The sequence below is a fragment of the Mustelus asterias genome, chromosome 7 (genome assembly GCF_964213995.1).
Source record: "Mustelus asterias chromosome 7, sMusAst1.hap1.1, whole genome shotgun sequence".
NCBI classification, from domain to species: Eukaryota; Metazoa; Chordata; class Chondrichthyes; order Carcharhiniformes; family Triakidae; genus Mustelus; species Mustelus asterias.
This window is the reverse complement of record NC_135807.1, coordinates 44,766,421-44,910,599: the sequence shown is the minus strand read 5'-3', so window position 1 is coordinate 44,910,599 and position 144,179 is coordinate 44,766,421. Positions and strand designations below refer to the sequence as shown.

The following is a 144,179-nucleotide window of genomic DNA, read 5'->3' as shown; positions in this document are numbered from 1 at the left end:
ACTGTTACAAGGTGATGTGGGAGCTACAGGATTCCACAGAAAGGGTTTGGAAAAGAAAGAAGAGTTCTTTCTACTGGTTAGCATGTTGTTTGCAAGTTCAGTATACATATTTAAATGAAATAATATATTTATTTAATACACTGGAAGAACACACCTATTGTCAGCGCATCCACCTTCGAAAATATGTTGAGCAGTATTCGTCCAACTGGAAATGTGCTTTGTTTCCTTTTTGGTTTATTAGCTTCTGGTTATTATGAAAGAAACAAGTGCTGCATGGCCAAATTTCTCAACATGTTTATTTATTTATTTATGTCACAAATAGGCTGACATTATCACTGCAGTGAAGTTACTGTGAAAATCCCCTGGTCGCCACACTCGGCGCCTGTTTGGATACACTGAGGGAGAATTTATCATGGCCAATGCACCTAACCAGCACATCTTTCGGACTGTGGGAGGAAACTGGAGCACCCGAAGGAGACCCATGCAGACATGGGGAGAGCGTGCAGACTCCACACAGTGACCCAAGCTGAGAATCGAACCCGAGTGCCTGGCGCTGTGAGGCAGCAATGCTAAACACTGTGGCACCGTGCCGCCCGTGTTGATTATACCCATATCAACCATTCTCTGTCTGTGCACACCTCAAGACCAGAAATTCCCGCTTGAGCTCAACGGACCTTTGAATGGTGTGCCGGATTTTCCATCTCACCCACTACGATTCCCACGGCGAGCGAGACAGGTGAATTTTGGTCATTGAGAACAAAACGTGACCTAGTACTGGCCACAAGGTGCACCATTCTAAACATTGCACAACTCAAGCAAAAACTCTTGGCACAATGTTATTGGCCGTTCACGCCACACTCCTACTGCGGCGAAGTCAGAGAATTTGGCGCCCAGCTAAATCTCCATTCACTGCAGCGAGATGGGAAAATCCCACCAGTGTGAATGGCCATAACATTCCAGCCCCTAAGTTTTTGCTTCTTCTCTGTTAACGTTTTATCCATGTTGCTGCATCTCCTCTTACACCATTACCCTGAATTGTTCCATCAAACATCCATGAGACATCTACCAAAAGTCTTCTAAAATTGATATCTGCTACATGTACAGCATTTCATTTATCAAAAAAAATCTTAATTTTATCAAAAATGACTTGCCTTAAAAAAATCCATGTTTTTGTTTAATTCATTATTTCTAATACTCATGAGTTTAATCTTGTTTCTAAGAATTTGTCCATGACTAACATGTGTGGATTGGCTGGATTGGCCATGGTAAATTTGTCCCTTAGTGTCAGAGGGACCAGCAGGGTAATTACATGGAGTTACAGGATAGAGCTTGGGTGGGATTGTGGACAGTGCAGACTAGATGGGCCAAATGGCCTCCTTCTGCACTGGAGGGATTCTATGATTCTGACACAAGACGCACTTGACTATAATTACTGGTTTTTCTTTTCTGTCTTGAACAACACTGGCTACTCTCCAAGCCAAAAGTATAATTTGCATATTTAACAAAGAATTGGAAAACTGTGACCAGAACCTCTACTATAATCAATCTGGTTTACTTCAACAGCTTAGTGTACACTTCATCTCTGCCCAACAGCTAATTTAACTTGAGTTCTGCTAATTTTTTTCAGAACAAATTCTTCTTCTGAAATTATAACTGACAGTTGTTCTGTATCCTACTCCAGTACATCTATGTTCTCACTTCCACCCTTATATTCCCTCTGCAAGATCTCAAATATACCTCGATATCTTAAAATCACATTCAATAATATTATGATTCCTTTTTTCAAGATGTTTCTTGCAGTCACATTTTGTTAACTTATTTGGTTCATTACTCATCATTACATTTAATATGGGCTTATCCCTTGTTAGTTCTAAGATCAGAAATTTGTCTTGAATATCTTTTAGAAATTCATTGCCTTTACAAATTGAGCTATTCCGCTTTTTGAGAAAATTATAATCTCCCATGCTATTGTTTCGCTGCAAGCTTGCTTTATATTTATAAACTCCCATTACATCAGTATGGTCAGCAAGTGCGTAGACAGCTCCAACTGAAGTCTTAAATCCTCTACTGCTCCTTATTTTTACCTCTAGCTTTTCCAATGTCTGTTCATCCTTACTGAAATCCTTTCTTTCCACCGTTGTGCTAAGGGTAGAATTTGTATTGACTTGACCAACAGTGAGCAGGTTGCTCACAATTCAGGATTCTGCCACACACTTTGGCATTTTAACATCAAAGCATGTCTCTGAAGTCTCTTAATGTGAAATTATTCAGTTTGGTCGGAAGAACACGGAGAGTGAAAATAAAAGGTACAGTTCTAAAAGGGGTGCAAAAGCAGAGGGACGTTGGTATACCCGTGCACCCCGCCTGATTAACAACTGGGTCTTCAGTGGGGTGGGAAGCAGTCACTTCTGGTCACAACAGCAGGTAAGTCTGCACTGAAATTGTGGGCTGGGGGTGAGAGAGGGGGAGATGGTCAATTGCAGAAGAGGTTGTGGGGGAGGGGGTTGGGGGGGCGGGGGGGAATGGTGATAGCTGCGAATCCTGAGGTGGGGTTATGGAGAAGAAAGTTGGAAGCCTCAGGGAATGCCATTGGGATCTTTGAGGCTCCTCAGGCGAACACCTGGATCCAGGAAGTGAGTGCCTCCAAACGTATGTCCTGAATCCATCAAATACCAGCCTTGTGCAAACTGCCAAATTACCCGATTCTCAGGAAACAGGGCCGACAACAGTGAGTGCTCAAAAATAGAGTAGCAATGAGGCTTACAGCTTCATTGCCATATTGAAATTGCAACATTAGATTCACCACCCACCCACCTTCCGGCCTCTAATATAAAAGTTTAACATAACTTACTTGCTTTTGTACTCTATGCATCAATTGATAAAGCCCAGCATGCTGTACACATTATTAGCTCAATCAGTCCTGCCACCTTCAAAGGTTTCTGCACACGTACACCAAAGTCCCTCTGCTCTTGCATCCCTTTTAGAATTATACCTTTTATTTCATCTCTCCATGTTCTTCCTGCCAAACTGAATAATTTCAGTCTTTTGCATTAAATTTAATCTGCCACTTGAACACCCATTCACCAACCTGTCCATGTTCTTTTGAAGTTCTACATGTTCTGCATAGTTCTCAATATTTCCAATATTTTTATCATCTACAACTTTTGAAATTGTACACCATGATCTGGGACATTAACAACTCCGGTACAGCAGGGGTCCAAACACGAATCCCTGGGAAAATTCATGATAAATCTTCCTGCAGTTCAAAAGTGACAGCTCAGTTTGCAGTTACTTGGCCAATTTCATCTCCATTTTGTTACTGTCCCTTTGTTACGGTCCATAAGCTCTAACTTTGCTTCTAAATCTATTGTACAGCACTTATTCAAATGCCTTTTGAAAGGGCATGTACAACTGATCAACAGCGTTATCAATCCTCTCTATGGGGCGGCAAGGTGGCACAGTGGTTAGCGCGACTACTTCACAGCACCAGGGTTCGATTCCCGGTTTGGGTCACTGACTGTGTGGAGTTTGCACGTTCTCCCCATGTCTGTGTGGGTTTCCTCCGGGTGCTCCGGTTTCCTCCCACAGTCTGAAAGACATGTTAGTTAGGTGCGTTGACCCGAGTAGGCGCCGGACTGTGGCGACTAGGGGAATTTCACAGTAACTTCATTGCAGTGTTAATGTAAGCCTTACTTGTGACTAATAAATAAATAAATTTTACTTTACTCCATTAGCGCATCAAAAAAACTCGAGCTAGTTTGCTAAACATGAAAGTAAAAACAAAATACTGTGGATGCTGAAAATTCGAAATTAAAACAGAAGCTGCTGGAAATACACAACAGGTTTGGCAGCATCTGTGGAGAAAGAAACAGAGTTAATGTTTTGAGATGAATACGACCCTTCTTCCTCCAATGAGCCAGGAGGCACCTAACTCCTTGCCCACCATCACCCTGCACAGTGAAATCCCTGGGGTTGGGCACTTGCTGTGAATCTTTGCTGTCCCTGAATAAATCCCAACTGTTGTGAGATATGGCCCTAAAATGGCCATTAATTAGCCACAAGGCACTCAATTGGCTCAACAGCAGTGGAATGAAGCAAATCTGAGATGTGGCAAGTAACCCACCACCTGATTGCACAAAAGCTGTCACCATCTACAAGGTAGGTCCCCTGACAGCCCCCCTGTCACTTGTAAGATTGTGCCAGAAGGTGCAAAAGGCCGGTAGACACGTCAGCTATAGCATTTGACGGTTCTGCTTCCCCCTTCCATAGAATCTCGTAGAATCTCATAGAATCCCTACAGTGCAGAAGGAGGCCATTTGGCCCATTGAGTTTGCACCGACCACAATCCCACCCAGGCCCTATCCCCATAACCCCATGCATTTACCCTAGCTAGTTCTCCTGACACTAAGGGGCAATTTAGCATGGCCAATCCACCTAGCCCGCACATCTTTGGACTGTGGGAAAAAACCGGAGCACCTGGAGGAAACCCACACAGACACAGGGAGAATGCGCAAGCCCCACACAGACAGTCACCCAAGCCGGGAATTGAATCTGGGTCACTGGTGCTGAGAGGCAGCAGTGCTAACCACTGTGCCACCATGCCACCCCACCTGTGTCCCCTTCCGGTTCCCCTGTTGTTCAGCCTGCTCAGTAAGAAGTCTCACAACACCAGGTTAAAGTCCAACAGGTTTATTTGGTAGCAAATACCATATGCTTTCAGAGCACTGCTCCTTCATCAGATGGAGTGGAAATCTGCTCTCAAACAATGCAAACAGACAGAATCAAGTTGCAGAATACTGATTAGAATGCGAATCCTACAACCAGCCAGGTCTTAAATGTACAGACAATGTGGGTGGAGGGAACATTAAACACAGGTTAAAGAGATGTGTATTGTCTCCAGTCAGAGATGTGTATTGTCTCCAGTTCAGCCTGCTGCCAGGAATGGAGTGTGGAGTGCTTTAACATCCAACCCATGGGTACTATTCATGAATTTTATGCCTGTTAGGCATGTAAGGTTGGTGGGGCAACCCCGATTTCCGTTTCCAGCCACGAACATCAAAATGATGTGATTTCACACTGGCTGGCCAATTAAGGGCTGTTCAGCGTGAAACATGTCCCTACAATTGGAGAGGGACAGCTGGCAGGGGAAGGAATGAATGGAGACCCAGTGAGTGGAGTGGAGTGGGGGTTCAAATCAGCTGAAGCAGCAGTATCCTGAAGACTGCCAGGAGTTATGGAGGAGGCACGGGGTGCTGTCCAAATATAAGCTACAGTTATATCATCAGCACCCGCTTAACATGCCTGGTGGGAGGACAATGCAGGTGGGCACTCTTCCCTGGGCACTTCCACGGCTTGTGGCTTTTGCTACCAAATAAACCTGTTGGACTTTAACCTGGTGTTGTTAAACTTCTTACTGCACTTCCATGAAGGCAGTGAGTGCTAGATGGGACTTCCTAATGCCACAGGATGGCAAGAGGAGACCGGAAGCTACAACGGCAGCAATGGCTCGCTGCATCCACCATGGAAAAACCTGTTGTGGGGAGAGGGGAAACCCTGGCCAATATTCAAAGCAGGTTTCTTTCTCTCTTTCTCAGGGGTGTCAAACTTTTGTGAGAGATTTTTTAAATTGATCCAGATTCAAGTATAAAGTTATTTAGATATTCTCTGCAGTTTTGACAATTGACAAATTATAAATGGACAGTTCGTCACTGGTCACAAATCACAAACTAAATCAGTCACATATCATTCCTTAAAACCAAATTATTTCTCTCAATCCTGTAACAAATAAAATTTGACACAGTTGCTAGGTAGGAGGAGAATTTAAACCGCAGTCCTTTTTAAATGAAGTCAACAAGTCAAATGTTGGTGAAAATAATTTACTTTGCAACACGGCTTACATTGCCATTTTTTGAATTTGACATGAAAGAAGGGGGCTGTTAGCGAAAGGTAGTGTGGCTAACCATCGCGATGATTTCGGCGGATCGAGAAGGATAATGTACCATAGTCGCAGCGGCATAAGTTCTTATTTGGACTTTGATAAGGACCATTGTGATACTCAGAGCTAATGTGACAATATGTTGGCATTCCAATGATTAATGATGCGTGACAATGCTTTATCTTGGTGAAGCAATACTTTAACAAAACAGATGTACATTTTGTCATGCGTTGACTGTAACTTCACTAACAGATTGTGGTCAGAATGTTAAGAAAACAAAGGTATTTTGAAAGGATTTGTATTTGGATTGGTAAATATTAGAAATAAGGTAGAGTTTAGAGTGGGCTTAATTTAATGCTTCTGTGCCTGGAAGGGTAAAACATATTGTTAGATTCATGCTGGACAAAGGTGTTTATATGTGTGGGGGTTGGTTTCAATTCCAACTGTGATTCTATTGTGTTTAGAATGGGTTATAGCATGAAGAGTACATAGGAGTAGCCGTGGTTGCTTAGTTTTAATTTCTGGCTGAATTTGCTTGCAGTTGGAGACAGACACTTAACACTTTGGGGTGGCATGGTGACACAGTGGTTAGCACTGCTGCCTCACAGCATCAAGAGACCCAGGTTCAATTCCTGGCTTGGGTCACTGTCTGTGTGGAATTTGCACATTCTCCCCGTGTCTGTGTGGGTTTCCTCTGGGTGCTCCGGTTTCCTCCCACCGTCCAAAGATGTGCGGGTTAGGTGGATTGGCCATGGTCAACTGCCCCTTAGTGTCAGGGGGATTAGCTAGGGTAGATGCATGGGGTTATGGGGATGGAGGTTGAGTGGGATTGTGTTTGGTGCAGACTCAATGGGCCGAATGGCCTCCTTCTGCACTGTAGGATTCTATGATTCTATCTCTCAACTCTGCCAGAAGAAAGATTAGACAGGACAGGGAGTTACAAAGAGGCAGGCTTCACAAATAACCTAATACAGTCTATATAAACAGGGAATTGAGACATATAGGATGTCTGAAGAAAACTGAAGTTAAGGGAACAGAGACCAAGGTATTGTTCAGGAGAATTCGAAGGAGAAAATAAACAGTGTTCGGAGTTAAAGGGACAGTTGCAGTATCCAGATATAAAGTGGGGAAGCAAACTTAAGAGATAAATCAAAAGTTTGATGCCATCTTAAGAGAGTCTGGGAGTCAATAGTTAAAGCAGTTGTGAATAGTTTGAAGAAAGCCACGACAAAGAAATCCTAAGGGGGAAGTGGTAAAGCACAAATGCTGGGTTCATTGTTAAAAGTGGAGTGGAAGCTTTGTTTAAAAGAAACATTTGGAAAACCTGGACTTGATTTTGTAATGCAAAGTGCTAATGGAAAGCAGTATTGCGAAAGAAGACTTTAAAGCATGAATTTTTTGCAAGTGGATGTGGTGAACCATAGATGGTTACCACTATGGGTACTGAACCATAGATGGTTATCACTATGGGTACTTGTACATATGTTACTCTTGTTACTGTTGGGGTTAGGGTTGGGGTGTTCCACCTGTTGGTATTGTTCTGTGGTACACTCCGGTTGGCTCCGCCTTCCTATAGGAGTATAAAGGTCACTGCACTTCCTAGTGAGCCTTTAGTCTGGGATTGTATTGTTAAGCAGTATGCTCTATTCTTGTTGCTAATAAAAGCCTTTATTTTCTGGGTACGATCCAGCCTCCCGAGTGAATTAATCACGCATCAATTTTATGAGCAACAATTTTTGTTTTGAAAAAAAACACCATGGAGCAAATGTTAAAACCCGATCGGCTTCCCTTAGATCCGCGTGCCGCTGGAGCGTCGAATACTTTCGACCATTGGTTGAAGTGTTTCCAGGATTATATCGACGTCTTAACAGCAGTCCAAAATGACGCCGACAGATTGCCGGTCCTCCACGCAAGGGTAAGCGACACTGTGTATGCAACAATCCGCGATTCACAAGACTACAAAGAGGCCATCGAATTACTCAAGAAGCTGTACCATAAACCGCCAAACGAATTTCATGCTCGTCACCTACTAGCCACTCGACGGTGGCAGCCCGGCAAAATGACGGGACAGTACCTGCGCGAACTTCAGCAGCTAGCCAGAGCCTGCAATTGCAAGCCAGTGTCGGCTACTCAATACACTAACGATCTGATCCGAGATGCGTTCGTGGCGGGAATCGGCTCATCCTATATTCGCCTGCGGCTGCTAGAGCAAGGTAACTTGGACCTAGCTAAGACGGTGGAATTGGCTGATGCGATGGAAACGGCCTCCAGAAGTCTTGAAACTTACCCCACCGACCACGTGGGAACATCATGGGAAGTACAGCCACCGACTCAACTCTACCCAGCGGCTCCTAGGAAATGCGCGATCGTGCTTTCAACCTCGGACCTGACGGCGGCGGCAGCTCCAGGAGGCCCACGGTGCTACTTCTGTGGATTGGCGAAGCACCCTCATCAGCGATGTCCGGCCAGGACGGTATTTTGCTCCGCTTGTGGGAAGAAAGGGCACTATGCTAAAGTGAGCCGAGCGAAGCCACCTTCGAAGCCAAGCAGTGCTGCATGTGACTCCCCAGGATCCGTCTCCTCGTCTCCAGCTTCGTCGATGTCTTCAACCACGTGCGATTCACGGGCGCTGCCATTCCTGAGGACAACGACGCAAGACACGTGCGACCTGCGAGTGCCGCCACTTTCAACGCCATCGACCACGTGCGATCCATGGGCGCAGCCATTTTGGTCAACACCGGCCGCAGACAACCAGCAGGGGTCCTCATCATCGACCATCTCAGCTGCCTGCAGTTGCACTCGGGATTCAACAGTGGCGTCAATCATCCTGGACCAGGCCAAGCCTCACAGACTCGACAAGTCCATGATGGACATAGAGGTAAATGGACGTCTGATACATTGTCTGTTTGACAGCGGGAGCATGGAGAGTTTCATTCATCCGGACACCGTGAAACGGTGTGCTCTCCGAGTACAAACTGTCAGGCAGACAATTTCTATGGCGTCGAGGTCCCGATCTGTTACCGTTCTTGGGAGCTGCGTGGTAACTCTAATGGTGCGGGGCACAGTTTATGAGAACTTCAGGCTCCTCGTGCTACCGCACCTTTGCACTCTGGTACTCCTGGGACTAGACTTTATGGTCCACCTGAGGAGTGTGACCCTGCAGTACGATGGGCCACTCCCTCCACTTTCAGTGGGAGAACAGCAGCCTCCAAATTGCCCAGCGCGCTCCACGTGCAGTCTCTCGACACTCAAAATCACCCCGCCTTCTTTATTTGAAAATCTCGTGCCAGGCTGCAAGCCCATCGCAACTAAGAGCAGGCGTTACAGCGCTGAGGATCGGATCTTTATTCGATCTGAGGTTCAGCGGCTCCTCAGGGAAGGGATCATTCAACCTAGCACTAGCCCATGGAGAGCACAAGTCGTGGTGGTCAAGACTGGAGAAAAGCCCCGGATGGTCATAGACTATAGTCAGACCATTAATAGGTACACGCAGCTGGATGCGTATCCTCTCCCATGCATATCTGACATGGTCAACCAGATTGCGCAGTACCAGTTGTTCTCCACCATCGACTTGAAGTCAGCCTACCACCAGCTCCCCATTCGCCCAGAGGACCAAAAATACACGGCCTTTGAGGCGGATGGCCGTCTCTACCACTTCTTAAGGGTCCCTTTTGGCGTCACTAATGGGGTCTCGGTCTTCCAGCGGGAGATGGACCGAATGGTGGACCAAAACGGGCTACGGGCTACCTTCCCGTACCTGGACAATGTCACTATCTGCGGCCATGACCAGCAGGACCACGACGCCAACCTCCTGAAGTTTTTACGCACTGCGTCTCACCTGAATCTGACCTATAACAGGGAGAAGTGTGTATTCAGCAAGCACCGCCTAGCAATCCTCGGATACGTGGTGGAAAACGGGGTCATCGGCCCCGATCCAGACAGTATGCGTCCCCTCCTTGAACTTCCCCTACCCACTAGCATCAAAGCACTCAGAAGATGCTTAGGCTTCTTCTCGTATTACGCACAGTGGGTTCCCAATTATGCGGACAAAGCCCGTCCGCTCATAAAATCGACCTCTTTTCCCCTGGCAGCAGAGGCTCGCTTAGCCTTTGAAGGGATAAAAGCTGACATCGCGAAAGCCACGATGCACGCTGTCGATGAGTCCATCCCCTTCCAGGTGGAGAGTGATGCATCTGATTTCGCCCTGGCCGCCACACTTAACCAGGCGGGCAGGCCCGTCGCCTTTTTCTCTCGCACCCTCCAAGGCCCTGAAATTTGGCACTCCTCTGTGGAAAAAGAGGCTCAGGCCATTGTGGAGGCCGTCCGGCATTGGCGCCATTGTTTGGCTGGAAAACGATTTACCCTGCTCACGGACCAGCAGTCCATGGCATTCATGTTCAACAACACGTTAAGGGGTAAGATCAAAAATGATAAAATCTTGAGGTGGAGAATCGAACTCTCCACCTACAACTATGATATCATGTACCGTCCGGGGAAGCTCAATGAGCCCTCAGATGCCCTGTCGCATGGAACATGTGCCAGTGTGCAGGAGGATCGGCTACAGGCCCTCCACAATGATCTCTGCCATCCGGGGATCACTCGGCTCTTCCATTTTGTAAAGGCCCGGAATCTGCCCTACTCCATAGAGGATGTCAGGTCGATAGCTCGAAGCTGCCAGGTATGTGCTGAATGCAAGCCGCACTTCTACCGACCTGACAGGGCACACCTCATTAAGGCCACTCACCCTTTTGAACGACTGAGTGTTGATTTCAAGGGCCCCCTTCCTTCGACAGATCGGAATGTGTACTTCCTCAACGTGGTTGACGAGTACTCCCGATTCCCTTTTGCCATTCCCTGTTCAGACATGTCCGCTGCCACGGTCATCAAAGCCCTGCAGAGTCTTTTTACCCTGTTTGGCTACCCCAGTTATATCCACAGTGATAGGGGTTCGTCGTTTATGAGCGACGACTTGAGGCAATACCTGCTCTCTAAAGGAATTGCCTCAAGTAGGACTACGAGTTACAACCCCAGGGGTAACGGGCAGGTCGAAAGAGAAAACGCTATAGTCTGGAAGGCTGTCTTACTGTCGTTGAGGTCTAGGGGTCTTCCAGTCTCCCATTGGCAAGAGGTACTTTCTGATGCGCCCCATTCAATCCGGTCCCTCCTGTGTACGGCAACCAACGCTACCCCACATGAGCGGATGTTTACCTTCCCTAGGGAGTCTTCCTCTGGGACCTCACTGCCGTCTTGGTTGACGTACTCAGGACCTGTCCTCCTGCGGCGGCATGTTAGGACCCGCAAGTCCGACCCTTTGGTTGAACAGGTCCATTTCCTCCACGCCAACCCTCAATATGCCTATGTAGCATATCCTGACGGGCGAGAGGACACGGTCTCTATCCGAGATCTGGCGCCTGCAGGGGACCTGGAAACCCCCGTCGCTCCCGCACCCCTGGTTAGGGTTCCTTTGCCCATTCTCTCCCCTCCTGACACGGCGCGGGCAGTATCGGGACCTCCACTTAATCCTCTTACTCCCGTGTACAGCTTGCCTGAGTCCAGAAGATTGTCGCCACCTCGAAGTCCACCCGTCCGTGAGGAACTGGAGGGGTCACTGGACACCACCTTGGAGAGAGAGTCACCACGGTCACCAGAACCGGCGCTACCGCCAGTGCTGCGGAGGTCGCAGAGACGGTACGGACCTCCGATATGACTGAACTTGTGAATATATGGACAGTTCGTACTGTTTTTTTGCCCCAACAGCCTTTGCTTTTAAAGGAGGGGTGAATGTGGTGAACCATAGATGGTTACCACTATGGGTACTGAACCATAGATGGTTATCACTATGGGTACTTGTACATATGTTACTCTTGTTACTGTTGGGGTTAGGGTTGGGGTGTTCCACCTGTTGGTATTGTTCTGTGGTACACTCCGGTTGGCTCCGCCTTCCTATAGGAGTATAAAGGTCACTGCACTTCCTAGTGACCCTTTAGTCTGGGATTGTATTGTTAAGCAGTATGCTCTATTCTTGTTGCTATTAAAAGCCTTTATTTCCCGGGTACGATCCAGCCTCCCGAGTGAATTAATCACGCATCAGTGGAGTTTAGAAAAGTGGAATTTGGAAACTATCATGCGACAATTGTCGGACAATACAGCAGGATATAGATAGGCTGGAAAATTGGGCGGAGAAATGGCAGATGGAATTTAATCCAGATAAATGCGAAGTGATGAATTTTGGAAGAACTAATGTAGGAGGGAGTTATACAATAAATGGCAGAGTCATCAAGAGTATAGAAACACAGAGGGATCTAGGTGTGCAAGTCCACAAATCCTTGAAGGTGGCAGCACAGGTGGAGAAGGTGGTGAAGAAGGCATATGGTATGCTTGCCTTTATAGGACGGGGTATGGAGTATAAAAGCTGGAGTCTGATGTTGCAGCTGTATAGAATGCTGGTTAGGCCACATTTGGAGTACTGCGTCCAGTTCTGGTTGCCGCACTACCAGAAGGACGTGGAGGCTTTAGAGAGAGTGCAGAGAAGGTTTACCAGGATGTTGCCTGGTATGGAGGGTCTTAGCTATGAGGAGAGATTGGGTAAACTGAGATTGTTCTCCCTGGAAAGACGGAGAATGAGGGGAGACCTAATAGAGGTGTACAAAATTATGAAGGGTATAGATAGGGTGAACAGTGGGAAGCTTTTTCCCAGGTCGGAGGTGACGATCACGAGGGGTCACGGGCTCAAGGTGAGAGGGGCGAGGTATAACTCAGATATCAGAGGAATGTTTTTTACACAGAGAGTGGTGGGATGCGCTGCCAAATAGGGTGGTGGAGGCAGACACGCTGGCATCGTTTAAGACTTACCTGGATAGTCACATGAGCAGTCTGGGAATGGAGGGGTACAAACGAATGGTCTAGTTGGACCAATGAGCGGCACAGGCTTGGAGGGCCGAAGGGCCTGTTTCCTGTGCTATACTGTTCTTTCTTTAATCATCAGAGCGATTGTAAAGAAAACTCCACAGTCACTTGAGGTTCAGAGTGGAGAGTGTATTTGTGTGCTTAAAGGGACCTTGTATTACTGAGACCATTGTAGTTTAAGATATACTTTGCAATCTGTGTTAATCTTAAAATCTGTTTGGAAGCTAAGGGGAAGAGTAAAGGAGTATTGTATCATAATATAATCTTTTCGCGTTTAATAGTTTTTTTTCTTGTTGTTAGAACTAATTAGCAGGCCTGTGACTGTTCCACTACCTTTTATATTAAATCAAGTAAAAGTTACAGTCTTTTGAGTCAGGGTTCCATTCTGGAATCTTCCTGTCCAGTTATAGCATCAATTGGGATTGGAACAGAACATATTATAAGTGCAGTTCCTTTTCCTTAAATCATGATGTGGGCAATGTTACAATGCTTGCATTTATTACCTTCTCCAGTTGCCCTAAAAAGATGGTGGTGAATCTTCCCCTTGAACTACAACAGTATGTGCACTGGAAGTACTTACCCTGATGGTGTATTTCCAAGATACGCACCCAACAATGATGGAGGAATGATGCAGTATATGTCAGGACATTGTCTAACCTAGAGTGGTACTTGGAGGTTTGCAATGTTTTGACTTTGCTATATTTAACTAATGTGGTGGTAGAGGGAGACATAAAGCTGTGACTTCTATTGTGCTCAGATAAAGCTTTAACATTCATGTTCAATCATGAAATAAGCTATTTCTGATGCAATAGCTTATGACTGGAATAAATAATTGTTGTTTATCCCTGAGGTCATTTATTTTGCTCAGAACAGCACTGTGTCATTGTGTGAAGCATTACTGTGAATGCAAAGCTCTAGTATAGTCAGCATAAACTGTTACAGCGTCCGTACAAACAGTTTTCAGACATTTCAAAACATTGTACATCTTGACAGACCAAATCATTAGCTTTTGCATGATTATTTCAGCTAATTCAGTCAATGGCATGGCTGGGTTACTACAATTAGAATCGCCTGTGTCACACTCATCAAGAGGAATGTTCATGGTTGTTTCTTGGCCCTACACTCTGGCCTTCCAAATGTTTTCCTGCACAACACTGCACAGAAGAGACACCTTGGAGTCCCACACATCCTTTTCTCTGCAGATACCTCATATACACATCTAAGTAGCCAACACTCAGATTCACCCTCAGCTTACTGCCCTCTCGCACCCCTACTTCACAGTCACCCTCCACAAACATGGTCCTTCCCTCTTTGCACAGACCATTATAGGTGCTCACACCTCTGTTTTCTCTTGCAGAAGAAATACACTACTTGATGAGAAGCAGAGACTTGGGCAGATGGTGGGGGATGGCCCTCCAGTGAATACATGCCTACTTACTCCCCTAGGAAGAGGTCTCGTTCCAACAGATATCAGATGTCATCAATAACCTGCTATAAGAACCTGTGTCTCCTGAGGAACTGATACTCAGATACAAAGAGGGCTGATCCTCAGGCTGTAGACCATGTGTTGGGGATCTCACCTCATTCCAGCTGGATCTCAGTATTAGTTCCCGCTATCCTGTGGAGGGACATGTGGCTAAAGCAATAAAGCAGCTAGTGCTGTTATCGGTGGTGTAGCTTTCCCCTCTTGTCCCTCATCAGATGTGCAAGCTGTGGTTACACAAGCTCTCCCATACTGTGGTAAAGGTTGGCAGTAGGGAAGCACAGCTGTAGGTAAGTGAAGAAGTTAGAAATCACCACTCAAGGAATTAAAGCACTACCTAAAATAGGAAGCAGCAGATTTAGTGTATTTGGATTTCCGAAAGGAATTTGATAAAGTGCCACATAAAAAGGTGACCGCACAAGGTAAGAGCTCTCGATGGTTCGGATGATGAGCAGGATTTTACAGCCTCGCTTGTCCTGAAACCGTAAAGTCCTACCCGCGGTCAACAGACCTTTCCATGGTCCGCTCCTCGCTCGCTCCGATTCCCATGGCAGGTGGGCTGGTAAAATTCCAGCCGATATGTCAGCATGCATAGAGGATTACGAACTAACAGGAAACAGTAAGTCAGGATAAGCGGATAATTTACAGGTTGGCAAAATGTAACTAATGGAGTTCCACAGAATCAGTGTTGGGGCTTCAATTATTTACGATCTATGTTGACTTGGATGAAGGAACCAACTGTACTGTAGTCAAATCTGCTGATAATACAAAGATTGGTGTGAAAACCTGTTTTGAGGAGGATACAATAAGTGTTTGCAAAGGGATATATATAGGTTAAATGAGTTGGTGAAAGTTTGACAGATAGAGTACAATGTGGGAAAAAGTGAGATTGTTCACTTCAGCAGGAAGAATAGAAAAGCAGAATATTATTTAAATGCAGCAATACTGCAGAATGGTGCAGCATGATGTCCATGTACATTAACGCAAAACATTAACATGTAAAGCAAATAATAGTTTTGAAGTTTATTTATTTGTTTCACACGTGGGCTTACATTAACACGGCAATGAAGTTACTGTGGAAATCCCCTCATTACCATACTCCAGCGCCAGTTCAGGAACACTGAGGGAGAATTTAGCATGGCCAATGCACCTAACCAGCATGACTTTCAGGCTGTGGGAGGAAACCGGAGCACCCGAGGAAACCCATGTAGACATGTGGAGAACGTGTAGACAGTTCCGCACAGACAGTGACCCAAGCCAGGAATCAAACCTGGGTCCCTACTGCTGTGAGGAAGCAATGTTAACCACTGTGCCATCATGCCGCCCCATTGTAAAGGCAAATGGAATGTTAGCTTTTATTGCAAAGGGGGGGGGCGTAATGGAATACAAAAGAATGGAAGTCTTGCTACCACTGTTCAGGACATTGGTGAGACCACACCTGGAGTAGTTTGTGTGGCTTTGGTCACCTTACTTAAGAAGGGTTATATTTGCATTAGAAGCAGTTTAGCAAAGGTTCATTAGGCTAATATCTGGGATAAGGGCTTATTTTACGAGGAAATTTTAAGCAGGTTAGGCTCTACTCATTGGATTTTAGAAGAATGCGAGGTGATCTTGAAACATATAGGATTCTGATGGGGGTTGACAGGGTAGATGCTGAGAGGATGTTTCATCATGTGGAGCTATCTAGAACTGGGAGCATGATTTAAAAATAAGGGTTCTTCCATTTAAAATGGAGGTGAGGAAGAATTTCTCCTCCCAGAGGGTTGTTCGTCTTTGAAATTCTGTTCCATAGTGAGCAGTGGAAGCTGGGTCATTGAATATGAATTAGAATTTTGATTAACAAATGAATCAAGGGTTAAAAGGGACAGGCAGGTGAGTGGAGTTAAGGGCACAATCATATTAGCCATGGCCATATTGAATGGTGGAGCATTCTTGGTAGGTCAAATGGCCTACTCCTGCTCCTATTTCTTATGATCTTATAATCTTCCTCAGTGTTGATATTTTTAACATATAACAAATAAATATTTATACACAAAGTACATGATCTACAGCTTACATATGCGCATATTAACAATTCAGTTGAGATTCAGTTTCATGTCAAAAAGAATAGCCACCTTTCTGTGTATTCTATCTATCTCATAAATGGAATTACTAAAATTAAAGATTTAAAAATTTCAGTATACTACACAACCTGGTAAGCCCCCAGGTTGACCAGCTTTCACTCAAAAAAATGAAGGATATCATCTGAGGATTAGATGTGTGGTAAAATGCAATGTTTATAAAGGAGTGAATAATCTGCAGCTTAATACATGGGACACTAGGAAGCTCTGTGGAACAAAGGGACCTTGGTGTGTTTGTCCATCGATCTCTGAAAGCAGAAGGACATGTTATTACGATAGTGAAAAAGGCATATAGGATACTTACCTTTATCAATCGAGGCATAGATTACAAAAGCAGGGAAATCATGTTGGAATTGTATAGAACTTTGGTGAGGCCACAGTTAGAGTACTGTGTGCAGTTCTGGTCGTCACATTATCAGAAGGATGTGATGCCCTGGAGGGGATGCAGAGGAGATTTACCAGGATACTGCATGGGATGGAACATTTAAGTTATGAAGAGAGGTTGGATAGGCTTGGGTTGTTTTCGTTAGAGCAGAGAAGGCTGAGGGATGACCTGATTGAGGTGCAAAAGATTATGAGAGACATGAACAAAGTGGATAAGGCGCAGCTGTTCCCTTTAGTTGAAATGTCAGTCACAAGAGGACATAGGTTCAAAGTGAGGGGCAGGAGGTTTAGGGGGGATGTGAGGAAAAGCTTTTTACCCAGAGGGTGGTGACAGTCTAGAATGCGCTGCCTGGGAGAGTGGTGGAGGCGGGTTGCCTCACACCATTTAAATAGTATCTGAATGAATACTTGACAAATCGTAACATTCAGAGTTATGGGCCAAGTGCATGCAGATGGGATTAGGTGGGAGTTCAGGTGTTTCTAATGTGTCGGTGCGGACTTGATGGGCTGAAAGGTCTTTTCTGCGCTGTATGATTCTATGATTCTATAATGATGCCATCTTCCCGCTGACTGAGTCTACACCTATTATCTTATTAGTTCATGTTACTTACTGGTCAATGTACAGTTCTCAAAGCACAAGTCGTATTTAATGACCTAATAATTGTTAATGCAAGGCCTCCAAACCCCTCTGCACTGGAGCAGGAACCATTTAGAAATATTCAACTCCCATTCCTATACATAATCAATTGTTAGAGATTTTTAAAATGTCAAATTTTATTTTTTCTTCCTTTTGTATTCTGTATTTGTGCCTTTCTTACCACAGTGTTTCTTGTCCCACTCTTTATTTTGCCTTTTGTACTTGAGTTGACTAAGTGGGTAAACTAATTCATCCCCTTTCTCTATTGTTCCTCTGTCTTTCAATCCTTAAATCTTCTGGCTAATGAGATACATTGTTGGTCTCGACATGAACTAAAGTCCCGGTGCCCTGTTACCCTCCTATCCCTTTATCAGTTCATACTTCCAGCAAGTTTGGGATTTTAAAAAATGAGCTGAAAGGTGCAGAAAAGCATCTAACAAATGGAGCAAGATCTGTACAATTTTATTTTTAATACTTACTACCTGAATTAAAATATATTCACTATTTTCTGAATGAATTAAATTGCATGACTGAAACCTCATGTTGGAAGTGTTACTTTGTTCGGATATCGCTGGAATACTACAACCGAGGAAAAAAAACTTGTAATTTGAAGTATTCCGATATTCACAGAGATGCATTGTTCTCAAAATCGCTATTAAATCCCTGAGAGCACAGCAAAGATCGTACTAGATCTGACCTATTTAGACCTTTCTGACCAACATAATAAAACACAAAAGGCCAAGAGACATGCAATGAGTCATAGAGAATAAAAAAGAAACCATCCTTCAGGCTATCAGCCACATGATCAATGTGAGAACTGTCCCAACTGGGAACGGGGTACTCAATATCTTAACACCATTAATTAGACCCTTGCTAATGCACTCCTGTTAAAAATGCAATGCTTTTCTCAATAGGCTAATTTTCTTACGCCTGGAGCCAGATAAAATGTTGTGGAAGTGGCTACGAAAACCTTTTATCATAAGATACAGTTACAGGTAAAGTTCAGAGTGGGAAAAGATTTGCTCTCTAATCTCATCCACTCTCCTACAACATCACAAAAAAACTTAAAATGTAAGTGGCTGCTTATTTGCAGGATTTCAAAAAGAAAAACTACATTCACAATTCAAAATTTCAACTCTTGTCTTCAAATCTAACATTTCTGCAAGAGCAACGTGTGGTAACTTTGGTTAAAAGTTTGGAAGTTGCCAGACGATTTCTACAAAAACAAATGATCTTAAGATGCTATGCAAAATAGGACAATAGTGAGTCTAGTTTTGAAAAATGCTGTGTATCTACCTGGATGATTAGTGTCACTGTTAATTGCTACTTTGTTATCTTTCTATGAGTGGCAGCTCTTTAGTCATCAGATATCGGCTCTGATTTTGAGGTCAGCAGCACAGGAACAGTACTTGCCATTCACCTTGCTGACAGCTTTCTGTAGCTTTTAAGAGTCGACTTGATTTCATCAGGCATCCATCTAATCCAGCACAGCAGTAGATCAGTGGCAATGTGAGAAAGGCAAGAAACAGCAAGGCTCTTTGACCAGACATGTAGAAGCAGCTTTTCAGGAAGTTGCAGAGACTCCATGGACCTTTGAAAATGGCAGAAGGGACCTGATTCTGGGATTTCCATTCCCATTCGTGGCACCCCCAATTTTCACTGGCATGCAAGTGCCCACACCCGGCATTCCTGGATCCAGTGTGAGAAAAGCATCTCCTAGCCCCCTGCTTTTTGTGTAGAGTCCATGAGACCTTAAGACATAGGAGTAGAACTAGGCCATTCAGCTCATTGCATCTGCTATGCCATTCAACTTTACCATGTTGGACCAGCTTCTCTAGGACGCATGGTTCACTGCCCTTCAGAGGAGTCATGAGCCAAAGTCTGGATGTGGGAAACGTTTGAAAGGTAAGTTCAAAAAGTATTATCCATGCCCCCAGTTCCAATGCATGACCATGCCCACCCCCAATGGCCCCTATGCCAACTCATGCCCCCATCCACTCCCAAGGTCCCTCATAGCCTCATTGGGAAAGAAAGATGAGGCCAAGAGGGAGAGATAATGGAGACGGATAGAAAAAGTTAAACTAGATGTTTAAAATCTCTATAGGTAAAATGAACAGATTGTTCTGACAGGGTCCAAATGTTAATTAACTAATGACATCTGAGGAAATTTAAAAAAAACAGGCTGTCATTTCAGAATCACTCACTTTACATTATAGTATAAAGCCTAAATATAGCCCAGAGACTTTCCACAGAGGAAGAAAGGCACCAAATGTTGAAACATTACGGAGAGAAGCAGTCCAGATTCATACTGGAAAGTCTAAATGCCTCATTCCCTCTCTGAATCTACAGTGACACAATTACATGCAGAATAATGAATTTGTTTATTATCTTCAAAATAAAAATGGGTGTCGTGCACCTGTACTCAGTGTAACCTAAAACTTGTCAGGGAAGATAGTCCAATAAATCTATTTCCAGTAGCTCAAAGTTCAGGTATGATATTAAATGCTGTAATAAGCCTTTCACATTTACCACAAAAATAATGGTAGCAATCTCCAGAGCAGCATAGTCCCTCCTTCCTGACATAGATATGAGTATTCTTTCACTCAAAAACATTTTTCTATTGTTCGTGTGAAAGTGTTGCCTTGAACAACAAAATATCTTTTGCAACTTCCTTTACGTTTACCGCGAACATGATTGAAAAATAGCCATCATCATGGTGTAAATACCATAAATATTTTATCTAAAAAGAACAATTACTAGACTGATTCCAATTTTTTACACATTTTGCACCTTGTGGTTTATTACAATTTGTCCATAAAAAGTTTCCTTTCCATAATTAGGAAAATGTTTATGGGTGGCACAGTGGCACAATGGTTAGCACTGCTGCCTCAAAACACCGGAGACCTGGGTTCAATTCCGGCTTGGGTCACTGTCTGTGCAGAGTCTGCATGTACTCTCCTCGTCTGTGTGGGTTTCCTCTGGGTGCTCCAGTTTCCTCCCTCAGTCCGAAAAAAGTGCTGGTTAGGTGCATTGGCCATGTTAAATTCTCCCTCAGTGTACCCGAACAGGTACCGGAGTGTGGCGACTAGGGGATTTTCACAGCAATTTCATTGAGGTATTAATGTAAGCCTACTTGTAACACTAATAAATAAAGTTACAGTGCTAAAGAAACTTTTTAAAGAACCATACCATATAATTTACCTGTCACAGATAAGATTGAAGGAATAATATGCTATTTTGAATGCAATTAATTTTAATCTTCCAGTTGCCAGGAACTCTGTGAACCAGTGTGCTCTATTTTTAATGTGATGTAACAATGTGAGGCAATGGGATCATTTGTTTTTCAGAAGCAGACTTCACAGGTGTGCAATGCATGGCTGCTCCTGAATAAAGCAAATATGAGAAGCACAAAAACACTAAAGGAGCTGGAAGCAAACTGGGAAATGTATTGTCAGGATGGCACCTGTCGAACACCTGCACTTTATGCAACCTGATGTCGTCTAACTGGTGCCCCACCCCCGTCTTTCAAATATACAAACACTTTTTCTCACAGGACGAAATATTTTACCTGTGAACAGAAAGCGAATCCTTACATTCAGAACACAAGAGTCAGAATGCTTGTTCACCTTCTGTGAAAATTGTTCTGGATTTAAATTAAAAAGTGGGGCATTTCCACGATGCTGTACAATCCACGCCAGATTGCAAAAGTTTACCCAAGGTCATCATTTCTACAACAATTTTTCTGCCCAAACGACAGCAGAATCAACTCTTTTAAAGAAATTGTTTACCTACTCCTTAACATAACAATGACATCAAAATATCAATATAATTATACCCACAGTGAGAAAGCAGTAAAATGGATTAAGTGGTAAGCATCCTACCAAACAGGTGACAACATCACTAGCTTCTCATTCTGACATTCTGTTTGCTTCATCTGTTAACCAATAAACAAAAACATGGAGGCCCGAGGGCACAGCTACTAACTCCCCCGAGTTCTCCTCATTCCTGAGCTCTGTGCATTCAGTCACCGCACGCCGCAGGTGATGCCAACAGGGAGCTGATTGCTGCTGCTGATTGCACACCTGGAGCCAGCGCAACTCCTGAGCCTCAAACCAACAAACCAACTGCGGCTACTCGACTATGGTTCATTTGACCAGAGAGTACTGCTCATACGTACAGATGACCAGAGCAAGAGAATGAGAGAGGGAGACAGCACCATTCACATTGACAGTTCAGATAACCGAAACAATACTCTGTTCACGCTGCCCACACAAACTGACAAAAATATCACACTTCTTGTTGGCACCCTTCCATCTACAAGAAATGATGGACACACAACAAACAATCCATTTGGGTGAGGTGTCTACATTTCGTGCAGCGTTGTTCGTGGCTATGGATGCCATCCTTACCTGGTCTGGCCTATATGTGACTTCAGATCTGCAGCAATATGGCTGACCCTTAAATGCCCTTTGAAATGGCCTAGCGAGCCACTCAGTTGAAGGACAATTAGGGGTGGGTGATAAATGCTGGCCTAGCCAGCGACACCCACATCCCATGAATAAATCAAAGAAAGACTGTGAATCATGCAACAAAATATCCAGAACTTTGAAAAGCTGTGTTAAGCTTACAAAGTCCACTCACCTACTTAGTGATCCTAATTGTACACAACGCATCCACAGAAATTGCAGAAAGTTTCTATAAAGGTGCCTTAGCCTTTCCTATAAAAATATAATTCCTTCATATCCACAAGCAACATTTCATCCATTTTGGTAGCCCAGCATTTTACGAGCTTCAATGCTCCAAAATGACTGGACACATTGAACTACTCTCATTCAACAATCTTTCGGCCTCTTCCCCAGATAATTCAAGAAATAAGGCTTCCCTTCTTTCTTCCAGTATGTAATAATTACACTTGAGTTTTATGAGCCTTAGTTCTGTACACACATCCACAGAAAACACTCAGTACAAACACTCAACCAGAGTACTTTCCATTTCACATCATAATATTCATAGCTGCAACAACAATATTATAGCGACTTTAACACTATCCGACAGTGCTTTTCAAGAGTGCTATGAACCAACATTTGATACCAAGATATATCAGGAGGTATTAGGACAGATGCCCAAAATTTGGGTCAAAAAGGCACATTTGACTGAGCCTCTTAAAAGCTGAAAGGGAGAGAACTTTAGGGAGGGAATTCCAGGGCTTAATTTTTTATGCAGCTGAAGGTCTGACCACCAATCATGTAACAGCTAAAATCAGGGATGCTGAAGAGGACAAAGTTAGATGAACGCAGACCTCTTGAGGGACTGGAGGAGATTGCAGAGATAGGGAGAAGGGAGGGCCAGGGGAACAATTACCCTGTCAAATCCATTCCTGGTATCATTCCAGTAACTCATTCTGCACCTTCTCCAAGGCCTTGACATCTGTCCTCAAATGTATTGCCCAAAGTTGGGTACAATAGTCCAGTTGCGGCATAACCAGTGATTTATAAATGCTTCACATAACATCTTTACTTTTGTTCTCTATTCTACTGCTTATAAAGCTTAAGATCCTGTATAACTTTTAAAAGCCTCCTAAATTTATTCTGCCACTTTCAAAGATTTGACTAAGTAAACTTCACATTTTACTGTTTTCAATTTCATCTGCTACGTGACTGTCGTTTCATCAATCTGTCTATGTCATCCTGAACTCTGTTGCTATCCACTCTCATTTACTACATTTCTGCATTTTGTGTTAACTGCAAATGCTGGAATAATGCTCTGTATGTCCAGTCTTAATATATACTGAAAGGAGCAGTAGTCCTAAAACCAACTCCTGGGGGACACCATGGTATATTTCCCTAAAGTGTGAAAAACGACGAGTTATCACTACTCTCTCCATTCTGTCCTTTAGATAATTTCATATCCATGTTGTTACTGACCCAATAATCACATGGGCTGCAACTTTGCTAACAAGCCTGTTTTCTGATTCTTTATCAAACCTCTTTCGAAAAACAAAATGCCTCACAACCTCATCAACCATCTCCGTTAGTTCGTCAAAGAACTCAATCAAGTTAATTAAAAATGATTTGCCTTCAACAAACACATGCTGACTGTCATTTATGAACTAACAATTTTCTTAAGTGCCAATTAATTATATCTTGGATTATTATCTCTAAATTTTTCCCCATTATCAATGTTAGGCCAATTGCCTGTAGTTGTTGGCTTTATCCTTCTATTTTTGAATAGGGATGTAACAGTGGCAGTGCTCAGTCTCCAGCACCATTCTGACATCTAAGGAGGGTTGGATGATGATGGTCATGATGTGGAGATGCCGGCGTTGGACTGGGGTAAACACAGTAAGAAGTTTAACAACACCAGGTTAAAGTCCAACAGGTTTATTTGGTAGCAAAAGCCACACAAGCTTTCGAGGCTCTGAGCCCCTTCTTCAGGTGAGTGGGAATTCTGTTCACAAACAGAACTTATAAGACACAGACTCAATTTACATGAATAATGGTTGGAATGCGAATACTTACAACTAATCCAGTCTTTAAGAAACAAAACAATGGGAGTGGAGAGAGCATCAAGACAGGCTAAAAAGATGTGTATTGTCTCCAGACAAGACAGCCAGTGAAACTCTGCAGGTCCACGCAACTGTGGGAGTTACAAATAGTGTGACATAAATTCTGATTCTAGGATCGCATGATAAAGACTCAGGAGGAAAAAAGCAGAAATATTTATGTGAAATAGTGTGACATAAACCCAATATCCCGGTTGAGGCCGTCCTTGTGTGTGCGGAACCTGGCTATCAGTTTCTGCTCCGCGACTCTGCGCTGTCGTGTGTCGCGAAGGCCGCCTTGGAGAACGCTTACCCGAATATCAGAGGCCGAATGCCCGTGACCGCTGAAGTGCTCCCCAACAGGAAGAGAACAGTCTTGCCTGGTGATTGTCGAGCGGTCACGGGCATTCGGCCTCGGATATTCGGGTAAGCGTTCTCCAAGGCGGCCTTCGCGACAGACGACAGCGCAGAGTCGCGGAGCAGAAACTGATAGCCAGGTTCCGCACACACAAGGACGGCCTCAACCGGGATATTGGGTTTATGTCACACTATTTCACATAAATATTTCTGCTTTTTTCCTCCTGAGTCTTTATCATGCGATCCTAGAATCAGAATTTATGTCACACTATTTGTAACTCCCACAGTTGCGTGGACCTGCAGAGTTTCACTGGCTGTCTTGTCTGGAGACAATACACATCTTTTTAGCCTGTCTTGATGCTCTCTCCACTCCCATTGTTTTGTTTCTTAAAGACTGGATTAGTTGTAAGTATTCGCATTCCAACCATTATTCATGTAAATTGAGTCTGTGTCTTATAAGTTCTGTTTGTGAACAGAATTCCCACTCACCTGAAGAAGGGGCTCAGAGCCTCGAAAGCTTGTGTGGCTTTTGCTACCAAATAAACCTGTTGGACTTTAACCTGGTGTTGTTAAACTTCTTACTGGATGATGATGGCCAGAGCTTTAGAATCTCCTCATTTAATTTCCTCAGTAACCGAGGATGTATCCTCTCTGGATTGGGTGACATTTCCATTGTGACCGCCGCAGCCCTTTTAAGTACCTCCTCTTTGCCTATTTTTATCATTGCAATTTCTGTGCTACCTCTTCCTTTACTGTGACAAGAAGACCTTCTGTTTAATCCCTATGGCCTCACCCTACCTTTGACTGCTCTTTTACTCTTTATAAGTTTATGGAAGAGTTTTGGGCTCCCTTTTACAATACTGTCAATCTATTCTCACACTCTCTTTGTTCCTCATTTTCTCCTTCAGTTCTTCTTCAGATGAATTATTTCACGAAAAGAACACTGCATGACTTGCTCACCAAGTGCTCATGTCCTCGTTGGGTAAATAGTCAAACATCATTCTTTCAGATAAAAAATTTCAGGCAAAACTCACAGTTGAAGCAATGACAAAAAAAATAATCCAAAAGCAGTATGTTTACTGCATACCAAAATATTGGGTGAGATTTTCCAACTGCGCAGACCCCAAGACTGGAAATTCCTGCCCGAGCTCAACACGTCTTTAAGTGGTCTGTTAATTTACTGTCCCACTGGCTGCAATTCCTGTGGCGGGCAGGATGGGAAATTTCCGGCCATTATATGCACATAATTGGAGTTCTTTCACAATCTTTTAATGCGATAAACTTTTGAATTCCGACAGAGATTTTCCTTACTGCTGTCAAATTAAGAAAATTAAATGGAGTAAATGAAACAAGTTAGGGTTGCTGCCTACACACATTCCTCAATTCCTGCGGCACTGGAAGGCAGCTTCTTTGAACAAGGCCTGCTTCATTCTCACTAGCCTTGTAATTATTGCAGACCCAGGACCACCAGTGTACTTTTTCCAATACTGAATATTTCTCTTTTAACTCATTTAATAGCTGTGGCCATTATGAATACTTGGCCAAGTTCCACTAGCTGAATGCCTGTTTACACAGTTGCTCAGGGGATTGACTGACTGTCTTATGAAGTTGTAATACTCTACTTTGATGCCATTTCAGAGTATGTGACCGTTTGTCTAACAACTTAATGGCCACTTTAAGGGATTAATTTATTTTTGATGAAGAACACTTGTTTTTAATGCAGAATCAGTGACAGTGGGGTAAATTTCTGGTTCCAACTGCCGTAGGAATTATTGTGGGTGGGACAAAAAATTTGATGGACCAGTTAAAGATCCATTAACTGGTCCATTGGTAGGAATTTCCAGTCTTGGGCAGGCGCGACTGCAAATCCCAACCAATGTATTTGAATAGTTTTATTAGATTGTCACTGTTTTTTTGCAACTGCATTTAAAAGAATTCCCATTGCTCTGCATGGCTCTTGAGGACTGTTCATATTGGATACTGAGTGAGTGACTGTGGAGGATACTCGGGGCATGGAGGGGCATAGAGATGGCATGAAGCATCTGAGAGGGCATGGGGGGTGGTATTGGGTAGCATGGGGGTGTGCGGCAATGTGACAAGGGTGAAGGGTGAGGTCTAGGGAGCATTTTAAAAGTGCTGAGAGTTGGGCTGCTGTCTGCGAGACCCATGGTGGGTCTTCTAACCAGTTCTCCTCTGCATCCACACTCCTCATGCATATCTGCGTGGATCACAGACTGCACCATGAACTTGAACCTAAAATGAAAAATCCTGGGCAAAGTCTGGTGTGCAAAGCCGGAAGCTGCAAAACTGCGCAAGTTGCGTATTCCTGATCCTTCATGAAAACCCAGTAGAAAAATAATTCCTCATAGGGTCAATTTCTGCATTCACAATTCTGATGGCAAACTCACCTGCGAGGTGTATATATTTGAATTTGGCTATATAATGTGCATGATTTCCAAATTCTTTTGATCTGGAAATTGTGTGGTGTAGCTGTCTAAATTTCCAATGTGCATATCAGCAGGCAAAGCCCCCCTGTAGGGGCGCAAAGTCAGAAAATAACGTCTTCGAGGTTAATTTGTTCTTAAAAGCTTTGAAGCATTACAGATTTTTGATTTGGGAAAATGTGCCACAAAAGTCATTTGAAAGCATCAGCGCTGAACCCATTTTTTCAACGCTCCTGACAAATGTTTCTGCAGGTGCAGTAATTGATCATTTCAATAACAGTCACTGCATAATGCATTCACAGTGCTACAGATCACAAACCAAGTCATGCTCTCCTGCCATATATTTCAGCCATTAAACCCACTGCGTAGACCCCCCCCTGCATAGCCACCCCTGCATGCCCCCCACTCAGGCCCCACCCCCATGGCACTCTCAGGTGGCCACTGGCCAATGGGCACGGCCCATCCGAGGGCTTCAATGACCTCCGAGGCCCCCAGCGTGACTATCACACCTGGTCTCCGCTAGTAGACCAGCAGTGATTCTTGCAACTTTAAATATGCTAATCAGCCTCTGAGCAGGTTCATGCCATTAGAAAGAGACCAGGATGATTGCAAACTGTTTGGTGCCGGGCGTGAACCCAATTACTCGACCCGCACGCTATTTCAGTTTAAGTTTATTTATTAGTCATAAGTAGGCTTACATTCACACTGCAATGAAGTTACTGTGAAAATCCCCTAATCGCCACACTCCACCGTCTGTTCAGATACACTGAGGGAGAATTTAGCATGGCCAATGTACCTAACCAGCATGTCTTTCAGATTGTGGGAGGAAACTGGAGCACCCGGAGCGAAGCCATGTAGACATGGGGAGAACGTTCAAACTCCACACAGACAGTGACCCAAGCCGGGAATCGAACCTGGGTCCCTGGCGCTGTGAGGCAGCTAACCATTGTGCCACCATGCCATTTTCAAGGATCAGGGTGATCTGCACCAGATGTAGCAAGGTTGGAAAATCACCCCCATTGTTCATTAAAGACAGTTCACTTTAAGCATGTCACTGTGTGCAGTTCCCCAGGATACACCAATAATATTTCAGATTGTCTAAAAATCCAATGTTTCTATCACAGTGTCTAATAAATTGTATTTGGTAACTTCGCAAAATTTTGGAAATAAAACCAGCTTTGTCAGTGAAAAGTTGTTTTTAAGCAGAAATGCTCTGCAAACATGTGTAAGATAAAAGGAGACTGGTGGGATTGTCACAGGTAAAGTGAAGTGGATTTGTGTGCATGCAGGGAGTTCAATTCCCTGAATTTAACGTCGGAATGTCAGCATGTTTCCGCCCGTTTCTGGGTTTCTGTGGGGCGGATTGAAGGTGAGCAGGGAAAATCCTCGACTCTGTCGGGTAAGTAATTCAAGTAGTTAAAGCCAATTAAACCTGTTTTAACCTTCACTTCTGGACTTCTGAGCCAGGGGTCTGTTTCCTGACCTGTCAGCTGCTCATCAAAGCCTCTGAGGTGAGCACACAGTAGGAAGAACTCCTTCAGTGAGCCTGACAAGCATTCACCAGTTACACAGATTAGTTCCTGTCACTTTTCTAAAATTCCCTCACTGGATGTGCACAGTGCTGGTTAGACCAATATTTATTGCCCATCCCTAATTGCCCTTGAGAAGCTGGTAGTGAGCAGCTTCTGCAGTCCGTGTAGTGTAGGTACATCCATTGTGCTAGTAGGAAGGAGGTTCCAGGATTTTTAACCAAACAACAGTGAATGAACAACAATTTTGTTCCAAGTGAGATGGTATGTGACTCAGAGGAGAACTTGCAGGTGGTAATGTAACCATGTATCTGCTGTCCTGGTTTTTCTATCTGGTAAAGGACGTGGATTTGGAAGGTGCTGTCGAAGGAGCTATGGCAAGTCGCTGCAGTGCAACTTGTAAATGGTACACACTGCTGCCATTGGGTTGGCGGTTTTAAGCTTAAGACAATTTATTAGCATCACAAGTAGGCTTACATTAACACTGCAATAAAGTTACTGTGAAAATCCCCTAGTCGCCACACTCCGGCACCTGTTCGGGTACACTGAGGGAGAATATAGCATGACCAATGCACCTAACCAGACCGTGGGAAGCAACCGAGCACCTGGAGGAAACCCACGCAGACACGAGGAGAACGTGTAGACTCCGCACAGACAGTGACCCAAGCGGGAATCGAGCCTGGGTCCCTGGTGCTGTGAGGCAGCAGTGCTAACCATTGTGTCCCGTGCTGCCCAGGGAGCAGATGATAAGGTGCCAGTTACCACAGATAGCAATGTATAAATTTACCTTTGAAGCCTCGGAAAATTTATCCAAAGACGGTTGTTGACATACATACCAATTATAAAAGTGAACAGCCGGCGTGGGTGATTGCCATATTTAAATGTCATTGGCATTTAAAGAGTGAGCATGTCTTAAACTCCCACACAGATTTACAACAGAGCCCAAGTCACACGTTTGATCCCTTAATTTTGCCGATTATAAGATACTGGTAATTAAAACATGCATTTGAAGGGTGAAAAATTGAGGCTGACTGTTAATGTGAACATAATATATTGTGGCTTACAAAGAGGATCAACTTATATGCATAAACATGACTTTCATGTCTGGAAAAAAATGGGTTATCTTGTAGGACAGGTGGACTTATACACCATGATTTATGGTAAGTGGACTGCTTGACCCGGCATGGTGTTGAGCCACACATGTCCAGGCAAGTGGACGGTATCCCATTAAATTCTTGACTTGTGACTTTTAGATGGTGGACAGAATTTGGGAGTTAGGATACGAGTTACTCACGACCGAACTACCAACCGCTGATCTGCTTTTCTAGCCACTATCATGCAGCTGGCTCGGTTAAGTGGTAAATCAATGCCCCACTTCATATCCACTTCATCTGACGAAGGAGCAGCGCTCCAAAAGCTAATGGCATTTGCTACCAAATAAACCTATTGGACTTTAACCTGGTGTTGTTAAAACTCTTACCATTGCTGAGGATAGGGGCAGAAGCCACACCATCACCAACAGCATCAGCAGCAGGCACCATGTCCCTTCTCATCAGCCACATGTCCCTGCAGAGGAACACTGGGGAAGTCAGTGCATGGGGATTGGCATGTGAAAGGATTATGCCATTCACCTTTCCCATTCTGTTGAGACCCAGGATCTTCTTGGTGCACTGTCTCCAGTTTGGAGGGGCAACACATCTGCTGCTGAATTCCTTGGCCATGCCTGTTTGGTTGATTGCTCTTCCTCCCATCTTTGGGTGAGCTCGCTTCATTGCAGCTCCAACCCTGTAGCAAGGCCTCCGGGTAAGAGTGAGAGACCCAGCTGGCAGCCTTGCCAGGTTTGTCTTCCATTCCTGTGGATGCTACTGCTTCAAAAATCCTTTTGCTGGTGAGCCCTTGTAACCCAAATCCCTTTAATTAGAAATCTTACCTTCCGCAGAATGGGCGTGTAATCCCGCCCACCCTCCCTAATTGTTTGAGCAACTCGGAGGTGGATTGCTAGTGCTGTGGCACAGTTAAATAGTCAGGGCAAAGCCCAGCCATTCGTAAATGGGATTCATGACCCACAGGCGGTCCCACTGTTTCAGTGGGGACTACATCCAGAAGGTCTGCCCACAGAAAGAGAAGGTTATTGAGAGTACTGATCATATACGTGTTGCAGCATCATTTCAATTACATGCATAACTTTCATTTAGATGGAAGAAGAGACAGCAAACACCCCGCTTGAAATACAGAACAGCAATGAAGTTTAAGATTTTTCATTACTTTTAGGTGAACAGCTACAGGGAAGTTGGATGTATTTTTTTTATTCATTCAGGAGATGTGGGTGTCACTGGCTGGGCCAGTACTTATCGCCCGTCCCTAATTGCCTTTGAATTGAGTGGTTTGCTAGGTCATTTCAGAGACCATTTAAGAGTCTGGAGTCACAGGTAGGCCAGATCAGGTAAGGGTGGCGGATTTCCCTCCATTAGTGAACCAGATCTTTTTTGCAACATTAGACCTGTAATTCCAGATTTTTAGTGAATTCAAATGTCACAATCTGCCGCGGCGGGATTCAAACCCAGGCCCTCAGAGTGTTACCCTGGGTCTCTGGATTACCAAGCCGATGACAATACCGTTATGCCACTGCCTCCCCGGTAAGATTTCAGTTTCCCTCCTGTTGCAAACATGTCAGACGTTTCTACAACATTATAAAGTACAGCTATTTTTTAAAAATTTAATTCATGTGATGTGGGCATCGCTGGCTGGGCCAGCATTTACTGCCCATCTCCAAGGGCATTTTATACTCTATGATGAGAAATGAAAGGAACAATATACAGAGAAACTTGTATCATTTAGTAACACACCTCCTGTTAACCAGTGTGAAGTTACAATGATGGCTGCAATGAAAAAAGCCATTGTATGGACCTGTTATGCCTCACAGCTGAAGTAGTGGGCAGTAGGAGAAAAAAAAATTAAGTGGGGGCTTTGTTTCTTCAACATAAAATCAGGTTAAAAAACAGCACCTTCTCAAATTCTGCACTTTCTCATGATTCCCACAGAGAAATAGTTCTGATTCCAATGCAGAAATAAACATTGCCCTGGGCCAAAGTAAACACAGTTCCTCAAATAAGAGTAGCAGAGTTTAATTCTAGACATAGCAGTCTACAGCGTTTTGCTCCCTTAATTGCTCCACTGGCCTCTGCTGTGTGGCTTAGCTCAACATGGTGTCTTCTTGACCTTAAAGTTACTGGTGAAGGTGCCACACTGTCCCATAACAACAGCTTCCCAAGAACATTTTTTTTAGCAATAACCTATGCAGTCTGCGGTCAATGCAAAACATACTCTCCCATACACATACTTCCTTTCAATGGCTTTTCTTTAATCCAGTAATATATCCACCTTTCATTTCTTGATAGCTTCTGCCTTCATCATATTATTATGTTACTTCAAATCTATCCCTGTACCATGGGTGAAGCTGATGCCTCAAGGTTAGCATGATTTCATCTTTAGAACATGAATAATAATTATAATCTGGGACACATTTAAAGTTTTGGCAATGATTTTATGCGTGACAAGCATTATTTGAAGTGGGAGAGCTGAAAAGTAGTCAGTATAGAGTACAGACTAAGGTCCTGATTCACCGACCTCGCCCGCAGCTGGGATTCTCCGGTCCTGCCGCAGTGAATGGAGATTTGGCTGAACGCCAAATGTGCCGTTCTCGCTGGCAGCGGCAGCGAGGCGTGAACAGCTGGAGAATTCTAGCCATCTGGTGCCATCTGTCTAGTTCAGACTTTGTGGTCATGCAAATGAAGTATCATTTGTGCATCGATTTCTAAAACATTTGTGAACAGATTTAACCGAACTGTAATGTTTGTTTCCACGATCTGCAATAGGTATCTTATTTTATCTGGCTAGATTTTCCAAAACATTAAGTTCAGGCACCATCACAGTCAGATATTGAGCTGTTTAGGTGCTGTGGGGCGGGACAGAAATCTGATTGCAGATTTTCAAATACAGAGTTTTGGGAAGGATGTGAATGGATTTGAGATGAGACAACAAATTCAAGGAATTTGGAGAGGAAAGAAAAGTTGGAGATGGGAGGGTAGTTCGCAAGGGCTGTGGGGTCAAGTGTTGGTTTATGAAGAGAGGGTAATGCTGGAAGATTTGAAGGGGAGCGGGACAACACCTCAAGAGAGGGAACAGTGTTCATTAAAATGGGAACCAGAAGGGGAAGTTAGGTGATCAACAGTTTGGTGAGAATAGGATCAAGGGGGCATGAGGGGAGTTAGGAGAGAGACAGCAGAAAGAGGCAATCAGGGGTCGGGCAAGAGGGAGGATAGGAATGTTTGGTGGGTGGGCTAGTGGAAGTTGTGGGGAGGAGGTGGTGTGGCAGAGGTAGCTGATTGGATTGTCTTAGTAACAAAGAAATCGATGAGCTCCTCACATTTGCTGTTGGTGGTGAGGATGGAGAGGACAGGGGCAGGGCTTTAAATAGATAGTTTGCATCAGGGAAAAGAACCCAGTTTCAACCTCAGTATCCCAGGATGACTGGAATAATGAGCTGGTTTAGCTGATGACAGTAGAACACAATACAGTAATTCCTTGCTTAACATCATAGCTGTGTGCCTGAAAGTGCATCTTCAAATAAAACAATGTTAAACAACTCAGACTTTCACATTACAACCAATGTAAAGCTTTAGTCGGATTCTATAGGACCTTTCCTGTCAGAGAAAAAAATTAAAACATTATACCCTGGACTATAGATTGCTAAATTTCCATATTTGAAAATAAAATAACCTGTAAATTAAAATAAATTTCAAAATTTAAAAGAAATATAAAATCCCTACAGTACAGAAGGAGGCCATTCAGCCCATCAAGTCTGCACCGACTACAGGCCCTATTTCCGTAACCCCAAATATTTACCCTGCTAATCCCCCTTACACTAGAGTCAATTTAGCATGGCCAATCAACCTAATTTGCACATCTTTGGAATGTGGGAGGAAACTGGAGCACCTGGAGGAAACCCACACAGACACGGGGAGAATATGCAAACTCCACACAGACAGTGACCCGAGGCTGGAATTGAACCTGGGTCCCTGGCATTGTGAGGCAGCAGTGCTAACCACTGTGCCATGTGCCATATGCTCAATCTTTCCACTTACCTCCCATCTCGAGCCCTTTCCTGCTCCGGACCAACTCTCCCGCTTGCTGACCCTCCCACAGCCGACTGTGGCTTATCTTTGTGACCCTGCAATGCAAAGTTGCTCTCATTGTGTAGATCACTGAAGGATCGATCAGTGTGAAGGTCGACAGCAGGTAGTTGGCCAGTGGAAAGTTTGGCCAGTGGGGAGGTCAGCCACTGGGAAGGTCGGAAGATTGGCCAGTGCGAAGGTTAGCTAGCAGCAAGGTCACCAGTGGGAAGGTCAACCAGTGGCATGGTCACTAGTGGGAAGGTCAACCAATGGGAATGTCACCAGTGGAAATGTTGGCCAGTGGGGAGGTCAGACAATGGGAAGGTCAGCCAGTGGGAAAATCAACAGTGGGAAGGCTAACCAGTGGAAAGTCATCAGTGGTATGGTCAGCCAATGAGAAGGTAATAATTGAGAAGGTCACTGGAGAGCAGGAAGTTCAGCCATTGTGAGTGTCTGGAGCCAGAATGTCACCAGCAGGAAAGACCACTCAATCATGGTGTCAATTGGGTCACAGTAAATAGTCACATTACAAATGCTGGTTAATTAAGGAAAGCCAGCATGGATTTCTTAAGGAAAAATCATGTTTAACTGAATTGCTGGAATTTTTTGAAGAGGTAACAGTGAGGGTTGGTGAGGGCAATTCTGTTGATGTAATATAAATGGAATTCCAAAAGGCATTCAATACAAAACCTCACAACAGACTTGTGAGCAAGTTATAGCTCATGGAATAAAAGGGGCAGTAACGCTGTGGATAAGAAATTGTCTGAGTGGCTGAGTGACTGGAAACAGAGAGTAACAGTTAATGGATATTTTTCAGGTTAGTGTAAGGTGTGTAGTAGAGCTCCCCAAGGTTCAATTTTGGGACCCTTGCTTTTCCTGATGTATGTTAATGATCTAGACCTTGGTGTATAGGGCACAGTTTAAAAGATTACAGATGCTACAAAACCTGAAAGCATACTGAACTGTGAGGTGGGTAATGAGGAACTTCAAAAGAACATAGACAAGTTGGTGGAATGGACAGATACATGGTGGGTGACGTTCAGTGTGGAGTAATGCAAAGTGATTCATTCATAGGAAGAACATGGAAAGACAATATAAAATAAAGGGTATAAATCTAAAGGGGGTGCAGGAGCAGAGGGACTTGGGTTTGTGCACAAGTCATTGAAGGAGGCAGGACAGATAGATAGAACAATGAGCAGCGTGGTGACTGCTTGTAAGCTGTGCCCAGCATACCCTCTAAATCTATCTTTTACTCTCGTTCTATGCTTTGAAAACTCTATTCTAAATCTTTTAAACTCTGTAACAATGCTTTAGTTCAATCTCTTACAGAAGACTTTTGAATGGACCTACCTCATATTAAGTTGATCGTTCTCTGCACCCTAGCTATGACTGTAACACTACATTCTGCACCCTCTCCTTTTCTTCTCTATGTACAGTATCCTTTGTCTGTATAGCACACAAGAAACAATACTTTTCACTACATAGCAATACATGTGACAATAATAAATCAAATTAAATCAAATAATAAATCAAATCAAATTAATAAAGCATACAGTATTCTAGGTTATATTTATAGGGACACAGAATGAAAGAGCAAGGAGCTATGTTCTGGAAGAGGGAACTGAATGTATTATCTCCAAATTTGCAGATGATACAAAGTTGGGTGGGAGGGTGAGCTGTGAGGAGGATGCAGAGATGCTTCAGTGTGATTTGGACAGTTTGAGTGTGTGGGTATCTGCATGGCAGGTGCAGTATAATGTGGATAAATGTGAGGTTATCCACTTTGATAGCAATAATAGGAAGACAGATTATTACGTGAATGGGTATAAATTAAGAGAGGTGGATACTCAGTGAGACCTTGAAATCTTTGTGCATCAGTTGCTGAAAGTAAGCGGATAGGTACAGCAGGCAGTAAAGAAGGCAAATGATATGTTGGCCTTCATAGCGAGAGGATTTGAGTACAGGGATATTTTACTGCAATTGGATAAGGCGTTGGTGAGGCTACACCTGGAGTATTGTGTGAAGTTTTGGTGTCCTTATCTGAGGAAGGATGTCCTTGCTATAGAGGGAGTACAGTGAAGGTTTAGATGACATGGCTGATTCCTGGGATGGCTGGTCTGTCATATGAGGAGAGATTAAATCAGTTAGGATTATATTCATTGGAGTTTACAAGAGTGAGGGGGGATCTCATAGAAACTTATAAAATTCTAACAGAGTTAGATAGGGTAGATTCAGAAAGAATTTTCCCAATGGTGGGGGAGTTCAGAACTAGGAGTCATAGTTTGAGGATAAGGGGTAAACCTTTTAGAACTGAGGTGAGGAGAAATTTCTTCACCCAGAGGGTGGTGAATGTATGGAATTCACTACCACTGAGTGTAGTTGAGGCCAAAAAGTTATCTGATTTCAAGAAGAAATTAGATATAGCTCTTGGGGTTAAAGGGGTCAATGGATATAGGAGGAAGCGGCATCAGGATATTGAATTCAATGATCAGCCAGCGGAGCAGGTTCGAAGGGCTCAATGGCCTATCCTGCTTCTTGTTTCTATCTTGAACTTGTCCAAGTCACTAGTTTGGCCTGAGCTGGTGTATTGTCTACAGTTCTGGGTATCACACTGTAGGAAGGCTGAGAAGGTTTTGAAGAGAGTGCAGAAAAGATTTACGAGAATGGTTCCAGTGATAAGGAACTTCAGTCAAATAGAGTGGAAAAGTTGGGACTGTTTCATTTGGAGAGAAAATGCTGAGAGGAGATTGGTAAAGGTATTCAAAATCATAAGGGGTCTCGACAGGGTAGATAGGGAGAAAGTGCTTCCAGCCGTGAAAGGATCGAGAAAGAGAGGCCACAGATTTAACATAATTGGCAAAAGAAACAAAAGTGATATGAGAAAAACAAACTTCATTCAGCGAGTGGTTAAGTCCAGAATGCAGTGCCTGAGAGTGTGGTGTAGGGAGGTTCAATCGAAACATTCCAGAGGGAATTAGACTGTTATCTGAAGAGGAAGAATGTGTAGGGTTACAGAGAAAATACAGGAGAATTGCAACAAATGAACTGCTCATTCAAAGAGCCAGTGCAGACATGATGGACCGAATGGCCTCCATCCACGGTGTAACAATTCTATGATTCTGTGATATGATGGCACAAATTATAGACAGAGTGTATCCCCAATTGTTACTTTCTGAAAGGAATCTGTCTAATTTGCCTTTGCATGAATCAATATTATCTGCTACCACTGTCCCCTGAGGGAGCTTGTTCCACAGATTTACCATTCACTCATTCAGGGAAGACTCTACACGAAGAATAAATGGCAGCTAGCTACAATGCATCCTCATTACTAAGCTTTCAAAGACAAGCAAGACAATGTATGTCAAGTGCCATGCCACCAGTGCCGGTGCTGCATAATTGAGCTGACCTTCCCAGATAACAAAAGTCAACTCTTGTGAATAATTTACTGACTCTCCAGGTGCAGCTTTGATGATGTGCTCGGAATGTGAAAGTGTATTATCATGTATCAGTGACCAGTGAAGGGCTGCTAGCTGCCCACTGTGCATCCAGACACTTCCTTAATATGAAGGGGTAGGGGCTGGCCTAGCACAGGCCAGAGTAAAAGGGCAGAGAAAAGGTGCACAATGGAGCCTGACACAGGGTAAAAGAGAGCAAAGGGATTGAATTTTTAACAACAGTTTATTGCTCATCTCTCTTTCACCTGTGGTGAGTTAGTTCTGTGTGGCTACAACACTGCCTACACACTCTTGCTGTATTATGGGACGGCTGCCTAAGTGACTGGAAACTAATGAGTCACACAAGCACTGGCTCCTCCTCCCTCCCTGTGCTCATTCCCCAAATGAGTGTACACTTGGTGCCAAAGCTACATTGCACGTTTCGAGCCTTGTAGTGCCCACCATCAATCCAGCCCAAAGGGGGCCAATTGGCCCATGTGTCCATACCGGTTCCCTGCAAGAGCAACTGATCAATCTCCCCACCCTTCCTCTGAGGCCCTGTAATTTATTTCTCTTTGGGTATTTATCCAATTCCCTTTTGAAAGCCACAGTCGCATCTGTCTCCACCGCCCAGTGCATTCTGGATCTGAACCACCTGCACGGCCAAAAGATCTGCCTTATATTGCAGTTGGTTCTTTTGCCAATCAGCTCGAATTGGTAAAAAAGCAAAAGACTATGGATGTTGGAAATCTGAAATAAAGAACAGAAAATGCTGGAAATATTCGGCAGTTCCCGCAGCGTCTGTGGAGAGAAATAAAGTTCAAGTTTCAAGTCAGTTGAGGCCAAAACATTGAGGGTGGAATTTTACGAGATTTTTTTCAAAGTGTCCAGCTAGTCTGAAAATGGGAGAGTTCCAGATCCGTTTTATGGGTGAGTTTTCATGCACAATCTTATGCACTCTGTCTCTAAAAAGTTTCTAGCCAGAGAGGCTGTGGGCGGGGCTTAACTCGCCAGACAGCCTGTAGAGGGAGGTACTGCGCGCGTGCAGACCTCTGATGCTGCACATCAGCATTAACAGTAGCAGGGGTCTGACAGACAGAGAGAGAGCTGTCAGGCCCCTGCTGGTGCAGGCAGCCTCAACCAGCTCTCCGCCCCCACAATCATGGGGGCCTGCAGCCCAAGATGCAGCCCCCGCCACCCCACCCCGCCCAGACCCACCGATCGATCGCATGCAGAGTGGCAGTGGGCTCCCCTTCCCCCATTGGCCCACTCCATTGGCCCCGTCCCCTGGCCAACCCCAGTGGGCATTGTCCAGGTACCAGGGTGGCACTGCCGGTCTGGCACTGCCCAAGGGGCACCCCCGCCTTGCACTCGGCCTCCCCGGGGGGGCCTCAAATGCCTCTGGTTCCACTGGTGAGGCCAACAAGACTGTTCCTTGTTCATGGGTGTCTTCCTTGCCGGAGAGAACCTCTCCCAGCGAGGCCATAAAGGCCAGCGAGCCCGTACGATTGAGCGCCGGGCTTGCTAATCACATTGAAATGAACACATACATACATTTAAATAAATTAATCAGCCTCTTGCCCATTTCTAGCAAGAGACTGTCCACGACAGAAATCTGGGTGTCGTAAAATCGCAACAGGCGCGAAAACCGGCGCCATTCACACTAGCCGCTTTATGTCCGATTTTACGACATTTTCCTGCCGCAAAATGGGCATAAAGAGGTTGTAAAATTCCACCCTGAATGTTTTCAAGAAGCAGTTAGATATATTTTATATCTAATTTTATATTTACCCTGTGAATCAGCATATCTCAGGCGAGGGAGAAGGTTGAGAAGGTGAGCTTTCATGAAGAACTTCAGCTGATACGAGAACTGGACCTGCACTGATGGCATCACTCTGAACCAACTGCCCAGCCAACTGAGCTGAACCGACCCCCAAAGCCTCTCATCTGTCTTAAAGTATTGTGCACATAATTGGACACTATGTTGAGACCAAACGAGTATTTTATAAATGTTTCCTTGCTTTTGCCCTCTCTGCCTCTGTTTATAAAGCCCTGGATCCTATAAGACTTTTAAACTAGTTTTTCAATCTGCCTGAATTTATACATGCATCCCCTAAGGACTCTTTGGTCTTGCACCAGCATTAGAGTTGTATCCTATTTTGTCTATTGCCTCTCCTCATTCTTCCGAACAAAATATATCACTTTAAACATTTTTGTTCTAAATTTCATCATTCATGCAACCACCCATTGCACTAGCCTGTTAATGTCTTATAATCCTCCTCAGCATTTACAATATTTCTAAATTTTGTGTCAAAATACAATAGAAATATAATCCATGATCCTAGTACCCACCCCTGGGAACCCCACTGCATAACTTCCTTCAGTCTGAAAAACTGGTTCACCAACACCCTGTTACCTGTCACTGAGCCAACTTAGGCAGCATCTTTAGCAGCAGCTTTCAAACCTGCTGCATCTACCACCTAGAAGGACAAAGGCAGGAGATACATGGGAACACCATCACCTGGAGGTTCCCCCTCCAAGCCACTCACCACCCTGACTTAGAACTATATTACCATTCTTTCACTGTCGCTGGGTCAAAATTCAGGAACTCCCTTCCCAACAGCACCGTGGCTGTACCTGCACCACAAGGACTACAGCAGTTCAAGAATTAGAGCAGCATGGTGGCACAGTGGTTAGCACTGCTGCCTCACTGTGCCAGGGGCCTGGGTCACTGTCTGTTTGAGTTTACACATTCTCCCCATGTTTACGTGGGTTTCCTCTGAGTGCTCCGGTTTCCTCCCACAGTCCAAATGTGTGCAGGTTAGGTGGATTGGCCATACTAAGTTGCCCCTTAGAGTCCAAAGATGTGTAGGTTAGTGGATTAGCCATGAGAAATGTGCGGGGATAGGGCTGAGGGGAGGACCTGGGTGGGATGCTCTTTTGGAGGGATGGTGCAGATGCGAGGGGCCGAATAGTCTTTTACTGCACTGCAGGAATTCTATTGTTCTAAGGCAGCTCACCACCCACCTTCTCAAGGGCAATTAGCGATGGGTAATAAAAAACGCTGGCCTAGCCAGCAAAATTTAGTGAGCAAATAAGTAAAGAACAATTATCCAACCACTTTTTTAAAATTCATTCGTGGGACATGGGTGTCGCTGGCTGGCCAGCATTTATTGCCCATCCCAAGTTGCCCTTGAGAAGGTGGTGGTGAGCTGCCTTCTTGAATCGCTGCATTCCATGTTCTGTGGGTTAAGCCACAATGATGTTCGGGAGGGAATTCCAGGATTTTGATCCAGTGACTACGAAGGAATGGTGATATATTTCCAAGTCAGGAAGGTGAGTGGCTTGGAGGGGAACTTGCAGGTGGTGATGCTCCCACTTATCTGCTGCCCTTGTTCTTCTAGATGAAGTGGTCATGTGTTTGGAAGGTGCTCTCTAAGGATCTTTGGTGAATTGTTGCAGTGCAGTGCATTGTTGCAGTGCATCAGTGGGCGGCACAGTAGCACAGTCGGGCGGCACGGTAGCACAGTGGTTAGCACTGCTGCTTCACAGCTCCAGGGTCCCGGGTTCGATTCCCGGGTCGGGTCACTGTCTGTGTGGAGTTTGCACATTCTCCTCGTGTCTGCGTGGGTTTACTCCAGGTGCTCCGGTTTCCTCCCACAGTCCAAAGATGTGCGGGTTAGGTTGATTGGCCAGGTTAAAAATTGCCCCTTAGAGTCCTGGGATGTGTAGGTTAGAGGGATTAGCGGGTAAATATGTGGGGGTAGGGCCTGGGTGAGATTGTGGTCGGTGCAGACTCGATGGGCCGAATGGCCTCCTTCTGCACTGTAGGGTTTCTATGATTCTATGATTTCTATCTTGTAGATAGTACACACTGCTGCTACTGAGCGTCGGTGGTGGAGGGATTGAATGTTTGTAGATGTGGTGCCAATCAAGTGGGTTGCTTTGTCCTGGATGGTGTCAAGCTTCTTGAGTGTTGTTGGAGCTGCACCCTTCCAGGCAAGTGGGGAGAATTCCATCACATTCCTGACTTGTGCCTTGTAGATGGTGGATAGTCTTTGGGGAGTCAGGAGGTGAATTACTCGCCGTAGTATTCCTAGCCTCTGACATGTTCTTGTGGCTACTGTGTTTATGTGGTGAGTCCAGTTGTGTTTCTGGTCAATGGTAACCCCGAGGATGTTGACAGTGGGGGATTCAGTAATGATTACACCATTGAATGTCATGGGGTGGTGTTTAGAATGCCTCTTATTGGTGATGGTCATTGCTTGGCATTTGTGTGGCGTGAATGTTACTTGCCATTTGTCAGCCCAAACCTGGATATTGTCCAGATCTTGTTGCATTTGAACATGCACTGCTTCAGTATCTGAGGAGTCGCGAATGGTGCTGAACATTGAGCAATCATCGGCGAACATCCCCATTTCTGATCTTACGACGGAGGGAAGGTCATTGATGAAGCAGCTGAAGATTGTTGGGCCTGGGATTCCTGCACAGATGTCCTGGAGCTGAGATGACTGACCCTCCACAACCACAACCATCTTCCTATGTATCAGGTATGACTCCAACTAGCAGAGAGTTTGCCCCCGGATACCCATTGATCCCAGTTTCGCTCGGACTCCTTGATGCCACAATCGATCGGATGCGGCCTTGATGTCTAGGGCTGTCACTCTCACTTCGCCTCTGGAATTCAGCTCTTTTGTCCATGTTTGAACCAAAGCCGTAATGAGGTCAGGAGCTGAGTGACCCTGGCGAAACCCAAACTGGGCGTCATTGAGCAGGTCATTGCTGAGCAGGTGCTGCTTGATAGCACTGTTGATGACCCCTTCCATCACTTTACTGATGATCGAGAGTAGACTGATTGGGCGATAATTGGCCGGGTTGGATTTGTCCTGCTTTTTGTGTACAGGGCATTGCTGGGCAATTTTCCACATTGTTAGGTAGATGCCGGTGTTGAAACTGTATTAGAAGAGTTTGGCTGGGGGAGCGGCAAGTTCTGAAGCACAAGTCTTCAGTACTATTGCCGGAATGTTATCATTGCCCATTGTCTTTGCAGTCGGTTAGCTTAACTTCTGTAATAGGGAAAATGCTTAAATCTATCATCAAGGAAAAAATAGCGAGACATCTGGATATAAATTGTCTCATTGGTAAGATGCAGCATGGGTTCATGAAGGGCAGGTCATGTTTGACTAATTTGGTGGAATTCTTTGAGAACATTACATGCGCAGTGGACAATGGGGAATCTGTGGATGTGGTGTATCAGGATTTCCAGAAGGCATTTGACAAGGTGCCGCACCAAAGACTGCTACATAAGATAAAGGTGCATGGTGTTACGGGTAATGTATTAGCATGGATAGAGGATTGGTTAACTAACAGAAAGCAAAGAGTGGGGGTAAATGGATGTTTTTCTGGTTGGCGATCAGTGACTAGTGGTGTGCCTCAGAGATCAGTGATGGGACCGCAATTGTTTACGATTTACATAGATGATTTGGAGTTGGGGACCAAGTGTAGTGTGTCAAAATTCGCAGATGACACGAAGATGAGTGGCAGAGCAAAGTGTGCAGAGGACGAAGAAAATCTGCAAAGGGATATAGATAGTCAAAGTGAGTGGGTGAGGGTCTGGCAGATGGAGTACAATGTTGGTAATGTGAGGTCATCCATTTTGGTAGGAATAACAGCAAAATTGACTATTATTTAAATGGTAAAAATTGCAGCATGCTGCTGTGCAGAGGGACCTGGGTGTCCTTGTGCAAGAATCTCAAGGAGTTGGTTTGCAGGTGCAGCAGGTAATTAAGAAGGCAAATGGAATTTCGTCCTTCATTGCTAGAGGGATGGAGTTTAAAAACAGCGAGATTATGTTGCAGCTGTATAAGGTGCTGGTGAGGCCACACCTGGAGTACTGTGTACAGTTTTGGTCTCCTTGAGAAAGGATATACTGGCACTGGAGGGGGTGCAGAGGAGATTCATAGGTTGATTCCGGAGTTGAGAGTGTTGGCTTATGAGGAGAGACTGAGTAGACTGGGGCTATACTCATTGGAATTCAGAAGAATGAGGGGAGATCTTATAGAAGCATGTAAGATTATGAAGGGAATAGATAAGATAGAAGCAGGGAAGTTGTTTCCACTGGCGGGTGAAACTACAACGAGGGGGCATGGCCTCAAAATAAGGAGAAGCAGATTTAGGACTGAGTTGAGGAGGAACTTCCTCACACAAAGGGTTGTGAATCTGTGGAATTCCCTGCCCAGTGAAGCAGTTGAGGCTATCTCATGGAATGTTTTTAAGGCAAAGATAGATAAATTTTTGAACAGTCAAGGAATTAAGGGTAATGGTGAGCGGGCAGGTAAGTGGAGCTGAGTCCACGAAAAGATCAGCCATGATCTTATTGAATGGAGGAGCAGGCTTGAGTGGCTAGACGGCCTACTCCTGCTCCTAGTTCTTATGTTCTTATGTTCTATCCAGTGCCTCTAACTGTTACTTGATATCATGTGGAGTGAATCGAATTGGCTGGAGACTGGCATCTGAGATGTGGGGACCACTGGAGGAGGCTGAGATGGATCATCCACTCAGCACTTCTGACAGAAATTTGCTGCGAAAAATGTATTTTGGAAGTCAATGCACACCACACCTATTACTCTCATCAATCCTCACTGTTACCTCATCAAAAACTCAATCAAGTTAATTAAACATGATTCACCTTCAACAGATTTGTCCCAGCTTTTCATAAATAATGTACATCGTCCAAGTGACTGTTAATTTTGTCCTGGATTATCACTTCTAAAAGTTTCCCTACTGTCAAGGTTAAACTGACTAACCTATAGTTGCTGGGTTTATCCTTACACATTTTTTTGAACAAGGATGCAACATTTGCAATTCTTCAGTCCTTGGATAACTATCCCCAGAGGAGAATTAGAAGAATAAGGCTGGTACCTCCACAGTTTCCATCCTTATTCCCCTCGGCGTCCTCAGGTGCATCCCATCCAGTTCTGGTGGTTTATCACTTTACGTACAGCCCATTCAGAATCACAATGACCTCTTCTTTCACTACGGCTTTGAGAGCATCTTCCACCTTGGTCAAGACAGATGCAGAATATCCATTTCATGCTTTAGTCATGCCCCCCTCCAGGCATTGAACCCCATTTCAATCTATAACCAGCCCCGCCCCTCCACTTTTAATCCTTTTACTACTTGTATGTTTACAGAAGATTTAGATTTTTAAATGCTATCAGTTTCTTTCGTACCCTCTCTTTGCCTTTCATTTTCATTTCCACTCCCTCTTTAAACTTTATATATTCAGACTGCCTCACACTTGTTTAAAGTTTAGAGTTTTTTTATTTAATTAGTGTTGTAAGTAGGCTTACATTAACACTGCAATGAAGTTACTGTGAAAATTCCCCAGGTGTCACTACACTACACTGAGGGAGAATTTAGCATGGCCAATACACCTAACTAGCATGTCTTTAGGACTGTAGGAGGAAACCGGAGCACTCAGAGGAGACCCACGCAGACACAGGGAGAACGTGCGGACTCCACACAGACAGAGACCCAAGCTGAGAATCGAACCCAGGTCCCTGGCACTGTGAGACAGCAGTGCTAACCAATGTGCTACCATACTTGTATTATCAGCTTGACATATACATATCATATGCAATCATTTTCTGCTTCATCTCACCCTTTTCGTCATCTGGGAAGCTCTTGCTTTATTTGCCCTACCTTTCCTCTCATGAGAATACACTGCAGCTGTAACCAAACCATCTCCTCTTTACAAGCAGTCCATTTTTCCCTTACAGTTTTGCCTGCCAGTGTTTGATTCCAATTTACCTGGGCCATAGCCATTCTCACACCCTGAAATTGGCCCACCTCCAGTTATGTAATTTTACTCTAACTTGTTCCTTGTCCTTTTCCATAGCTAATCTAAACCTTATGATGCTATGGTGACTATTCTCTAAATGTTCCCCTATTGACACTTGATCCATTTGACCCACGCCATTCCCCAGAAACAGATTCAGCAATGCATCCTTTCTTGCAGAACAGAAACAAACTTTTCAAGAAAATTCTCCTCAGCACACAGCAGAAACTCTCCCCCCCCCCGCCCCCTCTATGTATTAAATGAAAGATGTGAGGGTAGTCCATTTCAAATTTGCCTTGTACTTCTATGCAAGAGTGTTGTGGAAAGACAAACATATTTGCCTCATCCTGTATCCCTGGGAAGACAGAGGAACTATAATCCTATGTGTCACATCTTACATGAAGAAGCAGCATGTGTGCAAAAAGGAATCATCTTACTCTGTAAATGCCTGACAATCACATCTGCCAAATAACTGTGCCAAAACCACATTGTGCTGCAACTTTTGCCCTTATTACACAGAATGTTAATGTTGGCAGCTTGACTAGCTTGTACTTTGTTTCAGATGTGTGACCTGTAACCTATTGCTCCTTCTAAGTGATTTCCTTGTGGAGAGAGTATATGTGTTTGCATGCTGCAAGGTTTCATTGATAGTGTGTGAAACTAGTAAGAAAACTCATTGTTCTGTTGGGAATAGTGCTATGAGATCATTTTTACGCCCATCTGAACAAAGAGATGGGACCTCAGTTCATTGTCACTGCTGAAAAAAATTAATTCCTGAATATCTCATCAACGGCAATTTCTAAATTTGTAGGTAATTCTAGAGCCAGAATTTTAACGTCCTGCCCGCCACAGGAATCGGAGCAGGTGAGGTCCGGACGATGCAAAGGTCCGTTGACCTCAGGTGGGATTTTACGTTTTCGGGACAAGTGAGGCTGTAAAATCCCACTCAATGTCTTATACGATTAGATCCTATCCCATCAAAGTTAACTTTGCGATCAACTTGATTTTATATTTTAAACAGGTTGAACAATTTGTTCCCACATGAGCAATACCCCAAATTTATTCTGGGCCCATACATGACCTCACATGTCTCTGCTTTTTGTTCACATCTCTGTGACACAGGAATGTAAACAGGGTAAGAGGGAGGTTAGACGAGTGATGGAGAAGGGAAGTGCTCAGGCTGAAGGTCTGAGATGTGTCTATTTTAATGCCAGGAGTGTAGTGAATAAAGTGGATGAGCTTAGAGCGTGGATTGCTGCTTCGAATTGTGATGTGGTGGCCATTACGGAGACTTGGATGTCTCAGGGACAGGACTGGGTGCTTCAGGTGCCGGGTTTTAGATGTTTCAGGAAGGACAGGGAGGGAGGCAAGAGAGGGGGGGGAGTGGCACTGTTGATCAGGGATAGTGTCACGGCTGTAGAGAAGGTGGACGCCGTGGAGGGATTGACTACGGAGTCTCTGTGGGTGGAGGTTAGGAACAGGAAGGGGTCGGTAACGTTGCTGGGTGTTTTCTATAGGCCGCCCAATAGTAACAGAGATGTTGAGGAGCAGATGGGGAAACAGATCCTGGAGAGATGTAGGAATAACAGAGTTGTCGTGATGGGAGATTTTAATTTCCCAAACATAGATTGGAATATCCCTAGGGCTAGGGGTTTGGATGGAGAGGAGTTTGTTAGGTGTGTCCAGGAGAGTTTCCTGACACAGTATGTGGATAAGCCTACTAGAGGAGAGGCTGTACTTGATCTGGTGCTGGCTAATGAACCTGGACAGGTGGAGGATCTCTCGGTGGGTGAGCATCTTGGGGATAGCGATCATAATTCTATCTCCTTCACGATAGCATTGGAAAGAGATAGGATCAGGCAGGCTAGGAAAGTGTTTCTCTGGAGTAAAGGGAAATACAGTGTCATCAGGGAGGAAATTAGACGGGTAAATTGGAAGGAGGCATTCTTGGGGAAAAGTACCGAAGGAAAGTGGAGGATTTTCAAGGAATGTTTGTCTGGAGCTCTGCATGACAACGTTCCGATGAGACGGGGGGTGTTGGTAGGGTACGGGAACCGTGGTGCACGAAGGTTGTGATGAACCTGGTGAATAAGAAAAGAGAGGCGTACAGAAGGTTCAGAGAGCTAGGAGGTGTTAAGGATTTAGAGGAGTATACGGGATGTAGGAAGGAGCTTAAGAAGGAAATTAGGAGAGCGAGAAGGGGTCATGAGAAGGCCTTGGCGGGTAAGATTAAGGAGAATCCCAAGGCTTTCTACAAATATGTCAAGAGTAAAAGGATGAGATGTGAAGGCATAGGACCCTTAAAAGGTGAAGGGGGAAAAGTTTGTGCGGAACCGTTAGAAATGGCGGAGCTGCTTAATGAATACTTTACCTCGGTATTCACGGTGGAAAGGGATCTGGGTGGTTGTACTGCTGGTTTGCGGTGGACAGAAAGGATCGAGCATGTGGACATAAAGAAAGAGGATGTGTTGGAACTATTGAATGGCATCAAGGTTGGTAAGTCGCCGGGACCGGATGGGATGTACCCCAGGTTACTGTGGGAGGCGAGGGAGGAGATTGCGGAGCCTTTGGCGATGATCTTTGCATCGTCGATGGAGACGGGAGAGGTTCCGGAGGATTGGAGGATTGCAGATGTGGTCCCTATATTCAAGAAAGGGAACAGGGACAGCCCGGGAAATTACCGACCGGTGAGTCTAACCTCAGTGGTTGGTAAGTTGATGGAGAGGATCCTGAGAGACAGGATTTATGATCATCTAGAGAAGTTTAGTATGATCAAAAGTAGTCAGCACGGCTTTGTCAAGGGCAGGTCGTGCCTTACGAGCCTGGTTGAGTTCTTTGAAAATGTGACCAAACACATTGACGAAGGAAGAGCGGTGGATGTGGTCTATATGGACTTCAGCAAGGCGTTCGATAAGGTCCCCCATGCAAGACTTCTTGAGAAAGTGAGAGGGCATGGGATCCAAGGGGCTGTTGCCTTGTGGATCCAGAACTGGCTTGCCTGCAGAAGGCAGAGAGTGGCTGTGGAGGGGTCTTTCTCTGCATGGAGGTCAGTGACCAGTGGAGTGCCCCAGGGATCTGTTCTGGGACCCTTGCTGTTTGTCATTTTCATAAATGACCTGGATGAGGAAGTGGAGGGATGGGTTGGTAAGTTTGCTGACGACACCAAGGTAGGTGGTGTTGTGGATAGTTTGGAGGGATGTCAGAAGTTGCAGCGAGACATAGATAGAATGCAAGACTGGGCGGAGAAGTGGCAGATGGACTTCAACCCGGATAAGTGTGTGGTGATCCATTTTGGCAGATCCAATGGGATGAAGCAGCAGTATAATATGAAGGGTACCATTCTTAGCAGTGTAGAGGATCAGAAGGACCTTGGGGTCCGGGTCCATAGGACTCTTAAATCGGCCTCGCAGGTGGAGGATGCGGTCAAGAAGGCGTACGGCGTACTGGCCTTCATTAATTGAGGGATTGAGTTTAGGAGTCGGGAGATAATGCTGCAGCTTTATAGGACCCTGGTTAGACCCCACTTGGAGTGCTGCGCACAGTTCTGGTCACCTCATTACAGGAAAGATGTTGAAGCCATTGAAAGGGTGCAGAGGAGATTTACAAGGATGTTGCCTGGATTGGGGGGCATGCCTTATGAGGATAGGTTGAGGGAGCTTGGTCTCTTCTCCCTGGAGAGACGAAGGATGAGAGGTGACCTGATAGAGGTTTACAAGATGTTGAGAGGTCTGGATAGGGTAGACTCTCAGAGGCTATTTCCAAGGGCTGAAATGGTTGCTACGAGAGGACACAGGTTTAAGGTGCTGGGGGGTAGGTACAGAGGAGATGTCAGGGGTAAGTTTTTCACTCAGAGGGTGGTGGGTGAGTGGAATCTGCTGACGTCGGTGGTGGTGGAGGCAAACTCGTTGGGGTCTTTTAAGAGATTTCTGGATGAGTACATGGGATTTAATGGGATTGAGGGCTATAGATAGGCCTAGAGGTGGGGATGTGATCGGCGCAACTTGTGGGCCGAAGGGCCTGTTTGTGCTGTGGCTTTCTATGTTCTATGGTGCTCACAAATCTTTTGCAATATTAATGCCCCTGAGCTTTCCAGAATCAAAATCTTATTTCCTCTGTACCTTGTCATTATTCAGGTTTTTTCTGTTTTTGGATAGCAATCTTTCTCTGGTCAGGTCATGCCCAAAGTTGCACCCTATATTCTATAATTCCAATGAGCACCAGGTCACATGCTGGCTGCTGGCATAGACATAACAATTATGTCACTATAACCTTGATTCTCCCCATCAGCTGTGTTTAGCTACTTGGTCCATTGCTTTTGACAAGACAGCCACCTTTCTGACATACCACCTAACCGTTATTATTTGCATTGACATTAAATAGATTAATACCACAAAGTACAGGTGAGGGAGATCATTTGATTCATCCTTCCATGGAATCCTACCATTCACCATCACAAATCTGAAGTGATTCCAGACTTTTGCCTTCACTGCCATTGAGGGGGGGAAGAGGTTTACAGATTTCTACAACCCTTTGTGCAAAGAAATGCTCCCTGACTTCACTCCTCAATGGCTTATCTTTAGTTTTATGATTATGTTCCTTGTCTAGACTTCTACACCAAAATAATTCTGAATCCCTTAAACATTTTAAACATCTTAGATCATTCCTCAAATCATTAAAGAATGTGCAAGCGGTTCTCATATGTTAACTCTTTGAACCCTGTTGAACCTTCACTGCGTCCCCTTCAAAGCCATGAAACCCTTCCTGAGGTTTGGTTCACAAAACAGAACGTAGTACCTCAAATGGGTCCAATATTTGAGGAATCAGTTCAGCACTTCTGAATTGAGACCCCACTGATAAAGGCTAACAGTACAATAGCTTTTTTGATCACTTTTTGTACTTAAATTCTATAGCTTTTCATGATTGTATATCTTTACTCATAATTTCCTTTGCTCCTCTATAGTTCCCATTCTCTATTCTTTAGTTGATCTTTCTCTAGCTATGACTGTAACACTACATCCTGCACCCGCGCCTTTCCTTCTCTATGTATAGTATGCTTTGTCTGTATAGTGCAAAAAATAATACTTTTCACTGTATATCAATGTGACAATAATAAATCAAATCAATTAAGAAGATACCCTGATTTGTCTTTCACAGATCTAAAGTGTCCTCATATAGAACAATTTATGCTATAGTTCACCCGTGCACTTAAATCTATCTTCTTTTGTAACTTCCTGCCCCACTCTACCTCCCAATTAGTGCCAGCTGCAAACTTGACGATACAACTCTCTACTCCTTCACCCATGTCATTAACATGTATGGTGAAAGGCTGAGGCCCAGTACAAAATCCTGGGAAACACAACTCTCACATCCCATTAGCCAGAAAATGAATGCTTTATCTCTACTCTCTGTCTCTTCCCTCCCAACCAATAAGCAATGATGTCAAAATATCATCAATTCCGTACGATTTAATTTGGTTAACAATCTCTTGAGGACGATTCTCTCATCGCTCGTCGCTAATTTTTTTGCGCGGTAGGCCAGGTGAGTCGGTCGATTCGTGGGATTCCCACGAGTGTTCGCGCCGCACTTGCGTCACCCAGGCTCGAATTTCTGGTGGCATCTGCACGGCGCCAGAAATAGGCTGGGAGCCGGGGCTAGCATTAAATAGTATTTAATATACTATTTAAATGCTATTAGCAGGCTCGGGACTGAATTCTCCGGGCCTGCTAGCATCTCCCATCCCGCCAGGGGTATTTCACTCCAGTGGGGTTCAGACTAGCTCCCCACGTTTGAGGAACGAGTGGCCTGATCCGGCTGGAGTGAAGGGGGAGGCAATCAGGGCCCCCAAGGGGTTGGGCAGCAGGGAGTGGTGCCCCCTGGGCATGGGCACCCTGGCAGTGCCAGTCTGTGCCCCCGGCATTGCTCAAGGGCCAAGTGCCCATGCCCAGGTGGCACATTGGCATTGCACATCAGGCATGGGGCAGTGCCAAGCGGGTGGAGCCTATTCGATAAGGCCTAGGGGGCGGGGCCTGATGGGGCATGGCCTAGGGGGCGATCGGTGGGGGGGTCCCGCTGCCACTCTGCTTTGGGACCAGTCAGGGCTGGAGGGGGCCAGCGATCAGGACGGGTTGGGGAGGGTTGTGGTCAGCTGGGGGTGGGGGGCAGTAGGTCTGCTGAGGGATGGGGGGGTGTCTGTCTCCTGGGGGGGGGGGGGGGAAGAGAAGATCTGCCGGTGGGATTTTGTCAGGGGGAGGTGGGGGATCGTCACGGGGTGGGGGGGGATGGGGTGGGGGGGGAGGCAGTGGTAAGAGATGGCTGGAGATTGGGTGGTCAGGGACAGGGGGTGGGGTTGGGGCTGACTCGACAATGCTCATGGGGGCCGCGATTGGGCCGGGGGGGGGAGTTGGAGGACAGCATTGCGGGGGTCCCGGGCTTGCCAGCCATCGTGTTGGTCAGCAAACTGTAGGCTGACAGTTTGGGGCCTCTGCACATGCTAATTTTAGCCTCTCCAGCGTGAATAGGCCCTGCCCTCGAAATCTAATGATATTGACGCTGGTGGCCTCTGCAGTACAGAGTGTGGGAGATTCTAGTGTGAACTCCCACTGAAAAAAACCAGCGTGATTTACTCCAGTTTTCCCACAAATTCGACACTTAGAACTTTTTTGGGAGAATTACATCCTTTATGTTTACAAAAGAAGTTCTGATGGTCTATAAAGACAATGAGCGAAATTCTCCCATCCCGCCTGTGGTATGTTTGGTGGCGGGCAGGAACAGGGAACCTTGTGAGAGCCAAAAAGTCAGAAAGTTGTTGGTGTAAAATCCTGTTGCAATTCTGCCAATGGCAAACTAATGACAAGTCGATCTCCCTGCTGTCCGGTGATGTGAATGCAATTTGCATTTATTTGCATCTCATGAATGCTCATTAAAACATAGAAACATATAACCTAGAAGCAGGAGTAGTCCATTCGGCCCTTCGAGCCTGCTACACCATTCATTTTGATCATGGCTGATTATCAAATTCAATATCCTGATCCCATCTTCTCCCCCATATCCCTTGATCCCTTTAGCCCCGAGAGCTATATCTAATTTCCTCTTACACCTACCAGACTCAGCAGTTCACAACTTTCCCAAGGGGGTGGCCAGCCATCTGGTGCTGCTGACCCTCTCATTGGACCTCCTGTGTTGCTGTCCCACCCACACTGATAGGATGGATAAGGCAGGGGCAGCTTGCAAATTGTCCTGTTTATATGGAGTGTTCCAAATGTCTAATAATTGTGTGAAGATATCAGGGGCGATTCTCCCAGTCCGCTGTGCTACTTGAGCAGAGGGACATCAGCGGAGGCTGGGACAATTGGGGGCAGGATAGGAAGATCTGGACTGCCCGGTGGGTGGGAGAGGGGGGGGGAGAGAAAGTGGATTGGAGCTGGCCGGGTAGGGGGGGGGTCAGGGAGATCGAGGCTGGCTGGGTGAGTGGGTCAGGGAGATGGCAGCTGGTCGGGGGGGGGGGGAAGGACACAGGGGCTGGCCCAGGTCCGGGAGGTCAGTGATCTGGGGATGGGGGGTTCCCAAGGCCAGCGATGGGGGGGGTGGTTGCTGGCCAGAGGGGCCACTGTTTTGTATGCGCCGATCTTCACACCGACAGATAAGCACATGCGCAGTGGCCCGCTCAGCACTATGGCCGGTCTCTCGGGTGGGAAAAGGCCCCATCCCCAAATTTCCAGAGTGAATTACGCAGAGGCACTCTGATGCACAGAGTGTCGGAGATTCATTCTGGAAATCATGCTAAAAGAACCAACGGGATTTACCCCCATTTTCCTGCATTTGGGAAGTTAGAATTCTTTTGGAAGAATCTCGGCTATCCTTCCTGGCACTTAATGATTAATCACCTAATTGTCTACACTGAAGGGAATACAAGCCTAATCAATGCACCTGTCATCGTAATGTAATATTTTAGCACCGATATTTTCTGATGAATCCATGCTGCACCCCTCCAAGGTCAATATATCTTTCCTGATATATGATACTCTGTGCTCAAGGTGAAGCCTAACCAGAATTTTATACAACTGTGGTGTAACTTTCACCACTTTGCATTGCAGCCCAGCCTTTTAGATTATTTTTCTACCTGCCCCTAGCTTTTAAATGAGTTAAATATATGGATTCTTCTTCCTCGTGTGGAGGAGTCTCTTGTTCCTCCTCAGTTTCTAAATTGTCAAGATCTGGAAAATCACCTGATCTATGCTTTTTAGCTCCAGTGATGGTCCTACACTAAATTTTGCCTTCTCATTTAATCTACCAATGTCCCTTTTCAACTTTATACTCCACTATTTATTATGCCACGAACTTAAGTTCATTAATAAGCTTAGATATACAGATACCTATTCCTTCATCTATATCACTGATAAATATACTGAAAAGCGGACGACCCACTACAGATCCCTAGTGAATACCATAGGTCATATCCTGCTAAATTAGAGTACATACCTATTATTCCCACCCTATTTCCTAACCAATTGCCTACCCATTGTCAATCTGTTGGCTCGAATTCCTTGCATTCTCATTTTTGCTAAGTCTCTTGTGCAACATGAATAACCAACCAGCTATACTTACCCAGAACACAAAACATTATAGAGTTAAAAATAATTAGGCAAAAGTAAAATGAGAAATTAGTAACATATAGGCAATGTTCAATTTGCTCTTTGGAGGTTGCCATCTGATGCATTATGACTGTTTTGTACGTGAGGGATAATTGTGTAATGCACCATATTAATTACACGACAAACAAGTGTGCTAGGCAAAACATATTTGTGAGACTTTTTAATTTCCTTAATAGACCATAGACATATACATTACCAACAAATACAAGAATCCTTTGAACATACAGTAAATATGTGACAAAAATGCTGCAAAGCACAGGAAGAATTACATTCTTTAACAATAGTATCAGATTCGCTTCATCAGTTGTCAAGTTACTAAGTTTGGCGAAGAATCTTAAAAATACAATTGTTTAAAGACATTTTGGCCATAAAGTTAAAAATGTAGAAAAGATTATTTTGAATGTAAACAGTAAAATGTTTCACGCAAGTTACAAGTTGCAATCAATTAATTTGTTGTACTGTTGTTCTTTCAATATGCATTTCTGTATCCATGTACAATTATAACTGATCTTACTGCTGATGTTCTCATTAGTCTGTGACATGTGTGATAACTTTGCCAGTCACTTTACTATTAAACCTTCCCGTCTATTCATTTAAAAAAATTCCCAGAATGATCACTTGTTTCCCCATTTTAAACGAAAATTATTTGCTGAGTTCATGGCACCATATTAATTGGTTTCATTGTTAGTTGTAGTTGTTCTCACTCGCCCATCCCCACATCAAACACACTGAAGCTGCCATTGTACATGGATTGATTGTAATACCTGGTGGATTGGATAGATGCCATTTTTGTCAAAATGTCATACTGACAAATTGGCTCAATAGCATTTTGGATTTAATCCAATTTCAATATACTTTGCTTCTAATTTTATCAGTCTTCTCCTGCAAGCACTGACTCTTTTCTGATGTAAGGGACTAAAGGCTTTAGTTTCTTGACAATACTTTGTTCAAGTGCTTACCATTCATGAGTTGGATTTTAAAACCCTCTTGGCGGCAGATGTTTAGAGGTACCCCTGAAATACTGTGGGTGCCATGCCCACTGCCTACATGCCCCCCCCTGCCACAATTTTATCACTGATGGGGGGGGGGGGGGGGAGATGGGTGGCTCAACCTGCCCGTAGGCCCATTGAGGCCCCTAAGTGGCCATTGAATGCCCACTTAAGGACCTCATTTTGCTGCCACTGGCACTTAACCAGTGGCAGGACATCCCATGTCAAACGTCTAGCCTGGCAACTTTTCCTGTGCAGATTGGTAGCAAGCAAGGAAAGAAGGTGCTTTCTTACCCCGTCCCCTGTGCCCATCAGAGGGCCCCACACAGGTCTTCCTCTTCCCAGCTCCCACCCCCATCATGGCCAGTTTAACCTGGCCCCCAACCTCCTCAGCCTGCCAGTTGATCCCAGTGAGAATCATCACCCCTGCCCCAGCCATTTAACACTCATCCTGGCTTCAGCACCTCAGTGTCACCGACTGGGATGCAGTCCCAACAGTGATACTGATAGGAGGAGCGAGTTACCCTTCATTTGATTGGATGGCAGCTCTCAGAGGCGGGGTGTACTGTCCAGATGGGGGCAAAAGGTTTGCCTCATGGCAATCAGCACACCTTCTGGTGTTAAATATCGGTGACACAAGCCATCAGAGTCCATGACCAACTTTATTATTGAATAGGGATTGGGATGGTGAGGGCCAATCTAACGTCCCGTTAATTCCAGCCCATGTGAGAGCTGGGACAGTAACCATTGACAAGCTACCTGAGCATGTTGCATGTCATAACCCAGACCATCCACATCCTTGGGAAGAGGTGACACTGCCATTCCTTCCTAAATGAGAAATGGTGAGACCAATTATGAAAAAGCATCCCAGTTGTAAAACGTAAGTTTGAATCGTGACAGATTGAATCTGGGGAATTTCTGGAGCATATGATTCAACTACTCCACTGCCATTAATGAGTAGAATTTTCAAAAACTAATGAGTGCCAATTAAATACACCTTACTGTAAAATACAGACTTGTGAGCACACAGTATGGGCTCGTAAACCTACTGATATAAAATTGATGCAAAAATCTTCATGTTTAGAAAGTAAATCTCAGTAATTACAAGCTAAAAAGTGACGTCAAGTCTCCTTATGGTGCAAAATACATTTGCAAATCCCAGTATTTATCACTGCTCCAAAAGAGGGGAATGTCTCTTTACATTTCCTAATTTTCATCCAAGTCTAGATCAAGGTCGACTTCTGTGGTGAGTTTCAGATAAAAGAAACCATAAACAGCCACAAGTAAAATCACAATAGCTGCAATGATGAGTGTCACATCCTACAAAAGAAAGATAAGTGTTAATGTTGAAGAAACATAAGGAAAAGTATAATAGTTGCAGTTCTCTGTGATTTCCTGAATTAAAGTTGTTAAAAACGAGTAAATATTTTTGAGAAACAAACAGAAATGTATTTTGCTTTCAGATAATAAGAATTAAACTAAACAGATTCTCTGAATGCATCTGTGCCAAACCACTTCCTCAAAGATACATCCATTGAGAAAAACGTATATACATCCAGACCGTCATTCTGAAGACAACTGTTTGAATTATTTTTGAAGATTAGTAAATGTGAAATCTCATTTGTGAAACCCACATTTCTGTGTGACAGTGAATGAATTTTTGTGCATGCTAGGAACAGGGAGCTTTAATTATTGGCCTAATAAGATGGGAATTTATGGGCACATTTCCATTAGTATTCTGATATTTTTCCCGACGCAATTTATTTTACTTATTCAATACCTGTGTACTAAGATTTTAGGCTACGTGCACTATGTTTAAACCCTACACAAACAGTAATAATCTTATTCTGAAACAAATTAGTTTTCATCAACAAGGAAAAGTAATAGATGTCACTTCTAAGGATAGTATCTGGATTATACTATATGGAATAATAGCTGTTTATTCACTGCTGACAATAAAATGGTAGCAGCGGTGCACGGTTCTCACCATTTTAGTATCAAACATGTCCCTAATAGAATTGGTGAATTTGAATAGCTTGGTAATTAAGGCAATTATTAGGTGCTAAATAAAAAGTATATGAATAAATCAGAAAAGTATCATGCTGATTTTTTTGGGTGGATGGGAACTTTAAAAACATGACAATATGAACATAAGTAAATTAATTAATAACAAATCCTGCCGCCAACACTTTTATTCTAACTACTCATCTGCTGTACATTGTTTCAACTATAGGGCTTCATTATCTTTCAGATAAACTCTAGTGCAATTGACGTACTTTGAGCAATTTGATGTTTAACTAATGCTGGACTAATAATAACAGAAATAATATTAATAGTTTCACTTTTTAAAATATGCTGCAAATTATTTATCAGCATCAGATAAAACAACATGTAAATGTACATACGTCAGGAAAATTCCATAGGAGTAAACAGTATATTAGAGTAATGGTTACCAAGACCGCAAGGAACTACAAAGGGTCATGGATGTAGCCCAATCCATCACTCAAACCAGCCTCCCAGCCGTTGACTCTGCCTACACTTCCCGCTGCATCGGCAAAGCAGCCAGCATAATTAAGGACTCCACGCACCCTGGACATTCTCTCTTCCACCTTCTTCCGTCGGAAAAAAGATACAAAAGTCTGAGGTCACGTACCAACTGACTCAGTTTTTTCCCTGCTGCTGTCAAGACTTTTGAATGGACTTACCTTGCATTAAGTTGATCTTTCTCTACACCCTAGCTATGACTGTAACACTACATTCTGCACTCTCTCATTTCCTTCTCTATGAACGGTATGTTTTTTCTGTATAATGCAAGAAATAATACTTTTCACTGTATGTTAATACATGTGACATTAATAAATCAAATCAAATCAATGCAAAGGCCTGGACTAACTAATACAGAGAATGCAAAATCAACTCCCACCATGCAGTTGGGAACACAAATTCAGTTTCTGAAAACAGTAAATATCAATAATCAAGCTGTCCAATTATCAATAACAAAGCAATTAATTCATTGATGTTCTTTACAGAACTAAATTTGCCATCTTTACCAGGCCTGGCCTAAACCAATGTAATTGACTCTTAACTGCCCTCTATACTGACATAGCAAACACTCATTTGCCTCAAACCATTATAAAGAACATTATTTACGTGGCGAGGCCACCATCACTTGTTCAGAGCAATCAGGGATGGATAATAAAGGTTGAGTCATGTCAGCAACACCCATATTCAAACAGTACCTTTTTATGAAATTGTGCTGGAAACTGAACTTAAATATTGGGTCATTAAGGATGTGATATTTTTGTGCACAGGACTTAGTGGGTCCTGTCCAAGTGTGCGCAAATATTTTTGCTCCTGATTAATCTTACATCAACAGCACCATTGTGTTGGTCAGCGTGTTTTATTCTGAGCTGGTGAGAGGTGGAAAAGAGGCTGCAAAGTGAAGTACAGCGAGAGAAGGGGAGCCATTGATGCACAAGTTTCACATGATGCAATATACAAACAGACTTGTAAATGAGCTCACAGTCCACCCATCTATCTGTGGTGACAGGCTGTTTAAACATGCAAATGGGGGTCCTACACCAACTACAGAACTCAGCAGCAATTCTTTTTTAGGTTCATATGTTAAAAGTACTCTATTCATTTCCAACAAATATTGAGTGTTCTTACCAGCGGTCCTTATAGAAACCACTGCTGGCCACTTAAAGGTGGGCAAGGGAATTTAAGTTTTTTATTTTTGAGTGTTCCTCCCGAACCTACAACCTGGCTTGCTTGAGAACAACTTTCCAGGCTTTGTCTGTTCCCTCCAGCATGACCTGATCTGCCAGCTGGCCTAGCCTGAGAGGAAATCAATCTCCTGCTCTCCCAGAACCTGCAAGCAGTAGTAGAGCATCCATTTGGAAGCTCCAAAAATCAGATGGAGCCTGAACTGAAGATGCTGTGGATTCCCCAACACCAACCTAGTGCAGGTTGTGTGGCTGCTCCACAGAGTTTGTTACATCGTAAAATAAGTTTCCTTATAAACACAAGAAACATTAAAACATATGTATAGTATACAAACATATTAGAATGCTTCATGCAATTCAATTTTCTTTGGAATACAATGACTGTTGTTATGTCAGTAAACACAGCCTGCATACTGCACCAATCATAACCCCAAAACAAGGATTCTTTTTGGGAAGACGTTGGCAGGATGAATTACCAGCTCTGTATCAAATAATGTCAGGGGATCTTTAAATTTACCTGAACAGGCAAATATGATGCTAATCAGTGGAAACAGGGTCATTGAAACTTTTTGAGGCTGAGTTGGATAGATTCTTAATTAACAAGTGAGTCAAATGGTATAGGGGCTAGACAGAAAAGTAGAGTTGAAGTCACAATCAGATCAGCTATGATCTTATCAAATGGCAGAGCAGTCTGGAGGCTAAATGGCCTACTGTGCTCCTAAAATATACATTAATCTTTCACCGGAAGCACCACTGTCAATATAGTACGTCTTCAGTGCTTCCCTGAGTATCTGACCAGAGCACTCTAACTCATAATCTTCTTTTGACACAGAAATAAACATGTTACTGACTGAACTAAACAGATTAATTATTGAGCAAAGACGCATGGCTCATGTAATACTTGCAACAGAAAGTGCTACTGCAGAGTTGATGTAAAGCAGACTGTATGATAATGTGCATGCATTCAGTGCCTCTGAAACCGGGAACATTGCCATGTCTATCTCTTAGTGAGAAGAAAGCAGTTTGGGGATGCTCAGTCCTCTGCTCTTCCGCAGGTGATCTTATCAATTTCCTCCTCTGAAAGCCAGTCTCCTCTTCTCCTAGGATGTTAGTTCTGGCAATCATTCCAATTCTACCTCTCCTCTGTTGAAGTCCTATTTATTCTCTTTCTCAGGCATCTGCAACTTCAATGTGGAGGGATAATGTGAAAATATTAATTTATGATTTTTAGCAGTTCATCTATGAAAATCTATCTTCATACAAACTATATTAGATATAAAATTATTTTCTATTCAAACTAATTGATTAGATAAAAAGGGGACAATAAATATGAAAATTATTAAAATATATATTTAGCTGGTCATTTATAGCAAGTTAATCTACGAGTTTTATGTGCACAGTGAATGAAATTATTTTATTTGGTATCCATGTATAATCTTACCAGAATCAACGTGGATGATTCATCTGCAGCTCTATCCCTTTTTCTCTTTGCTTTGTGCAAATTTGAACCTGACTACATTTCTAAAGTCCATGGTCATTTTCTTTAATGGCCTGCATCTTCGGCGATACTGGAAACTCCATTAGTTTCTTTTCCATCAACAGTCCTGGAATTTCAACACACTGATGATGATTGGCAACCCAACAAAGTTCCCCTTTGTTTCAGCAAGCTCCCTTGCCAAAGGTTTGAATTTTCATCCCTGAAGAGGTTTCCTAGAATGCTGAAGCGTCTAACACTGAGAAAAATACATTCAACGTTAATAAATGCAGAAAGCTTCAGTAACTTACTGCAGTTCTGGGTGTAACCCACTGCTGACCACTATATGGGGCTACTATTTAAATATTCAATCAACAGGATCCCGAATTCCTAGCGGTTGATGTTGATTTGGCTAATTCCCTGTTTACCCATAAATGTCAGTACTGTAATCGGAATATCAAAAATAAATTTAATAACATATATAATTAACAGACATAAAACAGTGAGCTCTGATCTATAACCGTTGGGGCCCATCCATTGGTGCACACATGGGGAAACTTATCCTCAGTAACACATTTGTAGATACTGTTCCAGTTGCATTGTATAGTCCCCACCAGTTACTCACGACACACACACACAGTCCAGAAGAGACACACGTGTGGAAGATGATGCCGTAGGAGGCAGAGGTGCCGCGAGCTATCCGTGCAGCAACGTAGGTTGAGTGCGCTGAAGGCTGTCCTCCTCGGCAGTAATGAAAAGAACAGGCAGCGGAACGCCTGGCTGCCTCTCACTCCAAACCGAATTCTCACTGCCTGGGAAAAGCTCTCTCTCTGCACACTGTGCCCTCTTCAGCTCTCTCTCCCTCTTCAGCTCTCTAGCTGCTTCACTTCCTGGCGCCTTTTTATCCTCCCGCCCCCAGAGCAATCCCATTGGCTCAGCCCACATCACTCAACCAACAGCATCCTGTTCACAGCACCTGCCCGGCAAACAGGACACTGAAACCCACAAGGGACAAAGAACACTGGTAAATCTCTTCCCCCACAAATTTCCCTCAGTCCCTTACATTCTCCCCCCACCAAAAATACAGCATGCCCCCATGCTGAAGTACATGACATAGGACCCAGTTAACCAATTACACCATGTACCTTATAGTGTGATGACTGGTATAATAGTGGGTGAAAAGAGTGGTACCTTATTTATACATGACGAGCACTGAGCAAAGGAGTTACACCACCATGTATGACAACTATTGCAGTGTTCAGGAAAATGCATAGTGGGTGGCGTAGCTGAGTGAACACTTGTATGTCCTACTACTACAGACTTTGCACACGGCTCTCCCAGCTTTGTATAATGGAAACGGTCTGCTGGCTTTCTCTCTTACCTCCTGCATCAGCTGGAAGAAGGAAGGGGGTTTGTCCAGGGTGTGGCTCATCCTTACACGCAGAGCAACCATGTCTCGAGTGAGTGCACCCTTGACTAGCTGTTCCATCCGAGCTCGATTCATGTCTGCAACCGTAATTCCTCCCTTAAGAAGAGCACGATGGAGAAGTTTGGCAAGGCGATACAGAAAAGCAGAGAGTTTTTCCCCTTCATCCTGGTATGTGTGTCTGAACTTGGCCAAGATGTCGGCTCCACTCTCTGTGGTGCCATAAGCTGTGTCCAGAGCGGATAAATAATCGGTGGCTGTAGCAGTGGGAGTGCTAACTTTCAAAAATCGAACGATGTCAGCAGCAGGCCCTTTTAAACTCTCCACTATACGCTGTCTCTTGGCGGCGTCAGTGCATTGCCACTCACTGCTCATCTGGATAGCCTGCTCCATCCAGGCATCATATTCTTCCTCACCTGGGGGTACAGGTTTCAGTCCTGAAAACAGTCTCAGCTTTCTATAGCTAGGCCCATCGGTTGACACTTGGTTGCACTTGTCCACCAGTTTGCCAATAGCAGTCACTAACTCCATGTTCACATCCACTTTGGGAGCTTGGTTTTCTGATACTATGGCCTGAAAATCCTCCATCGACTTGCCTTCCTGTTGTAGTAGTAACAACAGCTTTGTATGGAAAGGGTCCTCTTCAGGAACAGCATCCTGTGTGACAAGGCTTTCGAGCGTATGCACAGCCCATGGCCCAGCTTCTCCTTCAATACCTACATCTGGAGGTACAGTGTCAGGGGTTAAATCAATGCTAATCTCCACTCGTGTGAACAACTGTGTGCCAGTAGAATCCCCACGGCGACCACAAATCTTGGTGCGACCAAAGACTTTCACTGTGTTTAAGACCCTAGCAATGGTCTCCTCACTAGTATCTATTGGCACATTGCTCAGTAATATGCCACGAGAAAGACTGATATTCTTTTGGTGGCTCCAGTCAGCAGCCTGAGAAAAATCCATTATCTTAAGTGAGCTACTAACACTGTAAAAAAACTTTTCCTGTTGTAATTACTGGGTTAACTGTTACTGACGGGGGAAAATTTTTTTATTTGAGCTGTCTGGTAAACAGGAATGATCCCAGCGGTGCCTCCAAAAATGTAACCCCCTGCTGACCACTATATGGGGCTACTATTTAAATATTCAATCAACAGGATCCCGAATTCCTAGCGGTTGATGTTGATTTGGCTAATTCCCTGTTTACCCATAAATGTCAGTACTGTAATCGGAATATCAAAAATAAATTTAATAACATATATAATTAACAGACATAAAACAGTGAGCTCTGATCTATAACCGTTGGGGCCCATCCGTTGGTGCACACATGGGGAAACTCATCCTCAGTAACACATTTGTAGATACTGTTCCAGTTGGATTGTATAGTCCCCACCAGTTACTCACGACACACACACACAGTCCAGAAGAGACACGCGTGTGGAAGATGATGCCGCAGGAGGCAGAGGTGCCGCGAGCTATCCGTGCAGCAACGTAGGTCGAGTGCGCTGAAGGCTGTCCTCCTCGGCAGTAATGAAAAGAACAGGCAGGGGAACGCCTGGCTGCCTCTCACTCCAAACCGAATTCTCACTGCCTGGGAAAAACTCTCTCTCTGCACACTGTGCCCTCTTCAGCTCTCTCTCCCTCTTCAGCTCTCTAGCTGCTTCATTTCCTGGTGCCTTTTTTCCTCCCGCCCCCAGAGCAATCCCATTGGCCCAGCCCACATCACTCAACCAACAGCATCCTGTTCACAGCACCTGCCCGGCAAACAGGACACTGAAACCCACAAGCGACAAAGAACACTGGTAAATGTCTTCCCCACAAATTTTCCTCAGTCCCTTACATGGGGATGGGGTTTAGGGTGGGGAGAAATGTCAACAAGGGAGTCTAATAATTTTCTGCAGGCATGGCCCAAGCAAAATATTCTATCCTATTGACACATAAGTAAAAATAGCTTTTCTGAAACCATAAGCTGTGGTGCCCAGCTCCTAGCCAAAAAAACAAAGGGCTATAAATTCACAGAGGACCATTTTCAGGCAATCTGCCCCCGCTTGTTCCTGTTGAGGCAGGCAGCATGCAAACTTTATACTATCTCCTTATTTCCACGATTTCTGCTTATAATCAAGTGCAATCCATGCAGTCCAGCTTTTAAAGGCACTCTGTCCCTCTGTGAATCAGAGGTTGCAGCTGACTGTCACTGCTGCAACTGGAGAGATTGGAAATGAAACAACAGAGAGAGCCCACCACAGTTCACAAATGAGCCACTGGATGTCTTAATCATGGAAGTGAATAAGAGGTGAGATGCCATGATTCTGGAGAGAACCAGGAGGCCCTCAAGGATCGCTCTTCGAAGGGATGGGAACCGGTGGCCAAGGAGGTCAACTCTCAGAGTCTGGCCCTGAGGACCTGGCAGTAGTGCCAAAAGAAGTACCTCACTCGGGTGGTCAAGGTTAACGAGTGCACCTTCACATGCAAATTTCATGCACCACCAGCATTTCACACTGTTCAATGCACCAGAATCCATCAGGACTCAGGATTCAGTCCTAATATTCAGATTCTGTCCAGGCTCGGGCTGACAAGTGGCAAGTAGCATTTGGGCTACACAAGTATCAAACAATGGCCAACTCCAACAAGAGAGAATCTAACCACCATCCCATGATACTCAATGACATGACCATTGTCAAATCCCCCACTATCTACATCCTGGGGGTTAACATTAACCAGAAATTGAACTGGACCAGCCATATAAATACTGCAGCTACAAGAAAAGGTTAGAGGCAATGAATCCTGTGGTGGGCAACTCACTTCCCGACTCCCCAAAGCCTGTCCACCATCTACAAGGCACAAGTCATGATGGAATCCTCTCCACTTGCCTGGATGAGTGCAGCTCCAACACTCAAGAGGTTTGACATCATCCAGGACAAAACAGCTGGCTTGATTGGCACACCATCCACAAACATTCACTCCCTCACCACCAATACAAGTGGCAGCAATGTACCATCTACAAGATGCTCTCCAGAAACTCAGCAAGGCTCCTTAGACAGCAACTTGCAAACCCATGATTGCTACCATCTAGAGGACAAGGGCATTAGGTACATGGAAACACCACCACCATCCTGACTTTGAAATATATTGCCATTTCTTTGCTACCACTGACTCAAAATCCTGCAATTCCCTGTAACAACATCAACAAGAATATTCAGAATGACACTATGTTATTGTTGTACATCCCTTCTCAACTCTCACTTCAGCAGATGGTGACACCACGGACTCCACCCCATTTCCTCAATCCAAACCTCCCCATCTGATGTTTTTGTTTCAAATACAGTCAAAATCCCATCATTCACAAACCCCCCCATCGCAAATTTGTTTACGCACATAAAATCACGGTTTGCGGCCCCAACGCTTTGCTCATCCACAAGGTAGACGGTTACAAACACTCATCTTTCCCATACTGCACCCGGGCCATTGCCACGCATGCACAAGTTCACCATTCGCGATGTCACCCGTTGTGATATTTTGTGGGAATGGAACCTCCACGAACAATAAGAGTTCACGGTACTCAAACCTGCTGCATACCCAGCCATAGCAGATCCAGTAGAAGAGGAAGAGAGAGGACTGCATGGACCTCTATGAAGAAGCACCGTACTTTAGCTGACACTCAAAGCTACCATCTCAATTACTGTTACTGCGGGCACTTTAGAGGCCAGTATGGAGTCAGGATTTGCATGCGGTGAGTCACGAGACACAAGTGGGCTGAAGTTAGGCAAGACGATAAGGTTATCTCATCTACCAGCTCTCTAAATGGCAAGTTGCAGATGAGCTCTGCTACAGGAGACACAGATGAGGACTCGATGAGGTGACACAGAGAAGAATGTCGATTAACATGGACACTGAGATGCTTGAAATATTGGTACTGTTATTGCTGAAGGGCAAGGCGGAATCTTCGTCAACCCCCCGGATGCATCCTTGGACAAGCTACTGGGAGATGTTGCTTATGTTACTCACTCGTGCCTGGAAAGATCTGGGTGTATAAAAGTTCAATCTCACTGTGACTTTTACAGTCACTGGCAGTGCTGAGCCCACCCTTGTGTGAGGCTCCAGATTGTGCTGAAGGAGGTCCCACAATTCTGTGACCACCGCCTTGTTGAACTCGAATCGCCTCAGGCATTGCTCCTAGGTTAAGCGGAGGTAAAAGAGATTCTTCAAAAACTCATGAAGGTGGACCTTCTGTGAACCTTCTATGGGCAGCACGGTGGGACAGTGGTTAGCACTGCTTCCTCTTCGAATCCCGCTTGGGTCACTGTCTGTGTGGAGTTTGCACGTTCTCCCCGTGTCTGCATGGGTTTCCTCCAGGTGCTCCGGTTTCCTCCCACAGTCTGAAAGACGTGCTGGTGAGGTGCATTGACCCGAACAGGCGTCGGAATGTGGCGACTAGGGAAATTTCATAGTAACTTCATTGTAGTGTTTAATGTAAGCCTACTTGTGACTAATAAATAAACTTTAAAAACCTCTCTCTTTGCAAAGTTTCCCCTCCCTGCAGTCTCGGCTCCATTTTTCAGTCATGTTGCAGACCAAGAGGCACGTATCCACGGCCCCCATATATGGCGCAGTGTTGGGTCACCAAATCTTCTGGGATTTCTGAATGCGTGCAGCAACTCACCACAAAGACTCCACCCATAGCACTTTCACTAATTTGCAACAGTGGAAGCAAGTCAAAAATCACGTACAAATCCGATGCCTGGCTCTTTAAATAATACAAGTTTGTGGCAGCTGAACCCCAGTTCAGATGAGAGCAACTGGCACAAGGTTTCAGTGCATTATGCACAGACCAAGTTTCTGAAACTGTCATGAGATCAGCTGGATTGGCTAATTGACATCATGACAGGATCTCTCCTCACGTTTCAGGTGTACAAAGGCACGCTCTTGATAATGCATTTTCTTGCACAGGGTGACATGTGGCTTACACCGTAAACAGCTTGAAGCATGACCTTTGCCAGTTGCAGGGAGTGCCAGCACCAGGGACACAAGGTGACACAGTTTTGTGGCCAATGATTCTGAATCACACCTGCGACTAACATTTGAACAAGTGTGCCATCTCTGGGAAGGTTTTGCCTCTTGTCAGTTGTATTACTCGCTGGAACACTGCAGGGCAGTGGAATACTCCTCAACTTGGAAAGGGACGAGGGCCTGGTTTTAAAATAAGAAATGGCAGAAGAAATCCTATCCTGGCTGATTTTGAACTGGCACAGATGGCTGTCAGAAAAAAAACTGCGATCGGGAACATTGTATAGTGCCAGCAGAGGAATTGAGATCATAGAGGAGAGTAGGGAGCAGAAAATAATTACAAGATCTGAAGCATTTTTTGTCTTGCAGCATCGCCAAAAATGATAATAGTTAAATTAATTCACGTAATCGCCGTATAATTTTTAACTATTCGAATGCTTATGCCCATTTGTGGACAGTTTATCTATAACAGAAACATCTGCAGACAGTTTAAGAGGATTTTTTTTGTTCTAATCGCAACATTCGTACATCTCAAGAGGCTAAGACTGTACAAGAGAGCTTCCATTTATTTTCCTGTATCCACAGCTGTGCTCACAGACCCATCTGGCCACACAGCTACTAATCTTAACAGGATGTAATAAACAAGTGACACACAACTGCAAGCTCCATCTGGTGAGGCCAGTGGACAGCAGGACTATTTGAAATAACCACTGCTGTTCCTAGCTGCATTAGTATGGTCATATCCAACACTTCTGCCTTTCTTTCTAAGGAGGCTTTCTAAGATCATTATTGCCCAGTGTAAACTTTAATACTAAATGTTGACTATTTTTGATGGCAGGATGATAAAATCTTTAGCATGGAAGGTAATGCATTTTTCTGCAACTATTATGCTATAGAAGTGTGTATTACTGCTGGGTTGCTGCTTTTATCAACTTAAAGAATGTTCCTATAACACCAAAATTAAACCACCATTCCTAAGGGAGTCTTAGGATATTGCTAACCTTTTTATCTGTGATCTACAAGCACAAGAGTACATTTTGGGCAAATATATGGACTAAAGGCATTTCTGATAGCTTCCCGCTGCAGCCAGATGGTCTGTAGAAACCATAGAATCCCTACAGTGCAGAAGGAGGCCATTCGGCCCATCGCGTCTGCACTGACCACAATCCCACTCAGGCCCCATCCTCATAACTCCATGCATTTATCCTACCTAGTCCCCCTGACACTAAGGGGCAACATAGCATGGCCAATCCACCTAACCCGCACACCTTTGGAGTGTGGGAAGAAACCGGAGCACCCAGAGAAGACCCACGCAGACACCGAGAGAATGTGCAAACTCCACACCGACAGTGGCCCAAGCCAGGAAATGAACCCAGGTCCCTGGCGCTGAGAGGCAGCAGTGCTAACCACTGTGTCACCATGCCGCCCAGTTGACCTGTAACATTTTCTGGATCTAGTTGATTGGTTTATTTTGTTGAGACAACACCTTGAGCCCTATATTGAAGTGTTACCTCGAATTAAAAAGGTGCAATCGGCAATCGGCTGTCAAATCTGCTACTGGAACTAAATTCAGAGAGCTAGATATTCAACTTGCCATCCAGCTGTGACACTGATGTTGTGAAACAGCTGTCCATTAGAAAAATTACCCGGTTTCACAGGTGATTTCTATAATTGGCAACTGATGCTATGCCAGTTTCATGCCTCGGTGACAAGTTGATAGTCTAGCTCCTGGTCTCTAGAAACATACAGGTCCAATAATGGCAAATTACTTTGATCATGAGCAGGAAGTGTTCACCATTCCTTAACAAATCCTAATAAAGATAGCCTAAAGAATAGAAAGCATACAAATTGCCTAAGCTCGAAGCACCACTGGAAGATCCAAAGAAGCAGCTCAATATTTCAAACAGAAGCTTCCTGAATGGGAACTTTTATAATCTGATTTACTATAGATTTATTGTCAAATGAGTTACTGGAATGACATCTCTCCACTGCCATTGGCATGCCTTGGCTATAATATGAACTGTCTATACGTTGCATGGAAGCAGCCTAGGTTTCTTTGGCAGCATCTCACAAACCCCAAACCTCCAACACCTATAAACAAAAATAAAAAAATTGTACAACAGCAAAAAGCTGACTCTTGACTGAAAAAGGAAGGCCATTAAGATTGCCCCTTGAGGAACTACTACATTGAAATCTTGAGCCTGCAATGAACAGCCTCTTACAAGTATAACCCATTACCTTTGTGTTCGTTACAATCCCAGACTTTGGAGGGCTGCCCTTTGATTCCCCTTTCCCCACTAATCTCAGTTTTATAAGGGTTCCTTGATGCCATGCTCATTCAATGTTGTCCTGATTTTGAGAGCAGCTACACTCACCTTATGAAACTGCAAAATGTTGATTGGCAACTGGGGCCTAAAGACTTATATTCCTAGCAATTCCTAGTTTATATATTGGCCACATCCCCAACTAACAATCATCTGCTTTTTTAAACATGAGCAGACTATATGGGAGTTAAAACAGATTTAATCAGGAATAACAGTATCTCTTCCCCAACAAGCCAGGTTTTAATTGAACATTTTTGAGAATGGATTGAGATAGCATTACTGATACAAAGCAATGCTCATGTTTGAGCATCACAAATTGTAACAAAACACCATCAATGGGTAAACACAGTGATTAGCACTGCTACCTCACAGTGCCAGGGACCCAGGTTCGATTCCCGTCTTGGGTCACTGTGCGGACTCTACACACTCTCCCCGTGTCTGCGTGGATTTCTCCTGGTACTCTGGTTTCCTCCCACAGTCCAAAAGACGTGCTGGTTAGATGCATTGACCATGCTAAATTCTCCCTCAGTGTACCTGAACCGGTGCCGGAGTATGGCGGCTAGGGGATTTTCACAGTAACTTCATTGCAGTGTTAATGTAAACCTACTTCTGCCATTAATAAGTAAACTTTAAATAACATTAGACCAGGCAACACCAAAAGTGATGAAGTGATTGCACTGAACCAAAGTGGGAGAGAGCAACCCAAATATATTGAGGGACTGATATTATAGATTCTAGAGATTTTTGCACAAGAAAAGATTGGTGCTGCTGGGCAGTAGATCACCAGTGGCCAGACCCTACTCCTACAGCAGGACTGATGAGTTGTTTTCCTAAGATGCATGGATGCTGTTTCCTAGCCTTTAGCAGAATTCTGAGCAGTACAGAAGCATTTCAATGTTCGGTGTGCTCTACAGCAAAAGCCAAGGCTATTCAGTTGTCAGTTATCATTGTTAAAGCCCAGGCTGGTCTAGCAACAGTTACTGCATTCAGAGTTTTTACAACAAATACTAGCAAACCAGTATGCTGGTTGCACCTTGAGAAATCACTGGAAGTTTCAATGTTGAAAACAACAGCCAGGAAATAACTTGCTTGCAGACGATAGAGTAAAAGAAGATTTGGTAAGTTAGCCCATGACAAAGGAAACATAGAAGATAGCAGGAAGCCATTCAGCCCTTCAAGCCTGCTCCGCCATTCATCACGATCATGGCTGATCGTCCAACTCAATAGCCTAACCCTGCTTTCTCCCCATAACTTTTGATCCCATTTGCCCCAAGGAAGGCTGCAACAAAAAGGCTCATAAAGATTTCCCCACAAATAGTTAACCATTTTGCTTCAGTTGTGTGCTATATAATGCATCATTTCACGTTTGTAATAGTCTTGTCTTGACAAAATAATATATTACATTCTTTAAAAAATGCTGTATGGTCAGTGCAGAATAAGTTGCACCTGGTAGAGTCTAGCTGCAATGATGATACTTTTGTGTTTTAAGATTGCTCGGTGTAGTGGGGGAAATCTGTAATTGTTTTTACAGCACTGGACAGAAAAGGTTAAAGCCCTTCAGCTATGCAACCGATTAAAACAAATTGGAGCCCGACAAATATCAAATTTATAGTTTTAATCTTTGACCTTCTCTATTACTTATGTTATTTGAGATGTATGAGCTAATTATTTTGGTAGGTGATATGGTTACTTTGCTTTTTAACAATATAAATTTTTAAGAAGTATTTTTTTCCACCTTATGCAAAACTATCCACCACCATAGATGACAAGCTGGATTTAAGAAAGGCCTTGGACATATCCTCGTTCATTCATTCAGAAATCACCGCCCCCCCACCCCCGCCCCAGCAAGTTCTGGGGCGAGGACATCAAATTACAAGGAAGGGATTCCCTCCAGGATCCTGCCAGCTTCAATCTGGTTGTGATTTTATGCTGGGCTGAGCAGGGCCTTGGAAGGGAGGCCCATCCTTGCTGCAATTAAGTCCCTCCACCTATTACCCCCACCGAAAGAACTTGGTCATCCCCTCGCAAACCCCCAGACCTTCCCTATCCATCCCATCCATCCCATGACCCCTGCTGCTTACTTTACCTCTGGATCCTGGCACTTAGTTCCAGGCTGCTAACTGGCAGTGCTTCTTCAAGCCACTGCGGTGATGTTCCTGGAATGAATGGAGATCTGCTGGCCAATCAGATTAGTATTGTCTTCTTCTTCTTAGGTATTCCTTTGGAATCAAATGCTTTCACTCTGGTTCGAAGGATTTTGAGTTGGTTGATAAGTCCAATGCAGTATGTGCAGACTCTATCACGTGCAGGACAGGTAGTGCTTGGAGGGCTGGGCAGATGAGTTGTTGAGAGGTTAGTGTACTCTCTCCGACACCTTGCTTTCACTTCTGCATGTTCCTGACAAAGTCTTTCAATGTGTTAAGAGCTTTCCCGAATGTACCTTCGCCATTTTGTTAGGTCGCAAGCTAGGATTTCCCATGAGTCGGAGGAAATGTCTGATCTCTTCAGAGATGCTTTGAGAATGTCCCTGAATTACTTCCCTTGTCCTCCTGGATGTCTCCTACCAGGACCAAGTTCCACGGAGAGAAGTTGCTTAGGGAATCTGGTCTCAGGCATTTGAACAATGCCAACAGGAGTGGTTTTGAGTGATCAGCATCTCGAGGGTTGGCTTTGGATCGCTTTCCTTGCCAACGGATTTGAAGGGTCTTTCCAGGGCACCACTGGTGATACACCCCGAGCGTTTGAAGCATATAGGAGCATGGAAATCACTGCTCCCTGGTAAACCATGACCCTAGGTTTGAGTCTGAGATCCTGGTCCCCAACTTCTCTTTTCCTCAGTCAGCTGAAGGCTGAGCAGGCACATAAGAGGCGATGATGAATTTCACCATCTTTGTCATTGCCAAGAACAGGCCCCACAAGACAAGGAAAATGGTCCATTGTTTCTGGCATCTCTCTGATGCATTTGGGTTGCATTGTATTTTCTATCTGGCAGCGACTGGACATGATAAGTGGTGGGTCTATTAAAATTCTTAGATGTCTTTCAAATTCATCCTTAGCTATTTCAATGTCATTCATGAAATACTGTTTCCCATTTTTCTGTCAACATTTTACAGTTGTCTGCATTAAATTACAACTGTCACTGTCCTACATATTTTACATATTTCATCTATCTTTGCGCCATCCTTTTTTTTCTTTGACACACAGAGACTATGGGATGTAGACTTCATCAATGAAATGGATAGCAATCTGTGACCAGCTGTTGAGAGCACAATGTGACTGCAGTGAGCTATTCAAGCCCTGTCTCTTTCCCTAAGAAAAAATAACCACCACATGATGGTGAGATAATCCATCGAAACTGACCAGATTTTTCTGTTTACAACATTTTTAAATGTGTCTGCTGGTCAACAGAGTGGATAAAACAAAATGAAATTCATTTACTTTGTGTTTTATATATTGTAAACATAAAATGCAGATCTTTGCAATAAACCGAGTGACACGAGACCTCAAGACTGTAAGTCTGAAGGAGTTACAAAGTTCAGTGTCAATAAGCATTTATTTTTCCCTATTTCACCATTAAAATAATTTATTATACTTTATTTGCACCATATGTTGTGTAGTAATGTAATAGTGAACTAACAGCTGGACTTCAAATTATTTAATAGCCAAAAAAATAGTCAGTTGGAGGTGGAAACCAAGGGTCAGAACTATTTTTCTGTTGCTCTCTTGCACTTGGGATGAAATCTGCAGAAATGTGTATATTTGACGAGAAAAATCAGGTTCTGAGAGAGCCAAAAGTTACATGTCAGAAAATGAATACATAGAATCATAGAAAAACTATTGTGCAGAATCCTATAAGACCATCGAATCTGCATCGAACACAATCCCACCCAGGCCCTATTCCCATAACCTCATATATTTACCCTGCTAAGCCCCTGACACTATGGTCAATTTAGCATGGCCAATCAACCTAACCCACAAATCTTTGGACTGTGGGAGGAAATCGGAGTACCCGGAGGAAACCCACGCAGGCACGGGGAGAATGTGCAAACTCCACACAGACAGTGACCCGAGGGCGGAATTGAACCGGGGTCCCTGGCACTGTGAGGTAGCAGTGCTAACCACTGTGCCACCATGCTGCCCATGACATAGGGAAGGTGGTAGCACAGTTGTATTGTCACTGAACTAGAAATCCAGAGACCCAGGACCTGGGTTCAAATCTCACCACAGCAGATGGTGAAATTTGAATCCAATAAAAGCCTGCCATCCTTGCCAGGTATGGGCTACATGTGACTCTATTTTATCATTTGATTCTAAGTTCTGGACGGACTTGAAACTGGGAGTGTTTCAGACCCGACTTTTAGACCCGTTCTCAGGCATCTCCATACGCACTCTGCCTGCAAAAATATCAGCGATTCCGAATCGTGCTGCACAAGCCTGTGGGCGGGGCTTAACGCACCCAGAACTCTGCAGCTCCGACTGGCACCTCCAACTGCGCATGCGCAGAAAAGATCGATAGAATGCTGCTCCTCTGTCACATCCCTCCCGGGCCGGCTAATACCTCCTCCTGGCCCCCACAGACATTGCCCTACCCCCACAACATTACTGACCCCCTTATCCCCCCCCCCCACTCCAGCACCCAGACTGATCGTGGGCCCCTCCCCTCTTCCCCCCCACTGATTTCAGGCAGAGTAGCAGTGGGGACCCCTTCCTCCTCACTGATCACAGGCAGAGTGGCAGCTGATCCCCCTTCCCCGTTCCCCCCACCGATCTCAAGCAGAGAGCCGTCGGATGCTCGGCACTTACCTCCTCACTAACTGGAGCGCCCGAATGAGACTTTAGTGCATAGGACATTACAGCGCAGTACAGGCCCTTCGGCCCTCGATGTTGCACCGACCAGTGGAACCAATCTAAAGCCCCTCTAATCTACACTATTCCAATATCATCCATATGTTTATCCAATAACCATTTGAATGCTCTTAATGTTGACGAGTCCACCACTGCTGCAGGCAGGGCATTCCACGCCCTTACTACTCTCTGAGTAAAGAACCTACCTCTAACATCTGTCCTATATCTATCACCCCTCAATTTAAAGCTATGTCCCCTCGTGCTAGCCACCACCATCCGAGGAAAAAGGCTCTCACTATCCACCCTATCTAATCCTCTGATCATCTTGTATGCCTCTATTAAGTCACCTCTTAACCTTCTTCTCTCTAACGAAAACAACCCCAAGCCCCTCAGCCTTTCCTCATACGATTTTCCCACCATACCAAGCAACATCCTGGTAAATCTCCTCTGCACCCTTTCCAACACTTCCACATCCTTCCTATAATACGGCGACCAGAACTGTACGCAATACTCCAAGTGCGGCCGCACCAGAGTTTTGTACAGTTGCAGCATGACCTCCTGGCTCTGAAACTCAATCCCTCTACCAATAAAAGCTAACACACCGTATGCCTTCTTAACAACCCTTTCAACCTGGGTGCCAACTTTCAGGGATCTATGCACATGGACACCCAGATCCCTCTGTTCATCCACACTACCAAGTATCTTACCATTAGCCCAGTACTCTGTATTCCTGTTACTCCTTCCAAAGTGAATCACCTCACACTTTTCCGCATTAAACTCCATTTGCCACCTCTCAGCCCAGCTCTGCAGCTTATCTATGTCCCTCTGTAACCTGCCACTTCCCTCTGCACTGTCTACAACTCCACCGACTTTAGTGTCATCCGCAAATTTACTAATCCATCCTTCCACGCCCTCATCCAGGTCATTAATAAAAATGACAAACAGCAGTGGCCCCAAAACAGATCCTTGTGGTACACCACTAGTAACTGAACTCCAGGATGAATATTTCCCATCAACCACCACCCTCTGTTTTCTTACAGCTAGCCAATTCCTGATCCAAACCACTAAATCACCCTCAATCCCATGTGTCCGTATTTTCTGCAAAAGCTTACCATGGGGAACCTTATCAAACGCTTTGCTGAAATCCATGTACACCACATCAACCGCTTTACCCTCATCCACCTCTTTGGTCACCTTCTCAAAGAACTCAATAAGGTTTGTGAGGCACGACCTACCCTTCACAAAACCATGCTGACGATCCCTAATCAAATTATTCCTTTCTAGGTGATTATAAATCCTATCTCTTATAATCCTTTCCAATACTTTGCCCATAACAGAAGTAAGGCTCATCGGTCTATAATTACCAGGGTTGTCCCTACTCCCCTTCTTGAACAAGGGGACAACATTTGCTATCCTCCAGTCTTCTGGCACTGTTCCTGTAGACAATGACGACACAAAGATCAAAGCCAAAGGCTCTGCAATCTGCTCTCTAGCCTCCCAGAGAATCCTAGGATAAATCCCATCCGGCCCAGGGGACTTATCTATTTTTACCCTTTCCAGAATTGCTAACACCTCCTCCTTATGAACATCAATCCCATCCAGTCCAACAGCCTGCATCTCAGTACTCCCCTCAACAACACTGTCCCTCTCCAGTGTGAATAGTGACGAAAAATATTCATTTAGTGCCTCTCCTATCTCTTCAGACTCCACGCACAACTTCCCACTACTGTCCTTGACTGGCCCTAATCTTACCCTAGTCATGCTTTTACTCCTGACATACCTATAGAAAGATTTAGGGTTTTCCTTGATCCTACCTGCCAAAGACTTCTCATGTCACCTCCTGGCTCTTCTTAACTCTTTCTTTAGATCCTTCCTGGCTAACTTGTAACTCTCAAGTGCCCTAACCGAGCCTTCACGTCTCATCGTAATCTTAACATAAGTCTCCTATCTTAACATAAGTCTCCTTAGTGCAGCATGTCTGTTTGGTGCCGAACCTGGATGGGTGAACGCGGTGGGAAAGGGGGAAGTGCCGGTAAGGTTGGGCAGCCCATTAAGTCAATTTAAACGCATGCCCATGTCGGGCGCGGTTCCGATCGCGGCCATTTCTGGGCCTTGGTAAAGGGGGAACCGGTGCAGAGGCGGGCGCGGATCGCGCTACTCGCCTCATGCCCAACTTCACCAAGTTTCCGCGCCCAAAAATGGGCGCAACGCAATGGTAAAATCGGGCCCTACGTGTTCAAACGGCCACTCAGTTCAAGGGTAGTAAATGCTGGCCCAGCCATGGTAACAGCATAAAGTAAGAAGGGCAAGAAGCCACACAGTCCTTGACACTGGGAAAAGCCTGCCACTTCCCTGTCAGGTGCGTGAACGGCACTCAATTTGGTGGGAATTCCCTAAAATAAGTCACGCTTTCTCGACAGTTTTCCCGCCAATGGGCTAGACCTGTCACCTCTATTAAATACTGCCCGTTAACGCTATCTCTCTCCATAATTGCTGCCAGACCTAAGTAATTCCCGCATTCATTTCGGGTTCCCAACATCTGCGGCATTTTACTTTTCTATCCTGTCAAGCCCTTTACGAATTGTATAAATTTCAATTTTACATTTCCCCACATTATACTTTGGCAGGAATTCTCCAATGTTGTTCGCCCTACCACCACTGCCAGTGAGATTGGAGAATGTGGCAATCAGCCAAATCTCCGTTCATAGCAGCTGGACTGGAGAATCCCAGCCACAGGTGAGATCAGAGAATTCCAGCCTTCATCCGTCACCTTCTTGCTCAATCACTTAACTAGTCTATAATCCTTTGCAGCCAAAATGGAATATTGCCCAGGTATGTCCCTGCCTATAAAACGTAGGCCAAATCCAATCCAGCAAATCAGTATACTCTCAATCATCAAAATGATGGAAGGCATTATCGACAGTGCTAACAAGCGACCTTCACTCACCAATAAACTGCTTATCAATGCTCAGTTTGAGTTCCACTAGGACCACTTGGTTCCAGACCTCCTTACAGCGTTGATTGAAACATGGACAAAAGAGCTGAGTTTCAGAGGTGAGGTGAGAATGACTGCCTTTGATATCAAGGCAGCATCTACTGAGCGTGGGATTAAGAAGATTTAGTAAAACAGAAGTCAGTGGGAATTAGGAAAAAACTCATCACTGGCTAAAGTTATACGTAACACAAAGGAAAACAGATGTATTTGTTGGAGGCCAATCATCTCAGCCCCAGGATATTACCAACAGAGTTCATTCTGGTAGTATTCAAGGATCAACCAATTTTCACCTGCTTCATGAATGATCAGACTCAATCCTCGGGTCAGAAATGGGAATGTTTGCTGATGATTGCGTAGTGTTCAGTCCCATTTGCATCATAGATCATGATGTATAAGTTGACCCCATTTTACATCCCAAAAATCATGTTTTTGCATATACTCAGTGTATTTAAGATGACCCTCCCCTTTTCAGCGATGACATGTTTATACTCACTTAAGCAATCAGCCTCAACTTTTCATCCCACAAATGGTTGTTTTATTTAACTGTACTTTATAATTGGGTGCAAGGGATCAAGCAGGCGATACAGGATGTGTCCCAAAGATTTGCGAGAGTTTAAGACAAGCCCACACAAAGCTGACCCTGCATGGTGAATGACAATGATGATGGCCACCTACATCTCTGGTGGTGGTTATTTTTATACTAGGCATGTAAGTCAATGCCCATTTTTGAGAGGATTTTTTGAGGCTTTCTAGGTCAACTTATATGCAGCTATCTCTGGTAACCCCTCATATAATGAAACAGTCCATGTCCGCTTATAACGTCCAAGATTGGGTTACTAAACGGCAAGTAGCATCCGTGCCAGATGTCTGGGCAATAACCATCTCTAACAAATGGAAATCTAACCATCTCCTCTTGACATTCAACAGCACAAGTATCATTGAATTCTCTGCCATCAACATCCAGGCAGTCACCATTGACCAGAAACTGAACTGAACTGAACCAACCATATAAATACTATTTTTACCATTTAAAAAAGCAGGTGAGAGGCTAAGCATGCCTTGGCAAGAAACTCACCTCCTGACTTCCCAAAACTTTTCCAACGATAACAAAGCAAGAGTCAGGAGTGTGATGGAATACTCTTCACTTTCCTGGATGAGTGCAGCTCCAACAACTCTCAAGAAGCTCAACACCATCTAGGACAAAGCAGCCCATTTGATTGGCAACCCATTCACCATCTTAAAAATTAACAACTCTATCACCTACGCATTGTGTACAACTAGAAGGTACACTACAGCAATTCTCCAAGATTTCTGCCATAGCACTATCCAAACCAGCCCCTATTGACAAGAACAAGGGCAGCAACTACCAGTACCTGCAAGTTCTCTTCCAAGGCACCATCTTAATTTGGAAGTATATTGCTGTTCCTTCATAATCCCAATATATAAAGGCTTCCAAATATAAAAGCATCATACTTTTATCAGAATTATACTTCGTTCAGGTATTCATTTATCTAGCCGAGACAGTACCAAATTAAACTCGCATCACGAGAGAAAAGCTATGCATTTAAAACGGTGGTTTGTTTTTTGGTATTAATTACACAGGAAGGTAGGAAATGTGGATTAAGAATTCAAACTAATAACACAAAGTACTATGCATTTAACAACAAGATACTACTTGAATAGCTGTATCATCAGATGCAGAAAGTGAATATTACATTACCTGGAGTTTGTTTTATATAATATTTTGAATTTGAATCCCACAGAATACAATCAGATAGCCTTCTGCTTAGTTTTTGCTTTTACATTACAGAGCATTGAGGACTTATGATAATTTCCAGTTTTAAGTGCAGTACTGCATAAATATTTAGTTCCTAACATTCCACACAGATTCTGAAATGTCACAAACAATATCTCAAAGAAATGATCAATATTCAGTGCATCTCTCTTTAGGGAAAAGATACCTGACAGCCACTGAAATTTAATGAAGGTTATCAAACAACTACACGCACCCTTATTCCTGGTGCTGTTTTCTTGGCTTCTGCTTTCAATCTTGTTGCTTTTAAAACTGATTTGGTTTTCTTATAATCTTGTTTTCCTGGGGGTAATAAAACAATTGTTAGTGAAATGCACTATTTCCATATGAAAAGGACTTTTAAAGTATTTTTAAACACTACTCATAATGCAGAAAATATTGTCAAATTAAAACTAGATCACTGCAGGATATTCTGTATTAAAAACTTAAAAATACTACTGTATTAAACTTATAAATGATGCCTCTATAATATTCGCATATGAGGTTCTAAAAAGCATTTGATTTATTTTGTTTCAAATTGACTGCCCAAAGCTGTCCAGTACCCTTCCACAAGTCAGGAGTGTAATGTAACACTCTCCACTTGCCTGGATGAGTGCAGCTCTAACAACATCCAAGAAGCTTGACACCATCTAGCGCAAAGCAGTCTTTCCCCATCTCAAATGTTCACTCCCTATAGCACAGGTACACAGTGGCAGCAGAGGTACTACTGCAACTAGGGGTACATGTTCATAGCTCCTTGAAAGTGGAGTCACAGGTGGACAGAGTGGTGAAGAAGGTACTCGGCATGCTTGGTTTCATCGGTCAGAACATTGAATACAAGAGTTGGGATGTCTTGTTGAAGTTGTACAAGACATTGGTAAGGCCACACTTGGAAACTGTGTGCAATTCTGGTCACCCTATTATAGAAAGGATATTATTAAACTAGAAAGAGTGCCGTAAAGATTTACTAGAATGCTACCGGGACTTGATGGATTGAGTTATAAGGAGAGGCTGAATAGACTGGGACTTTTTTCTCTGGAGCGTAGGAGGCTGAGGGGTGACCTTATAGAGGTCTATAAAATAATGAGGGGCATCGACAAGGTAGATAGTCAATATCTTTTCCCAAAGATAGGGGAGTGTAAAACTAGAGGGCATAAGTTTAAGGTGAGAGGGGAGAGACACAAAAGTGTCCAGAGGGGCAATTGTTTCACACAGAGGGTGGTGAATGTCTGGAACAAGCTGCCAGAGGTAGTAGTAGAGGCGGGTACAATTTTATCTTTTAAAAAGCATTTAGATAGTTACATGGGTACGATGAAGATAGAGGGATATGGGCCAAATGTGGGCAATTGGGACTAGTTTAGGGTTTTTTTTTAAAAAAGGCGGCATGGACAAGTTGGGCTGAAGGGCCTGTTTCCATGTTGTAAACCTCTATGACTCTATAACTCACTGGAAGTCCTTTGACAGCACGTTACAAACCTACAATCTCTACCACCCAGAGGAACAAGGGCAGCAGATTAATGGAATACCAGCACCTCCTTTCTTTGTCACACACCATTCGATATATTACTCATCTTCACTGTTGCTGTGTCAAAATGCTGGAACTCTCATCCTGACAGCACTGAGGGTGGACCTATAGAGCTTCTAGAAGTTAGTACACCACTAAGGACCTTGCTTGTGATGCTCACATCCATGGACAAATAAAAACTATTATGGAATTAGAAGACCACTAAAATACCAAATTAGATATCAGGAGATAAAATTTGAAGATATGTTTCACTGCTCAACCCTAGAATCAATGTAGAAATTGAGAAAATGATGTTCTTTGTGCCACATCTAACACGAAGTAAAGCAAGAAATAGCCAAATGTTTCATTCTTGAACCAGATTCCTCTGCCCTGATCCCAATGGTGCTTGCAAGGAACCAACACCTTATTTAAGTTGCCTCCTTTCCAACAATGCTGGTAATTGTAGCACCCACTTGTCCATATGGTAAGGATAGAAGATTTCCCTTTTGCTCAGCTCTTGCAGCCACCCCAAATCCTGCCTATTGTTTTTATTTCATTGACGTCGCTGGGTAGTTCAGCATTTATTGCCCATCCCTAATTGCTCTCGAGAGATGGTGGTGAGCCACCTTCTTGAACTGCTGCATTCCACGCAGTGTAAGTACACCGACAGTGCTGTGAGGAAAAGAGTGCCAGGATTTTGACACAGCCACAGAGAAGGAACGGCGATACAGTTCCACGTCAGGGTGGTGAGTGGTTTGGAGTGGAACCTGCAGGTGGTAGTGTTCCTTATCCATCTGCTGCCTTGGTCCTTCTAGATTGAGGTCAGTGTGCAGTTTCTTTCAATTGGCGGACAAATAGGGCTATAGAGTGAAGCACTCACTCATTTTGATGGAATGCCATACCAGAGACAGAAGTAAAAACACAAAATCCATAATAATTTCTAAAAGTGAAACGAATAAGTATTTTAAATAGAAAGACATGTAAAAGAGTATGAGGACGGGTGGGTGAATGGGACTAGCTCTTTCAAAGAACTTTCATTGGCAGGAAAAGCTGATTGGCCTCTTGCTGTTCTGTAAAATGCCATTAATTCTGAGGATTCAGATACATAATTTCATGGACATACAAATGAAAGTAGATAAAGCCAGAGGTAGATTAAAACTTGAATTAATATTTTGTAAATGGGGCAAAGAGCAGGAGATTGCCATGAACTATGTCTGCCATTGTTGCGAGTATCAAGTGCAGTTTTGGTGCCATATCTTTGGTGCCATTGGGGCGGCAAGGTGGCACAATGGTTAGCATTGCTGCCTCACAGCGTCAGGGACTCGGGTTCAATTCCGGCCTCGGGTCACTGTCTGTGTGGAGTTTGCACATTCTCCCCATGTCTGTGTGGGTTTCCTCTGGGTGCTCCCGTTTCCTCCCACAGTCCAAAGATGTGCGGGTTAGGTCGATTGGCTGTGCTGAATTGTCCCTTAGTGTCAAGGGGATTAGCAGGGTAAGTACGTGGGGTTACAGGGATAGGATTTGATCGTTGTTGGTGCAGGCTTGATGGGCCAAATGGCCTCCTTCCACACTGAGGGATTCCATGATAGCTTATGAAGATCATTAAAGCCACAGAAAACAGTGCAAGTTCAAAAGGATTATCCGGAGATGAGTAATTGAAATGATAGCCTTGGATAATGTGGCAATTTCCCCTGGAACATTGAAGACTAAGGGATGATTTGATAGAAGCTTTTAAAATTATGGGAAGTATTAATTGGGAGAATAAAAAATCAAAATTCCTGTGGTTGGGGCATAAATCTGGAGGGTGTCAACAATTTAAAAAAGTCACTGAATGTAAGAAAGGTTAGGAGAAATATCACATTGAGGGTTTTTGGAGTATGGAATGCTTTGTCACAGGGAGCAGTAGTAGAGACCTTTAAATCTTTCAAGGGAAAAGTGGATAAACATCTAAAATAGCGGAGGACACAGAGCTATGCAGGAAAAGCAGTGATTCATTTGGATTTCTGTAGCGAAAAAGTAAAAGAAAAGCAGAAGATGGTGAGATCAAGTCCTACTCCAGGATATAAAAACAGAAATCAAGGCTAACACGCCAGTACAGTACTGAGAAAACCAGTACAGTACCGGGGAAGTGCTGCAGAATCTCCATGGCAGGTACAATTTTGTCTTTTAAAAAGCATTTAGACAGTTACATGGGTAGGATGGATATAGAGGGGCATGGACCAAATGCAGGCCATTGGGACTAACTTAGTGGTTAAAAAAAAAGGGGTGGCATGGACAAGTCGGCCGAAGGGCCTGTTTCCATGCTGCAAACCTCTGTGACGCTATGACGCTAATTAGATGTTAAACCAAAGCCTGTCAGCTATCTCTGGACAGGACTTTCTGGCCCCTCCTGCTGGCAGAATCTTCCAATCCTGTGGAAATCAACACCTCACAGTACGTCCCCTGGCAGCTGGGTGGGCGAGACATGCAAAGCCCATAGACTTTGGTGGGACCGGAAGATCCCACCTGGCCAATGGCTCGCCGCATCCGCTGCAGAGCAGGGGGCTGTAAAATCCTGGCACCAACCTAAGTATAAGATCTCATGGCACTATCCTAAAAGAGAGCAAAGTGGTCAATCCCAATGTCCTAACCAATATTTATCCCTCAATCAACATCACAAAAACAGATTACCTGGTCATTATTGCGTTGGTCTTTGTGGGAGTTTGCTGTGTGCAAATTGGCTGACAAGTTTCCTACATTGCAATACTGATTACAATGAAAAAAATTTCATTCACTGTCAGGCACATTGAGTCATCATGTGGTCATGAAAGGTGTTATATAAAGGTACATCTTTCTTGCCTCTGATACGAGGATAAAGGTAACAGTCCTTAAACCAAGACATTTTTACTGATACAGTCCAAGGAACTCTGCAAACTACACAGGCACAGAAATTATTGTTAAATCACTTCAACTGTTCTGTGGTGTGCTTGGGGGATGAGGAGGGATCTGCGGCTGGTACAGTTTAAGATCAGGCTGCTAAAATAGACTTGGCTCTTGAATTAGAAACTTTAATTAATATATTAAAAGACACAATCTATCAAATATTTGATTTTTGTCGCCTGAAGTTTACGTTCGGGGCACGCCTAAAGTTGGCATGGGTGGGAGCGGATGTGAAACCTTTGGCGCAATTTCACACACTTCCAAGTCAGGCACATGCCCACCTGTAAAATTCTAGCCCATCTCTTTATTGTGCTTAAGAACCTATTTTGGATATTAAATATCTCAATGTAAAACAGTGAGCAAAAGGATTTGCTAATTTCTGAGTAACTTGATTTGTTAACATTGTGTTCTAACAAATTCCAGTATGCGAGTGAATTCCAATGAATAATGCATCTTATTCAATCAACTGCAAGAAATTTGCTTGGCGGAATAAATTTGTTACTCTCAACTTCAAAAAAACTGATTAACTTTGCAAATTATTTAGCATAATTTTACAAATTATTAAATTCTGGGTGGAGAAAAACAATAGACCAGAGATGAGTAGAAAAATGCTAAAAATAGACTATAAATGAAAAAGGTGCAACAGTATGTGAATGTCATACTTAGAGGAAGCATGCATTCTAAAATTTTAAGAAATTGCCAGGAGATCTTACATAGGAATATTCACAATGAATCAAAGATTTGAAAACAGAGGTATAAGGTCAGCGGTACTTATTACCAGAGATATTCATCAGCCCTGAAGGGGCCCTAGGGAAAGCTCTAATGAATCTCATATTAATTGTGTGGAGACTCAAAAATATTACCATTTTATAAAGGGTACTCCAGGGTCTAGGAGTATTGCATGAGATGCTCCAGAGTTCAAGGAGCATAGGGCACGAAATGTTCTAGTTATTTTTCATTCATTCAAGGGATGTGGACTTCACTGGCTAGGCCAGCATTCATTGCCCATCCTTAATGGGAGAGTATTCCATCACATGCCTGACTTTTGCCTTGTAGATTGTGGATAGGCATCGAGGAGTCAAGAGGTGAGTTACTCACCACAGAATTTTTAGCCTCTGGCTTGCTCTTGTAGCCATAGTATTTAATGGCTAGTCCAGCTCAGTTTCTGATCAACGGTAATTCCCATGGTGGATTGTGGATAGGCATTGGGGAGTCAAGAGGTGAGTTACTCACCACAGAATTTCTAGCCTCTGACTTGCTCTTGTAGCCACAGTATTTAATGGCTAGTTCAGCTCAGTTTCTGATCAATGGTAACTCCCAGGGTGTTGATGTGGGGGATTTGGTATCCAGGCGAATGCCTGGATACTGTATTTGGATGTGGACTGTTTCAGTATCTGAGGAGTTGTGAATTGTGAACATTAGAGAACATCCCCACTTCTGACTTCATAATAGAAGGATGACATTGATGAAGCAACTGAAGATGGTTGGGCCTAGGAACTCCTGCAGTGATGTCCTGCAGCTGAGGTGTAGTGAAAAAGTGTGTAGGATTACTAAAAGAAGAATCCTGGAATCTGAGGACATTGGATGAGGTTTTGAGAGTCTGAAAACTTAGGGTAGTTTTGGGAAAAGGGTTCACTACAAATGCAATCAAATGCTTTATGAACAAAGAGAGGCTCCAGGGGTTCAGGTGGCTTTCGGAGGAGGAGACTGCCTTGTGGGAGAAGACAGCTCAAGAGAATGAGTAAAGTACAGAGACATGGTGGAGCAAGAAATTTTAGAGGATTTGTTTAGAGAATTGGTTTGGGGGATGGTAGTGACTGGGCTGAGATATGCACATAAATTCTGGCCAAAGGCAATGTAGGTTGTAATAGCAGCAAGTGGTGTGACATGGGTAAGTGTGGCTTTGTGGGAGGTATTAAGAATCTGGCAGCTATTTCAGAGGGCATAGGAACGAGAATCATTGAACAAGGATGTCTTGGGAGGTAGAGGGCCTGCAATGTGTTAACAGTGGGGACAGTTCTGGGGTACAAGAGCAGTAGAGAAGGAAACTCTGAAAGCATTAAAGATAGAGCAGGCATGGAAGTATTGTGGGAATTAAGGTATGGCAGTAACAAGAGCCCATAGTTTTTAATAGCATTGAGGAGGAGAAATGGTCTAATTTGCCTCTGATCTCTGAAGTGTCACTAATTAATTTTATCTGTTGTGCAATTTGAGCAGTTTCTTTTATTCATCCATGGGACATGGACATCGCTGGTTAGGCCAATATATATTGCCCATCTCTAATTGCCCTTGAGATGGTGGTGCTGAGCTGCCTTCGGGAAACGCTGCAATCCATATGTTGTGGGTTGACCCACAGTGCCGTTATGGGGGGAAATCCAGGATTTTGACCCAGCGACTGCGAAGGAATGGTGATATATTTCCAAGTCAGGATGGTGAGTGGCTTGGAGGGGAACTTGCAGGTGGTGGTATTCCCTTGTATCTGCCGCCCTTGTCCTTCTAGATGGAAGTGGTCATGGATTTGGAAGCAGCTGGTGATTTGCTGCAGTGCATCTTGTTGGTGAATTGTTGGTGATTTGCTGCAGTGCATCTTGTAGATAGTACGCACTGCTGCTACTGAGCGTCGGTGATGGAAGGAGTTCATGTTTATGGACGGGGTGCCAACCAAGTGGGATTTTAAACAAATACAGGTGTATGCAATTAGCCCAAATCTGTTGACTTGAAAAGTTTGAAAATTCAATTAAAAGGAAACAACTCTAAAATGATTTTTCATAAATAATAAATGCGGAAAAGATGACATTTAATAACTAACGGATCTCATGTGGCGATGATGCAGTGAATGTGATGTTTTCGAAAAAAAATAGTCCAGAGGTAGGATGGAGCTGTGAAATCGGCACAACAGCTGACGGGGCTAATTGTAAACTCTGCCCAGCCTGTCAGCTGTCAAAAATCCAGGTCATGGACTCCAGACCCATTTTAAGCTGCTTCATATTAGCCCATTGTCTGATGCTTCCTATTTCTGAATTATTCTTTAGTGCTATTCATGTCTGCCAGCCCTTTGTGTACCTTGTTTTTCCTTTCCAACTTTTCACCCTAGTGCTCATCGTCCTGTTAAATTAGCTTTAGGCTCTCCCCCAGCAGCTATGGTTAACCTCCCTGTGAGTGAAGAAACATCATAATATCTTCCTGAACAGGCTCCAGTCCCAGAACTGGCTCCACAGCTCCCAGGAATCTGAAGCTCTCCTTCCTGCACCATGTCTTTGTTTACCTGTTTTATCCTACTACTCCTAAAATTACCAGCTCAAAGGACTGGGAGTAATCCAGAGATTAAGAGCTTTGAGGTGCTGATTTTGTAACTTCCTTCCTAGCTCCTGAAACTCTGACTGCAAGATCTTAAACCCGTTGCCTACCTGTGCCTTTGGTTCCTGACTTCTAATTGTTGTTCTGCAAAAACGTTCTGCAGTTGTTGAAGAAACACCAACTTCAAAGAAAATCCCAAATGACTCTCGATTCCTGGTGAATTCTTAACGTAACTATTTAATCTAGTAGAATGGTTATTATTTCAGCAGAATAAAGGTCAAGTACCCAGCTCAGAGAAACAGAATTCAAGTTCCCATTCCTTTGCTCTCTGATCTGTAGCAATGTTTTAGTATTCATTCTCCCCAGATACTGCAAACAAATGCTGCTCAAGATTTCCACCTTCACCTGAACTTGCTCCAACTCCACTCTTTCTTTTAAATGATATAAACTCGAGGGTACTAAAAATTTAAATTTGACACAGACATAAATAGCTAAGGTAAACACCAAAACTAGAAATTCAAACATTCATTGATACTGCTGACCAGGTTCATTAACATGTGAATGTCTCTAAATTATTTGATGAACACTTATATCTCAGTGGCTCAGAGCTTTATTCCCTGCAGATTTTAAAATTCTAGTTTCATTATCATCCTGCAGCAGTACTATGCCTCATATGCATTTTATGCTTGAAAAATTAATGCAGCGCTATTTCTGAATACTACATAAGCTGCTTATGACTGCATTATACTATCAGTGGACAGTTGCACAGAAGCTCAGTAAACTGTTCTTTCAACAAACACACAGCTGGTACAGCATCAAAGGAGTATCCATCTTTTCACCTGCAAATGGACTCTCAGCTGTGTCTAGTTCTACTTTTGTTTTAATTTTTAACTGCAAATACTTAATTGCTTTTGATTAGAGAAAAAATTCAAAGCTTTAATCTTGCAAATATATTCCATAATAGATCATATATTACTGCACAATATAATCACAGAGCATGAACAATCGTTTGATCTTTGCAAGGATGCTTTAGAAATTTAATCTCCTGTGCCTCAGGTGGCCCAGCGAGTTTGTCCAGTGAGTGGTTGAGCCACACCAGGGAAGTGTCAGTTTTAGTGGCAACAGCGAGGGTTACTACAACTAGACTAAGTATAATTGGAAAGAATGTTGGGGGGTGGGAAATTGTGGGGGAGAGGGGGGGCACGATTGACAGAGTTCACATGGCTGACTGCCATCCAGTTGAAAGCACACATGTAATTGAAAGCACACATGTAAGGTGGCAGACAAGAAAAGGATCAGAGCCAGCTTCAATGCTCCCTGTGATTGAACAGCATGCCAACATTCACCATTTAGGTTCACAAGTGCAAAATCGCAACTTGGTGAGTCAATGCCTACAGCAGAGGGAAAGGAGTAAAGATAAACAGTATTCTAACAGAACACATGGAATGCTGCACAATGGCACAGTGGTTAGCACTGCTGCCTCACAGCACCAGAGACCCGGGTTCGATTCCTGGCTTGGGTCACAGTCTGTTGGAGTTTGCACATTCTTCCTGTGTCTTTGTGGGTTTCCTCCGGGTGTTCCGGTTTTCTCCCACAGTCTGAAAGACGTGCTGGTTAGGTGCATTGACCCGAACAGGTGCTGGAGAGTCAATGGGGAATTTCACAGTAACTTCATTGCAGTGTTAATGTAAGCCTTACTTGTGACTAATAAATAAACTTTAACTTTAAAAGAGGATGTCACAGACTGAAAACATTGAAAAAGCAAGCCTGGAGGTCGGTGTGCTCAGCTTACTGTGATTCTGGTTTTCCCAAGTGGCAATCACAGGGATATCAAAGACCAAGAATTGGGTATATTCAGCTCCAAACCAGTTTTTCTAATTACTATTTGGTTGAGTGAGACTCTGTGATGAGAGCCTTGCTCCCAAAATTGATTCTACAATCTATTGATAGAATGGGTTTGATTTTCAAAGGACCAAGGGGTTGGGTTCTGATGCAGGCAGGATCTAAAAACTGAGGTCATCTTGGTGTCCCAATGGCTCTGGGACAGTTTACAATCTTCATACGACCAGTGGGTAGGGTGGGGAGGTGGACAGAGCAGGAAACACAGTTGCTGCCAAGTAATAGACCCTTAAGTAAGTTTCTTTGAAGTTTGTTCAGTTAACTCTCTGGTTAAGGTGCCCCCACCCGGATATTGCTGGCAGAGGATTTGGTGAGGCTAATGACCTTCAATTGTAAAGGGAAGGTGTTTAGGTGCTTTCTTGTTGGAGAAACGCATTGACTGGCAATGGCATGAATGTTACTTGCCACTTATTCGCCCAAGCTGTCGAGGTCTTGATACACAAGGCATGGACTGATTCAATACCTTATGAGTTGCAGTTGGGGGCTGCCACTACCTTGCTGATTAGAGCAGGCAGCTCAGCAAATAGCCATGAGTTTGAATGTGGCAGAAATGACCATGGAGGACAAAATTAGGAGCTACACTTATGCCAGTGCTAGTTATAGAGTCATAGAAGTTTACAGCACGGAAACAGGCCATTTGGCCCAACTTGTCCATGCCGCCTTTTTTTAACCACAGTGCTAGTCCCAATTACCCGCATTTGGCCCATAACCCATCATACCCATCTTGCCCATGTAGCTGTCTAAATGCTTTTTAAAAGACAAAATTGTACCCTGCCTCTACTACTGCCTCTGGCAGCTTGTTCCAGACACTCACCACCCTCTGAGTGAAAAAATTGCCCCTCTGGGCTCTTTTGTATCTCTCCCCTCTCACCTTAAACCTATGCCCTCTAATTTTAGACTCCCCTACCTTTGGGGAAAGACGTTAGCTATCTACCTTATGTATGCCCCTCATTATTTTATAGACCTGTATAAGATCACCCCTAAGCCTCCTATATTCCAGGGAAAAAAGTCCCAGTCTATCCAGTCTCTCCTTATAGCTCAAACTATCAAGTCCCAGCAGCATATTAGTAAATCTTTTCTGCACTCTTTGGAGTTTAATAATATCCTTTCTAGAATAGGATGACCAGAACTGTACACAGTATTCCAAGTGTGATCTTACTAATATCTTGTACAACTTCAACAAGACGTCCCAACTCCTGTATTCAATGTTCTGACCAATGAAACCAAGCATGCAGAGTGCCTTTTCCACCATCTTGTCCACCTGTGACTCCACTTTCAATGAGCTATGAACCTGTCCTCCTGGATCTCCCCAATGCCCTACCATTAACTGAGTAAGTCCTGCCCCAATTCAATCTACCAAAATGCATCACCTCACATGTACCTAAATTAAACGCCATCTGCCATTCATCGGCCCACTAGCCCAATTGATCAAGACCCCACTGCAATCCTAGATAACCTTCTTCACTGCCCACTATGCCACCAATCTTGGTGTTATCTGCAAACTTACTAACCTTGTCTCCTAAATTCTCATCTAAATCATTATAAATAACAAATAACAGTAGACCCAGCACCGATCCTTGAAGCACACCGCTGGTGACAGACCTCCAGTTTGAAAAACAACACTCTACAACCATCCTCTGTCTTCTGTGGACAAGCCAATTTTGTATCCAATTGGCTACCTCACCCTGGATCCCGTAGATTTAGCCTTATGCAACAACCTACCGTGCGGTACCTTGTCAAAGTCCTTGTTAATGTCCATGTAGACGACATCGACTAAACTGCCCTCATCTATCTTTTTGGTAATCCTTTCAAAAAACTCAATCAAATTCATGAGACATGATTTTCCACTCACAAAAGCCATGCTGACTGTTCCTAATCAGTCCTTGTCTCTCTAAATGCCTGTAGATCCTGTCTCTCAGAATACCTTCCAACAACTTACCCACTACAGACGTTAGGCTCACCGGTCTGTAGTTCCCAGGCTTTTCCCTGCAGCCCTTCTTAAACAAAGGAACAACATTTGTTACCCTCCAATCTTCAGGCACTTCACCTGTGGCTGTTGATGATTCATATATATCTGCTAGGGGACCCGCAATTTCCTCTCTAGCCTCCCACAATGTCCAGGGATACATTTCATCAGGTCCCGGGTATCTATCTACCTTGATGCGCTTTAAGACTTCCAGCTCCTTGCAGCACCCCGTACATTTGAATAAATATCAACTCCAAAGAGGCTACAAGAGCAAGTCAAGAGATATTCTCTGTCCATGTATCCCTGTTCTCTTCACCTTGTGACTCCACCATATCGACTAGGCACAATTCAGGAGTGCGATGGAATACTTTCCACTTGCCTGGATGAGTGAAGCGCCTGACAGGCAGCTCCTGCCTCCTGAAGGAATTCAGCACCTTTAATTGGGGACTGAGTTCACGTCTGGCCAATTAGGCCATTTGCATTTTTTGCAGCTGAGGTGCCGCGTTGGTACTCAGAATTCATCTGGGTACTGGATCCTGAAACCGCTCTGAAAATTCAGCACAACATATTTGAAATTCTTTCTCAAAAAATAAATTTTCTGTGGAATTCCTTCGACACAAAATGCAGATTTTTATTTTTTATTATTTAATCATGGGATGTGGGCCTCACTGGCAAGGCCAGTATTTATTTCCCTGTCCACAATGCCTTTGAGAAGGTGGTGGTGAGCCACCTCCTTGAACAGCCACACGGCTGTTTCCCACCTCTGACTTTATGACGGAGGGGAGATTGTTGATGAAGCAGCAGTCAGTGGTTGGATCTAGGCCACTACCCTAAGGAACTCCTGCAGTGATATCCTGGGGCTGAGATGATTTGTCTCCAACCACCACAACCATCTTCCTTTCTGTTAGATATGATTGCACCCAGTGGTGAATTATTCCCCAATTCCCACTGACATAAATTTGCTCGAGCTTCTTGATGCCACGGCTGGTCAAATGTTGCTTTGATATCAATTACTTTCACCTCACCTCTGAAATTCAACATCTTATTCCATATTTGGACCAATGATGTCATGATGTCTGGGGCCGAGTGGTCCGGACGAAGGCCAGACTGAGCATTAATGAGCAGGCCATTGGTGATCATATGCCACTTGATCGCACTGTAAATTAAAGTTTTCATCATTTTTCTCATGGTTGAGTTTTTTTGGGGGGTTGAACAGACTGATGGTGTGGTAATTGGCTGGATGGGATTTGTCCAGTTTTTTGAGGGCAGGTCTTACCTGGGCCATTTTTCATTATGATAGGTTGATACCATTGCTGGAGATGTACTGCAATAGTTTTGCTAGAGATATAGTTAGTTCTACAGCACAACTTTTCACACTTAATAAACCCAGCAGTGATATCGTAACAATTCCCACTAGTACCTCAACCTGTACTGCAGAGAAACTCCTTTGCGCCAACCTGCTGCCCAACTTGCTCTGAATTTTGTTATTTAACAATGAACAATCAAATCCAAGTAGTATGTCAAAATAAGGATAGAATATATGATCTTAAATGGGAAATGAATGATATCTGTGAGCCCTGGTCCACCTGCCCCTGTTCTCCTCACTTGAAAACAGCATTTATCTTGACTCCCATGTACACACAAGATCAGTTATTATTTTAATGTAAATAGGATCAACATTGAGAGCTAGAGCTTTGCAAGTTACTCTCGTTCTGATAGGTTGTGACAGAAATATATTCTACCAATGGCTTGGCGATGATATAAATAAGCAAGGGCAAATCACTGATATAAACTGTGCATGTGTTGTATAATTTCTGAACGAACTCAGTTAATACCATGCATCGCTAGCCCTATGTTATGGACATTTTGATTATTCTTTTTCTACATCATTGCTTCTAATATTCTGTGCAGTGGGATAATGGTAAGAGAAACTGCCAACTTTTATTCCTATTCCGTCAATATCTGCACATTGCAACAGGAGAAAGTAATTCAGCCACTCCATTACACCATGGCTGATTTGTGCCTCAACTCCACTTCCCACGTTATTCCACACCATTTGACACCCTTATCGAATGCAAGTCCAATCAATTGTCATCTTGAGAATGAAAGCTGACCTACAATCATAGCCTTTGGGGCAACCTGTTCCAGATTTCCATTACTCTTTGCTTCATGATTTAGAATCATAGGGTCATAGAAGCCCTACAATGCAGAAGGAGGCCATTCAGCCCATCAAGTCTGCAACAACAACAATCCCTCCCAGCCCCTATCCCCGTAACTCCACGTTACCCCGCTAATCCCTCTAACCTACATGTCCTGAGACACTAAGGGGCAATTTAGCATGGCCAATGCACCTAACCTGCATATCTTTCATCACCCAAATTTTTAGATTATGCCCTCTTGTTCTGGATTCACCAAAGAAAATAGGTTCCCTGGGTGGAATTTTTCCATTTGAGACTAAGTGCAGTGGTGGGCAGTTCAGACGAGCCTGTCCTGCGCCCAGAATGGCAGGACCCTGCACCAGATTCTGTGCTTGGAACCTCATTAATTATGCACCAGTAAGTTCCTGTCTGACTCTCCTGGACGATTGGCAAGTGATTCTTCTGCCTATCGCCAGCTGACGGGTTCGCAGGTCCCAGCGTCATATTTAAATACCAGTCTGACGCACTCATATCACACTCTCAATCTCAGCCTTGCCCTGCACTGTCTCTGATTCATTGGTAGAAAAGGGATTTGTGGATGATAAACCCTTGGTGTTGCCAGTCATCTCTGCAGTCTTGGTCTCTGCTCCTCAGCCTCCTGTTCATGCTCATGCTGCCCCTGGCCTTGTTCCACATACACTACCTCCTGCTGGAGCTGCACACGCAATCGCCTTTCCATCCCTCACCTCCAGCCTCGAATGAGGATTCATGTAACTCTCCCTCCCTCACTGTCCACATGTCTCCAATTTACCTGAAGCCTCATGAAGTGCAGGTAGAGATGACACCTGCTGTTCTCCAGCCTTCCCCACCAACACTGGATCCTGTCATTGTGGTGGTGGAATTGATGCACAACCACCACCACCCCCGCACCGCCCCATCGAGCGAAGCACCTATGCCTCACATGGAACCTGTAGCCACCTCATTGGCAGGCTGTGTGTACCATAACTTACAGGCTCCCCCTACCCTCACCTCCACCCAGCCTCACCCTCTCGCACCCCAACATCCATGAGAGCTTCATATTCCCCTCATGTATTGTGTGTTCCCTATCTACAGGCTGCAGGTGACCATCACTATGCCCTCTGCAGCCCAATATAGCACCCATCATGTCCAGGGACAGACTGTCGGACAGCCCTGCACACCAAGCTGTGCATTTTTCCTGTGGAGTACACAGCCCTTGCCTCTCCCTGCAGCTGGGGTACACCACTCCCAGTGATCGCTCCTGCTGTATGGCTGCTGCTCTTCTGCACTGTGTCCTTTCTCTGACTAGCTGCTGGACTCCTTTTATTTATGACTCCTTTCTATTTCGCAGCAGGAATGTCTGCACTCTCTGACTCGGTCTAACAGTAAGAAGTCTCACAACATCAGGTTAAAAGTCCAACAGGTTTATTTGGCAGCACAAGCTTTTGGAGCACTGCCCCTTTATCAGGTGAGTGGGAGTTGTGTTCACAAACAGGACACAAATGGACACAAACTCAAACTCAACACCGCTCGACAATCATCAGGCAAGAGTGTTCCCTTCCAGTCGGGGAACACTTCAGCAGTCACGGGCATTCAGCCTCTGATCTTCGGGTAAGCGTTCTCCAAGACGGCCTTCGCGACACACGAAAACACAGAATCGCTGAGCAGAAACTATTAGCCAAGTTCTGCACACATGAGGACGGCCTCAACCGGGACCTTGGGTTCATGTCGCACTCTCTGTTACCCCCACGACTTGCCTGGGCTTGCAAAATCTCACTAACTGTCCTGGCTGGAGACAATACACATCTCTTTAACCTGTGCTTAACCCTCTCTCCACTCACATTGTCTGTACCTTTAAGATTTGATTAACTGTAAAGATTCGCATTCCAACTATTATCTTGTAAACTGAGTTTGTGTCTTTATATGCCCTGTTTGTGATCACAACTCCCACTCACCTGATAAAAGGGGCAGTGCTCCGAAAGCTTGTGCTGCCAAATAAACCTGTTAAGACTTTAACCTGGTGTTGTGAGACTTCTTACTGTGCTTACCCCAGTCCAACGCCGGCATCTCAACATCATCGGTCTAACCGCCCCTGAACTTTGACGGGAGCCCTGATGCAGTTCCTGTTTCCAAAGAGGACCATGGACAACAGTGACCTTCACAAAGCACTGCAGCCCGACTGTTTAGTGATGGTACAAACCATCCCCAATGTGCCACACTATCAGGCACTCACCACGCAATCCGCAGTCTGTGTGCATTCCCTTCCAGTAATACGTGCTGGCCCTTTGACCCCTTTGTTGTGAGCTTGTCATGCTTCTCTCCCCTCAGTTTTCCCTCTGCCTTGGGGCGGCACGGTAGCACAGTGGTTAGCACTGCTGCTTCACAGCTCCAGGGTCCTGGGTTCGATTCCCGGCTCGGGTCGCTGTCTGTGTGGAGTTTGCACATTCTCCTTGTGTCTGCATGCGTTTCCTCCGGGTGCTCCGGTTTCCTCCCACAGTCCAAAGATGTGCTGGTTAGGTTGGTTGGCCAGGTTAAAAATTGCCCCTTAGAGTCCTGAGATGCGTAGGTTAGTGGGATTAGCGGGTAAATATGTGGGGGTAGGGACTGGGTGGGATTGTGGTCGGTGCAGACCCGATGGGCCGAATGGCCTCCTTCTGCACTGTAGGGTTTCTATGATTTCTATGATTTCCATTGTTCATCTTCATCCACCTCCTTGCCCTCAGCCTGCTTTTGTGAGCCCTCACCCTTCACCCACTCCCTCCTTGCACAGCCCTCCATCCACATCGCCCCCTCGTTTTTGCCCTACCCCCACTCCCTTCCTTGCACAGCCCTACTTCCACCTTGCCCCACCTTGGTCTGTGTCTGTACATCCCCACCATCCTCACCTCGCACTCCACTCCCGGTTGAACTTCGAAACTTTGTTGCAGGGATTGCATGACTCCTGCACCACAGTGTTGTCCAGTTAGACACTAGTGTGTGGCACTAGGGGTGGGCGTGGGAAGGGGGTTGGTGGTGGTGGAAGGACATCCCCAACTCTAGATGTAGTAATATCAGAATTGGTGACACAGGAGGGTCCATGAAACATCAGTTTGGTATGCAGATGGAGGGAAGGAACCAGAATGCCCTGGCAAGCTGGTGTACAGCATTTCAGTAGCAGCGCAGCATTATGGTAGGTAGGCTGTGCATGCTGCACTCACCTCAAAATCTCTGGTGAATGGAGGGCCTTCTTGTGTATGCCAGCCTTTATCAATCGAGGTTGGCGCTGGCATGATTTTCCGCTGGAGTGATGCAAGGTTGGAATGCCTGATGGGATTCCAATGACCAGCTGTTTTTAATGAGCATTCACAAGATGGAAACAAGTACAAATGGTGTTTATTCCGCCACCTGCCAGCAGGAAGAGTGACCCGTCATTAGCCTGCTATTGGGAGAATTGCAACATGATTTTACACCGGCAGGTTTCTGACTTTTTGCTTCTCATCAGATTCTCTGCGCTCACCCACCACCAAACTCGCCATGAGTGAGCTGGGAGAATTTGGCCCTCTGTATCTATCCTATCAAATACTTTCATCATTTTAAATGCCTTAATTCGATCACTCCTTAATGTTCCAAATTCAAGGACATTCAAGCCACCTTTATGCATCTATCTTCATATACTAATTCTTCAAGCACTGGAGGCATTCCGATGAATCTACAGAATGTTCCTTCTAAAATCACTGGGTGGGACTGTCCACGCCTCATGCCCCCCTCCCAACAACGTGTTTTACGGCAGAGGAGAGGGCCCGCCATTTGCCGGCAGTGAGATCAGAACATCCCGCCACAGACAACAGGGTTTCCCATTGCATGCAATCCCCCCCCCACCACAGGGAAATCCGTGACAAGAGTTCACTGTCAGTAGGACTGGCAAGAACAGCCAGAAAATTCTGGCCAATGTATCTATCCTGAGGTTCAGTGTCCAAACTGAACATAATACTCTAGTTAGGGCCTGGTCTACTGTCAGTTGTCCACTTTTGAATCCCAACCCCCTTGATGTAAAGGCAAAAATTTCCTTAGCCTTTTAGATTACTTTTATGTACAAGTTTTCAGTAATCTCTGTGCATCAATACTTAAATTTATTTTCTCCACCACAGCTCCTGGTTAATCATCATTAAGAAAATATTCTGATTTATCCTTCTTGAATCCAAAGTAAGTGACCTAATATTTCTCTACATTGAATTCCATCTACCATAGCTTTTCTCACTAATTTAGTCAGTATATGCTCTTTGAAATTTTTCTCTCCCATTTACACAATTTACTGTTCCGATCCCTTACAGTGTCTCCTTACTGTCACCTATGAACTTGGATAGGCGACTCTCCATTTCTTCAACAAGTTATTAATAATTATGCTGAAAAACTGAGGCCAGTGTACAGAACTCTGTGGAATCATAAGATGTAGGAGCAGAAGTAAGCCATTCGGCCGATAGAGTCTGCGCCGCCATTCAGTGAGATCATGACTTGATCTGAAACAATCCTCAACTCCACTTTCCCGCCTTATCCCCATTGCTAATTTTAAGGTTGTGCCTCCTTATTCTGCACTCCCCCATCAGAGGAAATAGTTTCCTTCTATTTAATCTCCTTTACACACCTGACATTGTAAACATAGAAAATAGGAGCAAGAGCAGGCCATTCAGCTCTTCGAGCCTGCTCCACCATTCAATATAATTGTGGCTGATTCTCTATCTCAAAGCCATTACTCCTGCACTCTCCCCTACCCCTTGATGCCTTTGGAATCCAGAAATCATAATGATAAACATAACACACATTCACGATTGTGGGACATTTACAAGAATATTACCTTCAGTGTGTAAAGCTAAGGAAACATTCTTTCACCAAACAGTTTATTAAAATGTTTCCTTGCATATGGAGGAAAATCTAATCCTTAATGAAAAGTCAAGAGGGAAATAGTTAATGGCAGCTTTAATCACTTTTTTTTTAATGAGTTTGCTACTTTTAGCTTTCCCGAAGATTCAAAAAAAATTTCTGTTTAATTCGTGCTTAATTTGTGAATATAGCACGTAAACTGTATTCAACTAAAAACAATGAAACTCACTTAGCATTCTCTTTCTCTAGGGTAAATTTATTTCTGAGATGCTGTACACCTTTCCAAAAGATTAGGGTATTTCTGCACAATGCAATGACTCAAGTGGAAAGATAGAAGGTCATAATCTTTCTTTGCTTTGGACAGAAGCACAGAAAATACAAAATCTCAGAAGAAAATTATCACGTCTGCATATAAGATGGAACATAAATGCGATAATGCTACACTATTTTTGCAGTTCAAGCTCAAGTCATTGCAACTTTCAATAATAAAATTCTGTATGAGCAACAGCTTGTCAAATGAAACAAAGAGGAAGGCTCTTTAGATATTTTAATTGATTTCAATTTGAATTAATATGAATTAGCAAACAAATTGTACACACACTATGAATTAATTCATGTTAATGACATAAGTAATGGTGGATTCTGTTAAATAACGACTTTTAAAAATTAAAATCCACAGTAATGTAGCACAAACTGCATGTTGTTTTGCAACCATAGAAAAGTTACAGCACAGAAGGAGGCCTTTCGGCCTATCCTATCCCTGCCAGCACGAGGACACCCAGGTGCCCTTTCTAATCCCACCTTCCTGCACTTGGCAGGAATATACATTATTTATTTGGTTAATCTTGCTCCATTACTCACAAAATACACCTATATAAAATTAATAAAGGCACAACAGTATTATAAATCATAATGCAAGAGCCAGCTAATCAGATCCTAATTCTTAGATTCACTGCACAAACCAACCTTCTCAACATCTAATTCATCAGTTTTTAATTCATGCAGCCGACATTAAATAGCCTAAGAGCAAATTATGTAATCCAATCACGGCAATGATGGTGGTGGTTGTAATTGGTTTCAGTGTCCCATGCCCGAAAGAAAACTAGCCCGTGTTCTAGCTCCTGACTGCTACTCAGTGGCGCCTGCTGGATTGTGTGTGCTTGGATGTTGCACTAGGAAAGGATCAGGCTCTGCGGCAATAGTTCCTATGGAATAGCCTGTCGGCACTCACTGTCTAAACTCACGTCAGAAGAATACCAACTTGGATGATCACCAGAAGACTGCCGGTACTAATGGAACCGTATAATGCCACTAGTCACCACCTGCAGGGCTGGAGGAGAGAAAATTAGAGGGGTTGGGAGGAGGTGGGGGCGATGGGATTAAATATCCAATCATGCCTTTATGTTTATGTTTCTACATGTGCCCATTTTGTAAACAAAGAACAATTATTAAATTGCAGAGGTAAGCAAATCTAATTAATGCTGCTTTGCAGGAGCTGAAGTAGAATTTGTTTTCTTTGGAGGAGGAGCTACGGAGCCAAATTTCCTTCTGTCTGGTGTACACAATGGCTGAGGAGAATTGCGGCTGGCTAATATCAACTGTGTATATCCGTTGTTGCATAATGTCATTTTGCTTTGTATACTTTCACTGAAAGATTCATGCCCTAATGGAAGTATTGAAGAAGTACAAAACCTAACCAGACAGCAAACACTTCACCTTAAAATTACTTCCCCTCTGTGCAGAAAGGGTTAGATTAGATGGAAAACTGCGGTTTGTGGAATAGAGGTAAAGGAACATCTTTTAAATGTGCGCAGTTTGGTAGAGTGGATATATAAGGTTTTTCAACAGTGGGAATTTGGAAGGGGAGGTACATATTTTAAAATAAGTATCGGTCATTCAAGCTGAATCAGTGATTGGGACTATCCTAAAACGGAGTAACTATTACTGAGTATTTAGATCGGAGGTGGAAATGTCGCAATGAAACAAGATAACGCTTTTTAAAAAATGGAGAATGGATGGAGGAAGTAGTAATGAAACAGACCCCTCTAAAGTATCTGAATGAAAAATCTATCTTGTAGAAAATGAGAAGGAGCTTAACATCACTGACTGGAAACAAGGAAAGCCAAGAAAATGTTGTATCATTCGTCAGTTGTCAGTTGGTCAGTTAGTTGCAGGGAATAATTTTGAAGTTAGCAAACGATACCTTTGTAGGATCACTTTACTTTGAATTTGATGCACACTTGTTTTGGTGAAGGGAGATCATAATCCTCCAGAATTAGACTCCTTAAAGGAATAACTCATTCTGAAGGAAACACTGCATGTCGCACCTTGACATTTAAAGTGCAACTGTACATAAATACAATAAGAATGAGGGTGATCTCACTAAAACATATAGGATTCTTAAGGGGTTTGACAGGGTAAATGCTGAGAGAATGTTTCCCCTCATGGAAGAGTCTAGGACCAGAGGGTAGTCTTAGAATAAAGGAGTACCAATTTAAGACTTAGATGAGGGCAATTTCTTCTCTGAGGGTTGAAAACCTTTGGAATTCCTTGCCGCAGAGAACTGTGGGGGCAGAGTCCCTGTGTATATTTAAGGTTGAGATAGATATATTCTTGAGGGAATCAAAGGTTATGGGGAAAGGGCAGGAAAGTGCATGCGAGGAATGTCAGGTCAGCCATGATCCTATTGAATGGCTGAGCAGGTTCGAGGGGCCGAATGGCCTATTCCTGTTCCTATTTCTTATGGTCTTATGAAAAGAAGGAAAACCGTCAAACGCAAGAGAAAATTGGAAACTAGATTTTTAAAAATGAAGCAATCTAAATAGCAATGTGATTATAAATTTTGCACATTGAAATTTCTTGAGAATTGGTCATTGGCTATTTGCTTTATCATTGATCTGCAGGAAAGGATTCTGCGGATTTTGGCATTTGGAGATACCAAATCGTGTGGAAGGATTCAGGGGCCCATAACATTGTAAATTAGATGCATAAATTAGCAAATGGCACTGAAGTAGCCATATGTAAAGTAATGCACATCAGTATTTCAAAACCATAGAATTAACAGATTTACTTGTGGGTTGAAGGAGCTCTAGAAGGTCACTTTGAATCTTTGTTAGTATTAATTTTGATTTTGGCATGTGGATACCAGTGCACTTCATATTCCTTAGAACATGGAATTCTGATCGCTCCATGTGCATGTCCATTTCACCAGTCTATGTCCTCCTGAAGTTTGCTGTCTCTCTTCTCACTATTTACTATGTTTCCAAGTTTTGTATCGTACACTAAATTGCAACGTAATTCCAAATTATACGCCCTGTACCCAAGTCAAATATATATACATATATTATACACACACAAACATTGTTGATGCTGTCCTTCTAATAGCATGTGCATCTATGTTCATCTATGGGATGTGGTACTTTATCATATACCTTTTGAAACTTCATAAATACAACTTGTCCGGCATTGTCCCCACCAACCCTCTCTGTTACTTCATCAAATAACTCAATCAGATTAGTCAGGCACAATTTGTCCTTAATAAAACCATGCTGGCTGTTTCTTATTAACCCATTCTTCTCCCAGTGAGAATTAATTTTGTCCTTGACAATGGTGTCTAGTAGCTTTCCCAACATTAATGTTAGACTGATTGGCCTGTATTTATCAGACTCATTTGTTATTCTAAATGAGTAAACACAATCATTTAGGTGACGGAGATCATTTAAGTTTGTTATGCATGCTCTGCATCTGATGGCTCTTGCATAGCTCCAGTTACTGTGATAAACTATCACATTAGAACAGCAAAATGTAATAGGAAGAAAATATGACAGGCGTATTAACAGTATATTCATTATTTTATATATTTTAGTAAGAATTGCTTCTGGTTAATTTTGTTACAGTAAATTTGTTATCAATTATGTGACATGCAGTAACAAAAGTAAACAGCTGTCATTCAGCCCAGATGCAAAAATAGGAAGAAGTTACACAACAGGATTATCAAGAAAAAAGTTATGATTATAGTTTCATTCGCATCTTACACCTGAAGTACATAAGAGCATAAGAAATGGGAGTAGGAGTAGGCCAGTCAGCCCTTCAAACCACTCCATCATTTAACTAGATTATGGCTGATCTACTTCAACACCATTTTCCTGCACTACCTGCGTATAAGAACATAAGAACATAAGAAATAGGAGCAGGAGTAGGCCATCTGGCCCTTCGAGCCTGCCCCGCCATTCAACAAGATCATGGCTGATCTGAAGCGAATCAGTTCCACTTACCCGCCTGCTCCCCATAACCCCTAATTCCCTTATCGATCAGAAAACTATCTACTCGTGATTTAAACATATTCAACGAGGAAGCCTCCACCACTTCAATGGGCAGAGAATTCCAGAGATTCACTACCCTCTGAGAGAAGAAGTTCCCCCTCAACTCTGTTCTGAACCGCCCTCCCCTTATTTTGAGGCTGTGCCCTCTAGTTCTGGTTTCCTTTCTAAGTGGAAAGAATCTCTCCACATCTACCCTATCCAACCCCTTCATTATCTTATATGTCTCTATAAGATCACCCCTCATCCTTCTAAACTCCAACGAGTACAGACCCAATCTGTTTAATCTCTCCTCATAAGCTACACCCCTCATCTCCGGTATCAACCTGGTGAACCTTCTCTGCACTCCCTCCAAGGCCAATATATCCTTTCGCAAATAAGGGGACCAAAACTGCACACAGTACTCCAGTTGCGGCCTCACCAGTGCCTTGTACAGTTGCAGCAAGACCTCCCTGCTTTTATATTCTATCCCCCTCGCGATAAAGGCCAACATTCCATTCGCCTTCTTGATCACCTGCTGCACCTGCAGACTGAGTTTTTGCGATTCGTGCACAAGGACCCCCAGGTCCCTCTGCACAGTCGCACAATGTAATTTTTCTCCATTTAAATAATATTCCAATTTACTATTATTTCTTCCAAAGTGGATAACCTCACATTTGCTAACGTTATATTCCATCTGCCAGATCCTCGCCCACTCGCTCAGCCTATCCAAATCTCTCTGCAGACTTTCCGCATCCTCCACGCAATTCGCTTTCCCACTCACCTTTGTGTCATCAGCAAACTTGAATACCCTACATTCAGTCCCCTCCTCCAGATCATCTATGTAAATGGTAAACAATTGAGGCCCTAGCACCGATCCCTGCGGCACGCCACTGGTCACCAACTGCCAACCAGAAAAGCACCCATTTATCCCAACTCTCTGCTTCCTGTTAGATAGTATCCCTTGATGTTTTTAAAAGGTAGAAATCTATCAATCTCAGTTTTGAACGTACTCAATGAGAGCCTTCATAGCCCTCTGGGGCTGAGAATTCCAAAGATTCATCTCAGTATTAAATGACCTGCCCCTTATTCTGAGATTGTGCCCCTGGTTCTAGAACCCCCAGCCGGAGGGAAACTTCCTTCCTGTATCTACCCTGTCTAGACCTGTGAGAATTTTGTACATTTGAATGAGATCACCTCTCATTCTTTTAAACTCCAGAGAATAAAGGCTATTTAGTTGTTCCTCATTGGACAATCGCTCCCTCCCTGGAATTCATTTAGTAAACCTTTGTTGCACTCCCTAGAGAAAGTAGAGCTTTACTTAGGTAAGGGGACCAAACCTGCACACAGAGTGGCACGGTGGCTAGCACTGCTGCCTCACAGCTGGGTTTAATCCCCGGCTTGGTAACTGTCTGTGCAGAGTCTGCACATTCTCCCCGTGCCTACATGAGTTTGCTCTGGTTTCCTCCCACAGTCTGAAAGACGTGATGATTAAGTGCATTGGCCATGCTAAATTCTCCCTCAGTGTACCCGAACAGGCATCGGAGTGTGGCGACCAGGGGATTTTCACAGTAATTTCATTGCAGTGCCAACGTAAGACTACTTGTGGCACTAATAACTAAACTTTAAAACAGTACTCTTGAGGTCTCACCAAGGCCTTATATAATTGCAGTAAGACATTTCTACTCCTGTACTCAAATACTCTTGTAATAAAGGCTAACACACCATGTGCCTTCTCAATCGCTTGCTGTATCTCCATGTCAGCTTTCCCATGAGTGAGGACACCTTTGAAGTTCTACAATTTCCAGCCTCTCACCATTTAAAAAAAACTCTGTCTTTCTTTCCTCCTACAAACGTAGATAACCTCACATTTCTTCACATTGTAATCCATCTTCCAAATTTTTGTCCAATCGCTTAGCCTCTCCAAATCCCCTTGAAGCATCTATTCAGCCTCCTCACACTCGCACCTAATTTTGTGTCATCTGCAAACTTGGAAATATTACCTTTAGTCCCCACATTCAAATCATTGATACAGACTTTGAATAGCTGGGGCCTAAGCACTGATTCTTGCAGTGCTCCATCAGTCACAGACTAAGAATGATCCATTTATTCCTCTTCTCTGTTTTCTGTCTGTTAACCAATTCTCAATCCGCGTCAGTAAACTACTCCTAGTATGCTGGCATAGCAGACAATGTGCTTAAACAATCTTGTTTGCTGTATGAGCACTCACAAATATAAAAATATACAAATAGACATAATATCAACAAAAGTAAACAGAAGTTAAGTGGAGATATGAAACATTGCACTACAACCACGGATGGTGCAGGTTTAATCCTCCATAAGCTTCTATGTTCACAATCTGAGAAGCAGTGAATGAGGACAAGGATTTAAACTCAGTTCTATTGGGAGACATGGAGGCAATATAGTTCTGTAGGGGAGAGATGGGTGAAATGGGTAGGAATTGTATTAGGAACAAACTGAAAATCAGGCAAGGTATTAGTTGAAATGTCGGAAAGGAAGAAATGCTGGGAAATCAAGCTGTGTTTAAGTACATCCAAGCTAAACTATTGAGAAATTCATGTGAGTGAAGTCTCTGTTCGCCAGATGTGAAGTGCACATTCTCTCACTGTAGGGTCACTTCCGACATCCCAAGCTCAGATACTCTTAAATACAGGTAATCAACAGCCAAGTTTTAGAAATCCCAAGGATAATGCTGGAATTGAACCAGATGAAAGCTCATAGTTTACCAGTATGAAGAATTATGAGTTTTCCACTGCTAATCTAGTTATGTCAACTCCATCTGCGTAGAGATTTAAACCAAGTTGGAAAAACCCCAGATTCATTGGAAAATCAACTAACAGGGAGTCAGAGAGGACATAATGTGGCATAGGATATAGGTGGCAGAGAGTTCCCGCTTACCAAGGAAGATAGTTATTAATTGAGAACCATGGGCTTCACTAAAGAAACAGCAGCATGATGATCTGCACAAGTTGCATTCACTGCCATTAATTACGGTATGACTACATACTATTCACCATATGGCAATGCCACTCGGTAGTGAAGCCAAGCATTTGGAAAAATTGCTCCCTTCTTCGCAACACAATAAGGCACAAAAACTTGGTCATAGAAAAATGTGGTCTCAGCCTCCACAGAATGCCTTTCAATGAGGCATTTTACACCCTTCTGGACTCAACACTGAATTCAACAATTTCACATCACAACTGCTGCATCTTTTGTTGGATGGCAGCTGTTGGTGGCAGTCGTGTTTTTCCCATTTACACCTCCTCTTGAGACTTCTTTGCTTTCTTTGTCTGTTCCATTACCATCTCTTTCTGCTTCTCACTGTTATCTATTTGTCCTGCCTTCCACACTAACACAGGTCTTTTTATTCTTTCCTCCAATTGCCCCTTGTGAGTTTCTGCCTTGCTTAAAAACCATTACATCTATAAGCACTCTCAGTTCTAATGAAGAGTCACTGACCTCAAATGTTAGACCTCTTTTTGAAACAGTTGCAAAAGTGGAACCACAATTTCCCATCACTGGCTGACATGTCAGCTTGCCTGCGTGGTCCCACTTTGGGGCTATTTTTGAAGGCCATTGGCTATGGAAAAGCCACAAGCTATTAAGGCAATTAAAGCTCCTATGAAAGCCAAAATTCTGGTGATAAATGTGAGGTGATTCATTTTGGTAGGACTAATTTAAATGTGGATTATAGGGTCAAAGGTAGGGTTCTGAAGACTGTGGAGGAACAGAGAGATCTTGGGGTCCATATCCACAGATCTCTAAAGGTTGCCACTCAAGTGGATAGAGCTGTGAAGAAGGCCTATAGTGAGTTAGCTTTTATTAACAGGGGGTTGGAGTTTAAGAGCCGTGGGGTTATGCTGCAACTGTACAGGGCCTTGGTGAGACCACATTTGGAATATTGTGTGCAGTTCTGGTCACCTCACTATAAGAAGGATGTGGAAGTGCTGGAAAGAGTGCAGAGGAGATTTACCAGGATGCTGCCTGGTTTGGAGGGTAGGTCTTATGAGGAAAGGTTGAGGGAGCTGGGGCTGTTCTCTCTGGAGCGGAGGAGGCTGAGGGGAGACTTAATAGAGGTTTATAAAATGATGAAGGGGATAGATAGAGTGAACGTTCAAAGACTATTTCCTCGGGTGGATGGAGCTATTACAAGGGGGCATAACTATAGGGTTCATGGTGGGAGATATAGGAAGGATATCAGAGGTAGGTTCTTTACGCAGAGAGTGGTTGGGGTGTGGAATGGACTGCCTGCAGTGATAGTGGAGTCAGACACTTTAGGAACATTTAAGCGGTTATTGGATAGGCACATGGAGCACACCAGGATGATGGGGAGTGGGATAGCTTGATCTTGGTTTCAGATAAAGCGCGGCACAACATCGTGGGCCGAAGGGCCTGTTCTGTGCTGTACTGTTCTATGTTCTATGTCTCCAGTCATGGCCTTTGGTCCGTGACATTACCACAATGCCATCGCCTCCCCCAATGAGGAAACTAAACTGTAAAGTGACTATTCCAAATGAAGTCTGGTCTAAAGTCTTAAGTTGTTGTAAATAATGTTTAAAATAAATCTGTGTAATTTTTTAATGAATTCTCAAGAATGCCTGGACTATTCCTTCAGCAAAGTGTTATTTTTATAAAATGAATACCGTTATAACTTGCATAGTTATTTCACAATCTGCAATATGATTTAACATTTAAAGGATTAAAAGTTATACCTATTTGTTTCCGGTAGTGATCGATTGGGATTTTTGAGGTGCTGGCATCTTTCCTTCCCATTTTCAATGTTGTAACAGAATGTCTACAAATTAAGAATATTGCGATCAGGAGTTATTTCCAAAAATATACTTCAACTGTTTGAATCATGAATATAAATATTGAGCCTGTTCACTTCCAACTGTGTTGAGCGAATTGGTGAATGATAATCTCTTTGCATGGGAACCTGAAGATGCTCATTTCTGTACTTTGTGATAATCTAGGATGACACCTAATTCTTCCTTTTAAGCATTTGTGATTGATCCCTGGGATGGAGGTGCTGCTAACAAGGCCAGCATTTAATGCCTATCCATAATTGTCCCAAAGAAGGTTGTGGTGTGCAGCCTCCTTTGGCTGCTGCAATCCATGTTAAGGTGCTCCGATAGAGCTATTAGGTAGGGAAGTAACGATTAAGGAACTTGGAAGCAGTGGTACTCCTAAATGCCTGCTGTCCTCATCCTTCGAGGTAGACGTTACTGATTTGGGAAGTGCTGCTGAAGAAGCCTTAGAGAGTTGTTACAGTGTATCTGGTGGATACATACTGCAGCCATGACTTTCTGGTGGTGGAAGGACTAAATGCTTATAGGAGTGGACTGGTCGCTAATCCAGCAGGCTGCTTTATCCTGGATTATGCTGAACTTTCTGAATGTTGCATCCAGATAATTGGAGAGTGTTCCATTACACATCCAATTTGTGCCTTGTTGGAGGTAGAAAGGCTTTGAGTAGGTTTCTCATCACAGAAATTGCAACCTGTGATCTACTCTTGTAGCCACAGTGGTTATATGGATGCAACAGTCAAATATCTGTTCAGTAGTGATGGTAGTGAATTCAATTATAGTAATGCCACTAAATGTCATGGGGAGATGGTTAGACTCTCCCTTGTTGGAGATGGTCATGGTCTTACACGTGTATGACACAAAAGCTATTCGCCACTTCTCCAAGCTGAAGCTTGGTTGTTGCCCTGGTCTTGCTGCATATGGGGATGGATCATTTCATTTCCTGAGGTCCAGATCTCTCTTACCTCCACCAGCTCTGATTTGTCACATTGCTTGTCTGACATCCAGTACTGAAATGGTAAAAAAATGCCTCCAATATTGGGTTGCAGGTTTGCAGAGATGGCAAGGCCACGGAGAGATTTGAAAACAAGCATAAGAATTTTAAAAGTTGAGATGTTACTGGGTGGGTAGTCAATACAGGTCAGTGAGCACAGAGTGATCAGTCAACGGAGTTGGTGTAAATTATGATAGGGGCAATAGATGTTTGGATGAGTTCAAATTTATAGAGGGTGAAGGCAGGGCTATTGTCCATAGTTGCCAATACAAACACCATTCCTTAGTCACTGATCTCTGGCTGAGGCTGAATCAGATAACTGGCAACCTTGGTGTCGTATCTGATGAACTTCTGACCATGTATTTCTAACATCACAAAAGCTGCCTGCTTCCACCTCCCTAACATTGTCCATCTCCACCTCTGCCTCAACTCATTTGCTGCTGAAACTTTCGTCTTTGCTTTTATTAAAATTGGAGATGTCTATCTGAATACTCTCCTGGTGACCTCCTATTTTACACTCAATGTAAGCTCACCTGAAACTGTGCTGCCCACACACCAAGTCCTACTCACCCACTGACCAACATTGGCACTACTGATTTAAAAATACTCCACCTTGTTTTCAAATTCCTCCATAACTCTGTCACCTTAGGAAGATCTCTGCACCCCTCCAAATCCGTGCTCTTGTCAAGCTCTGATTCTAGTTACTCCACTATTGGTAACTGTGCTTACAGTTGCCTAGGCCCCTACGGGCATCCCAAAGCCATTTACAGCCTTTGCAGAATTGAAGTACTTGTGAAGGTTACACTGATGTAATGTAGGGAAACATGGCTAACCATTTACATAGAGTAAGATCCCCCATACAGCAATGGAATGATAACCAGATAGTCTGCTTTTATGTGATGTTTAATGGATAACTATTGACCAAGACTCGGAGCACAGCAATTCCTTGCTTAAAGCCTTCGTTACGTTCCTGCAAAGTGCAACTTTAAGTGAAATATTTTAAGCAAATCAGATTTTCCTATTCCATCAATGTGAGAGCTTTAGTAAAGTTCTATATTAACTTTCTCAACAGGAAAAACATTACAGCGTTATACTCTGTAAGTTGAAAATACTGAACATTCTTGTATTCATCAATTAAATAACTTCTAAAATGTAATTCTAAAAATAAGAAATATGCGAACTTTTTATTTATTGCCTGCAGGCCAATTTTCTCCTGCTCGATGGCTCTCTCTCGCACTCCACTCCCCCACCTGACCCTCCCTCCCACGTGCCAATTTCCCTCCCTGACCCTCTTACTCACCGCTCTCCCGTCTGAGCCTCCCGCTCGCCATTCCCCCGCCTGACTCTCCCAAGTGCCAATCCCCCTGCATGGCACCCTCCCCCCCCCCCCCTCTCACCCCCACCCGCCCCCCCCCCCCCCCAGCTCGCCACTCCCCTTCCCGACCCTCCCATTCACAACTCCCCTTTCCTGATCCTCCCACTCGCCATTTATCCTTCCTGGCACCCCTCCCACCCCACCCCACTCATTATCTTGAACCCTTCCTGTGAGCAAGGAATTAGGAGCGGGTTGGTACGAGTGAGGAAGAGAAGGAAAGGAACTGTGAATGGGAGGGTCAGGAAGGGAAGTGCTGAGTGGGAGTCTCTACCAGTGGAAGAGAGTCTTGGAGAGGGGGAAAAAGAATCGAGGAGGGGGAGAGAGCATTGGGTGGGGATGGTGAGACAGGCCGCTCCAAAATGGTGCCAATCAGGTCACACACCTTTCAACAGCCCTGGTGTGAAATCAAGCTGAAGCAAAAGTCCCAATGCTAAGTGCGCATACTGGCCCTATGATATCTGTGACGCTATAGTGAAGCAATGCAGAATTAGGCAACTTAAAATGGAAACTTACTGTATACAATGAGATTTTGTTCACATCCACATGAGCGGGCAGATAGGCTTGATGTCCCCTGCAAAACACAACACTTCACAATAACAATGAGGGAATGCTACACTGTTTTAGGTGTCTGTGGCAACAGCAACTTGCATTTACGCCACACCTTTAACATGGCAAAATATCCTAAGGTGCTGTACAAGAACATCAATAAATAAAGCTTGATCTAGCCACATGAGACAATACAGCAGATCACTAAAATCCTGGCTAGAGATTTTAAAGAGTGTCTCAAAGAGACATGTGAGAGATGGGACTGAAGATGTTTAGGGAGGGAGGTCTAGTGCAATAGTAAACATGAAAACACGAATAGCTAAACTAACAACTAAAAATTCCAATTCCCACCTTAAAAAAATTTAAATATTTCTATATTCAAAAAATATATAGTTGCATAGCCTTGCAAATTCAAATTATAACAACTGAAATTCAATTGTAATCATCATAATGATTTAAATTTAAAAGCTAATTTGATTCAATTTTGTTTTTGAGACATTACCATGTTAAATCTGGTAAAATTAAGATGACACTGGACAAAACATAAGTGATACTACATTACTAGCCCAAAACGTTAGTTAAAAAAATACATGACTAAACAGCCAAAATCTTGATGTTTAAGTATATTACATGTCCATGGTTATTAAATGTTAATATTGCTTCAACAAAATAAAAATCACATCTCGGATCAATATACTAGAGGCTTTACACTTAACAAAACCTTGTTATGTATGATAAGAAAGCCTTAAATTATATGGGAAGGGATTTTGTGCTCTGCCAAGATGCCGGGGGGCACTATAAACACTGCAGTTAGAAAAGAGTAACTGAAAGCACTTAACTGCTTTAAAGTTGCCTGCAGTTGTCAATCAGAAGAAGGATGTTTATAAAAATTGCAGTTTGGAACAAATGAAGAGGGGCGGGGGGGGGGGGGGGGGGGGAGGAGGATACTTCAGATCCGTTCAACCGTGTAGGGAAAGATAAATAGACCAAGCTCGAGTATGTTATGTAAAGTCATTAAGCTATCAAAGGCTCATTAAAGATACTGAACTGCAAAATTGAATGAAAACAAAGGTTTTCAAAAGGATTTCAAGGGTTTTTAGCTTTCCAGGAAGGTTCAGAGACTTTAAAAATGCATTGTTACAAGAATGGGGCTGAGTGACCAGTTTTGGAGAAGGGAATCCTCCCAGTGAAACTGACTTCTCCTGCCACTTTAAAGGGGTCTTCTCATACTTGCAGCTTCTGAGAGAAAAGGGAATCTTTCTGCAGAATGAAGTGGTCGGGTACAATATTTGAAGTAGTTTGATCTGCTGCCCAACCAACAATACTGGACAAGATTCTCTGGCCGCATGTTTATCAGTGGTGGGAGGTGGCGCGCCGCTCGCTGAGATCTTCTGGTCCCGCCGCTGTCAATGGGATTGCCTAATGATTTCACTCTACACCACCGGGAAACGCGCGGCAGAGGTGCGCCAGGACCGGAAGATCCCACCGGCGTGAATGGTTGGAGAATTTCAGCCACTATCAGTATGCTATATCAGAAATTTATCCATCTCACAGGAGGCCTGTTTATATTGAGGCACATAGCACAAAAAACCCTTCCCATATTTAAGTTGTTTCACCAGAAGGTAAATAAAGGGACAGATTTGTAATAAAAGCACAATTTGTCAAAATGGTAATGTACATAAATTTATTCCAGTCATTGTAATTTTAAAAACACTTTGTTCAGAACATTCTTATTTTTTTGCATTTTGATTCCTACTCTCTGGTTATTTCAAAACTCACAGATGTGTGGGGAGAGCCACAATGAAGGATTTAGTAATGACTACATACATGCAAAGAAAACGAAAGGGACCATGTATTTTCCATCCGGGCTGTACCTAAACAAAGCACTGAGGACAACCTACATTATTAATTCCTTACAGTAGTCATTACCTAATCATGCCTACATGCTGTTCTGTCAGCCTGCCAGTAATAGGCAAGAATCTAACATTAAATGTGAATGGGTGATGTGGGCCAGCCAAACATCTGCCACTCTTCTCCAGGTTAAAATCAAGCCACAAAATAAAATGTTTAATTTTCCATGACTGTCTACCAAATACATTCTAAGTGTATTGTGATCAGCCTGATTCTCCATATACACATATATAAACATAAAGCACCATATTAAAAAAAAGCATTGTTTTTATTTTAACAATTTTCACACATCACTTTTCTTTTCCATCCAGCAAGATGGACCAGCGCAACGGTTCAAACTTTCACGTGACCTGAGAGGTACTGTATAAAGTGAATTTACTGTCCTGGAAAGTAGCACAATTATGACAAGTAAATATCATGCATAAAAATTGTAGTGTTCCTAAGCACCCTACGGGTAGTATCAGAGCATGCAGTGCCTTTCGCTTTGCAATAAAGGCCTGTATTTTGTTCACTTAAATGATCCCTGGATCGTACAAAATAAAATGTACTTCTACAACAACTCGCAGGTCATTTCTCTCAGATCAAAGAACACAAAGAGACAAGAGCAAGGAAAAAATCATTCAATCTAAGCAGGTTATTTATTTCGATCCATGTACAGAACCCTGTCAAACTATTTTCACCTTCCTCTAGCCTTGGTACCAGGTTTGTTTGCCTTTACAATTTGTTGAATCATGTTAACTTATTTTCAAACTTCACCATCACACCCCTGGATGTTATTTTTAAATACTTATCCATTCCTTTTGAAAAAAAGTTACTCTGGACTCTTTCTGGATAGGGCCTTCCATGACCTATAAATCCTTAAAATACATTTTAAGGATTTATAGGTCATGGAAGGCCTATAAACACGGAGTTGGGGGTAGTGTGTTAAAGTGGATTGGGGACTGGCTATCCGACAGGAAGCAAAGAGTCGGAATAAATGGGTGTTTTTCCGGTTGGAGGAAGGTAACTAGTGGCGTGCCGCAGGGATCGGTACTCGGGCCGCAACTGTTTACCATTTATATAGATGATCTGGAGGAGGGGACGGAGTGTAGGGTAACGAAGTTTGCAGACGACACAAAGATAAGTGGAAAAGTGAATCGTGTGGAGGACGGAGAAGATCTGCAGAGAGATTTGGACAGGCTGAGTGAGTGGGCGAGGATATGGCAAATGGAGTATAACGTTGATAAATGCGAAGTTATACACTTTGGAGGAAATAATAACAAATGGGATTACTATCTCAATGGAAACAAATTAAAACATGCTACCGTGCAAAGGGACCTGGGGGTCCTTGTGCATGAGACGCAAAAGCCCAGTCTGCAGGTACAACAGGTGATCAAGAAGGCAAATGGGATGTTGGCCTATATTGCGAGGGGGATAGAATATAAAAGCAGGGATGTCTTGATGCACCTGTACAGGGCATTGGTGAGGCCGCAGCTGGAATACTGTGTGCAGTATTGGTCCCCTTATATGAGGAAGGATATATTGGCATTGGAGGGAGTGCAGAGAAGGTTCACCAGGTTGATACCGGAGATGAGGGGTTTGGATTATGAGGAGAGGCTGAGGAGATTGGGTTTGTACTCGTTGGAGTTTAGAAGGATGAGGGGGGATCTTATGGAGACTTATAAGATAATGCGGGGGCTGGATAGGGTGGAGGCGGAGAGATTCTTTCCACTTAGTAAGGAAGTTAAAACTAGAGGACACAGCCTCAAAATAAAGGGGGGTCGGTTTAAGACAGAGTTGAGGAGGAACTTCTTCTCCCAGAGGGTGGTGAATCTCTGGAATTCTCTGCCCACTGAGGTGGTGGAGGCTACCTCGCTGAATATGTTTAAAGCGCGGATGGATGGATTCCTGAGCGGTAAGGGAATTAAGGGTTATGGGGATCAGGCGGGTAAGTGGTACTGATCCACGTCAGATCAGCCATGATCTTATTGAATGGCGGGGCAGGCTCGAGGGGCTAGATGGCCTACTCCTGCTCCTATTTCTTATGTTCTTATGTTCTTATGTTCTAAAACTCTCCCATCATTCTTCTGCTTATATTGAGTTTTGTAACTTCAAAATGTACAAGGACGTTTCACTCTGAAGGCATTCAGACATTTCTAATTTCTTGACTTCGCAGCACGGCAACACACCTCCAATCCCTTTTCAATCAAGTACTTCTGCCAGTGTGTCAACAGAAGGTTGCACTCACCAAGCAAAAGTGTACCCCACCGTAGTTAACTATCGGTATGAATTAGTCCTAAAGTTCTAATTATTTAAAGGTAGTCTTAATTTATAATCCTGTCTCCTAATTCAACATAGCTAACTATATGACATAGACATATATTTAAAATTCTTTTCATTATTTAAAATAATTGGATCATTCTTCCCATTGGTTTTCTTTGCAATAAACAAATTCAGCTGTCTTGTCCAGCAGTCTTCGCAGTTCATTTACTTAAGCCTAGGATATCTCTTGTTGCCTTTCCAACGAACAACATGATAGATTTGGGTGAAACAAAATGGTCCCAACTTTTCCAAATGTCAACCATTACAGCAGAAGTCTGTTCCTTAAATTAATTCAATATCCTTTCTTGCTCTTAATAACCTCATGTAAAGGTATAGAACGGAATTCTCCTGTCTCACGTGCCCCGCTACCGCTGCCAGCAAGAATAGAGAATTTGGCGCTCAGCCAAATCTCCATTCACTGCAGCAGTACTGGAGAAACCCAGCTGCAGGCGAGGTTGGAGAATTTCAGCCACAGTTCCTGCTATCGATTTTAGCTTCACCTTTCACAAACATTGGGATCAGTCACTCCCTCTGACAAAGTATTTTATGTTCAAGTAACCTATTCTCTCAAGATATTTTTTTTAATTTCTCTTCTGATTCTCTCATGTACCTAGAAGAAATATTCCCTTTATACTACAACAAGAATTACATAGCATTAAATACCTCCGTTAAATATCTCCTTGGCCTTCTGCATCGGTGGGAATAATCCCAATGTTTTATCTCTTCCTTAGTTTGCTATCCTCTTCGTTGTTTCATCCATGACATCATCCTACTCAATTTACATTATATACTCTCGGTCAATCAATAAATACCATTCCCCATTGTATCTTGGTTTCCGAAGTTTTATGCTTTCTATTCTACAGCCAATTACTAAATTGTCATTAATTAAATCTTCGCTTCCCCCTTATTTTTATTAACCTAAATTTGTAAAGAGATCACTTTGTCAATGGCTTTTACTGGTCACTGCTGGTCACAATTCTCAAAACGTAATCTATCAATGCTTGACAGAATGAATTTATGTTTGATCACTTACACAACTTTAAGCTCTATTTTCTTTTGCAATGTTATTGTATAATTTGGAAGTTTTTAAGCAATCTGCCTCAGTATATTAAAAAATGGTACCTAATATCTTACTGTACTTAAAGTCAAGGCACACTGAAAATACTGCATTCTGGTCTACTGTACATTTCTAATTATAAGAGGTATAATACGGTGAGCTAGCTATCCTCCTTCAAAGCTACACAGTAATCTTCGTTCTCTCACACTGCTTTGATGGTTAGTAAACAAAACTCTACAGAAATCCTGGGAGACATCAGCAGACGCTGCCACAGTGTCTAATCAGATAGCCATTTGCATAAAGTATCAAGTGTAATTTAAAATGTGTTGCTGTAGATGTGGAAAGGGAATAATAGATCTATATTGGTATGTTTGAAATGAAGGTTGTTATCAAAAACACATTCCTTTGGGACTGTAACTCATCACCCACTGCACTCTCATAAAGACTAGTTTATACCTCAGAAGGCCAAACTACATTGATATTCTTACACGATTGCTAAAACACTCTAGGAAAGCAGCCCACTGCAGTCTCAAAAAAAATTAAGATTTCTTGCTATATTACTTGTGGGTATGCAAAAGTTATTTGAACATTAATATAACCTTGACCAAATTAAATTGCTGTGGTTCAAACATTAACAAAGTATTTTATCAACCATTCTGCCAATTAGCTTCACTATGCAGGGAATTTGAACTGAAAAGCTTTTGGAAATAGCATTTCAAAGTTATTTTGATCCCAGATATGAAACTTACTGCTTGAATTAAAGGCATATTTTCAAAATGGAGTTTCATATCTACAAATTTGTTGTGAAAAAGCAGGATGCTCATGAATAGTTGGGCAGGTAAATGCATTGTGTATAAAGGAAGGAATATTCCTGGTTCAAACTATGGTCTGAATTATAGTAAGTCAACTTAACCTGGCCAACAACAGCAACAGTGCAATATCTCTGGGTCTGGGGAGTAGTGAGAAGAGGGGGAAAAAATCAGTCATAGCTTTGAGTCCATTCTGAAGAAATTAGGGCTTAGAGATATTCAGGGAAATTTTCCCATCCCGCTGTGCTAATGTTTTAGCGCAGTGGGCTGGGAGATTCAAGCGGCGCCCGATGCAAGGGATCGGGAGGCCGGCAGTGCGAGACCACTGCGCATGTGCTGATCTCGGCACTGACAGATCGCCGCATGCACAGTGGCCCACTCAGCGCTATGTTACCGGCCTCCTAGGCGGGAATAGACCCCGGCATACGAATTTGAGCATGATTCACGCTGAGGCACTCTGCAGTGCGCAGTGTGGGAGATTCTTCTTAAAACTCCCACTGTGATTTACTCCAGTTTCCACACGAATTCAACACTTTGGACTTTTTTGGGAGAATCCCGGCCATTGTTCTCGGTAACACTATTTTTGGAAGCTACTCGTGATAATAGGGATCCAGAACATTGTTTGCTACATGCACGCGTATTTTTAACATGAAATTTGCCAGGTGCCAGCTTAGTGAAGGCAATCTCATGCATGTAGTTAGTGTCCACTGGAAGTATCATGAGTAACCAGATCATGATGTAACTCAACAGGCAACATGGCTCCTATAACACTTTGGAGTCTCTGCTCCAGAGAATACTTTCCTTTAACCTTGCACAAAAATACAAGAATTAGGAACAGGAGTAGGCCATTCAGCCCCTTAAGCCAGCTCCGCCATTCAATATGATCATGGCTGATGCGAATGTGCCCGTAACTCCACTTTCCTGTCTGCTGCCCCCTAATCCTTGAATCCCTTGTTGCTCAAAAATCTTTCTATCTCAACCCTGAATAAATTCAATGACCTAGCCTCCTGTCAGGAAAAAGAAGCAGTTTATGTAATCTATATTGGTATTGTTTGATATTTGAAATAAGGTATAGATTTATGCAAGGTCAATTATGTGTTTCTGTGTAAGAAAGAGTTGAAACCTCAGTTAGTTCATGTTAAACAATGGTGCTTGCATGTATAAGGGCATTGGTTTCATTTCAAACTGTACCTGCTTTGTGTTTAAAGGGTTTACGATGTGAAAACAAACAAGCGTTAAAGAAAGGCTAGGGGGCTGTTGCTTAGCAACCATGGGACCATTTTAGGTTAGAAAGATTTTTTGAATTGAGTTTTAAACTGAACCTAGTAGCAGCTGGAACTAGGTAGCTGAGAAGCAGCAGCTCTCACAGAAACTGCCAGAAGAGAAGCAGGACATGGAGTCAGGGCAAGAAAGCAAGTACCAGAAGCTAAAGAACAGATAGTTCTAGAAATTAGGAGATGAAAAGGAAGTCTCAGGAAGACGTAAGTCAGAACAGACAAAAGGAACCAGGTAATTGAACAAAGTATTGTTCACTGAAGTTAAAGAAACAAGCAGAGAGAAGCTCCCAGTTAAAGACAGAGCTGAAAGGTGCAGACCTGATTACGTTCACCAGCGAGGAGTCAGATATCTGAAGTAATCTTAAGGTTGGTGATATCTTAATACAGTCTGTTCTGAAGCATTGGTGTTCTACTGGCATGGCTAATCTGAGAGATTGTGTGGAAGCTTGAATGCACGTGGCAATCCAAGGCAGAGCAATACTGAAAAGAGATACTGAAATCCTGGAAATGGATCCATGGTGAAGGCACCTTATAGAAAGCATTGTATGGGAGACGATTCCAAGGTGTGTTTTTTCGAAAGTGAAGTTTGGAAACAGTTGTGTGGAAGCAAGAGTTCCAGTGAGACCAATTGGCTCACATTGTGATAATTACCTGGAGGAATTTGATGAGAAATCCGCAGAATTTGTATTGGGTGGCGTCCGCCACCTGGCTTCAGGCTGGGGTGTGTCTGAGCACAGTTAGCCTGTTGATTTACAGGGATTATGTATGTAAGGGGAGCAACATTAGATAAATTTTGTAACTTGTGTTAGCCTTACAAATCTATGTACATTTATGAAGATATAAGTGGGGTAAAGGAGTATTGCATCATAGTCAATCTTTTCATGTTAATAAATACATTATTCTTTTGTTTAATGTTAGTTGACAGTCCTATGACTGTTCATCCATGTTTCTGAAAAAAAATAAAAGTTACGGTCTATTGAGCCAGGTTTCCATTGACCTTCTTGGCCATTAATAACATCAGCTGGGGTCATAACACTCCAATGCTCTCTGAATTCCCGACTTCTGAGAAAAGAAATTCTCTTCGTCTCAGTCTTAAATTGGAAACCCTAATTTTTAAACTGTGTCCCCTAGTTCTAGACTCCCCCACAAGACGAAACAGCCTCTCAGCATCTACTCTGGCAAGTCCCCTCAGGATCTTCAAGTTTTAATGGGATCATTCCAATGAGTATGGCCTAACTTGCTCAACCTTTCCTCATAAGACAACCACTTTATCCCAGGAGTCAGCTGAGTGAACTTCATCTGAACTGCTTTGAAAGCAATTATATCCTTTCCAACGTAAGGAGAGCAAACCGTACACAGTACTCCAGTTGCGGTCTCACCAAGACCTGTACAGCTGGAACAATACTTAGTTACTTTTATATTCCATTCCCCTTGCCATAAACACTAACATGCCATTTGCCTCCCAACTCATTTGCTGTATCTGCATACTAACTTTTGGTGATTCATATACTAGGATATCCAGATCCCTCTATACCAGACAGCTCTGTCATCTCTCTCCACTTAAATAATAATAAATATTCTTCCTGCCAAAGTGGACTCGTTCACATATTCTCACATTATACTCCATCTGTCAAAATTTTGACCACTCACTTAACCTGTGTAAATCCCTTTGTAGACTCTTTATGACCCCACGACAGTTCAAATTCCCTGCATAGTGAAGCTAACTGAAATCCTGGAACTTACTTAGTAGCTATGTTTGTGTCATCAGAAAATTTAGTAACCACACATTTGGTCCTTTCATCAAACTTATTGATATAGATTGCTAAATTGTTGAGGACCCAGCAGTGATCCCTGTGGCACTCCACTCATTACAGCTTGCCAATCTAAAAATTACTCATTTATCCCTACTCTCTCCTTCCTATTAACAAACTGATCCTCTATCCACGCTAATTCTTTTATTCATTCATGGGATATGGATGTCGCTGGCTAGGCACCATTTATTGCCCATCCCTAATTGCCCTTGAGAAAGTGGCGGTCAGTTGACTTCTTGAACTTCGGTAGTCCAAGTATTGTAGGAACACCCACATTGCTGTTAATATGTTACCCTTTACACAGTGAGCTTTTATATTGTATAGTAATCCCTGATGTGGCACCTTATCGAATGCCTCATGGAAATCCAAGTACACCACATCTACAGATTCCCCTTTATCCACCTTGCTTGTTGCTTCCATAAAGACCTTCAAGGCGCCATTCAATTATTCTCGGACATGAATGCACAGGTAAGTGCAATCTCTTGGAATTGAGCGTGGCTAGGAGAATGAACAGAGGCCAGAGTGAGACAAGCTACTGGAAGAGGAAGGAGTGGAAAAGGATTCTTAGTCAGAGGCCACATCCAATCAGGGTGTCCAGTGAGCAATTCTTTGACAGGAGTCTCAGTAATAACCAATGTTTGAGACATCTTCGCTTCACCAACAAGGTCCATACTGAAATTTTCCAAATGCTGCAACCCAACCTCAGAGCAGGGAAAAAAATCACCTTGCCAGTGGCTATGATGGTGACCACAGAAACACAGAAACTAGAAGCAAGAATAAGCAATTCGGCCCTTCGCACCTGCTCTACCATTCACTTTGATCATGGCTGATCATCGAAATCAATATCCTGATCCCCCTTTCGCCCATATCCATTAATCTCTTTAGCCCCAAGAGTTACATCTAATTTCTTCTTGAAATCAGATCACATTTTGGCCTCAACTACATTCTGTGGTAGTGATTTCCACATATTCACCACCCTATGGGTGAAGAAATTTCTCTTCACCTCAGTTCTAAAAGGCTTACCCCTTATCCTTAAACTATGACCCCTAGTTCTGGACTCCCCCACCACTGGGAAGATTCTTTTTGCATTTACCCTGTCTAACCCTGTTAGAATTTTATAAGTTTCGATGAGATCCCCTCTCACTCTTCTAAACTCCAGTGAATATAATCCTAACCGACTTAGTCTCTCCTCATATGACAGACCTGCCAAAACAGCAATCAGCCTGGTAAACCTTCGCTGTTCTCCCTTTATAGCAAGGACACCCTTCCTCAAATATGGACACCAAAACTGCACACAATACTCCAGGTGTGGCCTCACCAATGCCCTATACAATTGCAGCAAAACATCCCTCTCCCTGTACTCAAATCCTCTTGCTATGAAGGCCAACTCGACCTGTTTGACTGAAAGGTTTCATGGCCTTTTTTTTCTGCTGCTAGTCTCAAGTTACCACATTAATTGAATTCGATTTTATAATCTACTAATATGCAATTTGAACTGCTTTCATTGTGAACTGGAGTCATGAGTCATATTGTTATGGATAGTCTGTTTTGCTCAGTAACCACTCTTTGATTTGCTGTAATAACTAAAATAGAGCAAGCGCTGCATATTGCCACCCGGATACTGGGCATTGAACAGCATGATGCACTGCCTATAGTCACATGCTAACTGGACATAAATCCCTTTCAGTTCCAGTACATGGAAAAATTGAGATATGGTACTCATAAAACAATGTACATATAACCAATGGCTGGAAAATAAGTTCCCTGTACCATGGGAAAGTCTACAAATCTTGTAAATCCTTATGCTCGCTATGCCTGAAATGGAGTTATCCCTCTTTAAGCAGAGAGTCTCAATGAACCTCCTTTATGTAACCGTGAACTGCAAACTGTGAGCTGTTGTTAATATTTCCAACATCAGCCTGGAAAGAGCCACTTTCCACTTTTGAAGGAACATAGTCGTGGTCCTGGTTTTAGTGAGGAGCTGAAGGAAATCAGCATTCGTAGAGAAATGGTTTTGGGGAAATTGATGGGATTGAAGGTGGATAAACCTCCAGGTCCTGGTAATCTGCACCCCAGAGTACTTAAGGAAATGACCCTGGAAACAGTAGATCCATTAGTGGTTATTTTCTAAAACTCTTTGGATTCTGGAATGGTTCCTACAGACTGGAGGATAGCTAATGTAAGCCCGCTATTCAAAAAGGGAGGTAGAGACAAAACAGGGAATTATAGACCAGTGAGCCTAAGGTTGGTACTGGGGAAGTTGCTAGAGTCCATTATCAAGGATTTCATAACTCAGTATTTGGAAGGCAGTGGTATAATCAGACAAAGTCAGCATGGATTTACAAAAGGGAAATCATGCTTGACGAATCTATTGGAATTCTTTGAGGGCGTAACTAATAGAGTTGACTAAGGAGAACCAGTGGATGTGGTTTATTTAGAATTTCAGAAGATTTTCGACAAGGTCTCACATAACAGACTAGTATGTAAAGTTAAAGCACATGGGATTGCAGGTAATGTCTTGAGATGGATAGAAAGCTGGCTGGCAAATAGGAAGCAAAGGGTTGGCATAAATGAGTCTTTTTCTGATTGGCAGTCAGTGACTAGTGGGGTTCCACAGTGATCTGTGCTAGGACTCCAACTGTTTACATTATATATTAATGATTTGGAAGAGGGAACTGAATCTGCAGACGATACAAAGTTGGGTGGGAGGGTGAGCTGTGAGGAGAGATGCTTTAGCATGATTTGGACAGGCTGTGTTTGTGGGCATATGCATGGCAGATGCAGTACAATGTGGATAAATATGAGGTTATCCACTTAGACAGCAAAAATAAGGCGGCAGATTATTATTTGAATAGGTTAAATTGAGAGAGGTGGATACTCACAGTCAATGAAAGTAAGCATGCAGGTACAGCCGGCAGTAAAGAAGAGAAATTGTATATTGGCCTTCATAGCAAGAGGATTTGAGTAGTAGAATAGGGATGTTTTAGTGCAATTGTGTAGAGCGTTGGTGAGGCCACACCTGGAGTATTGTGTGCAGTTTATCTGAGGAAGGGTATCCTTGCTGTAGAGGGAGTGCAGTGAAGGTTTACCAGGCTGATTGCTGGCTTGGCAGGTCTGTCATATGAGGAGAGACTAAGGTTAGGATTGAATGCATTGCAGTTTAGAAGAGTGAGAGGGGATCACATAGAAATTTATAAAATTCTAACAGGATTAGACAGGGTAGATTCAGAAAGAATGTTCCTGATGGTGGGGGCATCTAGAACTAGGGGTCATAATTTAAGGATAAGAGGTAAACCTTTTAGGACTGAAATGAGGAGAAACTTCTTCACCCAGAGAGTGGTGAATCTGTGGAATTCACTACCACAGAAAATATATGAGGCCAAAACATTGCGTGGTTTCAAGAAGAACTTAGATATAGCTCTTGGGGCTAAAGGGATCAAAGGATATGGGAGGAAGGCAGAATCAGGATATTGATTTTGATGATCAGCTATGATCAAAATGAATGGCAGAGCAGGCTCGAAGGGCAGATTGGCCTACTCCTGCTCCTATTTTCTATGTTTCTTTGTATGTTTCTATGTAGAATGGGAACTTTCCATTCCTATCCAGGCTAGCGTATAGTTAACTCCAAACCGCATCACATGAAGCCACCTGACAAGCTACTCAGTTATGCAAGCAATTGATGCCTATCATCTTCTCAGCACTATTAATGATAGGCGGTAAATGCAGCCTTGCTAATGCATCCAAGTCCCAAGAATATAAATTTATAAATACATACAAAAAGGGGGTACGGAACAAGTTAGGATCTGTTAAAATGGGCATTAACTGGAGAGCCTGACAATGCAGGAAGAATTCTGGTTGTAGGTACAAGGTGAATATCAGCAAGTTATAGAATTAATGCTAGCTACAGGTAAAACATTGGGACATTATAATTGCTGATAGTTACATAGAGATTGTAAGTAAGTTATGTATCACTTTTGTGTATGTGGGGAATCTAAGTCCAGTTGGCTTTTCGTATTTGTTATCAGTGCAATTTCAGTGTGCGACTACTGGTGAATTAGAAATTGCTCTCATCTTTGAATCCTTGACCAAAATTTGGTATCTCTCTTCTATAAACTCGATTTCCCGTCATTGTCAGCTCAAGGGTGGCCTTTTATTCCTCAGAACTTCTTGCACAACAACTGCTGGGACTAAACCGTGAACAAACATACTCAAAACAGGGGGCCCAGCATTTTTTTTTAGGTAAATACAATAACATTTGGTTAATGTAGTCAAACACCACCGATGCTCAGTAGCAGCAGTGTGTACTATCTACAAGATGCTCTGCAACAATTCACCAAAGATCCTTAGACAGCACCTTTCAAACCCACAACCATTTCCATCTCGAAGGACGAGGGCAGCAGGTCCATGGGAACACTATCGCCTGCAAGTTCCCCTCCGAGTCACTCACCATCCTGACTTGGAAATGTATCGCTGCCGTTCCTTCACAGTCGCTGGGTCCAAATCCTGGAACTCCCTCCCTAATGGCATTGTGGGTGAACCCAGAGAACATGGACTGCAGCGATTCAAGAAGGCAGCTCACCACCACCTTCTCAAGGGCAACTAGGGATTGGCCATAAATGCTAGCCAGCCAGGGATGCCCATGTCTCCCGAATGAATAAAAAAAATGCCTCTTCTGAACTTAAGGCACCTTGCACATCCACCAAATGCAAATATTATAACTGTAATCCTAGGTCATACCAGAGAAAGATCAGGGGTTCAAACTTCTGGACCATCTGAGATGTCACTAAATAATATCTTTATGCTAATTTATAATAGCTGAATATTACTGAAACATGAATACATTAGCAAAAATATTAACATAGAATTGGGACTAAGTCACAACTTGTGCGGGTGTAAGATGTCATTTGCAATAGAAAATTTTATACATATATGCAAGTAGGCAGGAATCTGGATAATAAAAGTAATATTAATTTCAGAAATTAAGTTGCCTATCAGCTACGAAACATGACTGATTCACATAATTTAGATGCTTCCACCATTTTCCTTTTTCTTTATTTGAATCTTGTTCTGACGTATAACCTCCTTACTTTCCTTCTCAGTTTTCAAGGCAGAATATTCTGGGATATGGACTTAATTAAAGGGCACTAGTCTGTTTTATAAAAATATAGGAATGTACAAGACCATTATGACCCATCTGGTCAGTTCCAGTTTATGCCAAAAGAACTATGTCTATAGGTCAGTAATTGTCATGCCACTCTGTAATTGTCAATTATAAATTTAATCTTTTCCTACAAGGACTGAACTCTCCATATCTTATTGTTCACCTAACAGCCCAGCTGAGTGGTGAATTTACATTTTACACACTGTTAAACATCTTGCAAAGACTACAAATTGCTTTGTAAATTATCAGCTTTCCAAAGCTTTAATATGTGCTTGCAGCATTAAGTGGCAATATCAAAATGCATGAACTTCCCTTACCAAATACTGATTTGTCACCTGTGAAACAGTTGGTAGCACGCTCACCTCTGGGTCAGAAGGTTCTGGGTTCAAGTCCCATGTCCTGGACTTGAACACAAAAATTAAGGCCGACACTCCAATACAGTGCTGAGGAAGTGATGCATGGTCAGAAGTGCCTCATCTTCATTTATTTATTAGTGTCACAAGTAGGCTTACATTAACACTGCAATGAAGTTACTGTGAAAATCCCGCAGTCATTACACTCTGGCACCTGTTTGGGTACACTGAGGGAGAATTTAACATGGCCAATGCACCTAACCAGCTCATCTTTCCGACTATGAGATGAAATCGGAGCACTCGGAGGAAACACACGCAGACACGGGGAGAAGATACAGACTCAGCACGGACAGTGACCCAAGTCGGGATTTGAATCCAGGTCCCTGGCGCTGTGCAGCAGCAGTGCTAACCACTGTGACTGTGCCTCTCAGGTGGATGCAAAAGATCCTATTTTGAAGAAGAGCGGGAAAGTTACCAATTGTCTTGGCAATATTTATCCCTCAATCAGTATCACAAAAACAGATCATCTGGTCATCATCACATTTTCTTGGAGCTTGCTGTGTACAAACTGGCTGTTACATTTCCTACATTACATAAGTGACTACACTTCACAAGTCATAGGCTGAAAAATGCTCGCATCGTCGGCCATGCAACCCTCCCCCCCACGGCCTGATTGCTGGCCCCCCGAACATGCCCGACCCAGCCCTGACCGCCCCCGCAGCCCCGATCTCCGGATCTCCTCCATTCCCCGCAGCCTCGAGCCCTCCTCATCCCCACTGCAGCCTAGACTCCCCCCCCCTACCCCACACCTGATAGCCAGCCCCAATCGCTTGCCTCCCTTTCTCTGTCACTCAGCCCAAATGCAGAGTGGCAGCGGGAACCCCCAGCCCACCAATCGACCTCCAGAGGCCCCGCCCCATCAGGCCTCAGCCCCATCAGGCCCCGCTCTCTTGGCACTAGCCCATGCCTGATGGGCAGTGTCAATATGCCCCCTGGGCAGTGCCAGGGGGTCCAGTTTGGCACTAGCAAGGTGGCAATGCCCAGGGGGTAGCCTCCAGTGCCCGACCCTCTGGGGAGCCTCGATTGACCCCTCCCCCTTCACTCCAGTAGGGTCGGGCCGCCAGCTCCCCACAAGTGGGGAGCAATATTAAACACAGCGGGAGGGAACCACTCCTGGTGGGGAGGGGGGGTGAGGCTAGCGCGCATGGAGATTTCAGTCCCAGAAATTGGCGCAGAGCTGATGGCGCCAGAAATCTGGCTGCCGGAGATGCGCGGAGGCCATGGCACCCAGCAGGGAGCCCGCAAAAGCAGCGCAGCGGGATGGGAGAATCAGCCCCACAGTGTTTAATGGAAATTAACAGACTGAGGTTCCAATCTGTCCTGACCACTAGAATATCATTGGTTGCCTGGAAACAGTATTTCAAGACATTTTGCAAGAAGACGTCAGATAAGTTACCAAAAAGTTTAGTTCCACAATCAGCCATGTGTTATGGCATCAATGACCCAAGCCCATCTTCTGAGTGGTGGAGAACAAATGCCGGGATGCCCTCTCATGAGCAGCACGAACCAGTAGGATAATTTTTTTGTTGAGGGACATAATCCCAACCAGTGACCTGTCTGGCTCTGTTGGTAGCACATATGCCCCTGGTTCTGAACATGAGTGGGCAGCACTAGATCAGGTAGAGTGCACAGATAAACAACAGCAAGTCATAGTAAAGAGATGATGAAATTACTGGCCAGATGGCCCAGGAGCTGGCATTACAATGCTTTGCACTCTTGAAAACCATGATACCCTGGGAAAGTTATTTCCCCTGGTCACTCCTTCCCACAAGGAAAGTGATGAACTTGTTATGCCTTGCAAACAAGAAGACCTCTGTCACTCGCTTGATATATCTGTGTACAGCTTTTTTAGCATATCTTGCCAGTTTTTTCATGGAAAGATGCTGTGGCACAAATGTTTAACGTAAAGTGATCTGGCAAAGGTTGTCTGCAAGTCTGCCTCCAAAAATGGCACACTATGAGCCCGATTTTACCAACAATTTACGCCCGTTTTCGGGCACGAAATCGCGGTAAAGTCAGGTGTGAGGCCTTTATCGCGATCTGCACCCGCGTCCGCGCAGATCGGCACTTGACCGAGACCCACGAATGGCGGGGATCCGTTCCGCGTCCAAATCGGGCGCAACGATGATTTAAATTGAATTAATGAACCGCCCGCCCAACTCAATCAGCATTTCCCCCTTTACCACCGCGTTTACCAGTCTGGAACCGCGCTTTTAGGGACCTGCTAAATAAAAGTCTGAGTCGGGTGCTCCAGCCTCTGAAGAGCGCATTCAGAGCTTCCAACGGCTCTCTGACTCAGATCGGTGGTGGGGGGGAGGAGGGAGGCGGGTCAGATCATTCTCTGGCTGGAGGGGGGAGGAGGGGAGTGAGGCCAGATCGTTGTCTGGTTGCAGGGGGGGGGGAGGAGGAGTCGGGTCAGATGTATCTCTGGTGGGGAGGGGGGGGGGGGGGGAAGGGCTGATCGTTGTCTGGTGGTGGGGGGGGGGGGGGGGGATGCGGATCAGATGTTCCTCTGGAGGGGAGGGGGAGTGAGGCCAGACCATTCTCTGGGGGGGGGGGCAAGTTCGTTGTCGGGGGGGCGGGGGGGGGGGGGGGGGGGGGGGGGTGAGGAGTGAGGCCAGATCGTCGTCTGTGTGTGTGTGTGGGGGGGGGGCGCCAGATTGTTATTGGGGGGGGGGGAGTGAGGCCAGATCGTTGTCTTATGGGGGGGGGGGGCGGCAGGGGAGGAGGGAGGCGGGTAAGATGTGTCTCAGGGAGGGGGGGACAGATAGATCTCTGGTGGGGGGGGGCAGATGGATCTCTGGTGGGGGGGGCAGATGGATCTCTGGTGGGGGGGGCAGATGGATCTCTGGTGGGGGGGCAGATGGATCTCTGGTGGGGAGGACAGATGGATCTCTGGTGGGGGTGCGGGGGGTGCAGGGGTGTCCGCTGCCACTCTGCAGGTGATCGGTGGGGGGGGAAGGGGGCAGGGGTGGCGATCATTCTGGGTAGTAGGGGGGTGAATAAGTGACACACACACACACATCACTGTCCCCCTTATCCGCCACCCCCCGCTACCCAGATCGATCGCCATCCCTGCCCCCCTCCCCCCCACCAATCACCCGCAGAGTGGCAGCGGACCTCCCTGCGCCCCCCACAACCCCACCAGAGATCCATCTGCGCCCCCCCCTCCCCGAGATACACCCTCTCTCCCGCTTGTCACTCCCGGGCCGCTTTCTCTGCTTTCGGCGGCTCGGGAGCGATCCAACACGGGCGCGCTTTTTCCAATTTTTTTCTAACTGCGCATGCACAGTTGAGCTCCGATTGTTCCGGCAGCGCTAAGCCCCGCCCACAGCGCGAATCGGGCTGGAGATGGCTGAGAGCGTATGGGGGCACTTGAAAGCAGGTTTCCAAGTCGGACCTGTACTACGCCCAGATTCGGCACTTAGAATGAAAATGGTAAAATCGGGCCCTATGAGGTGAATGTGGTAACGAAGGGCCTCTCCTCTGAGGTACTCAAGAAGGATCATCTGGGGAGTGAATGAGAGTCCTGAGGTAAGAACAGGTGTGCAAATACTGCACAAGGAACAGTCGATCCTGCCTCTCTTGTGCATCAAGAACTACCCTTCCTCCAAAACTAGCACCAACTGAAAGAGTTTCCTTCCTGACTGTTGTAAAAGTTTGGAAATTAAATCTCAAAATATCAGGCTTAAATCGCAACAAAAATTTAATGCAGTAATGAAAATGTCGATAAATAGGGAAATCAGGAGAAACAGTTTGCTTTCTGTCAGCAGCACAACTAAGTGCTTTGGCCACATCTTTTGTTTTTGTTGTTTCTTTTCTTGCCCCATCACTATTTTCTTTGGCCTTGGAAAGATTAACTTTTCTGTCATTCAATATCTCCTTATTTTCACCCTGTCATAGACCATCCGTTTTGTCCTTGTCCCACCCACCGCATGCTCAAAACCCATTAAATTTCTAACTTTCCTCAGTTCTGATAAAAGGTCACAGATGTGAAACGTGCACTATTTCTCTCTCCACAGATGATGACTGACCTTCTGTGAATTTTCTACTTTATTTCAGGAGAAACTTGTTCACTCAAGATGCAGTAAGAATGTGGAACTTGCTACCTTAAGGAAAAGCTGGGCGAATAGCATAAATGCATTTAGTGGAAAGCTGGGTCAGCACGAGCTAAGGTTGCCAAAGCGCGCAGAATGGCCAGAACCCCCGGAATTGGCTTCAATTCCCAGCAATTGCATTTTGTGAGCATTTCAGTTCCCAGCAACAGCAGCAGGCCTGTCCGCCAGCCAGCCTCAGCCCAGGCTCGGGCACCACCTGACATTCCCTATGTCAGGGACAGGCCACAAGCCAATTATAGCCTGTGTTTTTGTAATGTTTGACCTTCCTATGTCAGGAACCTCCTCCCTCACCCACAGAAACATCCAACTCAGCTTCAGCGGAGGGGACTTAAGAGAACTATCTGAATGGCCTACAGAGGGCGTGATCTGTGTTCCAAACAGTTGAGGCAAAGTCCACTCGGGCTGCAGAACTGGTGGAAAGGAGCCAAGGCTAGGCTCGGTCAGATGCTGGTATATTGATTAATTAGTGTTATTAATGTTATAAGCGTTGAATTGAGTTTGTGGTAACTGGGCAGACTTTGTGTGCAATGGACAGGGGAAGGAATTGTTCTGACCGAGCAGTGGAATTTAGGGGAGGCAGGTTCATTCCCTCTCATTCAGCATCACAAGCCTTTTCTCTAGCTTCACCCGCTTGCACCACACTGTCAGCTTCCCATTACGTCACTTCTGCTGCCATCTCCTGGAATGAGCCCAGCCAGAGTTGACAACACTAACATGAGGGAGAAAGGACTAGCAGGATATGCTGAAAGGGTTAGAAGAGATGTAGGAGGACATTTTTGTGAAGCACAAATACCAGCATAGACCAGTCATAGAATCCCTACAGCACAGAAAGAGGCCATTCGGCCCATCGAGTCTGCACTGATCACAATCCCACCGAGGCCCTATCCCCATAACCCAACTTATTTACACTACTAACCCCTGACACTAAGGGGCAATTTAGCATGGCCAATCAATCTAACCCGCACATCTTTGTACTGTGGGAGGAAACCGGAGCACCCGGAGGAAACCCATGCAGACACAGGGAGAATGTGCAAACTCCACACAGACAGTGACCCAAGCCAGGAATCGAACCCGGGCCCCTGGCACTGTAAGGCAGCAACCTGTGTGCCACCATGCCGCCCCAAAGTCGGGTTGGATGGTCTGTTCCTATGCTGTTGACTCAATGTAATTCTACCAATATACTTACTAATAAAGTTATTTCAGCAGTTACAATATCAACCACATTAATAAAGGAGCAGCAACTTATCCAACAACTTTTCTGAAATGTTGATTCTGTTTTGTCGAATACGACATGTCAGGAGTTCACAAAACTGTCAGAATGGACCGAATGTGCTGCAGGAAAAGGGGATTCCTGATGCTCCTGATCATCACCATTCACTGAACTAATAATTTAATACTTGGCAATCCATTTGCAACTGACTCTTTTAGAAGTCCCTTGGGATTGAGGATGACTTGCTTCCTCTCTGGCTCAATGGGTTGAGATGACTGATGAGCCCATCGTACAATTTGTAGACTCTGTCACATATGGAGCAAATGGTGTTTGAAGGATTGGGTAGATGGGTTGTTTGGAGGTTTATGCGCTCCCCCCAATAACTTTACTTCCTAACCATATCTCTTAATGCGTTGTCACAAATGAACCTTCTCCATTTGGTCAGGCACAAGCCAAGGTCTCCCATGAGTCAGGGTTATATTTGAGCTCTTCAGGACTGCTGTGTGGACATGCCTAAAGCATTTCCACTGTCCTCCTGGGAGTCGCCTGCCACGAACGAGTTCAGAGTAGAACAATTGCTTCGGGAGTCTGGTGTCAGGATGGATAGGGAGGTATATGAGTTGTAATGGCTGAGGCAAGGGGAGTGGGTCGGGGGTGATGGGGTGCAAGGACTAAGGGCCTCATGTTTAACAAAACGACTGGGACAAGGTCCCCAAGGTGGGCTTTTAAACAACTTGGTTCGGCACTCGACAGACCCTGCAGCCATTTCCGATCTGAATCCTGGGGGCAGTGGCCCTGACTCTACCCGACATCCATCTCCCCAGAATGAAAATCTGGTCTGACAAGGGCACTTTTATCTGAGGTGGATGCGTCAAGCCAGCAAATTCCCTGACTTGTGCATTTGCCTCGGGAACAAAAATCCAGACTAGAGCTGAGAGTTCTACGACTCAACCAAGTTTGACCCTTGATTTTCCATTAGCTTAATCTATCTCATTTTATTCAATAGTAAATACTTTATAACGCCACTGTGCAGTTGCTAATCCTGTGAATGCCTATAATGCTCTAATCCTTGTAATTTGAAAAACGAAACAGAAAGACCTACAAAACCAGATCTCAAGCTAAGCATAAAATAGTTCCACAGATTAGTCTGTGATTTTAGTGATGACCTTCAACCCGTTAATTTATTTTTATATATCTTCTTATCAGTCATCAATGAACAAACTGAGAACCGACCCAGACCTCAATGTCTATGCTGTTCCTGAACTTAATATGCAGCAGCAGATCCGGATAGTGAAATGACTGAAAAGATGGCAGATAATAATAGATTGCTGAAACCTGTCACAATTCTCCTTATCATTCACAGCAGACAAATATTCTTCAAGTTTCCTGCCACAATCATGAATATTACTGGGTGAGAACTCACTCGTTACAAAACAAAGATTTTAAACCGCACTGAATAATAGGTCAGTCGAGTGTACGAAAGTGATCTTGGTGAATCCAACTTTTGACCTTTTCCTCCACCAATGCCCGAAAGCAGCCAAGGTTTCCTTTCAGCTTGTCTCTTGAACGAAAGGAACAATACCATTCAAATGTACCAAATAAACAAATGGTTGAGTCACTGCCTGAGAAATGTGGCTACATACGCTATTGTACCACTCTGTAGAGCCAGATAAAGAATTATATGTACTCCTCACTCTTGCCTACTGATGGTATACATATCCAAGAGGTTACAAAAATGCACCCTTTGAAAACTGTGACATTCTGCTTAAAGGCTTCTAATAGAATTATACAGTGCAGAAGGAGGTCATTTGGCCCATCATTTGGCCCATCGAGCCTGCACCAACAACAATCCCACCCAGGCCATAACCTCTTGACCCCACGTATTTACCCTGCTAGCCCCCTGACATTAAGAAGCAATTTAGCAAGGGCAATCAACCTAAACTGCACACCTTTGGAGTGTGGGAGGAAACCAGGGCACCCAGAGGAAACCCACGCAAACACAGGGAGAATGTGCAAACTCCACACAGACAGTGACACTGTCTACTTCACGAAGGATAATTCTGGATCAATGTAAGTGAAATGTCGAATTATCTATAATCAGCTTACCAAATAAATGATCACTTCGCTAAGAACTACTTAAATATTCAGTTATCCCAACCACTTCACAGGTCCTTGATTTGCCCCTCAATGTTTACTTAGTTTTCAGGATTGGCATGCATCTGACTAGTTCAGATTACAGTTTTCAGTCAATGTTAGTGAAAACCAATGAGAAAGAGCAGTGCTAGTTAATAACAGCAGCCAGGAACAGAATGTATACATGTCAATCCATAAAGCCAGAAAATGACGATCGCTAGACCACAAGGACTCTTCATTCTGGTCCCCAGTTCACAATGGCATTCTTCCTCCTGCTCACTCAATTCACACCATCAATCCACCAGCATGGGATTCCTCCGAGCGCTCCGGTTTCCTCCTACACTCCAAGGATGTTTGAGTTAAGTTGATTGGCCATGCCAGGGGGATTAGCAGGGTACATCCATGGGGTTAAGGGGATAGGGCCTGGGAGGGATTGTGCAGGCTCAATGGGCCGAATGGCCTTCTTCTGCACTGTAGGGATTTTATGATTCTATGTATCCTCTTCCCCTCCCATTCATTAGCACTGGACCCCACTGTCCTTATTGGCATACTCCAACCTTTCCACAGTTCACTCCAGTACCTTCATCTTCTTAATTAATTCTTTCCTCCCTTGACCACAATGGGACTTTTCCTCTCAGTGCTACACACGATGTCTACCTGCTACCGAGTAAGAAATGTTACATTTACACATTTGCAGCCAGGTTCCATCCATTGAATTAGCAGCAGCAGATCAGAACAGGCACTGACTATTCCAGGAGATTTATAAGTGTTAACAATTGCACTAGACTAAGCCTAGATGCACAGTAATACCAACCCAACTTGAACATGTACAGCTCTGTTCCTCCTCTGCTACTAGGTTAAAATCTAAAAGCTCCCTAGTTAACAGCACTGGGGAAGTACCACAAATACCTTCACCACATAAACTGCAGCAGTTCAAGAAGGCAAACCACCACCTTCTCAAGGGAAATTTGGGATGATCAATAAATGATGTCCTTGTGAGCAGTGCCCTGATCCAAAGAACCAAGTTTTTTAAATGGCCTATGCCAAACAATGCAGTTCCCAGCTGTACTGTTCACGTACCAGCTTCAAGAAACTTGGCCATATTGTAATAATCATAAGCTAATTTAGTCAGCTGCTGTGTTGATTGAAATTTGGCAGAGCCAGATAACTATCAATGTAAGATAATTCAACAAGTTATGTGGTTGTGAGGCACGTTCTGGAACTGATAGATCCATTACACAGAAGTAGGATAAGACTATTGTTTGCAATCATGGATCACATCATAGAATCCCTACAGTACAGAAGGAAGCCATTCAGCCCATCGAGCCTGCACTGACAGCAATCCCGCACATGCCCTATCTCTGTAACCCCACATATTTACCCTGCGAATCCCCCTGACACTAAGGGGCAATTTAGCATGGCCAATCAACCTAATTCACACATCTTTGGAGTGTGGGAGGAAGCCAGAGCACCCGGAGGAAACCCACGTAGATGCAGCGAAAACGTGCAAACTCCACACAGACAGTGACCCAAGGCCAGAATTGAACCCGGGTCCCTGCCGCTGTGAGGCAGGAGTACTAACCACTGTGCACCGTGCATGGTAGTTTGCATCTAGTTGCAGTTTTGTTTTAAATCTAACATGTCATTAGTTGCCAAGCCAGTTCATGATTCTGATCCAACGATTATTATTAATATAACTAATTCACATTAGTAGATAGACTACTGAATACTTTATTGGACAAATTAAGTGTTGAACAATTGCTTGAAAAATATATCTGATGAAGAATTTAGTCATTTAAAATGACATGGCGAGGTCAACCTTCAAGCTTCAACTTAGCTGAATGTGTATTTCTCATAGACTAATCCGTCCTAATGGCTTTGCACATATTTGTATTAAAATGCTACAGCTCTCTCAAAACACAGAAGGGATGAAGCTGTGCTATAAAGAACAGGTTCACGTTCTAAACATTATTGTAACAATTACTATACCTACATTTCTTCAGGTTGAGAAGCATAACACTCTAAGAACAATATTAAAGGTCGTCTCCAAGCTTGCTTTGATTACCCAGCTGAACATTAAATTGAACAGATCGAGCATTCAGGGCAGCAAGGTGGCACTCAGGTTAGCACTGCTGCCTCACAGCACCAGGGACCCAGATTCAAGAGAGGCCTTGGATCACTGTCTGTGTGGCGTTTGCACGTTCTCCCCGGGTTTCCTCCGGATGCTCCGGTTTCCTCCCACAGTCCAACAGTGTGCAGGTTAGGTTGATTGGCCACGGTAAATTGTCCCTTAGTCTCAGGGAGATAAGCAGGGTAAATATATGGTGTGACAGGGATAGGGCCTGATTGGGATTGTTGTCAGTGCAGGTTCGATGGGCCAAATGGCCTCTTTCTGCACTGTGGGGATTCTACGATTCTGTGATTCAGCACTGTTTCCTTTCAGAACATATATGTCCTTAAGACAAGGTTATAAACAGTTCAGTAACTCTGTACCTTATAACTTTGATTCTAGGCCAGGACTGATCATCTTTTTTCCTTGCATCTTTCAAGCACACAGACCATCCACGTCATCGAAAGACACTGTGAGCCATTTTTCCATACACCTTCCAACTTGGAAACGTTGTGAAAAAGCTATTCAATTTAGCCTCCTTAACTTCACTGCAGGCCTTTCTCTCTGTGTCTCTTTGTTCCCGACTGTGGTTCTTTGTTGCATACAGAACCCTCTTTCGGTGCTTGCTCTCCCATCAGCCAGACTTATTCTGATGCAACATCAAACTTTTCTGCACTTAGGACTCAAGCTGCCTTTAAGCACACTCACTCACTCTCCTGCCCTCAACCTGAGTTGTCTCTCCACTTGGTTACTGGCGTTTGGTGATTTGTGTACACGGACAATCTTTGTTCCTCAAGTTTCCAGTCCCTGGCAATTAGGAAAAGGCTGAAAACAATTGAAAGGTAGGACCTGTACCCAGCAGAACCAATCAAACCAGCTCAGAGGCAAAATTGGAAGCTGTCAGAATTAGACATTACCTTCCTGCACAGCTGTTTGCTTGTGAATCTGAGGTAGTGGAATATTAAGTTGGGGTAATGACAGCTTGGGGTAATGGGGTAATGACAGCTTTGATTGTGTTCCGTGTTTATCCACAAAAAGTGACTGGGAGAGAGAAAATATATAAAAACTCTTACATCCACATCAATTTCCGGTGTTTTTTTAAATGATTAACTTCTATATTTCGCATTTATAATAAAAAAGAACAGCATAAACCTGACCTACTGATTGTAAATCTAGTCCCCGAGTTCCCATGACTCTTTCCAAGTGTTTTCTGAAAATTTATTTCAACTACTTCAGCTCAGCAAGAGTCATATACTAAAACGTTAAACTCTGTTTCTCTCTCCGCAGATGCTGCCAGATCTGCTGAGTCTTTCCAGCATTTTCAGTCTTTATTTTAGATTTACAGAGTCTGCAGGATTTTGCTTTTCTTTTAGATTCATTTCACTTTGCTGTGAGCAAAAGCAAGCACTGTGTACCTCTCCATGGAAACAGCACCTGCTGGGATTGCCAAACTTGCTGGACTGTCCAGGAGTCTTCAGGAATCAGTCCTTGATCTCCATGGCACTGCTGTGGTGGTGACCAGAGATAAAGGCTCTTTACCTTTTGCTTTCAGCCAATGAGCAATATCTTCACGAGCCGCTGCCAGTCAACCAGCTTGCTACACTTTCAATGAAATTATGGTGTTGGTAGCGGAAGAGGCAACTTGAAATTTTTAAGAGAGGCTTAGCAATAACCTGAGCCAGGAATGCCTGTAGGATAGGGAAAAATCATTGACACATAGCCAGTCAAAAGGGAGTCTTTTGGGTTATCTTTAACTTGAGGAATTATATGAACTAATTACGTTTTCTCTTTTCCAAGAGAAAAGCAAAAAACTGTAGATGCTGGAATTCAGAAATAAAAGAACAGAAAGTACTGCAAGTGTTCAGAAGATGTGTGGAGAGAAACATGTCAACAGAGTTAATGCTGACTTTTCATCAGAACCCATTCTGGCCCCTCATTTTGCTATTACAGTCTTGCCCTTTCTATCCAGTTCTCTCCAACCTCTTTGCTTTAAAGTGAACTCTCCCTGAAAACAAATTATTCTATTGTGCCTTTCATTTTCCAATCTATTCTTTATTATTAAACTTAGACCATAAGACCATACAAAATAGGAACAGGAGTAGGCCACTGAGCCTCTCAAGCAAGAGAAGAAATTCCTCTTCATCCATAGGGGAGACAATGGCCTAGTGGTACTATCGCGAGACGATTAATCCAGAAACTCAGCTAATGTTTTGGGGACCTGGGTTTGAATCCCACCACAGCAGATGGTGGAATTTAAATTCTACAAAAGAATCTGGAATTACGAGTCTACTGATGACCATGACACCATTGTTGATTGTCGGAAAAACCCATCTGGTTCACTAATGTCCTTTAGGGAAGGAAATAAGAACATAAGAACATAAGAAATAGGAGCAGGAGTAGGCCATCTAGCCCCTCGAGCCTGCCCTGCCATTCAATAAGATCATGGCTGATCTGACGTGGATCAGTACCACTTACCCGCCTGATCCCCATAACCCTTAATTCCCTTACCGATCAGGAATCCATCCATCCGCGCTTTAAACATATTCAGCGAGGTAGCCTCCACCACCTCAGTGGGCAGAGAATTCCAGAGATTCACCACCCTCTGGGAGAAGAAGTTCCTCCTCAACTCTGTCTTAAACCGACCCCCCTTTATTTTGAGGCTGTGTCCTCTAGTTTTAACTTCCTTACTAAGTGGAAAGAATCTCTCCGCCTCCACCCTATCCAGCCCCCGCATTATCTTATAAGTCTCCATAAGATCCCCCCTCATCCTTCTAAACTCCAACGAGTACAAACCCAATCTCCTCAGCCTCTCCTCATAATCCAAACCCCTCATCTCCGGTATCAACCTGCTGTCCTTACCTGGTCTGGCCTACTTGTGACTCCAGAGCCACAGCAATGTGGTTGACTCTCAACCTCCCTTGGGCAATTAGGGATGGGCAATAAATGCTGGCCAGCCAGCGATGCCTATGTCCCATAAATGCATTTTTAAAAATCTGTCTTAAATTGGCGCCCCTTTGTTCTGAGACTACGCTCTCTGGTCCTAGACTCTCCCATGAGGGGAAACATCCTCTCAGCATTTACCCTGTCAAGCCTCTTAAGAATCCTATATATATGATCACCTCCCATTCTTCTAAATGCCAATGAGTAGAGTCCCAACCTTTTAATCTTTGCTCATTGGACAATCCCTTCATACCAGGGATCACCCTAGTGAACCTTCTCTAAACTGCTTCCAATGGGATAAATAAGGGAACCAAAACTATTTACACTGCTTCAAATATGGTCTCACCAGCACCTTGTACAGTTGCAGCAGGACTTCCCTCCTCTTATACTCTAACCCCCTTGAAATAAGGGCCAACATGCCATTAGTCTTCCTGATTACCTGCTGCACCTATGTGCTAGCTTTCTGTGTTTCATGCACAAATACCCCCAAGTGCCTTTGATTTGCAGCTTTGTGGCTACAGTACCTAAGAAAAATCAAGCAGTGTGCCTTAATGACTATCAGCCTGTGGCTCTGACATCCATCATTATGAAGTGCTTCGAAAGGTTAGTCATGGCACAAATCAATTCCAACCTCCCAGACTACCTGGATCCACTATAGTTTGCCTACCACCGCAACAGGTCCACAGCAAATGCCATTTCCCTGGCCCTGCACTCAACCCTGGAACACCTAGATAACAAGGACACCCATGTCAGACTCCTATTTATTGACTATAACTCAGCCTTCAACACTATTATTCCCACGAAACTCATCTCCCAACTCCATGGCCTGGGCCTCAGCACCTCCCTCTGCGCCTGGATCCTGAACTTCCTAACTCACAGACCACAATCAGTAAGGATAGGCAACAACACCTCCTCCACGATCATCCTCAACACTGCTACCCAACAAGGCTGTGTTCTCAGCCCCCTACTATACTCCTTATACACCTATGACTGTGCGGCCAAATTCCCCTCCAATTCGATATTCAAGTTTGCTGACCACACCACCGTAGTGGGTCAGGTCTCAAACAATGACGAGACAGAGTACAGGAATGAGATAAAGAATCTGGTGAACTGGTGCGGCAACAATAATCTCTCCCTCAATGTCAACAAAACGAAGGAGATTGTCATCGACTTCAGGAAACGTAAAGGAGAACATGCCCCCTGTCTACATCAACTGGGACAAAGTAGAAAGGGTCGAGAGCTTCAAGTTTTTAGGTGTTCAGATCACCAACAACCTGTCCTGGTCCCTCCATGCCGACACTATAGTTAAGAAAGCCCATCGACGCCTCTACTTTCTCAGAAAACTAAGGAAATTTGACATGTCAGCAATGACTCTCACCAACCTTTACAGATGCATCATAGAAAGCATTCTTTCTGGTTGTATCACAGCTTGGTATGGCTCCTGCTCTGCCCAACACCGCAAGGAACTACAAAAGGTCGTGAATGTAGCCCAATCCATCATGCAAACCAGCCTCCCATTCATTCACTCTGTCTACACTTCCTGCTGCCTCGGCAAAGCAGCCAGCATAACATACCGTTCATAGAGAAGGAAACGAGAGAGTGACGAATGTACTATTACAGTCATAGCTAGGATGTAGAGAAAGATCAACTTAATGCAAGGTAAATCCATTCAAAAGTCTGAGCAGCAGCAGGGAAGAAGCTGTTCTTGAGTCGTTTAGTACGTGACCGCACGCACCCCAGACATTTTCTCTTCCACCTTCTTCCTTCGGGAAAAAGATACAAAAGTCTGAGGTCACATACCAACCGACTCAAGAACAGCTTCTTCCCTGCTGCTGCTCAGACTTTTGAATGGATTTACCTTGCATTAAGTTGATCTTTCTCTACATCCTAGCTATGACTGTAATAGTACATTCGTCACTCTCTTGTTTCCTTCTCAATGAACGGTATGTTTTGTCTGTATAGCAAGAAACAATACTTTTCACTATATGTTAATACATGTGACAATAATAAATCAAATGCTGATGGACCAGAGGGTTTTTACCTGGCAAATATTATTCATAAGTTTGCTTTAACTCAACTGTTGCTCTCATATTTTGAATAACTCAAATTTGGTGGCGATAATAGTTTTTTATTTATTATTGTCACAAATAGGCTTACATTAACACTGCAATGAAGTTACTGTGAAGATCTCCTAGTCGCCACACTCCGGTGTCTGTTCGGGTACACTGAGGGAGAATTTAGCATGGCCAACGCACCTAACCAGCTTTCAGACTGTGGGAGGAAACCAGAGCACCCTAAGGAAAACTACGCAGAAACAGGGAGAACTTGCAAACTCCACACAGACAGTCCCCCCAAGCCGGGAATCAAACCCAGGTCCCTGGCACCGTGGGGCAGGAGTACTAACCACTGGGCCACCGTGCCCTGTAGTTACTGCCCTGTAGATCAATGAATTTTAAATTATTGTTGCATAAGTTGGAACACGAGTAGCTTATTGCCAGTGGTGACTGCAGTGGGAGGGTGGATCTTTTTTTTAAAACAAATGTGGGAATAACAGGTAAGATTTTTAGAAAGTTTGTATAAAGCATTTCAGATGCAGTAATATAATTTTTGCAAGGAGCTTGACCTTTCAGAGATTAAATGAACCATTACTGTGGTTGCAAACTAATTCTCACTCCATATTATCTTTTTGAAAAATAGCAACGTATGATATTTATACTAAATCTCCTGATTTTTGACATGATGAGGGTGGCATGGCTGTTGGTCAGTGATCTCCTCGGATGGGCTACTGATCTCTTGAGTTCTGTTGCTGTCAACCCAGGAGATAGACATGTTTGTAAGTGCAGTTCAAACCTGAAGATCTGGATTCTTATCCAGTCCAGCACCAGCCTGGTTTTCTGCAAAATATTCGAAGTACTGCCCATATCTGAATTTCAGCCAATCATAGAATATCCCGTGATCACACTTCCAGCAAAGTTACAATGCCAATGTGATTTGAGTATTTCCTGGTCAAACCCTCGAGTGTGTGTTGGACCAAAGTTGGCAACCCCAGTTTTTGCACTTTAAAAGTAATGAATTGTACAAAATACTTGGATACATATGATATGGCGCGAGTTAAATGCAAGATATTTCGCCTTTGAGTTGGCAAGAGTACAGCAGTTCGGATTAGAAGTATATAATGTACCTGCCCAATTTGAAACCAAAAGATCTGCGAAAGAATCACTGCACATTTTAACACTATACCCCCTCACCGTCCTGAAACACAAGAATTAAATACCTCTCAGTGCCAATGTAATACACTTGGTGAGCTCCACTCATAAAGACAACACAAGAAAATTGCCAACGTTGCTTCCGAGTCAGCCAGCCCAAATTGACGTTAGAGCCAACCAATCGAAGTGGTCAGGCCGTCCAATTAGCTGCGAACAGCGTGGAGGGGAGTGTTCAATGTTCTCACTGATCCACACCCCCCTCAGGATTGACGTGAACAAATCCCAGAGTGGGAACACTGCTCTCGGGGACAGGGTAGGCGCTCAGGATCTGGCTGCTGCACGAAGCAGCTGAAGTCCGACAGTCAGTACCTGCTGCACAGGGCGCCCGCTCCGTCCCCCAGCGCCGCCGTTGCTGCGGAGAACCCTGGCCCAGATCCGCCTCTCGCGCTGCACAGAACCCTGGCCCAGATCCGCCTCTCGCGCTGCACAGAACCCTGGCCCAGATCCGCCTCGCGCTCCCACTTCCGCTCTCAGCACCGCTCCTGCTCCGCAAAGGGCGAGCACAGGCCAATTGCAGCATCCCTGTCAAAGTCTCCAGACGCAAAAGCTGGAAAATCTCGGCAGGTCTGACAGCATCTGTGGAGAAGATTGGTTTCCAAACATGCTATCAAACCTGCTGAGATTTCCCAGCATTTTGTGTTACTGTTTCAGATTCCAGCATCCGCAGTATTTTGCCTTTAGCTTAGAGTCTGCAGACAACCAGTTTCGGCTCACCTGAGTGCAACTGATTTTAAAACCTCTTAGCATCACCTTCAAAGACAGTTCATAACTACTGCTCATGTTCCAGCATTGTATTCTACTTTTATCTTAATTTCAGCTGTGCTTTATCCTTCATTTTTGGGGTGTGAGCCTCACTGGCATAAGGGTGGCATTTTTGTTACCCAGTCCTTATTTGCTCTTGAGAATGAGCCACCTTCCTGAACCACTACTGCCCATCTGGAGTACAGTGCTGGGAGGAAGGACTTTTGACTTGGTGACTGGGAAGGAAAATATTACAAGTCAGGATGGTGTGTGTGATTTGGAGGAGATTTTGTAGGTGGAGGGTGGCATCCCAATGTGTCTGGTTCTTCTGGGTGGTGAAGGTCACGGATGTTGACAAAGGAGTCTTGGTGAGTTTCTGCAGCACATCTTGCAGATGGTACACACTGCTGCCATTGGGTCCTGGTTGTCAAGCAAGTGAATGGTTCAGCTGCTGAATGGTGTGCTGGTGAAGTGCATTGGGCTAATGTCCTGGATAGCGTTGAACTTCTTGAGTTGTCAGAGCTAAATTCATCGATGTAAGTGGAGAGTATTCCATAACACTGCTCAAAATGTGCCTTGTAAATGGTGTGGGCTTTGAAGAATAAAGAAGTATGTTCGTGCAGAAGCCCAGCCTCTGTATTTATATGATTTGCTTCATTAAGTTTTTAGATAATGGTAATCCCTAGGGTGTTGATGGTGGAGGTTCAGTGACATGAACCTAAGAAATAGGAGTAGGCCATTTTGCCCCTTGAACATATTCCACCATTCATTGTTGATCTGATTTTAAACTCAACTTCACTTTCCTGCCTGTTCCCCACAACCCTTGACTTGCCTATTGTTTAAAAATCTATCTCAGCTTTGAGTATAGCACTTCTTTGGAGTTGACAATTTCAAAAATTCCCAACCCTCTAGGAGAAGAAATTCCTCCTTACCTCCATCTTAAATGGATGACTCCTTATTCTGATGCTATGCCTCCTATTTCTAGGTTCCCTCTCAAGTGGAAACATCGGGGAGAATTTAATACCCCCACCAGAGGTGAGTTTGAAGGGAAGGGTGCATTTGATCAGCTGGCTGTTGGGTGGGGACCTTGCTGCCCTCCTGCCTGAATGCCAAGTGAGGCCCTTCAGCAGCCAAGAAAGCCCATTTAAAAATCTCACCTTGACACTGCTGGGACGGGGACGTGGAGTCCCTTGTTCAAAGGCATTCAGTGCCTGATCAAAGTACTTGGCATTGGGAAAGCTGGGCAGAGACTGTAGAAAGCAATGCCCCTGCCCTTTCCTCTGATGCCCCTTTCCCGCCAACATCCACTCTGCATGAGACCCTGCCCGCTGTTACTTTCTCCACGGATCCAATGGTAATTGCTGGTGAAGGGCCCAAGTGTATTACTGGCAGTAGCCACTACTCTCTGTGCCATTATTAGTAATAGTGAGCTGCTGACCTCTGATTGACTAGCAGCTCTGGAGGGTAGATTTCCACCCTCATGGGGAGCCCTGGTGGCAGGGTTTCCACTGTCAATTAAGGACTTAATTCCCTCTAGATTCCAGGAGATTGTGTCAGCATGGATCAGCAGATTTTGATGATGAATGATGGGCACTCACTGAATGTCTTGGCATCCACCCTGTCAAACCCCCTCAGAATCTGATATGATTCAATAAGATCATAGAAGTCATAGAAACCCTACAGTACAGAAAGAGGCCATTCGGCCCATCGAGTCTGCACTGACCACAATCCCACCCAGGCCGTACCCCCATATCCCTACATATTTACCCACTAATCCCTCTAACCTACGCATCTCAGGACACTAAGGGCAATTTTGCGCATAGCCAATCAACCTAACCCGCACATCTTTGGACTGTGGGAGGAAACCGGAGCACCCGGAGGAAACCCTCGCAGACACAAGGAGAATGTGCAAACTCCACACAGACAGTGACCCAAGCCGGGAATCGAACCCAGGTCCCTGGAACTGTGAAGCAACAGTGCTAACCACTGTGCTACCGTGCCGCCCCAACCACTGTGCTACCGTGCCGCCCCGCAGCATCATCTCTCATTCTTCTAAACTCAAATGAGTGTGGCCCAATCTGCTCAATTTTTCCTCATAATCCATCATTGGAATAAGCCCAGTGAACGTTCTCTGAACAAGTACTGTATATCTGTCCTTAAATGAGGAGAACAAATCTGTACATAGTACTCTAGGTGTGGTCTCACCAATGTCCTGAAAAATTGTAGCAAGACTTCCCTACTTTTATGTTCCACCCGCTTTGCAATAAAGGCCAACATTCCATTTCCCTTTCTAATTATTTGCTATACCTGCGTGCTCACGTTTTGTGGTTCATATACAGGGACACCCAAAGCATTTTATAGTCTCCATTTAAATGATATTTTGTTTTTCTGTTCAACCTATCAAAGTGGATAACCACATTTTCCCACATTGAGCTCTATTTGCCAAGTTTTTGACTCATTGTACCTATTTTCCACCTCAGTTCTGGGCATCTATGCTGGCATCATTAGCCATCTCTTCAATGTATACCCTTTGTCACCTATGGGCCATCTAGCCAAGGAATCAGAGCTGCCAAATAGGTCTGGCACCTGAGTTGTGAAGAATGAAGGAGTCCTGGCTGCTGCCCGGCTACCTGGCACGCAGCAACATGATCCACTGATACTGATCACAGATCAGCTGGACTTTCGATGAGTGAAGCTTTTCCTGTTGGTGAAGGTGCACGCCTGTCCAGCAGGAGTCTTTATGCCCATGAGAGTACAATCAATGGCTCCCTGAACTCTGGGGAAACCCACAATCCCAACAAAACCTCAGGCTCTGTCCAGTTGACTCTGGATGTCCAGTGTGCAGAAGATGTAATTCCCTGCCCTTTGAAACAAACCATTATTAAATACTTTGATGCAGTGGTGTGCAGCAGGTTGCGTAATGCTATTGAGGTGTCCACAGGCTTTCTCAAAGGACAGCGGGTATGTATGAACGCAAAATCACGAGAGGCCCAAAGCGCAATTTACGCCTGCTGCGATAACGGGAATCCTGATGTTCAATGTCGGAAAGCCCATTACAATAAACATACATTAAGGCAAATTACTGCAGATGCTGGAATCTGAAACAAGAACAGCAAATGTTGGAAAATCTCAGCAGTCTGACATTATCTGTATTGAGAAAACAGAGTTAACATTTCAAATCTGTATGACACTTTGTCAGAGCTGAATAAGCTTACAACTCATCATCAGGTCACTATACCACCCTCCCACCCACCGTGACGTAATCCATCCACGTCGTCATATTGGACTACAATAGGACTTTCACGGCATGCACCTGCCAAGCAGAACCCGTCAGAGGATTCAGGTGAGTGCATCGCTCAGTGCGGAGAGTGGGTCATGCCTGTGCACTGCCTCGGCAGTACTAGGGGACGGTGCCAGAGGGGTATCCTGTGGGGCAGGTGGTGTTCTTTTGAAACTTAATTTGCTGGCAGGAGCCTGTCCCACCACCATTACATCATGGGACCCACTGCTTTACGTTTTCAGGCTGTCACCCAAACGATACGGCGAAGAAAGCCACTGCTGGGGCCAGCAGCTTCCACGCTGTTTTTCCCGCTGCTGCGTCACTCTGCCAAAAAAAATAGGAAAATTCCACCTATTATCTTTGTTGCCTATAATTAGTCACCCACAATCTCAAATTCAAAATTGTTATCTCTATCTTCAAATCTCTCCAATATTCCACCCAATTTCAGCCAATCTTTGTAACTGCTACCCTGGGGTATTTTAAGAGGATAGGCTTGCAGACCATGTAGGTACAAACAAACAAGAGCTTTATTAGAAAGGTGTTTACCGGCTGTTGGGATAGACTGCCCGTTTGTCCTCCCAAACAGCCGATGACATCATCAACATATCACATAATTAGACTTTTATATTCCAACTAGGAGCAAACGTGAATTCACAACACTTTTCTCTTCCTTTACATCAGTGGTTCCTGCAATGAAATACAGTAACACGTAAACAATCAAAATTCTCAATATGAACAATTAACCAACACAACAGTCAATAAGTAAGACATTTCATAGGACATTGATTTCTGGTGGTTGTCAGTGAACCTCAGGCATCTGCTTTCTCTAGGGACAATTTCACCAAAAAAATTCCAAGTGCCAAACGAGCGTGAAAACAGGAGGGAATCATACCCATTTTTTGGTCAAGCTCCCAGATGCAATCGTATGCCACTTCATACAAAGATAGAGGCAAAGTGTGATTCTCGTCACCTGGGGGAGTGGACAGAGTCAATTCGTGCTG

The 144,179-nt window shown here is 44.0% G+C and overlaps 1 protein-coding gene across 2 annotated transcripts; it reads right to left on the bottom strand.

Annotated features, from left to right (window-relative positions):
• Window positions 1-53,567: 53,567 nt before the first annotated feature.
• triqk (triple QxxK/R motif containing) lies at window positions 53,568-139,625 on the bottom strand. 2 transcript variants are annotated; one of them, XM_078215995.1, is made up of 5 exons: window positions 139,467-139,625; window positions 108,608-108,665; window positions 105,633-105,715; window positions 78,221-78,306; window positions 53,568-55,744 (listed from the first exon to the last, which is right to left on the bottom strand). In XM_078215995.1, the coding sequence occupies exons 3-5, from the start codon at window positions 105,691-105,693 to the stop codon at window positions 55,631-55,633; spliced, it is 261 nt and encodes an 86-aa protein (XP_078072121.1). In that variant the 5' UTR covers window positions 105,694-105,715; window positions 108,608-108,665; window positions 139,467-139,625; the 3' UTR covers window positions 53,568-55,630. The 2 variants fall into 2 exon arrangements, with proteins under 2 accessions (XP_078072121.1, XP_078072120.1); XM_078215994.1 differs by having other exon boundaries at window positions 139,166-139,583.
• Between the last annotated feature and the right edge of the window lie 4,554 nt (window positions 139,626-144,179).

Coding starts and splice junctions, on each gene's coding strand:
- triqk (XM_078215995.1), bottom strand. CDS start 105,693: ATGGGAAGGAAAGATGCCAGCACCTCAAAAATCCCAATCGATCACTAC. Junction 78,307..105,632: donor TCACTACCGGAAACAAATAG/GTATAACTTTTA, acceptor TATTACCCCCAG/GAAAACAAGATTATAAGAAA. Junction 55,745..78,220: donor AAACAGCACCAGGAATAAGG/GTGCGTGTAGTT, acceptor TTTCTTTTGTAG/GATGTGACACTCATCATTGC.